The 142,724-nt window shown below is 45.7% G+C and overlaps 3 protein-coding genes and 2 pseudogenes across 10 annotated transcripts; 3 read left to right on the top strand and 2 right to left on the bottom strand.

Moving 5' to 3' along the window:
- The first annotated feature begins 3,259 nt into the window (after positions 1–3,259).
- Positions 3,260–83,771, top strand: SCAP (SREBF chaperone). 6 transcript variants are annotated; one of them, XM_070493419.1, is made up of 24 exons: positions 3,316–3,472; positions 40,702–40,921; positions 49,971–50,209; positions 60,228–60,357; positions 69,221–69,378; positions 70,217–70,437; positions 70,621–70,726; positions 71,372–71,544; positions 71,950–72,076; positions 73,544–73,656; positions 74,771–74,865; positions 76,301–76,399; positions 76,562–76,780; positions 77,624–78,000; positions 78,554–78,742; positions 78,815–79,016; positions 79,104–79,219; positions 79,370–79,892; positions 80,007–80,092; positions 81,999–82,081; positions 82,188–82,354; positions 82,536–82,616; positions 82,825–83,031; positions 83,381–83,771. In XM_070493419.1, exons 4-24 carry the CDS (start codon positions 60,286–60,288, stop codon positions 83,624–83,626), a joined length of 3,660 nt encoding a protein of 1,219 aa, XP_070349520.1. In that variant the 5' UTR covers positions 3,316–3,472; positions 40,702–40,921; positions 49,971–50,209; positions 60,228–60,285; the 3' UTR covers positions 83,627–83,771. The 6 variants fall into 6 exon arrangements, with proteins under 6 accessions (XP_014684309.1, XP_014684310.1, XP_070349520.1 ...); XM_070493418.1 differs by having other exon boundaries at positions 3,405–3,472; positions 79,367–79,892; XM_014828823.3 differs by lacking the exon at positions 49,971–50,209 and having other exon boundaries at positions 3,260–3,472; positions 79,367–79,892.
- LOC123279726 (U4 spliceosomal RNA) lies at positions 19,015–19,095 on the bottom strand (annotated as a pseudogene).
- A 294-nt stretch (positions 83,772–84,065) lies between the features above and the next one.
- On the bottom strand, positions 84,066–115,661 carry PTPN23 (protein tyrosine phosphatase non-receptor type 23). 3 transcript variants are annotated; one of them, XM_014828821.3, is made up of 25 exons: positions 115,477–115,661; positions 106,102–106,176; positions 92,977–93,104; positions 92,642–92,718; positions 91,925–91,974; positions 91,637–91,768; positions 91,277–91,357; positions 91,049–91,180; positions 90,916–90,963; positions 90,423–90,479; positions 90,235–90,293; positions 89,974–90,053; positions 89,747–89,861; positions 89,586–89,651; positions 89,047–89,192; positions 88,426–88,737; positions 88,188–88,342; positions 87,935–88,086; positions 87,656–87,835; positions 85,797–87,564; positions 85,532–85,716; positions 85,307–85,411; positions 85,082–85,220; positions 84,875–84,988; positions 84,066–84,795 (listed from the first exon to the last, which is right to left on the bottom strand). In XM_014828821.3, exons 1-25 carry the CDS (start codon positions 115,558–115,560, stop codon positions 84,316–84,318), a joined length of 4,920 nt encoding a protein of 1,639 aa, XP_014684307.1. In that variant the 5' UTR covers positions 115,561–115,661; the 3' UTR covers positions 84,066–84,315. The 3 variants fall into 3 exon arrangements, with proteins under 3 accessions (XP_014684307.1, XP_070349516.1, XP_044611259.1); XM_070493415.1 differs by having other exon boundaries at positions 92,642–92,791; positions 115,477–115,634; XM_044755324.2 differs by lacking the exon at positions 115,477–115,661 and adding an exon at positions 115,076–115,149.
- LOC106823249 (interferon-induced transmembrane protein 3 pseudogene) lies at positions 102,800–103,516 on the top strand (annotated as a pseudogene).
- A 17,128-nt stretch (positions 115,662–132,789) lies between the features above and the next one.
- On the top strand, positions 132,790–136,134 carry LOC106823252 (15 kDa protein B-like). Its single transcript, XM_014828838.3, has 4 exons — positions 132,790–133,096; positions 133,774–133,875; positions 134,653–134,757; positions 135,419–136,134. Exons 1-4 carry the CDS (start codon positions 132,920–132,922, stop codon positions 135,557–135,559), a joined length of 525 nt encoding a protein of 174 aa, XP_014684324.1. The 5' UTR covers positions 132,790–132,919; the 3' UTR covers positions 135,560–136,134.
- Positions 136,135–142,724: the final 6,590 nt, after the last annotated feature.

The raw sequence follows: 142,724 nt of genomic DNA on the forward strand, positions 1-142,724 counted from the left end.
AACCTCTCTAGTTCAGGGAATTAACGTCTTATATCCCTGGTCTCTGACACATGGTAGGAACTTGATAGGTAGTAAAGGCAATAAATGACTATCAATACAAGTTGGAGATTTTAAATGTTTTTAGTGATTGTATCATGGCTATTAGAATGGCTACTGTTTATTGGAATGTAGACATTTTACGTGTGTTCACACTGATTTAATTTTTTTGAATACTACAGAGGTCGATGTTCTTGGTTGTGTCTTCGAACCTGACTCCTAAGTCGAGGTTCCCTGAGGTTAAGTTAATTTTCCTGGCCACAGAGCAGCTGAATCAAAATCAGGATTCAAATCCAAGGAGTCTGGCCTTGAAGCAGTCCTTCCCACTTTATCATGTTGCCAGCTGCTGTCACTATTGCTTAATTCATACTGATCATCATTATTAGTGCAAGCGATTTCAAAGACAGACTGTATTATTATGAAACATCCTTATCTGTGTCCATGACAAGCCGAAGCAGCTGGGCCTTGAGCAGGAACCCAGAGTCCTGGGCCCAGACTGTGCCACCCGGTTAGTTATCAGAGTGACCGTGGGCAAATCTCTCCTCTTGAAGAAGCTTTTTTCATTTGTGAAATAGGCCCAGCCCCTATTTTTCAAGATTGTCATGAGGATTGGCCCAGACTGCAAGTTCAAGTACTTGGAATTAACACTTCTTAAAGATTTCTAAGCTCCATTTAGTTTTTAAAAATTTTGAATTTATCATTCCCATGGGGAGCAATCTGTAGTAAGGTTGAGCTTTAGCTAGAGCTATGTGGAGCTGTTCTACCTGAATTATGTTTAAAAACTAAAATCAGGTACCTGCAACTTACCTGGAAATGCATAATAAGTAAGATGATTGGCAGGTGGATAAAGGGATAGATTTTTTTAAAAGCTAGATATGAGATACTAAGTGAAACGTTAACAGTTGTAGAATCTAGGATATATAGTTGTTAACTGCATGGTTCTTTCAACTTTTCCCTCTTTTCATAATGTTGGAAGGGAAGCCCTAAAATCATGGCCACTGATTGGGGGGTGTTCTGTAGCAGTTTTCCCAGGGGCCCTGGAGCCTCTGCTCCCCCACAGGGTCTCGCTTGGTTCTCAGGCAGTGGAGGATTCTCGGCTGTGCTGCAAGCACAGAAGTTCTTAGCTAAGTGCTTGTCAGTTTTGGGGGCTTTTGTGTTTGGAGGAAAGCGTCTAGACCTTGCAAAGGGTCAGTCCGCTGCAGACACAGGTTTGGTGGTGTGGTCGGGTAGGGGAGGGGTGGTGAGTGAGGGGAGTGACAGCAGTCCCCAAAAGACAGTCTGGCTATTAAGTCCCCACTGTGGAGGTTGTGAAAAGCCAGGCTCCTGGTCCTCTCTGAAGAGAAGGCTCTGGTCCAGTGGGTCTAGGGTAGGGCTCAGGAAGACTCGGTTTAACTTTAAATATTCCCCAGATGATTCTGCTGGGAGGCAAGTTTGGAACCACATTCTTTGTAGGAACTTGGCAGTAAAAGAAGGGATTGGGACTCTGTCGTGCAGGCTCATGGTAGGTTCACTCAGAAAACTAAAAAACTGCATAGACTTTATATTTGCTCAAAGGAATGAGGCAATGGAGAGACAGGGAGGAACTCGTGACAGAGAAGTGAGATCATTTTTGCCCAAGATTTCTCAGGGGCTGGATGATGGCATTTCAAGAGATCGATGAGGATGGGTAAGGGATGTAAGACTTCCCCATACTGCTCTGTTGTTGCCTTTCTCTAAAAATAACAAAAAAGAGAGTAAGAATTCTCATCTAAAGCCAAAAGCCGACCTTGAATACATGGCATGATCTTTTTTTTGAGGAAGATTAGCCCTGAGCTAACATCTGCTGCCAATCCTCCTCTTTTTGCTAAGGAAGACTGGCGCTGAGCTAACATCCATGCCCATCTTCCTCTACTTTATGTGTGGGACGCCTGCCACAGCATGGCTTGCCAAGCAGTGCCATGTCCCCACCAGGGGTCTGAACCTGCCCCCCCCCCCACCCCCCCCCCCCCCCCCCCCCCCCCCCCCCGTCCACAAAGCAGAATGTGCACACTTAAGTGCTGGGCCACCAGGCCGACCCCCAGGGCATAATCTTAAAGGTCACTTGGGCCAAGGCCAGTTGTCCTCATTATTATTTAATTTCACTGTGACAATAGTGTGGTAGGCAGGAAGGGAGGCAAGACATTGGCGGCCTTGGAGAGGTGGTCTAGAGTCCAGTGGGAACAAGGTTGAGGGAGGGGGTTACATTCTAAAGGAGGCCCAGGAAGGACAAGGCGGCTGGAGCTGCCTGAAGGGCCACCTCTAACTTTTGCCTTGCATTGTGGCTATACTGCACTTTAAAGCAAACCCAGCGCCGCAGCGCTTGAGGGCAGGAGCAGGGTTTGCCCTATGCAGGTAGCCCGGCTTGGTGCCGGTGAGCTGAGCGGCTGCGCAGGCCTAGGGCAGCAGGGTGGGGCGGGGCTGATCTCCGACTCTCGAGACCCGGGTACCCGAAGGCGTGGGGTGGTGTGATCAAGGTCGGCAGTCGCAAAGGGCAGCATCCCGGGATGGGCCAGCGCCCCAGCGCGGGGGAAGCCTCCCCTTCCCCTTATGTGGGACCCAATAACAAGACCGACCTCGGGGTTTTCGGGAAGGCGGGATGAGAAGTGTGCAAAGTGCTCAGCTCAGCACCCGACACGAGTAACCGCTCTGTGGATGTTGCTCTTGCTGTTACAACAAATACACATTCTATGTAGAAAATGGCTAAATGTCAATCAGCAAATGGAAAACACCCAACACCATGCTCTTCCACCCAGAGATATCCACTGACCACACCTCAGCGTCACCCCGGACCCCTCTCCTGGGATTGTTTTTAACAAAAATGAGTTCATACTCTACAACTCATTTTGAACCATCTTTCAAGAACTTTCAACTTCAGTAAGTATTCGTAAAACTAATCCTTTTAAAAGCCTGTAGGGAAACTCATTTTATGCACGTAAGTTATTCGACCCATCTGCATTTGTTGTCTCTGGGCTGCTTTAAATTTTTCGTTGTTATAAAACAAGGAACATGAGAATCTTGTGCATGTTCTTGATAATTATCCGGAACCCGTGGTCAAAAGCCCTGGTGCGGTCCTTAGGGCCCTATCGCGTCTTCACGCCCCGCCTCGGCCGCCCGGCTCTGCCCTGCACCGCCGCCTTTTCCTCCCCTAGGGTTGTGTGACTGGCTTCCGACAGGGGGCAAACGCGAGCCCGGGCGGGGCTCGACTACGCATGCGCGCGCCGCTGGGAGCACGTGCGGACGGCGGTGGGGGTGGGAGGGGAAAGGTAGGAGGTGAGAGGTGAAGGGGTGGAGAGCTGCGCGGGCGCCGGGCGTCCAGGAGAGAGGGGGCGGGCGCCACGCACCGGACTGCGGCCCGGGAGCGCGCACGCCGCGCCGTGCCGCCGCCGCCGGAGCCTGGGAGCTGCTGCTGCTGCCACAGGTACCGCCGCGGATCCGGTCTCGGGCCTCCTGCCGCGCGGCCTGGGAGTTCCGGCATGGGGGCCGCCGGGGGCGCGGGCGCGCAGGCGTGGGCGCTGTCCAGCAGCCGCATGGGCCGGGCTGGGCCGGAGACGGAGACGGCAGCCCGGAGACGGGACCAGGCCGCCGCGTCCCCACCCCCACCGCGCGCCCACCCCTGGCCCGGGGTGACCTCTGCTTGGAGAGGGGGCCGCGCCGTTATGCCCACTGGCCCCGCCGTCACCTGGGAAGCTGTCGGTTCTAGAACCTGCTTTTGGGCTGTCTGGGTTTTCCAGGGTGCGGGCGAGAACATGCTGTCCGCTCCTGCCTCTTAGGGAAGATCTAATTGAGAGGCAACGCATAGCTTCTTTGGGTTTTGTTTGGTTTCTACTTTTCTCTTTTGCTCAAACCCTTACTTTGCTCACTCGTGTTGTCTCTGTTTACTTCTGGGTGGGTGTATTACCTTAGTATATCGTACAGGATTATAATGTCACGATAGCATTAGTTGCAGGGAGCCCTGGATCCAGACTGAATCGCAGAAAGGGGTCCAGGTGGAAATGCTCTTGGCTGAAGGGGGCACTGAGTCCCTGTGGGGGAACTAATTCCCCCGAGTTTGGGCCACCTACCGCCCCACGTTCTATGGTGACAGAGCTGTGTGACTAAACTCTTTCTGAGGATTTTGTAATAATTCTTGTGAAGAGGACATATAGTTTAGGTGTTAGGTGTTTTACACATTGGCAGCATTCCCACTGGGCCCATGATTTAAAAAACACAAAATATGTATAAATATATTTCCATATTAATTTTTTTGGTAATAGCTTGAAATTGAAAGAATTACTTTTCATTTATTATGAACTAATTTGGTGTTTGAGAGCTCTCTTTTCTTTTGCTGTTGTGGCAGAAACAACCCCTCTCCAGAGGTCTCTGTGTTCTTTATAATCACCCCCACCCCAATCATCTAGATTAGTTTGCTGTTGTGAGGTGGGTCAAAAGTCTACTCCTAGTTTATGAGTAGAAAATGGAGGCATAAATATTGTGCCTTGCCTGAGGTCATATATGAGCAAGAACACCGTCTAGTGGGCAGCAGACCGTACCTGTGGAGTTCAGTACACATGCATTTATTAACACTTGGCAGTAGACTTTAGGGATGCTTACTCTCTTAGTATCTAGCCATGCACGTGACTGTGTCCCAAGGACCCTGGAATGACACTTGGCTTTATGTGCTCTTTGCTTACCCTCGCTTTGGTGGCCATTTGCTGGCCACTAGTGGTAGTTTTACTGGCTCTGACGGGTGCTACATATATGGTTTGTGTCATCACTCACAAGGAACAGGTGAGAAGACTGCCCCTCATGGAGAAACTAGGTTCTCAGGATTGCCCAGCTTAGAAGTGGTGGATCAGGCCTTTACACCAGATGTGCCTGACTGTACCACCTGAGCTACTTCCACTGTAACTTGGTCCCTTCCTGAGTTGGCTGATGACTCAAAGTCCAGGGGACTTCTTTTGCCACCTGAAGTAATAATTCTGGGTAGAATATTTGTTGAGCACTTGTGCTGTCTAGGTCCTGTGCTAGGTGCTGTAATAATAGCTTATCTCACTTCATCATCGTAATGACCAGGCAAGATGATACTGTTATCACCCCCTTTACTGGTGAGTTTTAGAGATGTTATCTGACTGGCCCTGGGTCACCTAGTGAGTTAGAGGCAGAGCCCAGGCGTAAACCCAGGTTTGTCTGACAACAGAGTCCATGCTTTGTGCTGTTCTTGTATTTGCTGGCTTCACGGGTCGTCTGCGTTGCGCATTGCCAGGTGAGAGGTAACAGAAGAAGGTGATAGAGGTGAAGGGAGGAGCCTGTGTCGTGGACTTGGTGATGGAACTCAGGAAGGAGACAGCAGTTTGGCCACTGCATTTGACAGCTTCCACCTGAGTGGTCAGGGGCACTGCTGGAGAGTAGTTGCAGGGTTGCATACATCAGCTTTGCAGTGGAGTCCAAGAGGGGAGGGTGCAAGCATCAAGGGTGCATGTGGGTCTCGGGGGAAAAAAAATTAAAACTGACCTTCGTGTTTATTTCAGCCTTACTTCATTTTTATTATGTAGTTTATAATGTGCACTATATTATCACAGTAGTACATATATAATTTATACATAAATATGCATATATTGGGGATGTATACTCAGATTTTTGTTGTTGGGGATTCATAATGAAAAACATTTGGTAACCACTGGTTATTTGATATTTAGTGGTTTCTGAATGCGTAAGTTGTGTAAGGCATTGTGCTAACCATTTGTTCCTGAGTTGAAAGTCTAGTGAAGTTCACTGTAATTCCACATAATCAGAAAGAATGGCATTTCATATTAATAACCAGTTATAAATTATTTAAAAAATTGCAGTCACGAGTAGGAAAGAGGATCTGACATTTCTACAGTCTTCATGTCACAGATATAGCACTGAGCTTAAGTTTGAAGCTATAGTGACTGATATAGCCTTTTAGAAGTTAAATTTTATTGAACCTCTTCTATTTTAAAGACGTTAATTTCAGTTGGAAGTCAGACTACACAAATATGGTAGTTGTAATAATTGTATTTGTGCCATTCCCCAACTTTAGAGTATTTTCAAGACATCTAAATGTTGAAATTTCAACTGTTTTGATTCCTTATCATTTTTTTTTAAAAGATTGGCGCCTGAGCTATCAACTATTGCCAATCTTTTTTTTTTTTCCCTGTTTTTTTCTCCCCAAGTCTCCCCGGTACATAGTTGTATATTTTAGTTATGGGTCCATCTAGTTGTGGCATGTGGGATGCCGCCTCAGCATGGCCTGATGAGCGGTGCCATGTCCGCGCCCAGGATCTGAACCAGCGAAACCCTGGACCGCTGAAGCGGAGTGTGCGAACTTAACCACTCGGCCATGGGGCCAGCCCCTCCTTATCACTTTTTACAAGCTAGATTTGATTTTTTTTTTTTAGTTCATTCCACTGCAGTGGTTGGTACATTATCTCAAAATGAGCAGTTTCAGAATTCTACCTAATTTGAAAAATATCTTGTCACCTTCCAGCTTATCATTTTACTATTCCATTGATTAGTATTTGTTCAGGAAGTAGGTTAGAATAACAGAATGGGTTTTGAGCAAGAAATATATTTTCCTAACTAGGGAAGCTATTTTTATCTAGGTGAGATATCATTACTTCATAGTAGTGGTTCTCAAACTTTAGTGTAAATTAAAATCACCTGGAGGGCTTGTTTTACTGGAGTTGCTGATTCTGTAGGTCAGAGGTAGGCCCTGGAATTTGACTTTCAAACAAGTTACCAGGTGCAGATACCGCTGGCCTGGGGAGCCATACTTTGAGAGCCATGGCTCCATACTTAGGCACCTAAAACCAGAGCACGATGCCAGTGTTTATATGTTTTGTGCAGAATCCCATCAGCATCAGTCAGTCTTATACTTTAGGTTTTTTTCTTTTCAGTGAGGAAGATTGGCACTGAGCTAACATCTGTTGCCAGTCGTCTTCTATTTTTTGTTTATGGGATGCCGGCACAGCATGACTTGACGAGTGATGTGTAGGTCCCTGCCTGGGATTTGAACCTGCAAACCCAGGGCTGCCAAAGAGGAACATGTGAACTTAATCACTGTGCCACTGGGCTGGCCCTGAGTTGGTTTTTTTTTTTTAATACAAGTCATCCTCAGTTAAGAAAAATTAATTAGCAAGCACACACATACATACACATGTATGTATTAAATAGTTTCTAATAGTTTAAATAGTCTCTCATCCTGGTGGTAACCACTAGCTGGCTTCTTAGGCTTCTTGCTCATTCTCTTCTCTCTCCGTATATATAATGGGATCATACCTTTTTGTATCCATTTTCTATGTTATTGTGTGACCATCTTTCATGTAAAAAACTGTTGTACAACATTTTTGGTGGTTTTTTTTTTTTTGAGGAAGATTAGTCCTGACCTGACATCTGCCGCCACCCCTCCTCTTTTTGCTGAGAAAGATTGGCCCCGAGCTAACATCCATGCCCATCTTCCTCTATTTTTTTTGTATGTGAGACACCTGCCACAGCAGGGGTTGACAAGCGGTGTGTAGGTCCACTCCCAGGATCCGAACTGGCAAACCTTGTGCCGCTGAAGTGGAACCTGTGAACTTAACCTCTGTACCACTGAGCTGGCCCCTATGTTTGGTTTTTTAAAACATAAAATCTCACTTATTTTTATGTTTTCCAATAACTTTCTCCTTTGCGCAGCCTCATCCAATCCACCTTGCTGCATTTGGCTGTGGGCTTGGGTTGCACCTTTCAGAAAACTGAACTAGCACTCAGAAAGTCTCCAGTCACAGTCTCTCCAGCAATCTTTAGTAACTCTCCCAACTCTCATGATCTGCCTTAAGCTGGCCCTCCTAACCCTTCTTCCCTCTACCAGCTCATGTTTATGCCACCTCAGCTCCCTGGGGTGACTAGGTCTCTTCTCTCTGGGTTGAGCCCTGGCTGGGTTTGACGTTCATTTGGATTTGTCACCCCAGTGACAGTGACTGTTAAAAACATCAAGACCTGTCTTTAGCAGGGAGCGGAGAATATTGTATATCATATTCTTGTCAGGAAGGATGATCTTGAGTTCTTGACCTCCCAAAGCCATCCCAAGCTCAACTGTGAGAAGGAACATCCATGGGCCTGTACTGGATGGTGCTTCAATGCACCCATTCTAGGCAGTATTTTGTCTTTGGGTGAAGCTGGACCAATTCTGGCCGCTCTTCCGGTTACTCTTTACTAAATTTAGCTTTGCATGGCCCCATCAGCTTGCATTGAAATCTATACAAAAAGTCTCCAAGAAAATCTGTGAGGCCAATTAGAAATTCCCTTCAGGTCCAGTGCCTCTCTTTTGAGCCACTGTTTGATTTTGTCTAAAGTATACTGTGAACTGTATCAGTAATGTTTCCCTCTTTGCCTTGGCCACTAGGGAGCTCAGAGTCCAGCTTGTATTCAGAATCCTTTTGCTTGTTCTTTCTATATTAACCTTCCTTCTGGCTTATAACATTGTTTTTAATGGCTAGATATTTTGCTCTTTGTCTCAGATTTTACTGTAAAATATATAGCACATTTCATCCGTATTCTAAACATTACTATGATTATATACTTATAGCCAAATCTTTGTTCTTAGCCTTATTTCCTTTTTTTAAATCAAAGTCATATTGGTTTATAGCATTATGTAAATTTCAGGTGCATATCGTTATATTTTGACTTATGTATAGACTGCATCATGCTCACCACCAAAAGTGGTTGCCATCTATCACCATACACATGTGCCCCTTTACTCCTTTTGTCCTTCCCCTGTCCCGTTCCCCTCTGTAACCACCAATCTGTTCTGTGTGTCTGTGTATTTGTTTATCTTCCACATATGAGTAAAGTCATGTGGTAATTGTCTTTCTCCGGCTGACTTATTTTGCTTAGCATAGTACCCTCAAGGTTTGTCCATGATGTCAAAAATGGCAAGATTTCATCTTTCTTTATGGCTGTGTAATATTCAGTTGTGTGTATATACCACATCATCTTTATACATTCATCCGTTGATGGGCACTTATGTTGCACTGATATTGTGAATAATGCTGCAGTGAACATTAGAGGTGCGTATATCTTTTCGAATTAGTGTTTTTAGTTCTTTGGATAAATACCCAGTAGTGGAATAGCTGGATCATATGGTATTTCTATTTTTAATTTTTGAGAAATCTCCATACTGTTTTCTGCAGTGACTGCCCCAGTTCACATTCCTATCAGCAGTGTATGAGGCTTCCTTTTTCTCCATGTTCCTTTTATTTTTTTTGTATAGTTGAATCTCTCTGAGTCCTGCCTTCCCCTGTGCCTTCCTGTGTACTCGTTCTTTCTTTTGCTGTTCAATTTTTTTATTATGGTAGATACATGTGTCAGAATTTCCTTCCTTTTAAGGCTGGATAATATTCCATGGTATAATATACCAAATTCGTTTATCCATTCATCCATTCATGGACATTTGGGTTGTTTCCACCTTCTGACTATTGTGAATAATGCTGTTATGAACATGGGTGTACAAGTATTTGTTTGAGTCTCTGTTTTCAATTCTTTTGGGTAAATAGAGAAGTGGAATTGCTACATCATATGGTAATTCTATGAATAACTTTTTAGGAACCACCATACTGTTTTCCACAGAGGCTGTGCCATTTTAACTTCTCACCAGCAATGCACAAGCATTCCAATTTCTCCATGTCCTTGCCAACACTTGTTCTTTTCTTTTTTTCTTTATTTTTCCAAGGAAGATTAGCCCTGAGCTAACATCTACCACCAATCCTTCTCTTCTTTTGCTGAGGAAGATTGGCCCTGAGCTAACATCTGTGTCCATCTTCCTCTACTTTGTATGTGGGATGCCTGCCACAGCATGGCTTGGTGAGCAGTACTAGGTCTGCACCCAGGATCCGAACTGGCGAACCCCTGGGCCATTGAAGTGGAATGTGCAAACTTAACCGCTGAGCCACAGGGCTGGCCCCTTTGTCTTTTTGATAGTAGTTATCTTAATGGATGTGAGGTAGTATCTCATTGTAGTGGTTTATTTATTTACTTTTTTATTGCTGTATTTTATTCAGGTCTTAATAATTTATAACATCATGAAATTCCAGTTGAACGTTATTGTTTGTCAGTCACCATATAAACATGCCCGTTTACCCCTTATGCCTACCTCCCAACCCCCTTCCCCTCTGGTAACCACTAATCTGTTCTCTTTGTTCATGTGTTAGTTTGTCTTCCACATATGAGCGAAATCTTATGGTGTTTGTCTTTCTCTATCTGGCTTATTTCACTTAACGTAATACCCCCAAGGTCCATCCATGTTGTCGTGAATGGGGCGATTTTGTCTTTCTTTTATGGCTGAGTAGTATTCCGTTGTATATATATGTCACATCTTCTTTATCCATTCATCAGTCGATGGGCACTTGGGTTGCTTTCACTTCTTGGCTATTGTGAATAATGCTGCAATGAACAAAGGGGTGCGTAAGTCTCCTTGAACTATTGATTTCAAGTTGTTTGGATAAATACCCAGTAGTGGGATAGCTGGATTATATGGTGTTTCTATTTTTAACTTTTTGAGAAATCTTCATACTGTTTTCCATAGTGGCTGCACCAGTTTGCATTCCCACCAGCAGCGTGTGAGGGTTCCATTTCCTCCACATCCTCTCCAGAATGTTATTTTTTGTCTTGGTGTTTATAGCCATTCTAACAGGTATAAGGTGATAATCTTAGTGTAGTTTTGATTTGCATTTCCCTGATGATTAGTGATGTTGAACATCTTTTCATGTGCCTACTGGCCATCTGTATATCTTTGGAAGAATGTCTGTTCGTATCCTCTCCTTGTTTTTTGATTGAGTTTTTTTTTTGTTGTTGTTGAGTTGTGTGAGTTCTTTATGTACTTTGGAGATTAACCCCTTGTTGGATATATGATTGCAAATATTTTCTCTCAGTTGGTGGGTTGTCTTTTTGTTTTATTCCTGATTTCCTTTGCCTTGCAGAAGCTCTTTAGCCTGATGTAGTCCCACTTGTTTATTTTTTCTTTTGTTTCCCTTGCTTGAGTAGACTTGGTATTTGAAAAGATCCTTCTAAGACCAATGTCAGAGAGTGTACCGCCTATAATTTCTTCTGTGAGTTTTATGGTTTCACGTCTTACCTTCAAGTCTGTGATCCATTTTGAGTTAACTTTTGTGTATGGCGAAAGATTATGGTCTACTTTCATTCTTTTGCATGTGGCTGTCCCTCTTTCCCAGCACCATTTATTGAAGACACTTTCCTTTCTCCATTGTATATTCTTAGCTCTTTTTTGCCTCATATGAATTTTAGGATTCTTTCTATTTCTTTTGTTGCCTCTGCTTTTGGTGTCATATTCAAGAAATCCTTGCCGAATCTAATATAATGAAACTTTCCCCCGATGTTATCTTTTAAGAATTTTATAGTTTTAACTCTTCATTTGGGTCTGCAATCCGTTTTGAGTTACTTTTTGTGTATAGTACAAGGTAAGGGTCCAACTTAACTCTTTCGTATGTGGCAGTCCAGTTTTATTAGCGCTATTTGTTGAAAAGATGGTCCCAGGGAGAAGGGCCCCAGGTGAACCTCATCTCTTTACTCTCTTCTTTGCCATTCTTCCTCTCACGAACAGCCCTTTTTGCACGTTTTGTGTTTGGAATGGAACCATCTCCCAAGAGACATATTAAAAGCTTTTTTTTCCCAAAAGATTTTATTTTTCCTTTTTCTCCCAAAGCCCCCTGGTATAGTTGTGTATTTTCAGTTTTGGATCCTTCTGGTTGTGGCATGTGGGATGCCACCTCAACATGGCCTGATGAGCGGTGCCATGTCTGCATCCAGGATCCGAACCAGCGAAACCCTGGGCTGCCGAAGCACTGCGTGTGAGCTTAACCACTCGGCCACGGGGCCGGCCCCTAAAAGCTTTTGAGATAGTAATAAAGTAGAGGCTCATCACACCTCCACTTTGGGTAAACTCTCCAGAACTCTCGTACTTTCCAGCAGACCATACTTCTGTCAGGAAACCAGGCAATGGGCATCCGTCCTCTGTGGCCTGGATGTGACCATGTGTGGCTGAGAGCAGGAGGCTGGTTCTGGCCATGTTCCTACCTGCACCTGCTGGGACTGAGGCTGAGGGCACCCTCCCCTGGGCCAAAGATCTTATCTTGTGAAAACAGGGCCTGCCCCATTGGACTCCCAGGTTGTTTCTAGCTTTAAAACAGATTCTTTGCCCACATTCATAGCAGTGGTCAGTTCAATCCCTTTGTTAGTCATTCCTGACCAGATCAAGAGGGAATAAGAATGTAGGTAGCTGGCATTGTGGAAGAAAATCTTTAGTAAGTTTGTTGATATTCAGTTATGAAGGTGAGCATCATGTACATGGTTATTTGTGATGACTATCGCAACCAATTAATTTAATTTGCTCTTCCTTCAATATGAGTGTTGCTGTGCCATCCCAACAATTATTCTAAATGTGGCAATAATCATCCCCGTGAATATGTGTGTTTTCAAGCCTCCACTTCTCTGAAATCAGCTTTCATTCGTTAACTGAAATCCCTGTCTTTTTTCAGTACTGTTAACTTGGTCTGCTGAAAATTCTTCCAGCTTATTTGGCTAATTTTGATGCTTAGAGAAGCAGAATTTCCTGTCCTGATCATTGGTCCACTTTGCAAAGCAGCTTTTAGGAAAACTTTCTTTCCCCCGAAGATTAATTGTTTGCACCAGTGGACTAGTTTAGCACAGGGAAGAGACTTACAGCGACTTTCCGCTGTGTACCAAACAAGGTACTGGATGCTCTAGGGAGCACAAAGGCAATTCAGCTGTGACCTTCTCCCGAGCGGGACTAGTCAATTAGGGGAGGCCGAGAGGCACAATGGACACAGGGCAGGGGGGAAATACACAGTTACAGAAACTTAAGACAAGGAGCCTGCTATTCCACAGAGCAGCTTTATTCATCATGTTTTAATTTTAGCTTTTCAGTGCAGTAATACATTCACGTGGCACAAAATTCAAAAGGTACGACAGAGTATACATGAGAAAGTTTCCCTTCTTTCTTGCCCATGGCCGTCAGATCCTCTCCCCAGAGGCAGCCAGTGTTACCAGTTCTGGAGTGTCCCTTCAGGGGTGCTCTGTGCCTAATACAAATACAAGAGTCTTTTCTTTTACATGAAAGTAGCACCCTATACTCCGTGCTTTTTTCTCTGTGATAGTTCATTATCAATACATAAGAGCTTTCTCATTGTCTTTACAACTGGATAATATTCCATTGGCAGGAGGTACCTTAAGTTAGTCAGAGCTTTATTGATGGATGTGTAAGGTGTTTTAAATTTTGCTAGTGCAGACAACACCGAGTAACCTTCTATATGCATCAGTCCACGTGTGGCCAAATGTATCTGTCCATCACTTACCAGAGGCAGGAGTGCTGGGTTGGTGAGTATGTGCTTTTGTAATTTTGATAGTTCTCACTAGATAAACCACCATAGAGGTTTTGTCCGCGTATGCTTCTCAGCTGTGTGTGGCAGTGCCTGTTTGTTCACACCCTCACCAGCACTGTGGTACCACACAGTTTCATCTTTGCCAATTTGATAGGTGAAAAAATAATTTGTTTAGATTTTCCCCCCCAAACTTCTAAGTTCAACCTACAGAAAAGTTAAAAGAATAATAGAATGAACGCTCATGTTATATCAGGGATAGTTTTAATTTGTTTCTCTCTTGTTGCAATAAGGTTGAAAGGCCATTTCTCTTTTCTGTGAAAAAGCTGTTTGTATTCTTTACCCAGTTTTCTTTTGGGCTTTGGTATTTTTTAAATTGATTTTGTAAAAATTGTTTATATATGAAAGAATTAGCACTTTGTCAGTCATATGAATGGCAGTTATATTTTTCCATATTGTTATTTATCTTACTTAGGATGGTTTTGTCATGAAAAAATTTTGGTTCTTACTCAGGTCATGTTTATTGACCTTTTAAGGCATCTGAGTTCTCTGTCATACCTAGAAAGATCCCTGAAGTAGAGGAATATGAAAATTATCTTCTGGTTTCTTAAAGCACATTTTATATTTCATTTTTTTTTTACCTTTAAATCTTTTATCCATGTGGAATTTATTTTGGTGTGAGGTGTGGGTCCAACTTAATTTCTTCCCAAATGGCCACCCATTTGTTGCAACACGTTTTATTGAACAATTCATCTTTCTCCCACTTGTTTAAATATTCTTTATCATTTACTGCATATGATGTACTTTGCCACATATCAGGTACATTTGGGTCTATTTCTGGACTTTCTATTCTATACATCAATTCATGTATTTACGCGTTAATACCACATCATTTTAATTACTCCAGCTTTATCGTTTTTTTTAAATATTTTATTTTTTTTTCCTTTTTCTCCCCAAAGCCCCCCAGTACATACTTGTATATTCTTCGTTGTGGGTCTTTCTAGTTGTGGCATGTGGGACGCTGCCTCAACGTGGTTTGATGAGCAGTGCCATGTCCGCGCCCAGGATTCGAACCAACGAAACACTGGGCCGCCTGCAGCGGAGCGCACGAACTTAACCACTCGGCCATGGGGCCAGCCCCCATCTGGCTTTATCGTTTTGATATTTGGTAAAAGTAATTCTCATTCATTACCTTTAATCTTCAGAACTTTTCTGGCTATTTTTGTTTTCCTGTATGAACTTTAAAATAAGTTTGTTTAGTTGAAAAAAGTCCTGTTTGTTTTTATTGGGACTGTGTTACATTTTTAGGTTACTGTAGGAAGAGTGACATTTTGGCGATATCTTCCCCACTAAGATGATTGCATGCCTTTCTCTTTGTTCAGGTCTTCTTTTATGTCCCTCAGAGTTTGAGAGATTTCTTGGCATTTCATGTTAAGTTTATTCTCAGATCTTTTTTCTTTGTTTGTTTTTGGGGTTATTGAAACAGTATATCTTCTACCTACTTGTTGATGATGTCTGTGAAGGCATTGATTTCTGTATATTAATTTTCACCACCTTACCTGATTGTTTTATCAACTGTAAAAGGTTTTCAATGGGTTCTCTTGGATTTTCTAGATATATAATAATATCTTCTTCAAATACTGATAATTTTATTACCTTTTATTTTCCAGTGGTATAGCTGTGTTTTCTTTCTGTTGCCTAAATTGTGATAGCTGGTATCTTCGCAACAGTAGTAAATAGTGGTTAAGTGCATAGCCTCATTTGGCCTCTGACTTTAGTGGGAATTCTTGTAATGTACGTAATTAGATGTGTGTATGGCCTTAATTTTAGCTTTGAGGTTGAGAAGGATGTAAATATGTAGTTGAAGTTTGTATCTTACTATATGTATTTTTTTTTTTTTAAGATTTTATTTTTTTCCTTTTTCTCCCGAAAGCCCCCAGGTACATAGTTGTGTATTCTTAGTTGTGGGTCCCTCTAGTTGTGGTATGTGGGATGCCACCTCAGCGTGGCTTGATGAGCGGTGCCATGTCCGCGCCCAGGATTCGAACCAACGAAATCCTGGGCCGCCTGCAGCGGAGCGCGCGAACTTTACCACTCAGCCACGGGGCCGGCCCTTACTATATGTATTTTAAATGTAAATCAGTATATAAATATTTGCTAAATGTCTGTCTATTCTTATTAAAGTTGTTTTATTTAATTTTTTTGGCTTTATTGAAGTATAATTGACAAGTAAAATTGTATATATATTTAAAGTATACAACATGATGATTTGACATATATATACTTTGTGAAATGATTACCACAATCAGGTTAATTAACATGTCCATCCCCTCACATAGTTACCTTTTTTGTATGTAGTGAGAATGCTTACAGCCTACAGGCATACCTCCTTTTTTTGCAGTTTGTTTTATTGTGCTTTGCAGATACTGTGTTTTTTACAAGACCCTCAACCAGCAAAAACATTACAACCTCCTGAAGGCTCCGATTATGGGTAACACTTTTTAACAATAAAGTATTTTTTAATTAAGATATGTATATATTTTTTTAGACATAATGCTCTTGCACTCTTAAGAGACTCCAGTATAGTGTAAACATAACTTTTATAAGCACTGGGAAACCACAAAGTTTGTTGACTTGTTTTATTGCGGTGTTCACTTTATTGTAGTGGTTGGAACTGAACCCGGAGTATCTTTGAGGTATGCTTGTATTCTCTTAGTGAATTTCAGGTACAACAGTATTATTCACTCCAGTCACCATGCTGTACATTAGACCCCCAGAGCTTATTCATCTTATAACTGAAGGCTTCTACCCTTTGACCAGCCATCTCCCCATCTCCCCTACCCTCTAGCCCCTGGTAATAGCCATTCTACTCTCTGTTTCTCTGAGTTTGACACTTTTTTTTGTTTTGTTTTGTTTTTTAAGATTCCACATATGAGTGAGATTATACAGTATTTATCTTGTTCTCTTTGGCTGATTTCTCTTAGCATCATGTTCTCTCGGTTCTTCTATGTTGTTGCAAATGGCAGGATTTCTTTATTTTTCATGGATGAATAATATTTCATTGTGTATGTATATATGTATATATATATACACACAACATACATATGTGTGTGTGTATACACTACATTGTCTTACCCATTTATCTGTTGATGGACAGTTAGGTTCTTTCTTGGCTATTGTGAATAATGCTGCAGTGAACATGGGTGTGCAGATATCTCTTCAAGATAATGATTTTGTTTCCTTGGGTATATACCCAGAAGTGGGATTGCTGGATCATATGGTAGTTCTGTTTTAAATTTTTTGAGGAACCTCTTTATTGTTTTCCATAATGGCTGTACCAATTTACATTCCCACCAACCATGTACAAGGGTTCCCTTTTCTCCATGTCCTTGCCAACATGTGTTATCTGTTGTCTTTTTTATAAATGCCATCCTAACAGGTATGAGGTGGTATCTCTATTGTGGTTTTGATTTGCATTTCTCTTATGATTAGTGATGTTGAACACTTTTTCATGTACGTGTTGGACGTTCGTATGTCTTCTTTGGAAAAATGTCTGTTCAGATCCTTTGCCCATTTTTTAATTATTATTATTTTTTTGCCAGTGAGTAATATAACTTCCTTATATGTTTTGGATATTAACTCCTTATCAAATATATGGTTTGCAAATATTTTTTCCTGTTCCGTAGGTTGCCTTTTCGTTTTGTTGATTGATTCCTTTGCTGTGCAGAAGCTTTTTAATTTGATGTAGTACTATTTGTTTATTTTTTCTCTTTTTGCCTGTGCTTTTGGTGTCATATCCAAAAATCATTGCCAAGACCGATGTCAAGGAGCTTTTCCTGTGCGTTTTCTTTTAGGACTTTTATGACTTGGGATCTTACATTTAAGTCTTTAATGCATTTGAGTGGTAAAGGATAAGGATCCAGTTTCATTATTTTGCATGTGGTTATCCTGATTTCCCAACACCATATATTGAAGAGACTGTCTTTTCCCCATTGTGTATTCTTGGTGCCCTTGTCAAAGATTAGTTGACTCTGCATGTGTGGGTTTCTATCTGGGCTCTCTACTCTGTTCCATTGGTTATATGTCTGTTTTCATGTTGGTATCATACTATTGATTACTATAGCTTTTTAATGTAGTTTGAAATCAGAAAGTATGATGCCTCTAGCTTTGTTGTTCTTTCTCAAGATTGCTTTGACTGTTTGGGGTCTTTTGTTTCATATGAATTCTAGGAATATTTTTTTCTGTTTTTTGTGAAAAATACCAATTGAATTTTGATACAAATTGCATTGAATCCGTAGATTGCTTTGGGTAGTATGGATATTTTAACAATATTAATCTTCTAACCAGTGAGCATAGGATATTTTTCCATTTATTTGTGTCTTCCTCAATTTCTTTCATCAATGTCTTACAGTTTTCAGTATGCAGGTCTTTCACCTCCTTGGTTAAATTTATTGCTAAGTATTTTATTCTTTTTGATGCTATTGTAAATGGGGTTGTTTTCTTAATTTCTTTCTCTGATAGTTTGTTGTTAGCATATAGAAACACGATTGATTTTTGTATAGTGATTTTTGTATCCTTTTACAACTTTACTGAATTTATTAGTTCTAACAGTTTTTTGGTGGAGTTTAGAACATAAAATCAAGTTATCTGTAGACAGTTTTACTTCTTCCTTTCCAATTTGAATATTTTTTTTCTTACCTAATTGCTCTGGCTGGGATTTCCAGTACTATATTGAGTAGAAGTGGCAAAAGTGGGCACCCTTGTCTTGTTCCTGCTCTTAGAGAAAAAGCTTTCAGTTTTCATTATTGAGTATGATGTTAGCTGTGAGCCTCTCATATATGACCTTTATCATGTTGAGGTACAGTCTTTCTATATCCAATTTGTTGAGAGTTTTTAGCATGAAAAGTGTTGAATCTTGTCACATGCTTTTTCTACATCTATTGGGATGATCATATAATTTTTATGCTTTATTCTGTTAATGTGGTGTATCATGTTTATTGATTTGTGTATGTCGAAGCATCTTTGCACACCAGGAATAAATCTAACTTTATTGTAGTGTAAGATCTTTTTAATATGCCCTTGGATTCAGTTTGCTATTTTTTTTTAGGTATTTTCCATCTGTATTCATCAGAGATATTGGCCTGTAATTTTCTTTTCTTGTAGTGTCCTTGTTGGACTTTGGTATCAGGGTAATGCTGGCCTTGTAAAATTAGTTTAGAACTGTTCCCTCCTCTTCATTTTTTTTGGAAGAGTTTGAGAAGGATTGCGTATTAATTCTTCTTTATAAGTTTGGTAGAATTCTCCAGTAAAGCCATCTGGTCCTTGACTTTTGCTTTTTGGAAGGTTTTGGATTACTGATTTAATCTCCTTACTGGTAATCAGTCTGTTCAGATTTTCTGTTTCTTCATGATTCAGTCTTGGTAGGTTGTATGTTTCTAGGAATTTATCCATTTCTTATAGATTGTCAAAGTTATTGGCATATAATTGTTCATAGTAGTCTCTGATGATCCTTTGTATTTCTGTGGTATCAGTTATAATGTCTCCTCCTTCCTTTCTTTAAAAATAATTCATATTGACTTTTTTTTCACTTAGCAGTAATCGCGCCTCAGATAAACCTCATTGGTTACGATACTGCCACTGCAGCAAAGCTGACTGTTTTTTCTCAAAGATCGGCACCTGAGCTAACATCTGTTGCCAATCTTCTTTTTTTTTTCTTTCTCCCCAAATGCCCCCAGTACATAGTTGTACATTCTAGTTGTAGGTTCTTCTAGTTGAGCTATATGGGATGCCACTTTAGCATGGCTTGATGAGCAGTGCTAGGTGTATGCGCAGGATCTCAACCAGTGAAACCCTGGTCCACTGAAGCATAGTGTGCGAACTTAACCACTCAGCCACAGGGCCAGCCCTATCATTTCTGATTTTATTTATTAGAGTCCTCTCTCTTTTTTCCTTGGTGAGTCTAGTTGTAGGGTTGTCAGTATTGTTCATCTTTTTAAAAAAACCCAGCTCTGGGGCCAGCCTGGTGGCGCAGCAGTTAAGTTCACACGTTCCACTTCTCAGCGGCACAGGGTTTGCTGGTTCGGATCCTGGGTGTGGACATGGCACCACTTGGCAAAAGCCATGCTCTGGCAGGCATCCCACATATAAAGTCAAGGAAGCTGGGCACGGATGTTAGCTCAGGGCCAGTCTTCCTCAGCAAAAAGAGGAGGGTTGGCAGCAGTTAGCTCAGGGCTAATCTTCCTCAAAAAAAAAAAAAAATTAGGGCTGGCCCTGTGGCCGAGTGGTTAGGTTCACGTGCACTGCTGCAGCGGCCCAGGGTTTCGTCGGTTCGGATCCTGGGCGCACACATGGCACCGCTCATCAAGCTGTGCTGAGGTGGCATCCCACATGCCACAACTAGAAGGACCCACAACTAAAAATACACAACTATGTACCAGGTCTCTTGGGGAGAAAAAGGAAAAATAAAATTTTTTTTTTTTGAGAAAGATTAGCCCTGAGCTAACTGATGCCAATCCTCCTCTTTTTGCTGAGGAAGACTGGCCCTGAGCCAACATCTGTGCCCATCCTCCTCTACTCTATATGTGGGATGCCTACCACAGCATAGCTTGCCATGTGGTACCATGTCTACACCTGGGATCCAAACTGGTGAACCTGGACCACCAAAGCAGAACGTGTGCACTTAACTGCTGTGCCACTGGGCCGGCTCCGGAAAAATAAACTCTTTAAAAAAAGGAAAAAAGAATGTGGAAGCTCCAACCAGCAGAAATCACCATTCTTTAAAAAATAAATAAATAAATAAATAAATAAATAAATAAATAAATAAATAAATAAAAATCCAGCTCTTGGTTTCTTTGAGCCTTCCTGTTGTCTTTTAATCTCTGTTTTGTTTATTTCCACTCTGATCTTTATTTCCTTCCGTCTCCTAACTTTTGGCTAAGTTCTTTTTTTTCTAGTTCTTTGAGGTGTAAAGTTAGATAGTCTGTTTGAGTTCTTTCTTTTTTCTAAATGTAGGCCTTTATTGCAACCTAAGTGTCCAGCAACAGACGAATGGATAAAGAAGATGTGATACGTATATACAATGGAATACTACTCAGCTGCAAAACAGAACAAAATCATTCCATTTGCAATAACATGGATGGACCTTGAGAGAATTATGTTAAGTGAAATAAGCCAGCGAGAGAAGGATAATCTGTGTATGACTCCACTCATTTGAGAAATTTAAAATTATGGACTAAGAACAGTTTAGTGGATACCAGGGGAAAGGTGGGGTGGGGGGTGGGCACAAAGGGTGAAGTGGTGCACCTACAACATGACTGACAAACATTAATGTACAACTGAAATTTCACAAGATTGTAACCTATCCATAACTCAATAAAAAAAAAATAAAATAAAAAAATTAAAAAAGCAAGATGAAAAACAAACAAAAAAACCCAAAACAAATTAAACCACAAGTCAAATAAATGTAGGCCTTTATTACTATAAACTTTTTTCTTAGAACTGTTTTTGCTGCATCCTAGAAGTTTTGATATGTTGTATTTCCGTTTTCGTTTGTTTGAAGACATTTTTAATTCTCTTTCAATTTCTTCTTTGACTCATTGGTTGTTCAGGAGTGTGTTGTTTAATTTCCACATCTTTGTGAATTTTCTGGTTTTCCTCTTGTTATTGATTTCTAGTTTCATACCACTGTGGTCAGAAAAGATACTTAGTATGATTTCAGTCCTAGTAAATTTGCTAATTTTTGTTTTGTGATCTAACACGTACGTGATCTGTCTTGGGGAATATTCTGTGTGTGCTTGAGAAGAATGTCTATTCTGCTGCTGTTTGGTTGAAATGTTGTCTGTATGTCGGTTAGGTCTATTTGATCTAAAGTATAGTTCAAGTCCAGCGTTTCCTTATTGATTTTTTGTTTGGATGATCTATCCATTGTTGAAAGTGGGTTGTTGAAGTCCCCTGCTATTACTGTATTGTCATTTTCTCCCTTCAGATCTGTTAGTATTTACTTAATATATTTAGGTGTTCTGATGTTGGGTACATATATATTTACAATTGTTACAGTGTCTTGATGTATTCATCTCTTTGTCATTATATAATGACCTTTTTTGTCTCTTAAGTTTTTGACTTAAAGTCTGTTTTGTCTGATATAAGTATAGTTATCCCTGCTCTCATTTACATGGGATATCTTTTTTTGTCCCTTTTACTTTGAGTCTTTTTGTGTCCTTAAAGCTGAAGTGAGTCTTTTGTGGGCAGCATATAATTGTGTCTTGTGTTTTATCCATTCAGCTACTCTTTGCCTTTTGATTAGACAATTTAATGCATTTAAATTTAAAGTAATTATTGATAGGTAGGAACTTAATGTCACTTTACTAATTGTTTTCTGGCTGTTTTATAGTTCCTTTGTTCTTTCCTCCCTTTCATGCTGTCTTCCTTTGTGAATTGATGACTTTTTGTAGTGGTATGTTTTGACTCCCTTTTCTTTATCTTTTATGTATCTGCAGTAGTCTTTTGCTTTGTGGTTAGCATGAGGGTTACATAAAACATCTTGTAACAGTCTATTTTAAGTTAATAACTTAATTCCAATAGCATACAAAAACTCTTTGCTTTTACCCCCCCATTTTATGTTTTTGATGTCACAGTTTACATCTTTTTATATTGTGTATCATTAGCAACTTATTGTAACTATAGTGATTTTTAATACTTTTGTCCTTTAACCTTTATACTAGAATTAAGTGATTAACACAAACAACATATTACAGTAAACAATATGATAAACAACATATTACAGTATTAGAGTATTCTGAATATGACAGAGTGCTTAGCTTTACCAATGCGTTTTGTATTTTTATTTGTTTTCATGTTACTAATTAACATCTTTCCAGTTCAGCTTGAAGAACTCCTTTCAGCATTTCTTGTAAGACAGGTCTAGTGGTGATGAACTCTCTAAGCTTTTGTTTGTCTGGGAAAATCTTTACTTCTTCATTTCTGAGGGACAACTTTACTGGGTAAAGTATTCTTGGATGGTAGATTTAAAAAAATTTTTATTGAAGTCATAATAGTTTATAACATGGTGAGATTTCAATTGTACATTATTATTTGTCAGTCACCATGTAAATGAGTCCCTTTACCCCTTGTGCCCACCTTCTAACCCCCCTTCCCCTCTGGTAACCACTAATCTGTTCTCTTTGTCCATGTGCTAGTTTATCTTCCGCATATGAGTGAAATCCTACAGTGTTTATCTTTCTCTGTCTGGCTTATTTTGCTTAATGTAATACACTTGAAGTCCATCCATGTTGTCGCAAATGGGACGATTTTGTCCTTTTTTTATGGCTGAGTAGTATTCTATTGTGTATATATACCACATCTTCTTTATCCATTCATCAGTTGATGGGCACTTGGGTTGCTTCCACTTCTTGGCTATTGTGAATAATGCTGCAATGAACAAAGGGCTGCATAAGTCTCCTTGAACTATTGATTTCAAGTTGTTTGGATAAATACCTAGTAGTGGGATAGCTGGATCATATGGTATTTCTATTTTTAACTTTTTGAGAAATCTTCATACTGTTTTCCATAGTGGCTGCACCAGTTTGCATTCCCACCAGCAGCGTGTGAGGGTTCCATTTCCTCCACATCCTCTCCGGAATGTGTCATTTTTTGTCTTGGTGATTATAGCCATTCTAACAAGTATAAGGTGATAATCTTAGTGTAGTTTTGATTTGCATTTCCCTGATGATTAGTGATGTTGAACATCTTTTCATATGCCTATTGGTCATCTGTGTATCTTCTTTGGAAAAATGTTCATATCCTCTGTCCATTTTTTGATTGGGTTGTTTGGGTTTTTTTTGTTGTTGAGTTGTGTGAGTTCTTTATGTACTTTGGAGATTAACCCCTTGTTGGATGTATGATTTGCAGATATTTTCTCCCAGTTGAGTTGTCTTTTCGTATTGTTCCTGGTTTCCTTTGCCTTGCAGAAGCTCTTTAGTCTCATGAAGTTCCACTTGTTTATTTTTTCTTTTGTTACCCTTACCTGAGTAGACATGGTATTTGAAAAGATCCTTCTAAGACCGATCTCACTGATGTCAAAGAGTGTACTGCCCATATTTTCTTCTAGGAGTTCTGTGGTGTCACATTTTACCTTTAAGTCTTTGATCCATATTGAGTTAATTTTGGTGTATGGAAAAAGATAATGGTCTACTTGCATTCTTTTGCATGTGGCTGTCCAGTTTTCCCAGCACCATTTATTGAAGAGACTTTCCTTTCTCCATTGTATGTTCTTAGTACCTTTGTCAAAGATTAGCTGTCCGTAGATGTGAAGTTTTATTTCTGGGCTTTCAGTTCTGTTCCATTGATTTGTGTGTCTGTTTTTATACCAGTACCATGCTGTTTTGATTACTGTAGCTTCCTGTAGTATATTTTGAAGTCAGGGATTGTGATGCCTCCAGCTTCATTCTTTTTTCTCAGAATTGCTTTAGCTATTCGGGGCCTCTTGTTGCCCCATATGAATTTTAGGATTCTTTGTTCTATTTCTGTAAAGAATGTCATTGGGATTCTGATTGGGATCACATTGAATCTGTAGATTGCTTTAGGTAGTATGGACATTTTAACTATATTTTTCTAATCCATGTGCATGGAATATCTTTCCATTTCTTTATATCATCATTCATTTCTTTCAGTAATTTTTTTTTTTAAAGATTTTTTTAAATTTTTTCCTTTTTCTCCCCAAAGCCCCCCAGTACATAGTTGTATATTTCTCGTTGTGGGTTCTTGTAGTTGTGGCATGTGGGACGCTGCCTCAGCGTGGTCTGACAAGCAGTGCCATGTCTGCGCCCAGGATTCGAACCAACGTAACACTGGGACGCCTGCAGCGGAGTGCGCGAACCCAACCACTTGGCCACGGGGCCAACCCCTCAGTAATGTTTTATAGCTTTCATTGTGTAGGTCTTTGACCTCAATGGTTAATTTATTCCAATAGTTTATTCTTTTTGTTGTGACTGTAAATGAGATTGTATTCTTGAGTGCTCTTTCTGCTAGTTCATTATTGCTAATTCTGTCCTCCATAATATCAGTTCTGTTATTCAGGGAGTCTAGATTTTTGTTTATCTCACCCACTGTGTTTTTCATCTCCACTGTCTCTGATTGTTTTTTTTACAGTTTCAATCTCTTTTGTGAAGAATTCCTTCTGTTCATTAATATTTTTCCTGATCTCATTGAACTGTTTATCTGAATTTTCTTGTAACTTGTTGGGTTTTTTTAATGATAGTTATTTTGAATTCTCTGTCATTTAGATTGTAAATTTCTGTGCCTTCAGGAGTGATTTCTGGGTGCTTGTCATTTTCCTTCCGGTCTGCGGTATTAATATATTTCTTTATACCATTTGATGGCATGAATTTGTGCCTTTGCATAGTAATAGTATCTGGTTGCAGATTCCACCTGCCGCCACTGGGGGTTGTGGTTAGGAGCTGTGTATTCTGAGTCTGCCATGATCTGTGGTGTCTGTGCCTGTCCTTTGGCATTTGTGCTGTCAGCGCCCAGCTCTGATTGCCGACTTGCTCGCTCACAGCTGCTGCTTTTCTAACATATGCCTGGGTAGGAGCAGGGGTGCTTTCTTTGGTATATACGATCCTGGGAGCATTCTCGCACTGCCCTTGCTATTTGCTCTCCTACGGTGCTGGCTTGATGAAGATATCCCTGCAATAGCTTAGCCTCCTCTGTGTGGAGCTTTCCCCCAGACTGTGAGGGAACGTGGAGAGTGAAGGCATTCCTGTGGGGAGCTGCCCCTCTCCCCTCTTTTCTCAGAGCTGCATGGTTCTGTGCCTTGGGTCGCTGCTGGGAGGGAGAGGAGATCCGCTTTCCTCCTTCCACTTCTTCCTAGGGGAGTCCAGCACCTCCACCTTCAGACATATGGCTGCATGGGTCTCTCAGACATCTTTTGTGTTGTGTGAATGTCCTCTGTTGGTTTATGAATGTCCTTTTAGTTGTATCTTAGCAGGAAGAGTCTAAGGGAAGAGCTCACTCTGCCATGATGCTGACATCACTTGGTAGTTTTTTCTTGTAGCGCTTTGAATATATTGTCCCACTCTCTCCTGGCCTACAGGGTTGCTGCTGAGAAATCTGCCAATAACCTCATGGGAGTTCCCTTGTATGTGAATAATTTTTCTCTTGCTGCTTTTAAAATTCTGTTTGTCTTTGATTTGTGATGGTTTTATTATAGTGTGTCTTGGAGAAGATCTTTTTCAGTTGAATCTTTTTGGGGACGTATAAGTTTTGTGAATTTGGATGTGCAAATCTCTCCCAAGATTTGGGGAAGTCTTAGCCATTATTTCTTTAAATAAGCTTTCCTTCCCTTTCTCCCTCTTTTTTCCTTCTGGGACTCCAACAATGCTTAAATTATTTCTCTTGATGATATCCTATGATTCATGTAGGATTTCTCTCTTTTTTTTTTTTTTACTTTTTATTAAGGTTATAATAGGTTACAACCTTGTGAAATTTCAGTTGTACATTATTGTCGGTCGTGTTGTAGGTGCACCACTTCACCCTTTGTGCCCTCCTCCTCACCCCCACTTTCCTCTGGTAACCAATCAGTTCTCTTTGTCTACATGTTTAACTTCCACCTATGAGTGGAGTCATACAGAGTTCGTCTTTCTCTGGCTTATTTCACTTAACATAATACTCTCAAGGTCCATCCATGTTGTTGTGAATGGGACTATTTTATCATTTTTTATGGCTGAGTAGTATTCCATTGTGTATATATATATATATATATATATATATATATATACCATATCTTCTTTATCCAATCATCAGTTGATGGGCACTTAGGTTGCTTCCATAGTGACTGCACCAGTTTGCATTCCCACCAACAGTGTATGAGGGTTCCTTTTTCTCCACAACCTTTCCAACATTTGTCACTTTTTGTTTTGGTTATTTTTGCCATTCTAACAGGTGTAAGGTGATATCTTAGTGTAGTTTTGATTTTCATTTCCCTGATAATTAGTGATGATGAGCATCTTTTCATGTGTCTATTGGCCATCTGTATATCTTCTTGGAGAAATGTCTATTCATGTCCCCTGCCCATTTTTTGATCAGGTGGTTTGATTTTTTGTTGTTGAGCTGTGTGAGTTCTTTATATATTATGGATATTAACCCTTTGTCAGAAATATAACGTGTAAATATTTTTTCCCAGTTAGTGGGTTCTTTTTTTGTTTCAATCCTGTCTTCCTTTGCCTTGAAGAAGCTCTTTAGTCTGATGAAGTCCCATTTGTTTATTCTTTCTATTGTTTCCCTTGTCTGAGAAGACATGGTGTCCAAAAAGATCCTTTTGATACTGTTGTTGAAGAGTGTACTGCCTATATTCTCTTCTAGAAACCTTGTGGTTTCAGGTCTGATCTTTAGATTGTTGATCCATTTTGAGTTTATTTTTGTGATTGGTGAGAAAGAATGGTCAATTTTCATTCTTTGACATGTGGCTGTCCAGTTTTCCCTGCAGTGTTTGTTGAAGAGACTTTGTTTTCTCCATTGTATGCCCTGAGCTCCTTTGTCGAAGATCAGTTCATTGTTAGCGTATAGAAGTGCTACTGATTTATGTATGTTGATTTTATACCCTGCAACTTTGCTGTAGCTATTGATTGTTTCTAATAGTTTTCCAATGGGTTCTTTGGGGTTTTCTGTATATAAGATTATGTTGTCTGCAAACAGTGAGAGTTTCACTTCTTCATTGCCTATTTGGATTCCTTTTATTTCTTTTTGCTGCCGAATTGCTCTGCCCAAAACCTCCAGTACTGTGTTGAATAAGAGTGGTGAGAGTGGACACCCTTGTCTTGTTCCTGTTCTCAAAGGGATGGCTTTCAGTTTTTGCCCATTGAGTATGATGTTGGCTGTGGGTTTGTCGTATATGGCCTTTATTATGTTGAGGTACTTTCCTTTTATATCCATTTTATTGAGAGTTTTTATCATGAATGGATTTGGATCTTGTCGAATGCTTTCTCTGCATCTATTGAGATGATCATTTGTTTTTTGTTTCTCATTTTGTTAATGTAGTGTATCATGTTGATTGACTTGCGGATGTTGAGCCATCCCTGGTATAAATCCCACTTGATCATGGTGTACAATCTTTTTAATGTTATGCTGTTTTTGGTTTGCCAAAATTTTGTTGAGGATTTTTGCATCTATGTTCATCAGTGACATTGGCCTGTAGTTTTCCTTCTTTGTGTTGTCCTTGTGTGGCTTTGGGATCAGGGTGATGTTGGCTTCATAGAATGTGTTAGCGAGTGCTCCATCTTCCCCAATATTCTGGAGTAGTTTGAGAAGGATAGGGATTAAATCTTCTTTGAATGTTTGGTAGAATTCTCCAGAGAAGCCATCTGGTCCTGGACTTTTATTTTTGGGGAGGTTTTTTAATTACTGTTTTGATTTCTTTACTTGTGATTGGTCTATTCAGATTCTCTATTTCTTCCTGCTTCAGTTTTGGGAGGTTGTAAGAGTCTAAGAATTTATCCATTTCTTCTAGATTGTCCAATTTGTTGGCATATAGTTTTTCATAGTATTCTGTTATGATCTTTTGTATTTCTGTGGTATCCGTTGTGATAGTTCTAATTTTATTTATTTGAGTCTTCTTTTTTCTTAGTGACCCTGGCTAAAGGTTTGTCAATTTTGTTTATTTTTTCAAAGAACGAACTCTTTGTTTCATTGATTCTTTCTTCAGTCTTTTTTCTTTCAATTTCATTTATTTCTGCTCTAATTTTTTTTATTTCCCTCCTTCTACTGACTTTGGGCTTTGTTCTTCTTTTTCTAATTCTGTTAGGTGGTGTTTGAGGTTGCTTATCTGAGACTTTTCTTGTTTATTGAGGTGAGCCTGTATTGCAATGAATTTCCCTCTTAGGACCACTTTTGCTGCGTCCCAAATGAGTTGGTATGGTGTGTTTTCATTTGTCTCCAGACAATATTTGATTTCTTTTTTAATTTCTTCAATGATCCATTGTTTGTTCAGTAGCATGTTGTTTAGTCTCCACATTTTTGCCCCTTTCCCGGCTTTATTCTTATAGTTGATTTCTAGTTTCATAGCATTATGGTCAGAAAAGATGCTTGATACATTTCAACCCTCTTGAATTTGTTGAGGCTTGCTTTGTTTCCCAAGTTATGGTCTATCCTTGAGAATATTCCATGCGCACTTGAGAAGAATGTGTAACCTGCTGTTTTTGGGTGGAGTGTTCTATATATATGTCTATTAAGTCCATCTGGTCTAGTTTTTTATTTAATTCTATAATTTCCTTATTGACTTTCTGTCTGGATGGTCTGTCCATTGGTGGTAGTAGGGTGTTGAGGTCCCCTGCTGTTACTGTATTGTTGTTGATGTCTCCTTTTAGTTTTGTTAATAGTTGCTTCACATACTTTGGTGCTCCTGTGTTGGGTGAGTATATATTTATAACTGTTATGTCTTCTTGGTGGAGTGTCCCTTTTATCATTATAAACTGCCCCTGTTTGTATCTCTTTATCTTTTTTGCTTTGAAATCTACTTTGATATATAAGTATGGCAACTCCTGCTTTCTTATGTTCCTTATTAGCTTGGAGTATTGTTTTCCATCCCTTCACTCTGAGTCTGTGTTTGTCTTTGGGGCTGAAGTGTGTTTCCTGTAGGCAGCATATTGTTGGGTCTTGTTCTTTAATCCATCCTGCCATTTTGTGTCTTTTGATTGGAGAGTTCAATCCATTTGCATTTAGAGTGATTATTGAATTGTGGGGGCCTAATGCTACCATTCTATCGCTTGTTTTCCAATTCTCTTGCATTTCCTTTGTTTCTCATCCCATGAGTTTTGGACTACCAATTCAGGTAGGTAGATTTCCATATTGGCTTTGTTCTTATTTGTAATTTGTGTCTTTATTCTTGTTATTTGTTTAGTGGTCACCATGTGGTTTGTATAAAACATCTCATAGATGAGATAGTCCATTTTCTGATAGCCTCTTATTTCTCTAGGTTAAGCTGTTCCATCCCTTTCCTCTTCCCCTTCAAGGTTATTATAGATTTTTTTTTTCCTTCTTGTGTTGTGAGTTTGTGGTTAAAATAACAAGATTATATTTATTCTTGGTGTTTCCCTTCCTTTTATCTTTAATGTTATACTTAGCCTTTGCTAACTTGTTCTGATGGACAGCTGCAACTTTCTGATTTTGTCTTTCTACTTATCTCCTTTGCTCTGGGTTTTGTAACCCCTTTACTTTTTTTGATTTTTCAGGGATGAGTGTCTTCTTGAGCATTTCTTGTAGGGGAGGTCTTGTGGCAACGAACTCCCTTAACTTATGTTTATCTGGGAAAGTTTTTATTTCTCCATCATATTTGAAGGATATTTTCGCTGGATAGAGTATTCCTGGCTGCAGGGTTTTGTTCTTCAGAGTTTTTAATATATCATTCCACTTTCTCCTAGCCTGTAAGGTATCTGCTGAGAAATCTGCTGACAGCCTTATAGGGGTTCCTTTGTAGATTATTTTCTTCTGCCTTGCTGATCTTAGTATTTTCTCTTCGTCATTGACTTTTGCAAGCTTCACTACTATATGCCTTGGGGTTGGTCTTCTTACATTGATAAAGTTTGGAGATTTATTAGCTTCTGTCACCTGGAGTTCCATCTCTCTCCCCACGTTTGGGAAGTTCTCAGCCATTATTTCTTTGAACAGGCTTTCTACCCCCTTCTCCTTCTTTTCTCCCTCTAGGATACCTATAATCCTTATGTTGCATTTCCTAATTGAGTCGGATATTTCTTGGAGAGTTTCTTCATTTCTTTTTAGTCTTAGTTCTCTCTCCTTCTCTATCTGCAGCATTTCTATGTTCCTGTCTTCCAGATTGCTAGTTCTGTCTTTCATATTATTGACCCTACTGTTCAGAGAGTCTGGATTTTTCTTAATCTCCTCCATTGTGTTCTTCATCTCTAACATTTCTGATGGTTCTTCTTTATAGTTTCAAGCTCTTTTGTGACATAGCTCCTGAACTCGTTGAGTTGTCTATCTGTATTCTCTTTTAACTCACTGAGTTTTTTAATGATGTCTATTTTGAATTCATTGTCATTTAGGTTATAGATTTCAGTGTCTTCAGGATTGTTTTCTGGGTACTTGTCATTTTCCTTCTGTTCTGGAGATTTAATATATTTTTTCATGTGGCTTGACCGTGTGGATTTGTGCCTCTGCATAGAAATAGAGTTTAGTTACTGCTTCCACTTGCTTCTACTGGATGGGGGGAGCAGCAGCTGTGTACTCTGTATTGACCAGGATCCCTGTCAGCTGTTGCTAACCAGACCTGTACCCCTCCTTCTGATCACAGTGGCCCTGTGGGGTCTCTCGTCAGCTGTGGGGACAATCGCAAGGGGGCCTTGGTTGCTTGTGCCTACTGTCACAGACCACCTAGACACGCTCCCTCCTTAGGGTCTGCAGTGGTGTTATGGGCTTTCACAGCGGCCGGGAGCAGGTTCACCTAGACTCATAGCTCTGCCACTGTCAGGACCCGCAAGACTTCACTTGTCCACTATGGGCCACAGCAGAGCTGTGGGTATCTACTGCAGTCTGTGGTTAGCTTACCCAGCTGTGCTACTTCTGCCCCAGGGCCTTCCAGCCTTGTGATTGCCAGGTGAGGCCTCTCCACTAACACTGCACAGAGGCTTTCCCCACAGTTGGTGTGGGACCGTGGATTTAAAATCCCCTGGACCATGGAGCAGTCTCGCTGGGGCTCCAACTTGCCACTGCCCACTCACACGGTCTCTCTGGGTCTCCCTTGCCCTCTCAGGGCCACAGCAGAACTTTGTGTATTAGAGGCAGCTGGCAGGTTGCCTCACTGGCCAGCCTCCTTTTGCCCCAGGGCTTCCCAGTGTTCTGAATGCTGGGAGGGGCCTCTCCGCTAATGCCGAGTAGAGGCTTTCCCTGCAGCTGCTTTGGAGCCATGGATTTTCCCACTGGGCTATGGAGCAGTCATGGGGAGCTTAGGTAGGACTGTAGTCACCTGTTTCCACCATTGTGCCACTGATGCCAGCGCACGCCCACCCTTGGTGCCGTGGCGATGCTATGAGTGTGTCAGCCCATAGAAAGTTGCTTGCAGGTACTAGGCTGTCCAGGGGTCGGAGAGTTTTCATCTATCTCCACCTCCTCCTGGGGAGAAGTCCGTCCACCTTCTGATGTATGGTAGCGCGGGTCTCTCAGGCGTCCTGAGATGCTGTGTGGATATCTTTTGTTGACTGATGAATGTCCAATTAGTTGTGGTTCGAAGGGGGAGAGACAAAGAAAACTGCTCACTCCACCATGTTGCTGATGTCTGTCACTCTCACGTAGGATTTTTTCACTCTTTTTTTTTTTCCTATTTGTTCTCTGACTGGATAGCTTCAAATGACCCGTCTTCGACGTCACAAATTCTTTCTTCTGCTTGATCAAGGCTGGTGTTGATGCTGTCAATTGTGTTTTTCATTTCATTCATTGTATTCTTTGGCTTCTGAATTTCTGTCTGCTTCTTTTTTATGATTTCTATCTGTTAAAATTTTTGTTTTGTTCACGTATTGTTTTCCCGATTTCACTGAATTGTGATATTTTTGTAGCTCACTGAGCTTTTTTTTTTTTAAGATTTTATTTTTTTCCTTTTCCTCCCCAAAGCCCTCCGGTACACAGTTGTACGTTCTTTCTTGTGGGTCCTTCCAGTTGTGGCATGTGGGATGCCGCCTCAGCGTGGCTTGATGAGCAGTGCCATGTCCGCGCCCAGGATTCAAACCAACGAAACATTGGGTCGCCTGCAGCAGAACGCAGGAACTTAACCACTTGGCCATGGGGTCAGCCCCTCACTGAGCTTTAAAACAACTTTTTTGAATTCTTTGTTGGGCGGATTGAAGATTTCCATTTCTTTGTGGTCAGTAACTGGAAAATTATTGTATTCCTTTGGTATCGTGTTTCTTTGATTTTTCGTGTTCTTTGAAGTCTTGTATTCCTATCTACATTTGAAGAAGCAATCATCTCCTCCAGTCTTTATTGACTGGCTTCAGGAAAGAAATACTTTCTGTAAGCTCTTTAGGGATTCTGAGGCCTTCTCAGTGAATGACACGTGCATTATCAGATTTCCCAAATGCTTTTTCATTTTATTTTTTTATTTTTTGAGGAAGATTATCCCTGAGCTAACATCTGCTGCCAATCCTCCTCTTTTTGCTGAGGAAGGCTGGCCCTGAGCTAACATCCGTGCCCATCTTCCTCTACTTTATATGTGGGAAGCCTACCACAGCATGGCTTGACAAGTCGTGCCATGTCCACATCCAGGATCCGAACTGGTGAACCCCAGGCTGCTGAAGCGGAATGTGCGCACTTAACTGCTGCACCACTGGGCCGGCCCCCAAAATGCTTTTTAAATGGTTATCAAGGTTTAGAATCAACTAGAAAGAGTATGGGAGATTTTTAGAACAGTTGAAAAAGTGAATATTATAAACCTTGACAACATATGAAGAAATACCAGTACTATTTTAATACAAACGTGTGTATGTACTACTTTTACAGTTGAAAAACAATCACTGTTACAACTTGTAAAGGGGAGCTTTGGAGTAATGCTCTATTTCTTGATGTGAGTAGTGTTAAGGTTAAGTGGCTGTGTGTAATTTCATGGAGCTGTATGCTTAACTTTGTATATTTTTCTGCTATGTCTTGTGCTAAATTTGAAGTTTATTTAAAGAAAAAGTACTCATCATAAAAAAATTTAAAGTATAGAAAGTTGACTTAAAAAATCTCTCCATGTAATCATTCCGCATGAAGACCAGCAACTACTACTAGCATTTCCCTCCATTCTCCTGTTGTACGTTTCTTTGCCTAGACTTTTATTTTACATTTTCAGATTGTGAAAGTCATACATGCTCTGTGTAGAAAACATGTTAAATACAGTAGGACACTACATACTTCTACAATGGAATGATGATGTGATTGAGAGAGAGATGCCAACAGCCATAGTATGGAAAGTTTCTTCAATGGCAAAGAATCCAGAAATTTATGAAGATTTTTACATTAAAAAATGTAAGGGTTCTGATTCTAGTCAAGATGTAGCAAGCACACTCTGCCTTTTCTTTCTGACTGAATTCAGCTAAGATCCCTGCACAGACTGCATGGATGAGCTATCTGAGTACCCTGAAAGACAAATGGTAGCGGTTGGATTCGGGAAGGAAACTGTTTTTGTTTGTTTTTTCTCTCCATAGAATACCTTCCATACTGGACTCAAAGGTAACCCAAAACCTGGAACTGGGCACTAGGTACAGACAGAAAGAGGTCCAATAGAATCCATCTCTTTCTACTCTGAGGAGAAGGAATAGGGATTCACATGGGTCAGGTGGGTAGGGATGGAGGAAGAGAATCTCTTGGTTTTTTGTTTGTTTTTTCTCATTTTCTCCTGCCCTGGCCCCCGTGAAATTATGTAGTGGTGGAGACAGCAATGGCATTGGCAGCCTGGTGGGAGAGGAATCTTTTCAGTTATAGGGATTGTGGTCTGAAGAGCCTGGAGAGATTTGCTGATTTTGTTCTCTTGATCCTCTCACCACTTTACCCCAGAGGTAGTCACAGTTGTGGGTGCTGCTCAGAGGAGCAGGGAAACTAAAGTCCTTCCTTTCTAGCCGCAAGACCAGAAAAGGGGCCCCTGGAAGCTGGAAGGTATCAGGAAGATTGTAGAGAGGAAAGAACTCAACAAAGTGAAGCTGTAATACTGTGTATGACATCTTGGGTTCTCCTCGGCAATAGCGTATGTGCCTCTGACCCTAAACAACATACCAAAGGCTTTGAGGCCTGAACTGTGGAGTAGACTACTGCCCAAGTCCTGCACTGGCCACTGCATGGTATGTATGTGACAGATCAAAATAGTACTGCAAGGGCTTTGAACTGACTGTGGACCCACATCCCACAGAAGGTGGATAGGAACTTGCAGATTGGACCTAATCAAGTTGATTGCTGCTAAAACAAACAATCCAACATTTTCCATTGGATTTAAACAAGAGTCAGAGTATCATAGCATAATATCCCCAAATTCAAGATTATTCTACATAGGAAGAATCAGGAAAATCTCACCATCTCCCAAGGAGAAAAGACAGTCAACAAACGGCAACCATGATATGACAGAGATGTTGGAACTATTAAAGAATTTAAAGAAAAAAGCATAATTGAAATGTTAATTAAAACCTTGCTCTAAGAAGTGAGGGTGAACACTCCTGAAACAAATGGAAAATTAGACACTTAAATTTAAAATTAGAAAAAATAAATATGTCTCTATTTGCTGATGATATGATAGTCTATTTAGCAAATCCCAAGTAATCTAGAAAAAAGTCTCTAGGTAAAACAATTTTGAAGAAGGATAAAATAGGAATCGCTCTACCCATTTCAAGACTTTATAGCTACAGTAATCAAGACTGTGTGGTATTGGTATAGACACACAGATCACTGGAACAGAATAGGAAACCCAGAAATAGACCCACACAAGTACAGCCAATTGCTTTTTGACTGAATGCTTGTGTCCCCCCAAAATTCATATGTTGAAATCCCAACCCACATTATGATGATAAAAAGAGGGGGCCTTTGGGAAGTGATTAGGTCATGAGGGCACCACCTTCATGAATGGGATGACTGCCCTTATAAAATAAACCCCAGAGAACTCTCACTCTCCTTTCTGCCTTGTGAGGACACTGAGAAGACAGCCATCTACGAAGCAGGAAGTGGACCCTCACCAGAAACTGAATCAGCCTGCACCTTGATCTTGGACTTCCCACCCTCCAGAACTTTGAGAAATAAATATATGTTGTTTAAGGCACCCAGTGTGTGGTATTTTTGTTATAACAGCCCAAACGGACTAAGGTAGGTGCCAGAGCAATTCAGTGGAAAAAAAAGGGTAGTCTTTTTAACAGCTGGAGCTAGAACAACTGGATATCCATAGGGAAGGGGACAAAAATCACCTAGACCTAAAGCTCACATCTTACACAAAAAGTAACTGAAACGGGTCATAGATTTAAATGTAAAACTGTAAAAAAAAACTTAGGAGAAAACGTCAGAGAAGATTTTCAGAAGTAGGGCTTGTTGAAGAATTCTTATACATGACCCTTAAAGTATGATCCATAAAGGAAAAAAAATGAGTAAATTAGACTTCATCAAAATTAGAAATTTTGGCTCTGTCAAAGAGTCTTTGAAAAGAATAAAAAGAGAGACAAGCTACAGACTGGGAGAAAATATTTGCAAACAGCAAATCTGACAAAGACTCATATCTAGAATATATAAGGAAATCTCAATAGATCAAAGAAAATACTTTGAGATTAATGAAAAAAACAAAACTCACAACATGTGGAAACTTATGGCATGCAGCTAAAGTAGTGTTTGGAGGGAAATTTATAGCTGTAAATGCCTATATTAAGAAAGAAGAAAGATTTCAAATCAATAACCTTAACTACTTTGAGAAACTAGAAAAAGAAGAGCAAAATAAAGCCAAGGCAAACAAAAGGAAGAAAAAAATAGACTAGAGTGGAAACAAAGGAATAGAGATTAAGAAAACAATAGAGTAAATAGGGGTCGACCTGGTGGTGCAGTGGTTAAGTTTGCACATTCCACTTTGGCAGCCGGGGGTTTGCCAGTTCGGATCCCAGGTGCAGACATGGCGCCGCTTGGCAAGCCATGCTGTGGTAGGCATCCCACATACAAAGTAGAGGAAGATGGGCATGGATGTTAGCTCAGGGTCAGTCCTCCTTAGCAAAAAGAGGAGGATTGGCAACAGATGTTAGCTCAGGGCTAATCTTCCTCAAAAAACAAAAAAATATAGAGTAAATAAAACCAAAAGTTGGTTCTTTTAAAAGATAGCAAAATTGACAAACTTTCAGCTAGAATGACCAAGAAAAAACGAGAGGACTCAAATTACTAGAATCATTAATGAAATGAGGGACATTACTACCAACTTTTCAGAAATAAAAATGATTATAAAACACTATGAACAGTAAATACTATGCTAGTAAATTAGATAGCCTAGATGAAATGGACAAATTCCAGGAAACACACAAACTAACAAAACTTAAGAAAAAATAGAAAGTCTGAATAGACTTATAAGAAGTAAAAAGATTGAGTTAATAATTTAAAAACTTCCCACAAATAAAAAGCCCAAGATCAGATGTCTTTGCTAATGAATTCTACCGAATGTTTAAAGAAGATTTATCATGAACTCTTCCAAAAAAGTAGGAGGGAGCACTTCCCATGTCATTCTATGAGGCCAGCATTAACCTAATACTAAAGCCAGACAAAGAAAAAAGGAAAACTGCAGACCAGTATCCTTAGGGATATAGACACAGAAGTCCTCAAGAAAATATTAGCAAACAGAGTCTAGAAACATTTAAAGGGATTATACCCAGGAATGCAAAGTTAGTTCAAAGTGAGAAAAATCAGTCAGTGTAATGCACCTTATTAGGATAAAAAAAAAATGATCATCTCAAAAAACACAAAAAAAGCATACCACACTTTCATGATGAAAAAAAACCACTCAGCAAACTAGGAATGGAAGGGGATTCCTCAACCTGATGAAGGGCATCTATGAAAAACTGCCATGTAATATCAGACCTAATCATCAAAGATTGAATGCTCTCTTTCTGAGATCAGGAATAAGATGAGGATTCCATTCTCACCACTGCAACTCAACATTGTACTAGAAGTTCTAGACAGGACACTTTTACGAGAAAAACAAATAAAAGGCATCCAGATTGGAAAAGAAGTTAAACTCTATTTGTGAATCTCACGATCTCATATATATAACATCTTAAGGAATATACACACGTACATGCACACATGCACGTGTTCAGTGTCACCAGCCATTAGGGAAATACACATTAAGACCCAGTTAGATATCAGTACACACCTATTAGGGTAGCTAAAATAGAAAATAGAGGGAATACCAAGTGCTAGTGTGGATGCAAAGAAACAAAATCTCTCATATGCTGCTGGTGAGAATGTAAAGTGGTACGGGTACCCTGGAAAATATTTTGGCAATTTCTTAGAAAACTTAAACATACCATACTACCCAGCAGTTTCACTTCTAGGGATTTATTCCAGAGAAATGGGATAGTGAGTGTTTGTGGATAAGAACAAGCACGATAGGCCCATTGTGGCTGAAGCTTGAGCGAGATGGAAAGGATTTTCAACAAATGATCCTGGAAAGCTGTGGGACAGAGCTGTGGGACTTTTCCTACTGTCTCCACCTCCCTTGGGCCTTTGTCACATTTACTTTTCTTGGTTGATTCTTAATATGTGCAAATTGGTTGAAGAGAATGTTGAATGCTGAGAGTTTGATGAATACAGGCACAAAATAAATCATCTTTTTTTTTAATCCTGTCTTATGTTAATATATATTGTGTGTTTGGGTTTTTCTAAAGGTTCCTCATTTATTTTCTCATTTGGGATGGGTTCAGAACCATAGTCACCTTAAGCATGCTGTGACAAAGTAGGATGAGCCTGCCACTCCACTCTGCTCTCATGGACCCATTCTGTCCTTAGTGCAGTGCCCTTTATCTTGTGAGCCAGAGGATCTCACTTGATCTGGGCTTGTCTTCTCTGTAGACTTCCTTAGGGCCATTCTTCTGTCTTGCTTCCGGTATTTTTTTTTTTTATGTGTACAGCTCTATAATTTGGGTTTCTAATAGCAAATTCCTTTATTTTTGCTTGTAGTGGGGTCTCCTGAAAAGGCAGACGGGAGGATGTATACATTTTTATGTAATGTGGTTCACTCAGACCTCCAGGGCCTCTATCCTTTCTGTATATTGTGTCTCTTTAAATTCAAGAAGCAGAACTGTAGCTTTTGATCTGAAGAAACCTGTAAGTGTGGAGCAATATAAGAAAAACAGGTTTTTGGTTCAGGTTGAGTAAATTTTGCTATGTAATAGCTTTTTTTAATTTTTATGTAACAGCTTTGCATTAAGATGTATACGGTGGGGCTGGCCCAGTGGCACAGCAGTTAATTGCACATGTTCCGCTTCAGTGGCCCAGGGTTCACCGGTTCGGATCCCAGGTGCAGACATGGCACTACTTGGCATGCCATGCTGTGGTAGGTGTCCCACATATAAAGTAGAGGAAGATGGGCACGAATGTTAGCTCAGGGCCAGTCTTCCTCAGCAAAAAGAGGAGGATTGGCAGCAGTTAGCTCAGGGCTGATCTTCCTCAAAAAAAAAAAAGAAAAATGTATACAGTGGAGTAGAGATGAATATGTCTTCTCTTGCTAGGTTCAGGTAGGTGGGCTGTGTAATAAACTAGAATTTGGATTTTCTTTTTAAGCTTTGTTTTCCAGGTGCTGTGAAAATTAACAATTAGTATAACTAATAAAGACCAATGGAAACTGAAATTGACTAACATCCTGTCAGAAAGATTTGTATTTTCTGCAAAATGGAAGTGAATTAGATAGTTTTTTCTCCTGTCAGTTGTTTCACATGTAAGAGCTGAACTGCAAAGGTGGGACTCTCCCCACCACCTCCCTTGTTGCTTATGTGTTTGCAGAAGAGGCCTGAGAAGGAGATTGGGATTAGTAGGATTAGAATTTCCTGGAGGGCTTCACTTAAGGGAAAAGTTGTGGGGCTTGTCAGAAGACCGAGATTGGAAAAGCTACAACTGGTTTCTGACTGTCAGTCTTCAGGGATCCTCTTGATAGTGTATCTCTGCATGTGTATATCTCGTTAGTGTTTGTTTCAGAAATGTTGCTTCCCCAGAGTCCTTGTTTATGCTGGGTGGTGAACACTATCACTGGTCCCCTGCTGCAGGTCCATTGTTTGAGACTTCTTTCACCTGTCATACTCTAGGTGAGTCTTGTGAATGGTTGAGCTATTGTGAACCCCTCTGCTCTTTGGTCCAGCACCTGTCACCTACTGTCTCCTCTCTCTGTTGCCTATTGAATTGACCCAGAGAGAGTTCTTTGTATTTCCGTAGAAGGTTACTGGACTGGAAAATTGCCTGTGCCCCTAAGGCTTGCGCTTCCAGGAAGGTAGAAGTAGTGATAGCATTCCTTCTTGTGAATTGGCTGTCGTAGGACTCCTTTTACTTCTCATTTCTGGTCTTGACACTTCTGAGGAGTCATCTCTTTGGCCTGGGTTTTCATCAGTGAGCCTCATCAAACCAAGACACATGTCTGGGCAGGTTCCCTGTAGCACAGATCAAAGAAAACAGCAACATGGAACAGAAGTAGATTTAAACTTGGATTCCATTGGAGAGCTCAGTAAGAAGGGAATTCTAGATCCCTGGGCAATTTGCTAGAGTTTCCTACTTGATTTTATTGGTTTAAAGTTCTCTGCTTAGAAGCAACAGAAATTAACTTTGGCTCACACAAGCAAAAAGGGGATTTACTGGAAGGATATGGATGGCTCACGGACTGGAAAGAAAAGCTGATGAACTCGTCTTTAGAAAGGACTGGAGTCAGAGCAGCCTGCAATCTTGGGAGCAGGAATCTCTTGGGGATGTATAAACACTACCACATTCAGTTCCTGCTTCTTTCTCCTCACAAGTCAAAGTCCAGGGAGAGAGGCCCAACTGGCCTGGCGTGGGTCAGGGAGGGGCACCTTGACTGACAGTCTGTCCAGGCCAAATCCTGTGGAGTGAGGTGGTTCCCTGAGCCACACTAGGCTGCTCTTACTCACAAAAGGAGACAGCTGCTGGGCAGGCAGGAGTAGGAGGAGCCCTTTGCTTGTATGCTCCCAGGAACAGCTGCGGGACCAAGAGCAGAGACTTCCACCTAATGTAGCTACCACAGTGAAATTTGCTTTATGTCAGGGGCCTAGGCTTTATGTTGAGGGCTGACCCCACTGAACGTTTTTTATCAGTGAATCACTGTTTGTGCAAGAATGTGGCTTTTGAGGGGTCAGCGCTATGTAAAGTTTTTCCCTAGGATTTATCTCAGTCTGGCCTGTGCACAGATGGGTGGAGGAGGGTGTCCAGAACTCCCATTTCGCCGAGAGCAGCTGAAGGAGATGTCTGATACACAGATGTGCTTTCCTGTGCCACCATTTTAGAAATGTGTAATATGGACGAGGGTTGAGAGTTTGTTACCAGAGCTAGAGGGGGAGTTTTTTGGCTTCTTTGGTTAGACTGATTTAGAAACTGCCCACAGTCACTAAGAACTGACCAGAGTTGTGTGTGTGTGTGTGTGTTAGGATTGATGTCTCCAGTCCTTGCAGGTGGGTGTCCTGAAACACTTCCCCACTCAGATCACTGCTATCTACCCCAGCAACCCTAGTGTGCAGAACCAAGTACTCCTCAATAATTGTTTTTTTTCCCTTCTTGCCAGGTACCTGCAGATGATGTCTATTGTCAGTGCTGTCCAGTGTGTGCCAGGCTGATCCATGGTCACTTTACGGGATGGCAGCAAGGTGACTTCAACTGAGGATGACCCTGACTGAAAGGCTGCGTGAGAAGATATCTCAGGCCTTCTACAACCATGGGCTGCTCTGTGCGTCCTACCCCATCCCCATCATCCTCTTCACAGGGCTGTGCATCTTAGGCTGCTGGTATGTTTCTGAGTTGCCCTGGATATGGTGGAGCGGAGCCTTGGGACAGTAGGTTTCCTGACCTTGGCTGCTCTGTAGCCCTTAGACTGTGTATGGTTTTTACACCATGGAACTTGAGGCTCGTTGGAGCTGTTGAGTGGAGAGCTCTAGTCCTGGAGTGTTTATCCACTAACTTAAAACAGTCCAGGCTCTCCCTGACTTAGTAATTCACCAGGTTTGTTCACATCACTGGTAATCTACCTCAAAATAATGTTTAGACACTTGTAAGAAACTGCAAGATAATTGAAAGGCACACTCTTTTAATTTTCTTTTTCAACAGTGGCAGTTTCATTTTGGTACCTGGTTAAGAGCAGGAGCCTTCACGTGTTGCAAGGCAAAGTCCATTCGAGCAATTCCTTGGGCACCACCTTGCAGGCTAGCCTTCGAGACTGGGTTCTCTGCAGTCTAGTCATTTTCTTGTGTTCACATGGAGCCTCCTTCTGTCCTCTTGTTGATTCTTGGGGACTTCTGTGCTCACCAAGGACTGTTGAGGGAACTGTAACTGCCCTCAGTCCATGTCTGTCTTTCTGTCACAGGGCCCTGTAGAAGTCTGAAGACCGTGGCTGATAATGACATTGTAATAGGAGAGGCTTGATCTAAGATGGTATCTGATGGAAAACACTAACAGCCATGAAAAGAGCCCATCTTATTATCTTTGCATCTGGAAAGAATTCTGGTTTCCAGATTAATTGTACATCTAGTATTTATAGATGTTTTCAGTGCTGTACCAGAAGGAGGATGGCTCAGGACTGAACTCAATGTTCAGTTGTTAATGATCCCAACCTCTTCCCTAATTAGAACTAAGATGAGCATCATTCATTGAGAATTTCCTGCTGGGTGCTGTGTTGGTGCTTCAGGTATATGATTAAATGTCTCATCAATTCTCATAATAACTTTGGAAAGTGATCCATTTATATTTCCATTTAACAAAATAGGGATGGAGGATTAGAAACTTGCCTGGTCTACACAATTAATAAGTAGAGAAACTGGGGTTCAAATCCAGGTCTAGAGATTGTGGTGCCTATACCTGTGGTATTCTGTCACCCAGATTCCTCACTCTGGCTCAGTGTATTTGTCCTGATGTTTAAACTTTGTTAAATTGTGTTGTACAAAATAAGATAGTTGTGGCTACATCCTGTAACTGATGAATTAGGAATGCTCTGAGAACCCAACTCTTGAGTTGGTTTGTTTTTTCCGTTTAAGCTAATTGACCCATCTCTCTCTTTCAAATCATACTTTTCTAGGCCTGGCCTATTTGCTAAGGCAGTGGTACTCAGACCTGAGTCAGCATCAGAATCACCTGGAGGGCATATTGAAAGACACATTGCTAGGCCCCACCCCAGTGTTTCTCATTCATCAGTTCTGGGATAGGCCCCGCAGTTAGCATCTCTAACAAGTTCCCAAGTCTGGGGACCACATACTGAGAACCACTAGGCTGGGTCTTTCTTGAAAATTTATCTGAAGTTCTACCACATCTCAGCTAAAAGTATTTTTTTCTTTTATTCTAATTTCTGGAGCAACAGTTTGTAATGACATTTATGGTGGTTTTCACTCATGTTGCCTTCTCTTGAAGAGGTGGGATTCAGCTCCCCCTCCACTGAATTCTCAGTTCCTTGGTGGCCTCTTTGTCTGTGCCTTTGCACATTGGAAGTTGGTGAGGAAATACATGATGGAGGAATACACTGAATTAAACTTGTATTCTGTATGGGCAGTTTTAGTTGAAGAGGTGGTAGTTGTGATTCCACTCCACAAAGACAGCTCTAGCTACAGGAAAAGGGAACGATGTTTCCTCTTTGCTATTCATTTTCTGGGGATTGGGTGTAGCCAGCTGGGACCAGGCAGTTTTCTGGACAGAGAATGTAGGATATGTATATAGCAGCTGCTTGGGTACAGTTGGCCTTATCTTTGAATGAATAATTTGAGATCACACAAGTGTTTCAAAACAGATTGTCCTTGGATTTATGATGTTGGGCCTCTGATAGGAAAATTTTATGAGATGCTTAAGGTCTCAAGTATGGAGGACACCTCCTTGACTCAGGGTCATTTAGAATGGGATGGAGGGTTGGGTAAGAGGCAGATGTGGTGATAACAATATTTAACAAACAGTAGAGCCCAGATGCAGCCCAGCCTGGCACAGGCCTGCATCATATCCGACCAGTGCTCTTGGCTGGACATCAGTCCTGAGAAAAGGGTGGACGAGGCTCAGGGTAGGATTGGTCTGATGAGAAGGAAGGGAAGGCATCTTCATTGACCACTGGCTTCGGAGGTCCTCAGGTGCTTCCAGACACGACATTTCCTTTGGTTGCCTAACATCCTTGGAGGTGGTGTTATTCCCGAGTTCTCTAAAGTTGATGAAACTAGAGTGGAGAGCTGGTAAGGGATAACTGCTGCACTGGCAGGTCTGTGTGGCAGAACAGAATCTGTACTTTTTCTACTTCAGCATGGTGATAGGAATTTTTTGAGGAACACTATTTGGTGCTGATACCTTTGATTGCAAGGAATTTGCTCCTTGAACAAGAAGCTTGAGAAAGAGGCTATCACCTGCAGTGGGCCAGGAGCAGGGCCCGGCAGGATCTGCCTGGACAGGGAACAGAGAGGCTTTTTGAGGCAGTGGCCCTACATAACAGAAGTTGAGAGAGCATAAAGTTGGGTTTTATAGCCACCACAATAAAGATGGCTTTAATATTTGCCAGGTACTATGCCAGACCAATGATGCAGAACACAGTCCATCCCCTCAACAACCCACAGTCTTGGCCGAGAGAGACCATTGCGGTGCTGTTGGATGTCGTGCATAGCAGATGTGGCCTAGCCTCGGTGCAAAGGGAGGCAGTGTCAGGGAGGCTTCCTGGGAAGAGAACAGCTAAGCCGAGCCCTGCGGGAAGAATAAGTGGCATATTCCTCGCCTGCTTTCCTGTTTATGGTCGTGGTCATTCAGCTCACTGCTCCCCCAACAAAATGACAGGGAGGTAATACCCTGGCATCCCCTCTAAGAACTCCCCCCCTCCGAGGGCACAATGGTTTCTTCTTGTCTTTGCAGTCACTCTGCTTTTCTTTGAAGAGAAAAACCAGCCTATCACATTCTTGGTGCTGTGTACTTATTTTCCCAAACCAGCATCTTTGTCATGTGATCTTAAAGGAGTTTTTTAAAAACTTTTCTTAAAATCTGATTGGCTTAGGAAAAAATTTCCAAGGCTAGATGTAGTCTCCCAGCCTCCAAAGGCGATAAAGCTTGTATCAGAGAATGCACAGATTCTGGGCCTTTATGGCCAGGAGACCAGAGATCATGGACCCAGGGCACAAGCCTCACTATCCTCTTCTCCCCCGGGAAGCTCTTCTGTCCAGAGAGTTTCCCTTTCTGCCAGAGCCTCAGCTTGCCTGCGGAAAACAGTGTGAATAATAGACAGCTTTTAGTAGTTTTATTAGATACTTAGGTTCCATTGAATTGCTTACCTTTTATTGTTCCTGGAATGAGAGACTTGTTCAGCTTGAACCCAAAGAACTGCTGCACTTGATATCCCTGTTCAGATCTAGCAGCGTCCTGGGCTGTGGACCCTATTCATCACCACCGGATCACCCTGGGAGCAGGGAATGCTGTTTCCTCTGGGAAAATCTGATGAAACTTGTAGCAAGTGGGCACTGTGGCAAGAGGTGTCTGTTTACACTTCCTAGAGGTTAGGTCACCAGGACCTGAGGTGTGGCCCAGCAGCAGCCCAGCAAGGCAGAGAGTGCTGTTGCTCCAGACCTGCCCTGGGAAGTGGTGGAAGCACTGTGGGATGAGGGAAGAGTGCCTAGATGCCAGGCTAGCTGGACTGCCTTATGGTGCAGGTCTGAGGTTAATGTAAGGGTCATTGGGTCACTTGTGATTCCACAGCTACTGCTCATGGTTATAGAAGGTGGATTTAAACTTGGAGAGCAAGTCAGAATCACAATGAGGACATTATAAATCTCCTGAAGGAGAATAATCCTGTGGCCTGATGGGTATTTAAGAACAGACTTGGTCCCTTTCCTCCTCCTTTTCTCTGGAGGAAAGAAGTACCTTCAGGCTGAGGCTGGACATCTCAGTTGCAGTGGCTTCCTCTTCTCAACCTCTCTCCCTTGTCTGCCCACATCTCACATTTCCTCATGATCACCATCGCCCCTTTGGGGGGGTGTGCACACAGGTTCCCTCTTTCTGTGCCGATATGGTCACTCTCTAGACACATTTATATTCGCTTTTTGTGAACAAGAAAGAAAGCTAAGTCACTGAAGCCTTGTCTCTGCCTGTGCTTTGGAGAGGCCAGCTGGATATCTGAGAAGGAAGTCCCAAAGCACCATTGACCTCTGCCCTAAAGCCTAGACTCCAGAAGCAAAGGAACTAACTCCTGCAGCTGTTCCAGGGCACTGACCTGCTCAGCATTCCAAAACCGGAGTCTCTCCCCAGGCAGAAGTTACCCCTGGCCTCACAAACAAGCTCCGAAAAAGCTCTGGAGAGCCCATAGGAGATCAAAGACATCTTTACCACTCCACATTGCTTCAGAGAAGAGAGATCAGGAGATCTTAGAAATATCCCCATCTGTTCTTTCACTATCCCACCCCTGATCCTGTGTTGTTTTCCCCTGAGAAGGGAGGAGAAAAAATACCTCCCACTCCTGAGGTCTCCAGGGAAGTGTCTCATGCAACATCTTCTCTGAGTGTCGTTTGTGAGGTTGCTCTTTCTGTATGCCTTCACTGTCTCCTGAGGTCTCCATCACAGATAACTGGGAGTGAGAATGGGAGATATAGAGCCAAGACCATCTGTGTAACTTGTGGGACCTCATGCAATGTGAAAATGCAGGGCTGCTTATTCAAAAGGAGGGGAAAAGTACCATTAAAGGTACTAAAATATGCTTGGATGGGAGTGGGTGAAAGACTTGCCCCTACCAAAATGCCCACCAGATGTGCTTATGGTGCTGTCGGCCTGGGATGGTGGTGGCCATTGCCTCACCCTGCCCCAGGATACAGTGGAGTATGCACATCTGACCCCAAGTCTCCTTGTTTTTACATTCAGGCCCCTGCCAGGGGGCAGCAGAAAATGGGATACTTAGACAGGGAGGGGAAGGCCAGGTCGTGGGATACAAGGGGGCAGGAGAGCTGGTAGGCAAGAACCTATCTCAGGGAGGAGGGACCATGTGTGAACCTACACTCCAAACCCTCATGAGACATATGCTTCATTGTGATGGACTTCACTGACAAAATACAAGTTTAAAGGCAAATTTATTAAGAATTTCCATACAGCTACTGCAGAGCGTTAAACTCCAAGCAGTAGGCCTTTCTGAATGTGGGGTCTTGTGCAGCCATACACGTTGCACATCCATGAAGCTAGTCTTGGGTAAAGCATTTGGTAGATAAACAATTAACATACTTTATTTTTTGCTGAGGAAGATTGGCCCTGAGCTAACATCTGTTGCTAGTCTTCTTCTTTTTGCTTGAGGAAGATTGTTGCTGAGCTAACATTTGTGCCGCTCTTCCTCTATTTTGTATGTGGGATGCTGCCACAGCATGGCTTGATGAACGGTGTGTAGGTCCATGCCCAGGATCCAAACTGGCAAACCCTGGGTGCCAAAGTACAGCGCGTGAGCTTAACCACTACACCCTGGACTGGCCCCTTAGCACACATTTCTTGAACATCTTCCATGTGGTTAGTATTGGAGATGCTGAAACTGAAATGGCATGTCCCCTTCCCACACATTTCTTATGTTAATCAAGCAGATGAATAGAAGCCTCTGGGGTCAGTGTTTGCAGGTTACTATGGGAGTACTGAGGAGAGGTGTGCCTAACTGCCTGGAGGTGGAGGAGTAGAGAGGCAGTGCTGCCTTGAAGGATAAGCAGGAATTTGGCTAGCATTTTGGTGGTAGGGAGCATTTTAGTTTGGGCTTCCCCTGAAACAAAGATTTGAGTACATGTAGCTTATGTATGAGATGAAATGGACACTGGTAGGGAGGTGGGAAGTGAGGTGGGAGGGAATGTGCATTGTCCTACAAGTTACTACCATGGGCAGCTGAGAGTAATCTCACTGGGAAATGCTGAGAAACAGTGCAGGACGTCCACCTCAGAGCTCCCTACCTGAGTCTGGGCCAGCTGGACTGGCTGTGCCAGGGTTAGCAAACTCTCCCTAAAGGGCCAGATAGTAAGGCCACACCACACATAGTCTCTTTTGTGTATTTTTCTTTGTTTTTTCAGTTTGTTTGTTTTATATAACTCCCCCCCTTTTTTGAGGAAGATTAGCCCTGAGCTAACATCTGCTGCCAGTCCTTCTCTTTTTGCTGAGGAAGACTGGCCCTGAGCTCACATCCATGCCCATCTTCCTCTACTTTATGTGGGATGCCTGCCAGAGCATGGCTTGCCAAGTGGTGCCGTATTCGAACCGGCGAACCTCAGGCTGGGGAAGCAGAACGTGCGCACTTAACCACTGCGTCACCAGGCTGGCCTTATATAACCCTTTAAAAATGTGAAAAACCATTCTTAGCTCACAGACCACACAAAAACAGGCCATGGGTTCTAGTTTGCCGACCCCTAATCTGTATAGTAATAATATCAACCACTGATTGAGGGCTGCTTCCAGCTAGCATTAATTCACGGCATTTGTGATCTGTCTCACTTAGGCAGAGAGGCCTCCAGCAGTAATAGAACACTCTCAGGCAAACAGATGCAAGTGCTGGTAGTTGGAAATGGAGCCAACATGCCCAGAAATAGGATCGGGGGATAAGAGTAGGGCACCAGTAGCCTGTAGGGATGTGGTAGGTGGCCAGATGTGGGGAGAAGGCTGTACAGGCACAGCAGCAGAAAGGTGCTGGGCCTGGGGGTCTGGGAGATTTGCACTGCAGTTCTATACCTGAATAGGAGACAAGGAAGTGATTTCAGGAGTAGAAGCAGGGGGTCTAGCTAGGCTAGTGCATTTTTCCAGGTGAGAGTTGTTTGTTGTTTAGTCTAAGTGGAAGCTCTGGAGGTGGTGAGATGTGGCTGAGTCTGGATAGATTTTGACGGTGGAGTCCTCAGGATTTTCTGAGGACCAGATATGGAGTGTGAGAGAAAGAGGAGTCAAGATCAAAATGCTTGGCCTGGGTGGCTGGATGGATGGAGCTGAGACAGGAAAGGCAGAAGAGGTTTTGGAGACCTGTTAATTTCCTTTGCCCCTGTGGGATCAGAGTAAACCAAGATGTGATCTAGTCCTAGAAATGAGTTTCACGGAAGCAGCATAGGGTGGTAGTAGAAATCCTCAGATAGCTTCTTTCTTTAAATGTCTTTAGTCTTTTTTCTGACCTTGGAAAAGTGAGTATTTTTACTTCTGAAAATTGACACTTTTCTTCTAAGCTTTCCTTTTGGTCTAGAATTTGGTAGCCACAGACAGTGATTATTCCCTTGGCATTTTGCATTTTTGTGAAATATTTTTCTTTTGCCTATATTAAAAGGAATATATGGTCATTTAAATTTTTAAACAAAACACAAATGTAATACAGGGTAGTGTAGTGTGATGTTAAGAGCACAGACTGCCTGTGCTCACATACTGGTTCTATCACTTTCTAGCGGGGGTATGGCTCCTGCAGGCCTCGTTGGGTTGTGATGAGGCTTACGTGAGCAGATAGTTGGAAGGCACTTGGATTGGTCCCTGGCACATAGTACATGCTCTATGAGAGTTAGAAATCATCATCGTTGGTACAGAGACGGTAACAGGCAGGTCCACTGTCAGTGATAAGAACCATGTTGGATGAGTACAGGCATACTTTGTTTTATTGTGCTTTGCTTTATTGCACTTTGCAGATGCTGCATGGAGGGCAGGACCCTCTACCAGCAAAAGGAGTACAATTTGCTGAAGGCTTAGATGATGCTTAGCATTTTTTAGCAATAAAGTATTTTTTAATTAAGGCATGTACTTTTTTTGGACATAATGCTATTGCACATTTAATAGACTACAGTATAGCTTAAACATAACTTTTATATGCACTGGGAAACCACAAAATATCTGTGACTCGCTTTATTGCCATATTCACTTTATTGAGGTTCTCAACTGAACCTGCAATATCTCTGAAATATGTGCCTCTTTGGAGCACTTTGGCAGCTCATAGGAGGAGGAACCTCGATCCAGACTTTGGGGTAAGAGGAAAGACTTCCTGGGGCAAGTGATACTACAGCTGAGGCCTTGAAGATGAGATATCTAGGAGAAGAATGGGCAAGAGTGTTCCAGCAGGTGCAGAACCTTAGAAGCAAGAGAGGAGTTGTGTATGGCTGCAGGGCGAGGTTGGAGAATGACTGTGAGCCATTTTAAGCATTTCAAGGCCTGTGGACTTTTTCCTAAGAGACTTTATCCTAGGAAATTGGATGTTCTGGAGTGTACTTCCCTTCTTTCTCTTCCTGCTGGAATGTTTAGACCCCTGGAATTCACAGCTGTTTTTAATATTTCAAATCTTGAGAAACAGGCTGCTTTTAGTTTAGTCAGTGTTTTTGAGCAACTATTATGTGGAAAGTATATGTAGAATAAATAAAATGTGCTGCCTGCCTTCATCTTATGATGGAGCTAAAGCTCCAGCTGTCTTGTAAAATATTTTTCTTTTACCTATATTAAGAGGAATATATGGTCATTTAAATTTTTAAACAAAACACAAATGTAATACAGGGTAGTGTAGTGTGATATTAAGAGTACAGACTGGGGCCAGACTGCCTGTGTTCACATACTGGTTCTATCACTTTCTTGTGGGGGTATAGCTCCTGCAGGCCTCGTTGGGTTGTGATGAGGCTTACGTGAGCAAATAGTTGGAAGGCACTTGGATTGATCTGGGTCCCCTGACTTCTTTTTGCACCTACAGCCCAGGGGTGAGCCCATGCGTTGCACAGAGCTTTCCCCAGCAGAACTTTAGCTTAGCTAACTTTAGCTAAGACAGCCCTTGACACCTACTTCCAAACAGCTGACCTAAGCTTTTGAAAGTAGCAAGACAGAAGCAACTCTTCACATACAAGGGATTCTCAATAAGATTAATAGCTGGTTTTTTCTCCTCAGAAACCGTGGAGGCCAGAAGGCAGTGGGATGACATATTTAAAGTCCTGAATGAAGAAAAACCCAACCAAGAATTCTGTATTCTACAAAACTATCCTTCAATAATGAAGGAAAAATTTAAGATATTTTCAGACAAACAAAAGCTGAGGGAATTTGTTACCAGTGGACCTGCCCTACAAGAACCACTAAAGGACGTCTCCTTCAAGCTGAAAGGGAAGGACACTAGACAGTAATTTGAAACAGTAAGAAAGAATAGAGAACACTAGTAGGGTTAACCAGTATTATTATACTTTTGGTTTGGTTTGTAACTTTTTGTCTTTTGTGATTTAAAAGGCAACAAATGCATTAAACAATAATTTTAAATCTATGTTAGTGGGCATACAATCTATAAAGTGTAATCTGTGGCAATAACAATATAAAAGGGGAGAGACAAAGATGTATAGAAACCCAGTATACACTATTGAAAGTAAGTTCCTCAGACTGGATAATTTCATTTCTTATTTTCAAAATTGCTAATCCTTTCTTCTGCCTGCTCAAATCTGCTGTTGAACCCCTCTCTAACAACACTATTCAATCTAGGTTGTTATAAGATGTTAATAATAATTCCAGTCCTCAAGGAAACCACTAAGAAAATGACTTTTAAAATATGCAGAAAAGGAAAGAAGAGAATCAAAGTGGCACACTACAAAAAATCAACCAAATACAGAAAAAGGCAGCAATGGAGGAACTGAAGTATAAAAATCTTGTAAGACATTCAAAAAACAAATAACTAAATGGCCTAAGTAAATCTTTCCTTATCAGTAATCACATAAATGTGAATGGATTAAACTCTCCTATTAAAAGACAGAGACTGGCAGATTAGATTTTAAAAAGACGGAATCCATCTATATGCTGTCTACAAGACACTTTAGATATACACTACACTTAGATGTAAGAAGACAAAGAGGTTAAAGTGAGAGGATGGAAAAAGATATTCCATGCCAAACAGTAACCAAAAGAGAGCTGGAGAGGCTATTTTATTATCAGACAACATTAAAAAGGTTATAAGAGGAGTGATGTCATCATCATGGTGGAGTGAGATGTTCCCTTTGTCTCTCCACGCTAAGATACAACCAAAAGGACATTCATTAACCAACAGAGGGTACTCATACAGCACACTAGGACATCTGAGAGACCCATGCAGCCGTAAGTCTGAAGGTGGGGGTACTGGATCCCCAGGAAGCAGTGGAAGGAGGTGAGCGGATCTTCTCCCCCTCCCCAGTGGCAGCAATCTAGGTCATGGATCCTCACACAGCAGCTGTTTGTGACTCTAAGAGGAGGCGAGGGAGCAAGCAGGCCACTGTGCAAACACTTTCACTTTCAGAGTTCCGTACTAGCCTGTGGAAATGCTCCACACTTAGGTGGCTCAGCCACCATGTGGGCACCCCTGCCAAGCCCAGCAGCCCAGGTGGGCTGCCAGTGAGTGCAGAGAGGGCTATGTGCACAACAAAAAGTGTCCCTCCCTCCCTCTCCACTGGCCTGGTGCATCAGCTTGGCCAGACAACCGGGTCAGCAGATCCATACCAGAGTAACTACATGTTTGATCTGTCAAGTAGCAGTGGCCAGCAGGCAAATGCAGAAGATCCCTATCAGCACAACTTCCAGTGGATGGCCACAATTTCCAGTTGTGGGTTCCAGTGGATGTGGGGGGTTCAGAAAAAACAGCTCCTGGGCCTCCCCCAACCCCAGCCATGGTGGCAGTGGAATCTGTGACTAGATACTACCACTATGTGCTGGCAAAGGTCTACCTCATCAAACACCATGAAGAAATACATTAACACTCCAGATCAGAAGGAAATTGACAAGTCTCCAGAAACCACTTCTGAAGTCACAGAAATTTACAATCTAAATGACAGAAAATTCAAAATAGTTATCATGAGGAAACTCAACTAGGTATAAGAAAACTCAGTTCAATGAACTCAGGAATAAAATTAATGAGCAGAAGGAATTCTTCACAAAAGAGATTGAAACTCAAAAAAGAAAATACCAAACAGAAATGCTGGAGATGAAGAACACAATGAGTGAAATAAACAATCTAGAAACCTTTAAAAACAAAGCTGACAGTATGGAGGACAAAATTAGTAATTTAGAGGACAGAAATGTAGAAATGCTTCAGGTGTAGGTGAAGAGAGAACTGAGACTTTAAAAAAATGAAGAAATTCTCCGAGAAATATCTGACTCAATTAGGAAATGCAACATAAGGAATATAGATATTCAAGAGGGAGAAGAGAGAGAAAGGAGCAGAGAGTTTGTTCAGAGATAATTACTGAGAACTTCCCAAACCTGGGAAAGGAACTGGAATTACAAGTGAATGAAGCCAATAGGATTCCTAATTACAGCAAAACAAAAAGACCTTCTCCAAGGCGTGTATTAATAAAACTGGCAAAAGTCAGTGACAAAGAAAAAATATTAAAGACAGCAAGGTAGAAGAGAATAATTACAAAGGAATGCCTATCAGACTTTCAGCAGGTTTCTCAGCAGAAACCATAAAGCCTTGGAGAGAGTGGAATAATATATTCAAAAGACTGAAAGACAAAAACTTTCAGCCAAGAATGCTCTATCCAGCAAAACTATCCTTCAGATATGATGGAGAAATAAAAACTCTCCCAGATAAATAAAAGCTGAGGGAGTTCATCGTCATAACCCCCCCGCCACACACACACACACACAAGAAATGATCAAGAATGCCCTCATACCTGAAACAAAAAGGAAAGGATTTACAAAGCTTAGAGCAAGGAGATAAATAGACAAAACTCAGAAAATTGCAGCTCTCTATCAGAACAGGTGAGCAAACACTTAATTATAACATTAAAGATAAAGGGAAGAAAAGCATCAAAAATAACTAAAACATTTCATTTTAATCACAAACTCAATGCAAAATGGAATAATTTGTAACAATAATAAAGGGAAGACGAAAAGCATGGAACCTGCTTAGGCTAGTGGAGATAAGAGGCTGTCTGAAAATGGACTGTCTCATCTGCGAGATCTTTTATACAAACCTCATGGTAACCACTACACAAAAAGAACAGAGACACAAATGGTAAATAAAGAGAAAACTGAGAAAACCATCATGTAAAGTCACCAAACTGAAATGGCAGTCAGAAATACAAGGGAAGAGAAACAAGGGAAGTATAGAACAACCAGAAAACAAGAGATGAAATGGATGTATTAAGCCCTTATATATCAATAATCATTCTAAATGTAAATGGATTGAATTCTCCAATCAGAAGACACAGAGTGGCTGGATGGATTAAAAAACAAAACCAAACAATATGCTGCCTCCAGGAAACATCTCAGCTGTAAAGACAAACAGGCTCAGAGTGAAGGGATGGAAGACAATACTCCAAGGTAATGGCAAACAAAAGAAAGCAGGTGTTGCCATACTTATATCAGACAAAGCAGACTTCAAGATGAAAAAGACAAAGAGGGGCAGTATATAATAATAAAAAGGACATTCCACCAAGAGGACGTAACATTTATGAATATATATGTACCTAAAACAAGAGCACCAAAGTACACAAAGCAACTAGTAACAGACCTAAAGGGAGAAATTAACAGCAAAGCAATATTAGTAGGGGACCCTAACACCCCACTTACATCAACGGATAGATCATCCAGACAGAAAAACACAAGGAAATAGTGGAATTAAACAAAAAACTAGACCAGATGGACTTAAGAACATTCCATCCCAAACCAGCAGAACACACGTTCTTCTCAAGTACACGTGAAACATCCTCAAGGATAGACCATATGTTGGGAAACAAGGCAAGCCTCGATAAATTTAAGAAGATTGAAATTATATGAAGCATCTTTTTCAACCATAATGCTGTGAAACTAGAAATCAACTGCAAGAAAAGTGCTGAGAAAGTCATAAATATGTGGAGACTAAACAGCATGCTACTGAACAACCAATGGATCATTGAAGAAATCAAAGGAGACGAAAATGAAAATGCATCATACCAAATCTTATGGGATGCAGCAAAACCAGTTCTAAAAGGGAAATTCATAGCAGTACAGGCCCATCTCAACAAATAAGAAAAATCTCAAATAAGTAATCTTAAACTACACCTAACAGAACTAGAAAAAGAACAAACAAAGCCCAAAGTCAGCAGAAGGAGGGAAATAATAAATGAAATAGAAATTAAAAAAAAAAAAAAAACGGTAGAAAGGATCAGTGAAACTAAGAGCTGTTTCTTTGAAAAGATAAACAAAATTGACAAGACCTTAACCAGACTCACTAAGTAAAAGAGAGAAGCTTCAAACAAATAAAATTAGAAATGAAAGAGGAGAAATTAATGGATACCACAGAAATACAAAGGATTATAACAGAATACTATGAAAAACTAAATGCCAACAAATTGGGTAACCTAGAAGAAATGGATAAGTTCTTAGGCTCATACATCCTCCCAAAACTGAATCAATAAGAAATAGAGAATCTGAATAGAGCAATCACAAGTAAAGAGATTGAAACAGTAATCAAAAACCTCCCAAAAAACAAAAGTTCAGGACCAGATGGCTTCTCTGGAGAATTCTACCAAACATTTAAAGAAGATTTAATACCTATCCTTCTCAAACTATTCCAAAAAATTGAAGAATATGGACCACTTCCTAACCCATTCTGTGAAGCCAACATCACCCTGATCCCAAAACCAGGCAAGGACAAGACAAAGAAGGGAAATTTCAGGCCAATATCGCTGATGAACATAGATGCAAAAATCTTCAACAAAACGTTGGCAAACTGAATATGGCACACATTAAAGGGTCATGCACCATGATCAAGTGGGATTTATACCAGGGACACAGGGATAGTTCAACATCTGCAAGTCAATGTGATATACCACGTTAACAAAATGAGGAATAAAAACCACATGATCATCTCAATAGATACAGAGAAAGCATTTGACAAGATTCAGCATCCCTATATGATAAAAATCTCAATAAAATGGGTATAGAAGGAAAGTACCTCAACATAATAAAGGCCATATATGACAAACCCACAGCCAACATCATACTCAACAGGGAAAAACTGAAAGCCATTCCCCTGAGAACAGGAACAAGATAAGGGTGCCCACTCTCGCCACTCTTATTCAACATAATACTGGAGGTTTTGGCCAGAGCAGTTAGGCAAGTGAAAGGAATAAAAGGAATCCAAATAGGGAGTGAAGAAGTGAAACTCACCCTCTTTGCAGATGACATGATTCTATATACAGAAAACCCTAAAGAATTCATCAGAAAACTCTTAGAAATAATCAACAACTACAACAAAGTTGCAGGGTACAAAATCAACGTACAAAAATCAGTTGCATTTCTGTACTCCAATAACAAACTACCAGAAAGAGAACTCAAGAATAAATCTCATTTACACTTGCAACAAAAAGAATGAAATATCTAGGAATAAATTTAACCAAGATGGTGAAAGACCTATACACTGAAAACTATAAGACATTATTGAAAGAAATTGAAGATGACATGAAGAAATGGAAAGATAGTCTATGCACATGGATTGGAAGAAGAAACATAGTTAAAATGTGCATATTGCCTAAAGCAATCTACAGATCGAATTCAATCCCAATCAGGATTCCAATGACATTTGTCACAGGAATAGAACAAAGAATCTTAAAATTTATGTGGAACAACAAAAGACCCTGAATAGCTAAAGTAATCCTGAGAAAAAAGAACAAAGTTGGAGGCATCACAATCCCTGACTTCAAAATGTTCTGCAAAGCTATAGGAATCAAAACAACATGGTACTGGCACACAAAGAGACACACAGATCAATGGAAGAGAACTGAAAGCCCAGGAGTAAAACTACACACCTATGGACAGCTAATCTTTGACAAAGAAGCTAAGTACAATGGAGAAAGGAAAGTCTCTTCAATACAGGGTGTTGGGAAAACTGGACAGCCACATGCAAAAGAATGAAAGTAGACCATTATCTTTCACCATACACAAAAATTAACTCAAAATGGATCAAAGACTTGAAGGTAATATGTGAAACCATAAAGCTCCTAGAAGAAAATATGGGCAGTATACTCTTTGACATCGGTCTTAGAAACATCTTTTCAAATACCATGTCTACTCAGGCAGGGCAAACAACAGAAAAAACAAACAAATGGGACGACGTCAGACTAAAGAGCTTCTGCAAGGCAAAGGAAAACTTGAGCAAAATGAAAAGACAACCCACCAACTGGGAGAAAATATTTGCAATTCATGTATCCAACAAGGGTTAATCTCTAAAATATATAAAGAACTCCTATAACTCCACAGCAAAAAAACCCAACCTGATCAAAAAATGGGCAGAGGGGGGCCAGTCCCGTGGCATAGTGGTTATATTTGTGCATTCTACTTTGGCGGCCTGGGGTTTGCAGGTTTTGGTCCCGGGTGCGGACTTACACACCACTCTTCAAGCCATGCTGTGGCGGTGTCCCACATACAAAATAGAGAAGATTGGCACATATGTTAGCTCAGTGACAGTCTTCCTCAAGCAAAAAGGAGGAGACTTGAAAACAGATGTTAACTCAGGGCTAATCTTCCTCACCAAAGAAAAAAAAAAGTGCAGTGGATCTGAACAGACGTTTTTCTCTGACATTTTTCCAGAGAAGATATACAGATGGCAAACAGGCACATGAAAAGATGTTCATCATCACTGATCATTAGGGAAGTGCAAATCAAGACTACAATGAGATATCACCTAATCACCAAAAGAAAAAATAACAAATGTTGGAGAGGATCTGGAGAAAAGGGAACCCTCATACGCTGCTAGTGGGAATGCAAACTGGTGCAGCCACTATGGAAAACAGTAAGGAGCTTTCTCAAAAAATTAGAAATATCCTACAATCCACCTATCCCACTACTGGGTATTTATCCAAAGAACTTGGAATCAACAATTCAAAAAGACTTATGCACCTTTATGTTCATTGCAACATTATTCATGATAGCCTAGATGTGGAAGCAACCCAAGTGCCCATCAACTGATGACTGGATAAAGAAGATGTGGTGTATATACAGTTGAATACTCAGCCATAAAACAAGACAAAATCATCCCATTTGCAACAACATGGATGGACCTTATGTTAAGTGAAATAAGCCAGACAGAGACAAATATTGCATGATTTCACTTGTATGTGGAAGATGAACAAACACATGGACAAAGAGAACAGGTTAGTGATTACCAGAGAGGAAGGGAGTGGGGAGGTGGGCAAAAAGGATAAAGGGGCTCATATATATGGTGACTGTTGGTGGTGAGCGCAATGTAGTCTATACAGAAACTGATATTACGTAACAGTGTACACCTGAAATGTCACAATGTTATATACCATTATGATCTTAATAAAATAATTTTTAAAAATGGGCAAAGGACTTGAATGGAAATTTATCCAAATAAGATATACAAATGCAAATCAAAACCACAATGAGATACCACTTTACACCTACTAGAATGACCTTAATAAAAAAAAACCCAGAAATTAGTAAGTGTTGGTGAGGATATTGAGAGATTGAAACCCCTCATATATTTCTGGTGGCAGTGTAAAATGGTACAACCACTGTGGAAAACACTTTGGTGGTTCCTCAGCAAGTTAAACATAGAATTACCACATGATCCAGAAATTCTACTCTTAGGTACATACCCAAAATAATTAAAAACAGGTTGTTAAATAAAACCTTGTACAGGAACATTCATAACAACACTATCACAAAAGCAGAAGGTGTGGAAACATCCCAAATTTCCACAAACTGATGAGTGGATAAGCAAAATATAGTATATCCATATAGTGGAATATTATTCAGCCATTAAAAGGGAATGAAGTACTGATACATGCCACATCATGGATGAACCTTGAAAACATGCTAAGTAAAAGAAGCCAGTCACAAAAGGCCACATATTGTATGATTCCATTTGTATGAAATAGCCAGAATAGGCAAATTCATAGAGATGGAAAGCATATTTGTGAATTCAGGAACTGGGGGAGGGGGGAAGGGGAATGAATGACTGATTCTTGGGCATGGGGTTTCCATTTAGGGTAATTAAAATGTTCTGGAAATAGATAATGGTGATGGTTGTAACCTAATGCCACTGAATTGTACACTTTAAAATGATAAATTTTATGTGTATTTTACAATAAAAAATAGAAGGAAAAAAGATTATAAGAGACAAAGAAGGACATTATATATTGATAAATGCTTCAGTTCAGCAAGATATAACAGAAACATATACACGCCTAAAAACAGCCCAAAAATATATGAAGCAAAAATAGACAGAATTGAAATGAGAAACAGAGAATTTTACAGTAAGAGTTGGAGGCTTCAGTACTCCGCTTTCAATAATGGATAGAACAACCAGACGAGGTCAATAAGGAAACGGAGGACTTGAGCAACACTGTAAACAAATGAGACCTAACAGATATGTACGAAACAGTCCACCCAATAGCAGCAGAATACACGTGCTTCTCAAGTGAACATGGAACATTCTCCAGGCTAGACCATGTATTAGGCCACAAACAAGTCATAATAAATTTAAAAAGATTGAAAATTCATGCAGAGTATCATTTCTAGTCACAGTGGAATGAAACTAAAAATCAACAAGAGAAGGAAAACTGGAAAATTTAGATATATGGGTATTAAGCAATATGTTCTAAAACAACCAGTGGGTCAAAGGAGAAATCAGAAGTGAAATTAGAAAATACCTTGAGATGATGAAAACTAAAACACAATATGCCAAAATTTATGGGATGCAATGAAAGTAGTACTAAGAGGGAAATTTATAGCTGTAAAAAGGACTCAGGACTTGTATCTAGAATATATAAAGAACTATAAATCAATAAGAAAAAGTGAGTTGACCCAATTAAAAAACAATCAAAAGAGTTGAAGAGGTGCTTCACAAAAGGGGGTATATATCCAAATGGCCAGTAAGAATATGAAAGAGTTTTCGTCACTGTTTGCACATTAAAACCTCAGAGGGATACACTACCTCCTCTAAATGATTATACTTAATTGACTGATGGTATCAAGAGGTGGCAAGGACTTAGAGCAGTTGGAACTCCCATCACACTGCTGGTGGGAACATAAATTTGTACAACTACTTTGGAAAACTGGTATTATCTACAAAGCTAAACATGTATATCCTGTATCCCAGAAATTTCATTCTAGCCAACAGAAATGAGTGCTTATGGCAGCCAAAAGCCATATATGAAAATGATCATAATAGCTTTATTCTTAGTAGCTCAGACTTGAAACAGCCACATGTTCCTCTACAGTGGAATCGATAAATGCACTGTAATATATTCATTCATTGGAATAGTACATATCCTTGGAAAAGAACGACCTACTGCTACCTGCTCCACTATGGATGAATCTAACAGATGTAATTTAAGTGAAAACAGCCAATCACAAGAGTATACAAGTGGAACAGATGATCTCATTTATAAGCCATTCAAAAATGGGCAAAACTCATGTATCGTGATAGAAGTTCTAATAGTGGTTTGGGGGGAGCTCTTCACTGGGTTGGGGCACAAGGCTGCCTTCTGAGGTTCTAGAAATGTTCTATAGCTTGATCTTGGTAGTGGTTATACAGGTGTATGCATATGCAAAAATGCATTGCACCATATACCTAAGATTTGTGCATTGTACCATATGAAAGTTAATTCTCAATTAAAAAAAAAGTGTTTTCGCATAGACCTGAAATAAAAAGTACATCCGTTGCCAACTTTCTGCATGGAAGGCCAAGGTTTTTCCTTTGTGTATGGTGGGCCATTGACTTTGTTCGGCATAGTCTAGTGTAAACCACACCCTCAAAGTATTATACACAATTTTCGTAGTCTGTCCCTTTAAATTGGAGCAATTGCTCAGCAATCTGAATTGGGATACTTCTGGATTTTTATAGTTTTTTCCCCCAGTTTTTTATTATTTTCTTATGTCTAATTTGACAAGTTTTTTTTAGCACGTTGCCTTTATTACATTTCTAAAAGTACTCAACCAGTCTCTTATGAATTGGGCTTCCTTGTAAGCTTTCTATGACTAACAATGAGTTTGAAAAATTCTCATCTAGGTGGCTTCAGAGTTTCCTTCTAGCTCTAAATTTTTATGATTTTGGTATTTTGTACATTTGTACAGTCCTAGTGGGGAGAATTCAGTGCAACTGCAGTGGTTCCCGTGTCGCTGTTATCAGTGCAGACTTTACCTCCTCTCATGTTCTATGTTTTCTCTCCTTTTTGTTCCTCCCAGCTACCCACTGCTGAAGCTCCCTTTGCCAGGAACAGGACCTGTGGAATTCACCACTCCTATGAAGGATTACGCGCCTCCGCCTGTGTCTTCTGACCACAAACCACGAGAACCTAATGAGCAGCCGGAGTGGGTAGGTGCTCACTGTGTTGCTGAGGAGAGTCCTGGGGGTTGGGTGGAGATTGGCTGAGGCGGGGGTTTTGTGAGTGAGAGTGAGGGTGGTCAACCTCTGATTGGTGCAGACATGTACTTGAACAGCTTTACAAAGGCACCAAAAATATTTTGTTATACATTTAATGAATAACCTGTTTTGAAAGGAAACATTAAGCGACACAGAAATGTGACTGACCTAGAAAAACTGGGATCTGTGTTGTAGCTGTGGCCAGCTGAGTCTGGGTTCATCCACTGGGCTGCTCACACACCGTGCACAGGTGCTGGCAAGTGCCTTGGTAAACAGGCCGTCTCCTCCTTGCCCCAGGTGGTCATGAGAACCACCGAGCGTCCCTAGAGAATGTTTTTAGAGTCCTGACACTGTTTAATATTTGCAGCGTGCACCTAATTTTTTCAAATCTGTTAGGTCCTATTTTATCCTCACAGTCCAGTCAGGTAAAAAGTACAGGTTTGTTTTGTTTTAATCTCTTTTACAGTTAAGCTGGGGCGCAGAGTGATGAAGTGCCTGATGTTTAGTTTATGTGAGGTCAACACTGGAGCAGAACTCCAGGTCTTCTGACCCTAAGCCAACTGCTTCTTCTGTACCACGCTGTTCTCAGTTGACACTGTGAGCTGAGTGCTGATATAAACGAGGAAGAAACAGTCTCTTCAGTTGAGGGTCTCAGGTGCAGGACATAAGTCACCGGAGCTCTGCACTCACGTTTTGGAAATCTTACAGGCTTGATTAGCTTGGCTCTAAACCTTTTGCCTGCCAGGTAATGGATGAAATGTCCTTCCTTGACGTGTTGTGCTTTGGTCTCGTGGATTGGTGCTGGACTCTTCACGTCTGTTCTTGAGGAGAAAAACCAAAGCTCAGGGAACAGAGCTCTTCCTCTCCCACTTTTTCTCTGACAGTGTTTGCACATTCCTTCCCGTTTGCTTTTGGGTAACGTAGCGGTCAGGTAACGTGTTATAAACTTGGCTGTACTGTTGCTGAAATAGCTAGTAGGTTAGGTTTGTGTTAAACTACACGTGGTGTCAATGGGAAGTACACAATCCAGGCTTCATGGGACTCCGTCCATCAAGGTCAGAGGGAGCATGGTCTAATACGGGCGGAAACCAGTTCTGTAACTTCATGTCCCAGCTTGACCATTGGCTTACTATGGGACCTTCTTAATTCAAACCTTTTACCTTCATTAACCTCTTGATGCAGTTTTACCACCTAATGGTTCCTGGTCATAGCAAGGTAGTCTGTGTTTCTGGATGTTTTGTAACTACTAGAGTTCAGTGCACCTCATGGTGCAGAACAGATGTTTACTGATACTGCTGTTAGGGGGGTTTACTTGTTTGTGAACTCTTTAAACTTCCTTAGTGCCCTTCTTTGGTCTGGGATGATGTTGGTAAGTGGGTATACAAAATGATTTGAGGGCTCAGAAATGGGGATTGTCTGTTTTCTCTTTCTGATTGGAGTCCCCATCCTCTGAAGAATTGAGAAGGAGACCCAGGCCTTGGTGCTATAACCTGGTGCCATGCAGCTCACTGGTCAGTTATCTCACCTTCATTGACTGTCCGTGATGAAAATACAGGCCAGCAATACAGAAATTTTAAGGTCTGCTTTAGTTATGAGGGACAGAAAACTCAACTAGAGTAAGCAAAAAGGGAATTTTTCGGGTCATGTAACTTGAGGGGCAGGGCGGAATCAAACACAACATGGTTTAGGCCTCAAAAAGAGTTCATTTCAGCTCTGCGTCAGCTCCACTCTTGGTCCACCTAACAGTGGCTCCAGCAGCTTCAGCCCCATGTTCTTGCAACATCCAGTCCAGTGGAGGACGAGACGGTGCGCAATTGACTCTGAGTGGGGTTATCTGCCTGTCCCCATCCCAAATCCTATGGCCAAGGAGGGTGCTTTGTTGATTAGCTTCATCACCTAGTTATCTTTCTCACCAGGCTGAGAAAGAGAGAGGATGATTTCCAAAGGAAAATAAGGAGGCCCTGGCACAGAATAGCATGCGCATGCATCTACTGCCCACATGAAGGAACCAAAGCGACCTTCATTCCTCCGTTCATTCCTTTATTTAACATGTTTATTGTGTGTCTGCGGTGTGTCGAGCAGGATAGCATAGAAGACACATAGAGCCTCACTGCCCCTGAGGGGATCCCAGTCTGGGTGGGAAGAGAAGACAGAGATGTCAGTTGAAATAAATACAATATATGTTAAAGGGACTCAGGGGCCAACTGAAAGAGCTCTCAATGGCCAATTCTGGAAAATAAAATATCTTTTGCAACAAAATGAATAAAATAGTATTGGATTATAACCCAAAGTGTAAAATAAATATCTGAGTCCATATGATTGAATAAATAAGTGGATGGGGGAGAATACAAAATCTGGGCAAAAAATTTTGAAATAATTTATGTAGGTACTCCGCCCTCAAGGAGGTGGAATGTAACTCCCCTTCCTTAAGTGTGGACTGTGCATAGTGACTTCCTTCCAAAGAGTACTGTAAGGAGAGGGGGAGAAACAGTCACTTTGCAGTGGAGAACCTTACAGGTACCTCCTCAGGTTGATAAAACATACCCATGTGTGAGACGATGAGAAGGGCACTTTACATTCTGTGGTCTTCCTCCCCAAAACCCATAACCCAAGTTTAATCATGAGAAAAACATCAACTGAATTACAGTTGAGGGACTTTCTACATAATACCTGACCATATCTGAGAAACTGTCATAGCCAAGAGAAGCCTCAGGAGACATGACAACTGAATGTAGTGTATCCTGCATGGGATCTGGGGAGAGAAAAAGGACATTAGGTAAAAACTAAGAAAATCTGGTTTCCTTAGCAACAATTTCTCAAACTTTCCTTATTTTTGATGACCTTGACAGTTCTGAGCAGTACGGTCAGGTATTCTGTAGAGTGTCCCTCAAGTGCGATTTGTCTGTTTTTCTCTAGGTTAGACTAGGGTTATGGGTTTTTGGAAAGAAGATTACGCAGGTGAAGTGGCATTCTTTTCATATCCATCAACTTCCTAAATTAGTTTTTAAATTTCCATACGTTAAAGTTCAGTCTTTGTGTTGTGAAGTTCTTGGTACTGTCAGATTTTTTTAAAGCCTTTTAATACATGTATAGAGAAATCTCATTGTGGTTTTAATTTGCATTTCCCAGATGACTAATGTCAAATGCATACTGTATTTGCATATCTTCCTTTATGAAATGTGTGTTTAAATGTTTGCCCATTTTGAATTGAAATTTTATTTTTATTGAATTGTGATTCTCTGTGCTGGAGATGACTGTCTCTCTGTATAGTCCTCCTTCTCCCCCTTTGCTGAAATGCTCCCCCAGTGGGATCATGGCTACACCCTGTGGTTGGCCTTTATCTGTCCTCCAGAGAGGACGCTAATCAACTCTGTCAGGTCCTTGTGCTCTGAGCTAGGCCCGCCCTGTGTTAGAGTCACTGAGATCAGTGGCCTTGTGAGGCTAGGGGGGTCAGTTCCCTCTGAGAAGAGGGAGGTGTTTACCAGAGGAAGAGAAGAGCAAAGCAGAAATGGTAGAGACTTTGCACTTCCCCGGTGTGTGACCTTGAGCAAGTTACTTAACACCTTTGTGCCTTCATGAAAGTTTCTGCTTTCATAAAATGGGGATGATAATTATATCTACATCGTGCGTTGTCATAGGATTAAGTGAAAGAATGCAAAAGTTTAGTGCAATGCCTGGTGCATCATTTGCATTCAACAAATGCGGATAGTTTGTGGCTGTCACCATTGTCATTGATTGGATCTGGCCAAAGCAGAAAGGAGGAGAACAAAGGTTCATGTGCTTGGACTGCCCTCTGGTGTGCCCCAGACCTGCGCTCCTTGTCTCTTACCTCTCGGCTCAGATGTCACTCTCTCCAGGAAGTCTTCCTCAGCTCTCTTGCAGATGTGTGCCCTGCTTCTCCTCTGTGCTCTGTATTTTGACCCAGTTGAAATCATATTTCATTCAGATTTGTTTACTTCAATGTTTTGCACATAATAGATGCTCAAGAAAGGTTTTTTGTTGAATAAGGAAACAGTACATTCTTATTTAGGAGACAGGGATTCTGAAGTGAGGCATTTTTCTTGGAACATGGTTGGTGATAAGGTAGGTAGGACCAAGTTGAATCGTGGGCTGTGGAGTTTAAACTTTAATTCTGTAGGTAGTGGGAAGCTATTCCCTTAGAGGCAATGACATGATGAAAGTGGTAGTAAGAAGATCAGTCTTATTGAACTTGGAGAAACTTAGAGACTGAGATGGCCATGTCTGGGAGCAGGGCGGGGGGATATCTTGTTCTGTCTAAATGGGAAGTAAAGATTGTGCTAAAACACAGAACAAAACAAAAACAAGCCTGAGGTCTTCTGCAGTGGCCTGGATCCCATAGACCAGGTCCTCACAAAACCTGAATTTCACACAAAGCCCTGCTTGGCAGGTCCATCTTGGTGGCTGGGCTTCCAGGGCCAGCCTTGCAGTGTTTCTGGTGGCTATCTGAGCCTAGACACAGGGTTTCCAAGGATCCCTGGTCAGGGGCTTCATGCTGTGAATGGTTGTGGCCAGATACCCCAGGAGTCCCCAGGACCTCAGCTCCCCTCCTGTACTGCTTGTGCTGGGCCTTTCCATCCATGTCCTGTTGTCTGTGGGAACTCACATGGTTTACAACTGCCCAGGCAGGTTGGCTGTAGAGAACAAACAGGCTTGGGAATTTGGCAGCCCTGGGCTTTAATCCTGGCTCTCCTGCCTCTCAGCTGTGTGTCCTTGGACGTAATCCTTTTATCTCTCTGAGCCTTGGTTTTCTTATCTGTGTCCCCTAGCTCAGGGCCTCTCACAGGCTGCAGTCAAGGTGTTGGCCAAGGCTGCAGTCATCTCAAAGCCCAACTGGGGGAGAATCTGCTTCCGAGGTCACTGAGACGGCCGCTGGCAGCAGGTTCCTTGCAGGCTGTTGGACTCACTGGATAGTGGCTGAAAGTCCCCTCAATTTCTTGTCACATGAACCTTTAGCAGCTCGCGATATGGCTGACTTCATCAGAGTGGTGGCTCCAAAAATGAGGGGAATGGAGGAGGAGTCTTTTTTTCCTTCCAATTTTTTTTTGTGTGGTAAAATACATGCAACATAAAATTTACCATCTTACCTATTTTTAAGTGTACAGTTCAGTGGTATTAAGTACATTCACATTATTGTCCAACTGTTACCACCATCCATCTCCGTAACTCTTTTCATCTTGTAAAACAGAAACTCTATATCCATTGAATAACTCTTCATTCCTCCTCCCTCAGCCTCTGCTAACCACCATTATACTTTCTGTCTCTGAGTTTGGCTCCTTTAGGTACCTCAGTAAATGGAATCATACAGTATTTGTTTTTTTGTGACTGGCTTATTTCAATTAGTATAATGTTCTCAAGGGTCATAGTCTTTTGTAACCTAATCTCAGAAATGACGTCACTTCTGCTCTTTGTCAAAAGCAAGTTACTAGGTCCAGCCCACTCTCAAGGGGGTTATATGTGGGCATGAGCACCAGGAGGTGGGGATTATTTGGCCATGTTAGAAGGCTGCCTACCACGGCCTCCCTGTAATGAGGAGTGTTCCCTTTGTGCCCTGGGGCATCTGGACTCCACTGGGCCCTGTACTTCCTGAGTTACCTGCTTTGGATACCACATGTCGTTTCTGTTTCCATGTCTGTTTCTCACTTGAATACCAAATAGGGATTATGATAGGGCCCAGCACAGTGAGTGGTGGGCTCTGCCCACATCCCCAGGTACCATTTTAGTGTCTACCTGCCTACTTTCCAGCCACCAGCATCTTCATCTTATTTGTCAAAGGATCTCTGGTATAGAAGGGCTGAAGTGCTGGAGAATTTACGCCTTCTAAGAGCAGCCCTCAACCAGTAACTGCACGAGTTGGTATGTAGTACCTCAGCTCTATAATCCCTTAGGTGGGATAACTCAGCTCAATCCAGTTATCCACAGAGGTCACATGCTCAGTAACACACCCTTGTTGGCTGTCTTCCCTTCTTTGCTCCTGTCCCTATTCCCCCCACTGAGTTTCCTTCACATCCCAAAGAAACTACTTGTCTTAGGGTCTGCTATTGGGGAAACTCAAACTAAGATAGTGATGACAAGAGTTAGCCCAATGCCTGTTGAATAAACCACCACAAGAGAATTTTGATGCCCAGAAGAGGGAGGTTGAGGCATTGTATGATGCCCATACATTGGATGATGAGTTTGGTAGAATCATATTAAATGACTAGACCAAGATCTTGAAAGAGTTAGAAAGATGTGGAATAGCTGCTTGGAAAGTTCATTTGGAAGTCAGTGAGAATGAATCAAGAGCCGGCCAGCAGAGGGAGGCCCAGCTAAGGCTGGAGAGCACAACTGTACAGTAGGCTCATTTCTCCATAGTTTTTGTCTGGTAAGGCTTACCAGCCAAGGTATGAAAACAAACGAGCAGTGGATTTTGCCCAGGATTGGTGGAAGGTCAGAGGAGAAAGAGATGTCTTGGGTGAAGGGGTTACATATTCCTATGAAAATATGATGAAAGCTGTGGATCTTCTTCCCTAAAAATGATGATGGTAATAATAAAATATTTACTTCCAAGCAGAAATTTGAATAAATTTGGGGAGCAGCATGCTTATAGAGCTCCTGAAGCCAGCCATCCCTAGAGCCCAGGAAGAGACCTCTGGGTCTGAAGTATGTTAATTAGTACTTTGTTGAAATGGTGGCCCGCACGGTCCTGGCTGGGGAGAAGGTGCCAGGGTGGGAAGGGGGCCAGAGATGGACTGGAGGGCCAAGGAGTTGTCCTACCTGGAAACTGACTAAGGGTTCATTTGGACAGGCTCAGTGGGCCTGAGGTGGGGGGTCTGAGAAGGGCAGTGGGCAGAGGAGGTGGTATATGCAGAATCACAGTCTTGTGCCAAATGAGAACAAGCCCAGGGCTGGAGGCTCCATGGAGCTATGCTGCCTCTATGTGATGTGCGATGTCCTTCACAGGGCTTTAGGATGATTGCCCTGGGAATGGTTCATTGTAGAGCAGTTGGTCTCTGGATGACTCCTCCCCCACTCAGGCCTGTGTGATGTGTTGAGTCGATGAAGTGCTGTTCAGATCAGAGTCTGTGGTAGACAGCTCTCTCCAGGTACCTCTATGCCTCCTGGCAGCTTCCAGTGGGCTGAGCCTGGTGCAGAAGACAAAGTGGGTGAGGCCTTCTGTCCCCAGAGCCTTCGCTAAGAGATGGCTTTATAAACGGAAACGTCACAAAGGCTCAGATTGTTGCTCTGGGTTGTTCCTTTGTGCCCAGGGGCCCAGGACGCCCTACCTTGCTGTGTGTGTTCAGCGTCTTGATGCTTGCTTGTGTGATAACCTGGAGTACTGCCTCACTGAGTGGCTAAAAGGCCTTCCTTTCCTCTGTGCACCTGCTCTTTGGAGTTCCTGATCACGGAACAGGCATGGAGACAGCCCCCCATCCCTCAGCCAGGCCCAGCTTCCTCCAGTCTGCACTTCACAGCATGTCACGGCTCTGGGCAGCCTTTCCCTGTCTCTAGTTGGATGATACTATGACTCCTGAGTAGTCTTCCAGAGCACTGCTTTTGTTGGGTCTCCCCTCCATCTTGGAGATGCTCAGGGCTTTTCTTTGCCAGCTGATGGAAATTCAGACAGCTCAGTCAGGCATCATCCTAGCCACCTCTCATTTTAGCTGTTATTTCTGACAGGCCTGCTTTGTGCTGTTCAGGCTGGCTGTGCTCTCAGTGTCTGTTGCTCCTCAGATGCCCTCCCTGCCCGTCTCTCACCAATTCTTCCCTACCTCATGGCACCACTCAGCTCCTCTGCTGACCCTAACCCTGCCATAGCTAATCTAGTACCTTGTTTGGGGGCTGCTCCCTGACATCCGCATCCATCACTGGGAGTTACTGTTCACCTGTTACACGTATGAACGTTTAGTCACTTAAGGGCCTGTTTTTAGCTCTTTAAGGGCAGATGGCAGGTTCTAGTGAGAAAAGTGTTCAGTAGGAGACCTGGGTTTGAATCCTCACACCACTCTGCTCAAGTCAGGAAACCCTAGGCAATCACCTTGCTTCTCCTAGGACTGTCATAGCAGTCAATGAAGTGATGTGCCACAACTGTTTATTGCTAATATTTCCACTAATACTTAATCTCTGCATATGCCATTTATATACATATGTGTGTATATGTCAGTGTGTGTATGCATCTTCTTGATGCTGCAGGGTCGTTATCCCCCTTTCACGATTAGAACATAGGAATCTAGAGAAGTCAGAAACATTTCCTTGGCCATATTGGAGAGTTGGGATTTAAAACTGGGTCTTTTGTTCTTCCAAAACCACTGACCTGCAAGTGGCAAAACCAGGATCAGTAAGACAGGCTACACCCTTTTGGGAGCTTATGGTCTATTGCAAGGTCGGCATACATTTTCCATAACGGGCTGGATGGTAAATGTTTAAGGCATTGTGGGTCACATGGTCTTTCATGAACACTCACTTCTGCTGCTGCTGTGTGAAAGTAGCCATGGGCAGTACAGAATGGAGTGGGCATGACTGTATTCCAGTGGAACGTTATTTAGAATAATAGGTCTCAGGCTCGATTTGGCTTGTGGACCATAGTTGGCTGACCTCTGCTCTGTTGGGAAACCACTTCCTAAGTGGTTCATAAATGGTAAAAAGCCCATTTATGGAACACCATTTGTAGACATCTTCATTTTTGAAGGCCTGTCTCTGTGGCCCCCTCAGTGCTTTGCCCATCGTAGATGCTCAGTAAATTCTTACTGAATATGGACCCATGTTTCTCTCTCCTGTGCTGAGCTGACCTTTCTACCCTCCCCCATTTCTTCTGCAGTATGTGGGTGCCCCGGTGGCTTATATCCAGCAGATATTTGTGAAGTCTTCAGTGTCTCCTTGGCATAAGAACCTCCTGGCAGTAGATGTGTTCCGCTCACCTTTGTCCCGGGCATTCCAGCTGGTGGAGGAGATCCGGAACCATGTGCTCAGAGAAAGGTATTCCTCTCAGGGGCTCCAGCCTCCCTGAATCCTGTTCTGTACTGAAGGGAGGGTACAGTTCTCAGTGTAACTCCATTGAGCCAGCCAGCTCTGCAGAAATTGAGCAAGTGAGAAGGATGATGGGTGAGCCAGCTTTGCATTTCCCAGCATCCTTTTGTGTCTGCTGCAGCTGCGTTCCCTGTTGACCTCTGCAGATGGCTCAGATAGAGCCCTGAGCTTTGTCCTCAGATCTCAGACAGAGTAGGTATCCACTGGGCTGACCCTGTGATGAGCTGACTGAGAACTGGTTGACGTGCCTCAGATGGCTTACTGCCTAGGGGTTATAAGATGTGAATGTATTGGTGTTGGCTGTGCTGACGAGAAGCATGCTCTACCTGGGGATATGCTTCTGAAGCCCCAAGCCAAGTGGTCTCCCCATCCCAATAGTAGACCTTGAGCATGCTGGCTTCATAGGCTGCTCACCCCCTGGGTTTTAGTTAGCCTAAGGTATTTTGACAGGCATTTTGGTGAATGAAATGAAGCCCCTAGTTTTTATCCTATCCCCTCTGCCTACTGAATTAGCCAAGGTGTTTTAATAGGTGGGGCTATGCATACTCCCAGAACTTGCTTCTCTCAGAGATGACTGGCATTAGGCTCTGGATGTGCTTTGGAGATCAGATAGCCACATGGTTTGGTTGTTGACCATCTGGAAGAACTTTCCCCTGCTGCCCTAATCCTCAAGCTCTTTGAGATACCAGGCATCTGGGAACCTGATGACAGAGGGTACCCTGTAAGTACAGTGGGCCTTCCCTGGGCTGGCAGACGCAGTGGGTGCCTCATCCTGTCTCCTGCACAGCTCTGGGACCAGGAGCCTGGAGGACGTGTGCCTGCAAGTGACCGACCTGCTGCCAGGCCTTAGGAAGCTCCGGAACCTACTCCCTGAGCATGGATGCCTGCTGCTATCCCCTGGGAACTTCTGGCAGAATGACCGGGAACGCTTCCATGCTGATCCTGACATCATCAGGACCATCCATCAGCACGAGCCGAAAACCCTGCAGACCTCAGCCACGCTCAAAGGTACCCCCAGGACGGGTTCCTTGAAGACCCGTGAGATGCGTCAGTTGCCGTGTCCTCTTTGATGGGTGCTTTGGCAGATCAGGGGTTACCCCTTGTTTCCAGGGGTAGAGGTGGGGATGGGTTCTTGGTGGCTCTACAGTGGCTGCCGTTCTTTTGTCAGTACCTGCTGATTTCTGTCTGCAGACTTGCTGTTTGGTGTTCCTGGGAAGTACAGCGGGGTGAGCCTCTATACTAGGAAGAGGATGGTCTCATACACCATTACCCTGGTCTTCCAGCGCTACCATGCCAAGTAAGGCCTTCAGCTCTTGGGGCTCCTCCTGACTGGGCTGTGGAATGACTTGGGACTTTGAGTGGTCCCTGTTCTGGTTGGAGTGTCCAGATTGTCCCCTGGGAAGTTTTCAGTCCTCGTCTTTATACCCCTTGGAATGAAGGATGCTATCTGTTCAGATTTGCTTGAGGATGACCTGATAGCTAGTTAAGAATAAGGGACTAAGGCAGGGCTGGCAAATTCAGTGCCTTGGTGCCTCCACTGGTCTCTGTTGAGCCTATGGCAGGGGTCCCCAGCTGGCTACTGCTGAGGCCCCGGTGGCCTCAGAGTCTTTCCCAACAGAGTGCTGTAGGCAGCTCCCCAGCAAGAGTGAGGGCACTTGAGATGCCTCCAGTTGGCTTTCCTGGGCCTTTGGCAGTCGGAGTGGTGTGATAGGTCGGGAAAGGGGTGCTGAGGAAGGAGCAGGGGGAGCTCCTGAGACAATTTGGCCAACTTTATAATTCTTCCAACACCCCTGGAAACTGCAGGGAAGCTTAGACACCACGGAGAGGCTCCCTCTGACACAGGGGGAGGAGGGAATCCCTGATGGGCCCTCCTTCCAAGGATTATCTTTGTCCTCTGGACCATGAGGAACAGTCCATCTACCCCACCCTGCTCCATGACCAGGTTCCTGAGCAGCCTGCGGACCCGCCTGATGCTCCTGCACCCCAGCCCCAACTGCAGCCTTCGGGCAGAGAGCCTGGTCCACGTGCACTTCAAGGAGGAAATTGGAATTGCTGAGCTCATCCCCCTTGTGACCACCTACATCATCTTGTTTGCCTACATCTACTTCTCCACGCGTAAGTCCAGGGCAAAGAGTCTGGGGGCTTTCTGCAAGCTAAATGGGCATTTCCAGATCAGCCACTTTCCTGCCTCTGGAGGTGGCTTGGGCAGAGATGTAGAACATGCCTGGTGGTCACAAAAGCCAGGGCTTCATCCCCCAGCAGAGTCTCAGGGGCTTGGATGGGTCCACGGCTCCTCTCGCTTCTCAAAGAAAGATCCTTCCTGGGTTAGGATTCCCAAAAGACACACTATGCCCCTGGGACTGGGAAGTGTACATGGCCATCCTTTTCTTTGGTTAAACCAGGGTCCTTCCCTTCCTCGATTGTCAGGGCACACTCTCCTCCTAGGAGCTCAGTTAAGAAGGGTCTGTATGCCAGGGTCTGGGGGAGATGCTGCCCTGATGTGTCCTCTCTGCCCTCCAGGCAAGATCGACATGGTCAAGTCCAAGTGGGGGCTGGCTCTGGCTGCTGTGGTCACCGTGCTCAGCTCACTGCTCATGTCTGTGGGGCTCTGCACACTCTTTGGCCTGACGCCCACCCTCAATGGCGGGTAGGTCCCCAACAGGCTCCACTGGGCCACAGGGTGGGCCCTCAGGCCAGAGAGCCTTTCATCTCTGCGCCTACCCTGGACTGGACACTTGCTGTTACCTCATATCTTCACATTGTTATTTTGACATTTAAGAGGTACATTTTTTTTCCTCTTTAGTTTACCTGGTTTGTACATGTATATGTATAGTATATTCATATGTATATATGTATAGTATATTTATATGTATGTATAATATACATTTGTGTGTATATGTGTGTTTATATATAGGGTATGTACTTATGTGTGTATAAGTGTGTGTTTATGTATATATATGTGGGGCTTATGTATATAAGTATATTGCTTATATGTGTATAGGTAAGTATGTATATGGTTGTGTTTATGTGTTATATATACACATGCATACTGCTCCTTGATGGCTTAAGCTACAAATGGGTGTGAGATAGAAGGTACATTTCTTTTTTCACTATTAAAATATTTAAATGCCTAATAGATCATTTTAGAGTAAGCTTTTTAAAAGATACAAGCACACTCTGATTTGTCACTTCTCCATTGATGTTTGCTTTCTCTTGCCATTTCTCTCTGAATCTTGGGCTGGAAGCCCTTTCCTGGATTTGTCCTCAGGCCTTGGTCTCCTTGACTTTGACTAGGCCCCACCTGTCTGTCCATTAGTGGTTACTAGCCGATTGGCCTGTGCCCTACCTTGGATTGTCAGGCTGGTTGCAGGAACAGCAGTTTTGTGTTTTCTCTTACTTTCATTGCTCATAGAACACCTGCTGCTTCTCCTGAACCTCGCAGTGCTAAACACCTCTCTCCCCGTAGCTGTCTGCTGTGCCCATCTCCGAGCCCTCATTTGCACTGCTCCACAGCGGAGATCCTGGTGAGGTGTCCTTGGCTGGCGTTCCTTGTGCATAGACTTATCTCATAGTCTGTTTACTAGTAGTGTGAGCCTGTGGTCTTGGGTAGCTAGTAGAGTTTTCTTTAGGAACAGTTCTTCAAACACATCTTTTCCAGAGGCGAGTACTGCTTTAGCTCATCTCATCCCCCTTCTGTTTAGTCCTGATGGCTTGGCCTGGAGTGCTGCTGAAGGGTCTTGGCCATGGTCGTTTCCTCTGGCCGGCAGAGTCTGCTGTGCGAAGGGCAGGGAGAGGTGTGCTCTTGCAGCTGGGTGGCAGGGGGGCCTCCTCTGGTCCTCCCTCCACTGTGCTGGATAGATGGAGATGGGGACGGTTGCTGGCCACTTGGCAAGGCTTTGAAGCCTCTCTGCAAGCTGAGAGCTACTGTAGACAGAGGCCCTGTTGGGTGTGAGTGGGGAGGGTGGGGATTCTGCCCTGTGCTTGTGGGAGTCGCTCAGCAGCCTCCACTACAGGCTGCAAACCCCACAGCCTCTCCAGGGCCCAGACCTGTTGAGAACCAACTGTGTGTTGGGGGCCCTCAGTGCCGTCCTCACCCTCTCCCTCTCTTCCCCAGCGAAATTTTCCCCTACCTTGTGGTGGTTATTGGGTTAGAGAACGTGTTGGTGCTCACCAAGTCCGTGGTCTCAACCCCAGTGGACCTCGAGGTGAAGCTGCGCATCGCCCAAGGTAATATAGTGGGGAGTCAGGAGGATGGGGCGGGGGAGGGGCCCGTTTTATGCTTCCTCCTGCTGAGGAAACAGGGACCCCCAGCATAATATGGCCTCCATTGCTCTGGCCTCTCACATAATATGGAGTGGGCCACCAGGCCCTAGCAGCTTGTTAGCACATGCCCCGAGGAACCATGGAGTCACTGGACTATACTTTGTCCTGGTTCATGTGTCAGTAAGAAAGCAAACCGGACTCTGCTATGGGGCTTGGTGTTTGGTGGCCCTTCATCCAGGCTGGCACCTGGTGTTTTCTCTTTTTGCCTCACTCCACTACACTAGGCCCAGGCCCATGGGGCTGGTCACTTCAGAGATGCTACCTCCACAGCTACCAGAAAAGCCCCTGTGGCCTCAGTGGCAGGAGCTGGGGAGCTGGGGTTCTGGGGAAAGTGAGAACAAAGAGCCTAGGCCTGGAGGTCTGAACTCTTGTGCCTCTTCCACCTAACCCCATTATCTGTGGGAAAGGAGCTGGAGACAGGCTGTTCATTCATTTGGCGAACCTTTGTGAGCTTCTGTGAGAGGCCGGGCCCTGTGCTAGATGTGGAGTTCTGAGGAGATGAGGGGAAATGGCCCCTACCCCCTGGGTGCTCAGAGCCTTACGCATGCGACCATGTGATAGCATGAGGCCCAGGGACTTGCCGTGGGGAGGGGCTTGTGGAAGAACACAGGTAGCTCTTCCGTCCCCAGAGCCCTTCTGCCACGTGGCAGGTAGACACACTCATGCTGTCCCTATGCAGACGAGACAAGGACAGCATGTGGAGGCTGGATGTGCCAGAGTGGGTAACAGTTGGCTTTCGTCTTGGGTTTGCTCATCTCAGCATCTGCTTCTCCCTTCCTTTGATGGTTATAGCTCTCCCCTGTACCCTCCAAGACCCCTCTTACCTGCAGCAGCTGTGCAGTGATGGCAGCACCTTGGAACCCAGGCACTGGCAGTCCTGAGGATTGGGCACTTTTGTAGAATAGTTGCCTCAGAAGGCTGGGCACCCTCCCCATGCCTCCATCCTCTGAGGACCACGAGATTGTGTGCAGACAAAGGTTATGTATTGGCCCAATGGTCCTCTTGTTGTCCTCTGCAGGCCTAAGCAGCGAGAGCTGGTCCATCATGAAGAACATGGCCACAGAGCTGGGCATTATTCTCATTGGCTACTTCACCCTAGTGCCCGCTATCCAGGTAAGGCCCCAAGGCCTGCCACTTGGGTGAGCGTGGAACCACCTGCTGGGTTCCCCAGCTGTGCAGCCATGCACAGGGTGCACCCCTCTCAATGCAGACTCCCTTGTCTATGAGACGGGACCTCTTTGCTGCCAAGATGGTTGTTAACATGCATAAGGTGTTCCTGGCATGCCTGGTTGAGCAGAAATACTTAGTAAGCCCTGGCTGGGTTATGGGATTGAGCTCCCAGCCCATCAGGCTCTGCCTTTGACCTTGTCCTCTTATGCTCTCTCATTCAGCCAAGTGGCAGGAGGGGGCTTGGTGGGCTCAGTGGAGGCTGGTGGCTGGCTGTGCAGTTGCAGTCAGACCTAGTTTCCTGTTTCTCAGGCAGAAACACTGTGGGGCCCCTGAACTGGTCCTGTCTTTCCTGGCACTAGTCCTGACCCACAGCTGCAGCTTCCAGACACATGGCTTCCCTGTAGGAGGGCCACTCCCCATTGCCCAGAGTGGCCCCTGTTCTTGCAGAGTGCCCTCACTCAACTGTGAGCAGAGGTGGAGGTGGAGTTGGAAGCCCAGACTGTTGCTGACCATTCTGGAAGGAGCTGCTCGAAGGGGGTGATGCATCATCTCCTCCTTCCTCCTCTCCCAGGGCTGGCAGGCCTGCTGAGGAGTGAGATGAGTGGAGAGCATAAGGGCTCCAGGCTTTTCCCCCAGATGTCCCAGAGGGCATCTGCAGGCCATGGTGCAGTCTTGGGATATTAGAGCCATCATGACTACTACGCCATCATGTGCTAGATCCTTCATCTTACCCCAGATTTGAGTAAAAGCTGTGGTGATGCGCCAGAAGTCTCAAACAAGGGCAGGGGAGGGAAACTTAAATCTGCGAAAATTCCATCTATCAACAGAGCTCGGGGAGCAAAGGGACCACCGTTTTTCAGTTTTAGGGCAGAATTAATTCCCTCCCGCCCCCTCTCCCCTGCTTCGTTGGTCCAGTGCCATCTCTGGCCAGGGACTTTTCTGAGAGCCCCAAAATCAGGTCATCCCTGGGCTCTGGGTAGGTGGTGGTCCATCGCAGTTGAGCAGGTCCAGGGGCTCAGTGAGGGAGGGCCTTTTGGGTGGCAGGCTGATGCGGCTCAGAGCTTTCCAAGTTGGAGCAGGCCCCCCTCTCTCGGGGGATCAGGAGATTCAGGGAGAGCACCCACCCTTCAGCCTTCTCTGAATAAAGGTGTGAGGAGGTCTCTGCTGCCCCCTGGTGGGGAGGGAGGGAGCCGCTGGCACTGTTTCTCCTTGGCCACTCCCAGATTCAGAACTACTAGTATCTCTTTTCTTTATCTCTGCTGTGCCCCGCCTGCCACTGCCCTGCAGATTCTGAGGTGCCCACAGGCAGGGAGGGAACTGCTTCTCTAGGGTGCTAGGCCATGAGGTCATGGTGTCCCCTTATCTGCTCTAATTCCAGGAGTTCTGTCTCTTTGCTGTCGTGGGCCTGGTGTCTGACTTCTTCCTTCAGATGCTGTTTTTCACCACTGTCCTGTCCATTGACATTCGCCGGATGGAGGTAGGAGTGGGCTGAGCCCTGCCCCATCCACCTCCTCCTCAGCCCTGGCTGTGCTCAGGGGATCTTGGGTGAGAGAGGTACAGACCTTGGGCAGGGACAATAGCCTCGTGTGGGCAGCCTCTGGACGGCGGCCTCGGGTCCTGACCACTGCACCCCCAACAGCTAGCTGACCTGAACAAGCGCCTGCCCCCTGAGGCCTGCCTGCCCCCAGCGAAGCCAGTGGGACGGCCAGCACGCTTCGAACGGCAACTGGCTGTGCGGCCATCCACACCCCACACCATCACACTGCAGCCATCCTCCTTCCGAAACCTGCGGCTCCCCAAGAGGCTGCGTGTCGTCTACTTCCTGGCCCGCACCCGCCTGGCTCAGCGCCTCATCATGGTACCTGCCTGCCCTGCCCTGCCCTGCCCTGCCCTCCTCTGAGGGCCAGTGCTCAATTCTCTCTTGAATTTGACACTATGCCTTGGAGAGGGCGCTGCTCCTCAGGCCCTGTGGCCTCTTGAAGCCTGGCTTTGGGAAGCTGCCCACCATACCACCCTGCCTTGAGATGGTAAACCTACTTCTGGGAGAAGCAGCCCTGGGGTCGTCACGTTGAGGAGTCATCATCTCCCCAAGATGACCCAGGATAGAAACCTGCTAGACGGGCTGCTCTGGGGTGGAACCACCATGATTCCCTGAGTCAGGGTTCATCAGCTGCTACATGTACAGGCATCAGAAAATGCTGGGCAAAATAATTCACCTGCTGGACTGGCTGCTGGCCACCAGTGCCTCTCCCAAGGAGTTGAAGTGAGAGGGGAGCAAGGCTGAGGCCCTCTGAAGACTGGGACCTGTGGGTGTCTCTGGAGTAGTCAGGCAGCTGGTCCCTCTGGCCATGCTGACTGTGGGAATGGCAGCAGCTTTCTGGCCCCAGCTGAGATGGGCGTTAGGGATAGAGAAATTCTCTGTCAAACTCCAGGGTGCTGCTCTGTATTTCCAGGCTAAGAAACTCAAACCCTGATCATGGAAAGGACACTAGGTCCCTCCAATGACAACTGGCCTCGGGTCATAGTGGGATGACTTGGGGTGGGCAGAAGGGAAGGACAGATAGGGGCCTGTGTCCTCTCCCCACCCCCAGGCCTGAGGTCCCCGTGCTGCCTCCTTCTAGCATGAGGGCCAAGGCTGCTGTGCCGTGGGGCTGCCTGTTCCTCCCAGAGGCCCCGCTGAGCGCCCAATGCCCCACTGCAGGCTGGCACTGTTGTCTGGATCGGCATCCTGGTGTACACAGACCCAGCAGGGCTACGCACCTACCTTGCTGCCCAGGTGACGGAACAGAGCCCACTGGGCGAGGGCGCCCTCACTCCAATGCCTGTGCCTAGTGGCGTGCTGCCTGCCAGCCACCCGGACCCTGCATTTTCCATCTTCCCACCTGATGCCCCTAAGTTACCTGAGAACCAGACATTGCCAAGAGAGCCACCCGAGCCTGGGGGTCCAACAGAGGGCATCCATGATAGCCCAGTCCCAGAGGTAACCTGGGGGCCTGAGGATGAGGAACTTTGGAGGAAATTGTCCTTCCGCCACTGGCCGACACTCTTCAGCTATTACAACATCACACTGGCAAAGAGGTGAGTTGCGCTGTACCAGTAGTCACCTCTTCGCTTGGTGGTGTCACCTCACCGTCTCCAGAGCATTCCTTCCCCCTCAGGCGGGAGACCCACTGCTTGGAAGTCTGTTTCCTTTCAAATAATTAAATACCCATAAGGTTGTGAAGTAGGAACCAGTGCTCCAGGCAGCCACAACCTAAGACAGTGGCCCTGGGCCCTGCTCTGGGGAGTCTTGGGTTGCTGCCAGCGCCTTGGCCAGAATGAGATCCACCCACTTGCTGCTGCCCACTCTGTGCCAGGATGGGTGATGGAGACAGCCCACACTGCAGTGATGGCTGCTTGGGTGCTGGTGTCTGTGACAAAACAAGGTTGGGGTACCAGAGCTGGGCTGGGGAGGGGCCCACCTCTCTCCTCACCACCCATGCTGAGAAGACTGTACTGAGAGGGTGGTGGTCTCGGAATCTGGCAGCTCCAGCTGAGTCCTGCATGGAGAGTAGGGAGTGGACTGGGGCAGCAGCAGGAGGGACCCTTCTGAGGGCATCCCCACTGAGGCTGCCCACCTGCCCGGTCCCAGGTACATCAGCCTGCTGCCTGTGATTCCAGTCACACTCCACCTGAACCCGAGGGAGGCCCTGGAGGGGCGGCATCCTCAGGACGGCCGCAGTGCCTGGCCCCCACCACAGCCTGGGCCGGGTGGGCTCTGGGAGGCCAGCCCCAAGGGGCCAGGTGTGGTGCAGGCCCACGGAGACATCACTCTGTACAAGTAAGGCCCCTGGGGGAGGGGGTGGCGGTGGGAGGGCCAGGGCATGCCTCACCACCATCCCACCTGGCACAGGGTGGCGGCGCTCGGCCTGGCTGCAGGCATCATCCTCGTGCTCCTGCTGCTCTGCCTTTACCGCGTGCTCTGCCCACGCAATTATGGGCAGCCTGGTGGTGGGCCCGGCCGTCGGCGGCGTGGGGACTTGCCCTGTGACGACTATGGCTATGCACCGCCTGAGACCGAGATTGTGCCCCTGGTGCTGCGTGGTCACCTCATGGTGAGTGTGGCCTGGGGGCTGTGGTGGCGCCTGGGGCCCTGGACCGTGCTGACTCCAGTGCTCATGTTTCGTGTCACACGCCCACAGGACATTGAATGTCTGGCCAGCGATGGCATGCTGCTGGTGAGCTGTTGCCTGGCAGGCCACGTCTGCGTATGGGATGCACAGACTGGGGACTGCCTCACACGCATCCCACGCCCGGGGTAGGTGCCACCCTTCCATGCCCTGTCCCCGTCTCCTGCCCCACCTCCCACTCCTACCATTCCCTGCCATCCCCTGCCATCATTCCCTGCCATCCCCTGCCACCCCACCACTGTCCTTACTCTGCCCTCCTGGCCCCCCACCTCCAGCAGGCAGCGCCGGGACAGTGGTGTTAGCAGCGTGTTCGAGGCTCAAGAGAGCTGGGAACGACTGTCAGATGGCGGGAAGGGTGGCCCAGAGGAGCTTGGGGACAGCCCTCCACTGCAGCACCGCCCCCGGGGCCCTCCACCACCTTCCCGCTTCGGGGACCAGCCGGACCTCAGCTCCTTGATTGACACCAACTTCTCAGCGCAGACGCGGCTCTCAGAGCCCGCTCAGCCAGAGCCCCGGCACCGGGCAGGCTGCGGCCGCACTCGGGACTCCCCAGGCTATGACTTCAGCCGCCTGGTGCAGCAAGTGTACCAGGAGGAAGGGTTGGCTCCCATCCACTCACCAGCCCTGCGCCCACCCTCACCTGGACCTGCGCTGCTCCAAGCCCCTGAGGATGAGGCGGGCTCTCCTTCCGAGAAGGGCTCCCCTTGTCTTGCCTGGGCCCCCAGCGCAGACGGCTCCATCTGGAGCCTGGAGCTGCAGGGCAACCTCATCGTGGTGGGGCGGAGCAGTGGCCGGCTGGAGGTGGGCAGAGGGACTGGAGGTGGGCAGAGGGACTGGAGGTGGGCAGAGGGGCCGTCCACTTGGGGCTTGTGGGCCTTCCCAGCCCGCAGGTGCTCACAGCTTCTGGGCTTGCAGGTATGGGATGCCATCGAGGGCGTGCTGCACTGCAGCAGCGAGGAGGTCTCCTCGGGCATCACAGCCCTCGTCTTCCTGGACAAAAGGTGAGATTGCTAGATTGCCTGCCTCAACCCCAGACATCCCCAGCCCTTCCTGGCCAGGCCATACTCGGAGGTTTGAGTCCTGGCTCCCCTTTGCTGGTATGTGACTTGACTTCCCTTCTCGGTGCCCAGCCCCACACCTGTGAACAGCGGGTAGTCCACCTCAATGGGAGGGGTGACAACTAAAAAGAGTTAACTGGTAGGAAGCATGTAGAGTAGGGCCTGGCACACGCTGAGCTCCCAGGACCCTTAACCACTGTGACAGTGGGGAGTGGGTACACTGTTTTCCTTTCTCACCTTTGTGAAGCCAGCATATCTCTAATTGCCCTGTCAATACTGACCTTTCTTGGTTTCTTGGCTGCATTTTCAGTTACAGAAAAGTGCATTTTCAAAAGAACCTTCTTGTTAGAACATTTCTTTCCCTTTGATACTGGACACTATTCTCGCCTCCCTCCTCAGCGCGCCTCTTGGCTGTGGGTGTTCCCAGGGCTCCATCTGCACACACTCCCTGTGAAGGTCCCAGCCACCCAGACTTTGGGCTCCCACCTCTGGGCTCTTAAACCCAGGTCTCACCCATGACCAGGAGCCTCCTGCTGAGCGCTTCACCTGCTTGTCTCATGCTGGCTCTTCCTTCCAGAGTCTCTGACCATTTGTGGCACCACCATCTAGGCTAGAGCTTGAGGTTTTTTTTTTTTCCTTGGGGTAGGAGGAACCCCTTGTCCTTAGTTCTCTCAATTTTTGTTGGCTGCTGCTGTCATTCCTGCCACCATCAGGCTTCTTGCACAGGCCTTGTCCTCCAGCCTGTCCTCCAGCCTGGCCAAGTTCATTAGGTTCCCCACGATTGGAAATTCTTCCTTGCTGCTTGTTTTTTTTTCCAGTTTTAGGGAAAGCCCACGGGCTCAGCCCAACCCACAAAGTTCCTGATGCCACGGTCTCTCCTCCTTGCCCTCCCCTTTCCCGTACACTGGGCCTTCCGCAGCTCTGCCCTGGGCCCTTCCAGTTCATGGGTGGAGGTTATAGACGTGCATTGCCTTTTGCTGGAGTAAGATTTTGAGCCCACTCACTTCGAGGCTTTGGGGTCACTGGACAAATGTCTCCATCTCTGCCTGTCAAACCTGTGCCTAGGGATTTCTGGGCAATGGAGAGAATCCTTCTTTGTGGAAAAAGGAAATGGAGTGGGGCTGGCCCTGTGGCCTAGCGGTTAAGTTCGGCACACTCCACTTTAGTGGCCCAGGTTTGGTTCCTGGGCACGGACCTACACAAGTCGTCAGTGGCCATGCTGTGGTGGTGGCTCACAGACAGAATAGAAGAAGATTGGCATAGGTGTTAGCTCAGGCGAATCTTGCTCAGCCAAAAAAAAAAAAAAAAGACAGGAAAAGGAAAATGGAGTAGGTGGTGCTTGGGTTGAAGCTGCTTTTATGTGATAGAGACAGCAGTACCTCCTGTGGCAGCAAAACGCAGCCCCACCTCAGGTCCTATTTCGCCGCTTCAGAAGCCTTTCCTTTAGCTCCAGGCTATGAAGTGGAACCTTCCACATGCTCTTTTTTTTTTTTCTGGTTTACAATCTTAGGTGATGTTCCTCAGGTATCATTTTATGTATATTAGCTCATTTACTCCTTGTGACCACTTTGTGAGTTGGGTACTCAATTGAGGACAACCTGTGAGGTTGTCCCCATTTCACAGATGAAGAAACTGAGGCACAGAGAGATTAATAATTAGAGTTGCAACCTGGGCCCTCCAGTTTCAGCATCTGTTCCACAGCATGTCCTTCCCTCTTGGCCATGGTCCCTCATGTCTCTGTTGTTCCCACATGCTCAGTGGAGCTGAGCCTGTCAAGTACCCATGGTGCCCGGCCTCAAGGCTGGGGGCTCTGAGGGAGATCCCCCTGGTAGCTGCTCTTGTCTTCCAGGATTGTGGCTGCCCGGCTCAACGGTTCCCTCGATTTCTTCTCCTTGGAGACCCACACTTCCCTCAGCCCCCTGCAGTTCCGAGGTCAGAGGGCCTGGGCTGGGCAGGGGCCTGCACCTGGTGGGTGAAGTGCAGGGGCTGCTTGTAAGGTGTCTTCTCAGAGATCCCTCACTTGGCCTGTTGTCCCCAGGGACCCCAGGGCGGGGCACTTCCCCTGCATCCCCCGTGTACAGCAGCAGTGACACGGTGGCCTGTCGCCTGACCCACACAGTGCCCTGTGCACACCAGAAACCCATCACAGCCCTGAAGGCCGCTGCTGGGCGCCTTGTGACTGGGAGCCAAGACCACACCCTGAGAGTGAGTGTTGGCTCCGTCTTTTAGGTGCTAGGGTGGCCTAGCACAAGGGATGAGGAGCATTTGGGGTCGGTCGGGGAGAGGCTAGAGGTGTCCTGGATGAACCGTGGAAGGGATTTCTTGGCCAAACTGTAATTTGGAAAACACCAGATTGTCCAGAACTTGATGCCCATCCCTGCCCCAGGTGTTCCGTCTGGAGGACTCGTGCTGTCTCTTCACCCTGCAGGGCCACTCAGGGGCCATCACAACGGTGTACATTGACCAGGTAAGGGCCTGATGGGGAGCTGTGGGAGGGGTGCAGGAGTACTATGCCAGGCCCATAGCTCTTGTTTCTGACTCCTGGGAGCTGGCCCCCAAGGGCCTTCTGGGATGTAGAGGGAGGGCCGCCACCCACTGGGGCACTAGGACGGACACCCTTGTGGACAAAGGTATTCCACCTCAGTGACCCAGGTCCCCTGGGCCTCTTCCCCTAGACCATGGTGCTGGCCAGTGGCGGACAAGATGGGGCCATCTGCCTGTGGGATGTGCTGACTGGCAGCCGGGTCAGCCACATGTTTGCTCACCGTGGGGATGTCACCTCCCTCACCTGTACCACCTCCTGCGTCATCAGCAGTGGCCTAGATGACCTCATCAGCATCTGGGACCGCAGCACAGGCATCAAGCTCTACTCCATTCAGCAGGTAGGCAGGTTAGGGGCCACAGGATTCTCAGTTTTGGGTTTTTGTTTTTTTTTTGCTGAGGAAGATTAGCCCTGAGCACATCTGTTCCCAGTCCTCCTCTTTTTTTGCTTGAGGAAGATTGTCCCTGAGCTAACATCTGTGCTGATCTTCCTCTATTTTGTATGTGGGTTGCCGCCACAACCACAGTGTGGCTGATGAGTGGTGTAGATCCATGCCTGGGATCTGAACCCGTGAACCTGCGCTGCTGAATCAGAACATACCGTACTTAACCACTACACCATGGCACCAGCCCCTCTTGGTGTTTTAAGGAGGACTCAAGACACTGAGCCTGTCGTGTCCTTTCCTCTAGGACCTGGGCTGTGGTGCAAGCTTGGGCGTCATCTCAGACAACCTACTGGTGACTGGCGGCCAGGGCTGTGTCTCCTTTTGGGACCTAAACTACGGGGACCTGTTACAGACAGTCTACCTGGGGAAGAACAGCGAGGCCCAGCCTGCCCGCCAGATCCTGGTGCTGGACAATGCTGCCATTGTCTGCAACTTTGGCAGTGAGCTCAGCCTGGTGTATGTGCCCTCTGTGTTGGAGAAGCTGGACTGAGGGTGGGCAGCAGCTGCGCCCCTCTCAGCCGGCTACACAGGGCCAATGCACTGGAGCTAGACTGGAGGGAGATGAGTCTTCTGCAAGCTGCCTTTGAACTGTCCTGCCTCATGACTGTAATATTATTAAACCTTTTTTTTAATCACATCTGCCAGAGGCCTTGTGATCCGCTTGCGTCTTCCCCTAGAGGAGCTTCTGTGTCACTTACTTACATATTCCCTCCCTGTGTGTAAACTTTAGTACTTGGTTAGACTTCTCTCAGCTCAAGAAGTGTACAGCGTGAGGGAGGCTCAGCAAGCCAGCACTAGAGGCCTTCTTGACAATTCCAGGGGTGGTCATCCTACCACCCACCCACATCCAAGCTCACTAAAGGTACATCTCAGATGGTGCTACTGGGGCTCTGGCTCTCTCCCTGAGGCGGCAATGGACAAACCCTGGCCACAGAACAGGTCAGTTTATTATTTCAATAGCAAAGAGCTGAAAAATGTCAGGTCCCACAAAGGAGCAGAACCTGAGCAAGGCCTGTGATGCACCCCTACCCTACAGGGGTGCGGGCTGGGCCAGGTAGGGCTGAAGGCAGCAGGAATGGGAGTAAGAGACCAGGCCCACCTGGAGAGGCCCTGCTGAGCATGGGCAGACAGGCATGGGAGATGATGATGTAGTGTAAGGACCAGGCAGGCAAAGCCTGTTCAGGTCTTGTTGAGTGTCCAGAGTGGATCCAGAAGGCTGAGGGGGTCATCAGTGGGCCGGGCAGCCCGCAGACCCTGCCCGTTATGGGCCTGCAGAAAGTTCTGCTTGCTCATCCGCTGCTTTCGCTGCAAGGAGCTGTCCAGGGAGAAGGCCTCGGGAGTTAGGGAGGCCAGCAGCTCCAGGGAAGAGGAGGGCGGGCCCACACTGGGGACCTCAGGTGCTGGCTGCTCTTCTTGAGGCTGGGGGGCCTCAGGCAGGGGTGAAGAGAGGGGAGGTGGGGAGGAGGATGGGAGCTGGGTGGACTCTGGGAGGCTAGCTGGCGGTGGGCCTGGGGGCTCTACAGGGCCTGGCAGGCTGGCAGCTGGAGAATCCAAGCCTCCAGGAGGCCGGATGCTGAGCTTTGCAATAGTGGCCTGGATAGAGCTGATGGGCACGTCTCCTCCGAGGACCAGGTCCTGGGAGTCCTGAGGAAGGTGATTCTGAGAAGACAGAAGTGGGTAAAGACGAGGGTCACAAGACTGTGGCTGTCCCCACAGCCCCCAGGAGTTCCTTCCTTACCTTCTGGCTGATGCTTGTGCCGGCTGAGGGTTTACATGGAGGGGGCATGCCATGGCGCTGCAGGACCTGCTCCACGTGTCTCACCACTGCCTCGTGGCAGAACCTGAGGTGCAGCTGCAGAGGTGCATTTGGCTTGGTTAGCTGGGCAGAGCCCTGGGACCCCAGGGCAGAAGGCCCAGTCCAACACCCACTGGCCCAGACCCTCACTTTCTCCTGCAGCATGTGTTTCCTCTGCTGCCGCATGCGGCGCACCAGCTGAGGCAGCTCCGGGATCCCGTTTCCAGCCTCCACCTCCTGCACAGCCGCATAGAGCAGTGCGAAGGCTCCCGTGCGGCCCACTCCGGAGCTGTGGCAGGAAGTGGGTGTAAGGCCAGGCCAAAGCCCATGGCAGAGGAACCTCAGGCAGCTGCCCACCTGCTACCTGCACCCTACCTGCAGTGCACGACGATGGGTGTGTGCAGGGGTCGCTGGTGCAGGTAATGTGCATGCACCTCCTGGATGAAGCGCAGCAGGTTGCTGGGGCTGTCAGGCAGGCCTCTGCGGGGGCAGGGCAGCGCTTTTGAGCCAGACCTGATCAGAGATCCTCCCCACCCCTCCCCACCCTAAGGAGCAGAAGGCCCCCAGGTCCCCAACTACCACCCAGGGCAGCAGACGCACAACTCAGGCCAGGTGGAGAAGTGGAGGTGCACGAGTGAACGCTTGAGGCTCTGGTCACGGAACTGCAGGCTCAGCACCCGCTCCACGTGCGTCTCAGTGGTGCGGACACTGCTCAGGGCCAGATTCAAGGCACCGTGCACCATGGGCTGGCCCCTCTCAGTGGGGAAGTACCGTGCCACCTTTTGCTGAGGGGCAAATAGATGGGGCAGTTAGGGCTGGTTTTCCAGCGTCCCTCCTGGGTGCCCATCCAACCTCTCCCTCTCACCTTCTCCATCTCGGCCTCAGACACCAACATGACAATGACTGACACTTTTTGCTCATGCACCATGAGCCAGAAGTCAGCAGCTGTGCCAGGCAGTGGGGCCTGGGTGGCCACCAATGGTGGGCAGTATGGCGAAAGCCCTTCCACACGGCTGGCGTTGATATAGTCATCCTTGCCTGAGCGCAGCACCACGCGGTTACTATCATAGGGCATGACGTCCTGGTGCCGGTTCTTGAGTGAGTAGCAGCGGGCAATGGCGATGGAGCGGCCACGGGCATCGTGTTCCTGTGCGTCTTGCAGCTCCCGCCATACAGTGTCCAGAGCCGCTGCATCGCCCAACTGGCCCCGAAAGGCCTCCAGCTCCTGCTGCAACTGCTGCAGCCTCTCAGGGTGCTCATAGGGGTCCCGCTCAATCAGCCGCAGGGCCTGTGGCCGCCGGCCCTCAGCCGCATCCACCTTAGTAGGCTGCAGCAGGGGCTGCCCACCCCCAGGAGGCTGGGTGCCTCCATGCTGGCTCTCAGGGCTGGAGGAAAGCAGATCTGCAGCTGCAGTGCCTCGGCGCAGGCACGAGGGTGGCTCTGCTGCAGGGGACCGAGGAGGTACTGGGCCAGGCCCTGGGGATGGGGCAGGTGAAGGCACCAGGTGGGGACTGGGGGTGGGCTGGCTGGCAGGTGGGGGGCCTCGAATGGAGAGAGGGGCTGCTTGGGGGCCCAGGGGCCTGGAGGCAGGCGCAGGACCATATGCCAGGGTGGGATGGGGAGACTGAGGAGGCCCAGGGCTAGGGAATGGCAGAGCCCCTGAATGGGGGGGCAGAGGGTCCTGAGAGGGGCCAGGGTAGACCTGGGTGTGCAAAGCTGGTGGTGGCTGCCCCAGGACACCAGGCTGAGGGGCAAAGGGATAGGGGCGTTGAGAGGCTACCAGTGCCGGAGCCTGGGGTGGGAAGAGGTGTGGATGCTGGAGTGCAAGGGGCTGCTGAGGGGGCGGGGGCCCAAATGCTGCTCGTGTGGGCTGAGGCTGGGGCTGGGGCCCAACCCTCGGGGCTGGAAAACCCGTGGGGATCCCAGGAGAAAAGTGGTGCTGGGCTGCGGGTGCTGGGAGGGGCTGCTTGGCCCCTAGAGGGTAGGTGTAGGGCGTAGGCAATGGCTGTTGTGGGGGCACCGGGAAGCAGGGCTGGGGAGGAACAGGGCTGGGGTTGGGCCGTGGTGCTGTGTGGCTGGAGATGGGGGCCTGGACACTATCTACTGTGGTAGTAGCTGGCTGAACCCCCATGGTCAACTCAGGGCCTGAGAACTGGGGAGGTGGGGCTGAGGGCATACCTGCAACTGCTGGGGGTGGCCCTACCCCCCCATAGGGACTGCTCACCACACCATGCTGGGGGGAGGATCGGGGCACAAGGCCCAGCTCTGGTGTGTAGGCAGGGGCTGGGTAGAGGGCAGGTCCGGGTACCATGGCCATTGCAGGATGCCCTGGGGCCTGGGGTGCCCTGGGCTGCAACATCTGGGTGGGGCCCGAGTAGGTACCAGCAGGTAAGGGTCCCGAGAGATAGTGGGGTCCTGGGCCTGCAGAGGCAGGGAAGGGGCTGGGAGGAAAGTGGAGTGGGGCAGCAGTTCCTAGGAAGGTGTCAGGTGGCCGTGGGCCAACCACCATGTCAGGGGGCAGACTGCGCAGCTCCTCGGGCAGGTCTGCTGTCTCCACTGCCTCACCCTCCTCCCTGCGGGGCAGGAACGGCTTTGGGGCTGTGGGCCGTGGTGGCGGCTTCTTCTTCAGCTCCCTGTGGGACAACATAAGAAGTGGAGCCAGACTCCCATCAGCCCAGCCTGGGTTTGGGCTGCGGCCGTGCCTGGGCCCCGGGCCACACTCACCTGTCCAGGAGCTGCTGGCGGGCAGCCTCACGGGCCTGGCAGGTGGACTGTGCTCGTTCCAAGAGAGCGGCCACCTTACTCTCCAGGTCCGCATAGAAGTCCTTGCCCTCCTGGGACTTCTTCATCAGGTCCTCATAGGCTTCATAAGAGGCCACCAGGGTCTGTAGCGTGGAGTTCCACCTGGTGGACAGAAGGGCCAGCAGAAGGTGAACAGCTAGAGCCAAGCTCTGAGAGAGACTGGGAGGGACTCTGGGCAAGAGCACAGGGCCAGACACTGACTTTTGGTCCAGTTCGCTGAGCACCCGCCGCACTGCTGCATACTGCACGTTGGCTTCTGTCAGTGCCCGAAGCACGTTGTCCTGGGCAGCCAGGTTCTGCTCCAGGTACACTCTCAGCTGGTCATACTTCTTCAGCTGCTCCTCAAACAGCTTCTGAGGAAGTGTTGGGGGATGAAGGACAGACACTCAGGGCCTCACAGGGCCACACAGGAGCCCTGTGTCAAAGCTCCTCCACCCTGCTCACCCAGTCCGACCTTAATCTCTGAGTGGTCCGTAGTAACCAGTGAGGCAGTGATGTCATCCTTCTGAATAAGCTCACGCAGCTGCTGCTCCAGGGACACACGCTGGTCCCGCATCTCCTGCACCTTGGCCAGGATACGCTTCAGATTCTGCAGCACAGCCTTGTCCTCTGGGAGCAGCAGTGGTCAGTGAGGCCAAAGAAACTCCCAGCTCCACGTCTCTTCCCGCGGGTTTGGGACAGGCGGGGCTCACCTGGGGTGAGGGCTGGCGTGGGCAGGGCAGCACGGACCTGGTCCAGCGGCCCACTGAGCAGGCGCAGGTTGCCAACGTGCAGATTCATGGCACGGTGCAGCTCACTGTTGGTGAAGGAGGCCTTCTCATGGACCTCCATGTACTTGGCCCATTCTCGCCTCACCTCTGCCAGCTCAGCCTTGGAGACTGCCAGGCTGGCTCCTGCCTGGCCCACTGCCTCCTGCAGCTTCTGGTCTAGCAGCTCATCCTCCTCCAGCAGGTCCCTGATGTCCTTCAGGGAGGCCTCCACATCCGTGAACACACCTGACAGCACTGGGGGGGGGGGGGGGGGTGTGGGAGAGTGGGGAACAGCTTCTGAGGCAAGCAGGCCAGGCACCCACTGCGGCCCATCCCCCAAGAGAGAGAACTGCCCACTCAGTCAAGGGCTTGTGTGTGGCCCACTGCTTGCTCAGCAATGCAGATGGGCGGGCAGAGAGGGTACAGCGATCCATGTAGGTGGGTGCTTGTGCCAGGTGCTTGGAGAGATGCAATTGCCATCCTTGGCGAACAGGGGACATGGAGACCATAGCAGATGACTTCCATATTCTCACCCTCCACCTGCTTGCTCTCCCCCTCACTCACCTTGCATGGACTGAACGAGGTTCCTGACGGTGTCGGGCCGGACACTGAGAGCCGCACACTTCTCCATGAGCTGGGGTGGGATGTGGCTGTATGCATCAAGGTTGTCCACTGTCTCAGGATCCAGCTGCATTGAATCCATGAACTGGCTGCGAGGGGCAACAGGACCAGGAGCTGGGTGCTGACTCAACTCCTCACATGTAAAAGGAGCCCACTAGGGCCAGTCCCCACCACTGAAGCTAGGTCTGAGGTCCTAGCAGAGAGCAAATCAACATTCCAACTTCCAGCACTGGATCTGGTCTGGCCTAGCCTCACAGAACATGCTCAGGGCACTGCTGAAAACAATGGGACAGAAGGGACATCCTCCTCCCAAGATATGTGACTCATTTTACACATGCAGCACACGAGGCCCAGAGCAGGGAGGGCAGAGCAAGGAAACCTGGTACAAGCAGATGCTACTCTCTCTGTTGCAGGCAGCACTGGGGACCCCACAGAGGTCTGGCGTGTACCCCCACATCTCCCACTCCCAGCCCTGCACTCACTCCAGGACTTCATTCTTGTCCTCAATCTTGGCCATCATCTCCCGAAGCAGCTTGGCCTTCTCCTCACTGCAGAAGTGACAGAGCAGCTGTTGGAAGCCTATGTCCCTTGAGACATCCCCACCCCACCTGTGCTAACCGTAGTGCCAGCCCCTCCCACCCACCTGTATAGCGAGGAGGCTTCATGGGCAGCCATGGGTACCAGTTTGGCGAAGATGTCAGGGCCTGTAACAGCTGGATCTGTGGGGTTCACTGGTAAGGGCTTCACCAAGGGGGCACCTGGGAGGGGGAGGAAGAATTCTGGAGACCAGGCCCACAAACCTCCAGTCTGCCTCTGTTCTGTCCCATGTTCACCTCCTACCCCAATCTCGGCCTCCCCTCAGCTTCAGACCTTTCACAGGCTGAAGGGTGTCCAGTGCTGGAACAGCCTCATGGTAGATGAAGTCGTTGTCCTTCTTGGCAGAATTGTACCTGGGGGTCAGGAGAAGGGAGAGTGGGAAGTCTTGGGTGATCAGTGGGAATCCAGGACCTAGCCTCCCACGTGGGCCACTGCTCTCTGGCACTGGTGGCTTCCTCCCAATGATGTAGGCAGAGGGCCAAGACCCTTCCTAACAAGAAGGAACCAGGGCCATCCCTAGCCCCACAGACTCACTTTCCTCCAATGACATCCATAGTGAAGCGAAGTGCGTCTTGCACAGTATCAGGCTGGCCCTGTGCGGTAGGGATGGAGGATGCTCAGCACCAACCAAGGCCAGTGCCAGGACACCCCTCAGCCCCACCAGGCCTGCCTCCTGTAATCTCAGAGCTCTGAGGCGTGGCCAGGCTCTTCTTCAGCTTTACCTTGGCCAACTTGATGGCTTCATTGAGCTTGTCCAGGGCACTCTGGAAGTATGCAACCTGTGGGGGGCAGCAGGCAGAGCCTGGTCCGTCCTTCCTTGCTTGGACCCTACTCCTTCTGACACCCACTGAGCACTGCCCGGCTATCAGGTGACCCATTAGAAGACAAGAAGCTGAGGAGGCAGCCAGGTGCCAGCCCAGCCAACACGACCAAGGTTAGCATCACACCCTGCTCCACCTTACAGCTTACACTTCCAACTAGCCCTCTCCTGAGGGGAGCCTGCTACATGTCCTCAGTCCCCTAGGGATGAGGGCTGCAAGATGGGACAACACATAAGAAACACACGGCCTGCAGCAGGGGAGTGGCCAGGGATATGGGGGTTAGAGACAGAGAGAAGACTGCGCCCTCTATTCTGTAAGGGAAGGGACCCCACCAGGATCTCACTAACAGGGCTGGAACAAGTCCTGAGTCCCATCTTTGTCATAGCTTACTCACCCGCTCCCCAAACTTCTGCTGCTCCTCAGCCTGCTTCCCCATGTGAAGCTAGGAAAAAAGAAGAGATGTCACTACTTATTTCCCGAGCTGTGGCAGCTCAGCCCCATCCAGGCCCAGGCCATGGTGCTCTCACATGAGCCACAGCCGCAAAGTAGTAGATCTTCATTTGCACAAGCTTCTTCCAGTCCTTCTGGATCCGGCCCAGCAGTGAGGCGGTGTCGGGGTTCTCCAAGGCCCGGCATGCCTCCTTGTAGTAATCCACTACCTGAGGGCCAGGATGGGGCCGTCAGTGGGAGGGAGTCAGGAGTAAACCAAAGGCCTGCTTCAGTTCCTTGAGGACCACCATTTACCCCATCCCTACCTGTGCACTGATGCGGGCCACAAGAAAGCTCTTCCTGTTGTCTAACATCGACTTCTCCAGAAGGCACTCCTGAGCCTGGCCCTGGGACAACAAATGCAGGTGGCCTCCCTTGTTCACCTGGAGCCCTTGCCCTTCCCAGCAGGCAGACCCAGGGATCCCCTCTTCACTGTCTTCTCTTCTCCAGCCCCCCCAACTCCAAGAAGCACAGTCCTGCTCCTGATTCACCTGGGCCTCAAAAGATCAAAGCCAAGGCCCTCTGCTGGTCCCTCACCGCCATCTGCACAGGGCCTGGTCTAGGATGCAGCCCTAACTGTCCCCTCCCCTGGATTCAACTCAGCCCCAAGAAGGGTACCACCTCACCAGCATAAGGTTGACATTGAGAGTGAGGATCTGGCGGCTCATGTCAACGCTGTAGGCATGAGGGAAGTGCTCACGCAGGTAGGCAAAAGCACCTGCTGCACACTGGAAGTGAGTACAGGAGACCTTCATGCCCTGGGAGGGAAGACGGGGAGGACGGTCAGAGGCAGAGCCAGACAGCTGCCTGTGTCCACTCCCGCAGGGCAGGACTCCTCTCTGGAGGCTGCGAACACTCAGCACCCCTCCCTGGTTATGTCCTGTGTCCCACCCACTGCCCGTGCCCCTCCTCACCTCCTCAGACACCCGCTTGTCCATGGCCCCCAGCATGGAGTGCAGTGCCCCTGGGGAGGCAGAGACATGGTGTCAGAGTGAGGCAGAGGGAGTAGTGTTGTCACCCATGATCAGGAAAATGGATCTGAGAACTGAGGCAGTTGGTCCAAGGACACCAAAGCTACAGCAAAGGGGGAGACTGAGAAGATGAGCCAAGCCCCTCAGTCTCCTGCTTTGCACCAGGCAGGGGTGAGAGTGGAGGAAGGACAGGCTCCCGTCCACAGCCCCCAGCCTAAAGGGCCGGTCTTGAAGCCTGAGGGAGGCCTACACAGTACTCTCGGGCTCCCCAGGCTTCTCCCTTGAGCCAGGCTGAGGCTGAGTCATCAGGGTTGACGGCAGGGCTGATTGAGGCCAGCCTTGTCCTCCTTCTGCCTGAAGTAGCCCAAAGCCACAAGCGGGGTTAGGAGCTGTCCAGTCAAAGAAGACAGGCCATCTCTCCTGGCTGGAGCACAAGATGGCAATGCCCTGTGGCAGCCAACCCAGTGGAGCCTCTCCTCAGCAGGGTGGCTCCAGATGGCCCAGAAAAGAGGTGCCAGTAGAGCTGCGGGGAAGGCAGTGGAGGGTCAGAACCCAGGTGTCTTCCATCCATCAGCCCACTTGGTGGCCTTCTGCTGAGCTGAGATGCTGGGTTGACAGAGCTGGGAGGTAGGGCCAAGGGGGAGGGGTCAGGCAGCTCACCGAGATTGTAGAGAATGCAGGCCTGCTCATACTTGATGTCCTCATGGGCCACGGACTTGCCTGAGAAGATCTCAGTCCTGTAGACATGCCACCCCAGTCATCCTGAGGGAAGGAGCTGGCCAGGGCCCTGAGGCCAGGTGAGGGGACCAGCTACCCCAGTGTGGGGTCAGAAGGAGTGAAGCCTGGGGAGACCACACCAAGCCACTCCCCATCCTGTGCAGTAAGGAAAGGAAAGGGCAGGGGAGGGGAGGGAAGGGGCATCCCCACCATCCAGACACCCTGGCCTGTCCCAGGTACCCTCTAGGTTCTCCCCAGCCCTGCCTGCCAGCTCTCACCAGGTGACAGGAACGGCAGCCTCCTGGCCTGAGCCCATGGGGACGCGACTTTGCAGGTAGTGGAGCTGGCCTAGGTACTTGCGGAGGACACTGCAGCCCTCAAAGTCCCGTGGGACACGGACAGCATTCTGGGGGGCAGATGGGAGAAACAGGCCTGTCATCACTTGGGGTAGATGACAGGTATGCCTGTCTTCCCACAAACGCCCACTAAATATGCATCAGAGCTGGGAGACTCCAAGGGATCCAAAGAAAGCCCACAGCTACACCTGCAGTCATTCAACAACCACCAGCCAGCACTGGTGGTCTCAGTCAGTCCCACCTTTCTGAAAGGCAGCTTACAAATGCATTAAAATTCTAATGTACCTAACGTCTGATCCACAGTTCTCTATCTAAAAATATACAGTAAGATATCCAGATAAGCAAACGCTTGGATGAGCATGCAAGGATATTTATCAGCATTATTAACAGGGTCAAATACTGGATGCCGCCAAAGTTTTCATTAGAGAGGACTGTTAAATGATGTCAAGGCTACCCACAAAAGAGAAGACTCTGCAACCACAAAAACTGAAGACAAGGATCTCTATTTATTGATATGTTAAGATGTCCATGACATATTTATCGGGCAAAAAAAAAGTATGTAACAGATGAGCGGTATGATTTATGTAAAAGCACATAGATACTGATAACCAACTAGATATATAGACAAAAAGAAAAAAATCTAGGTTATACACCAAAATCTTAAGTGATTATCCCTGGATAATACGGTTTAAGTAATTTCTCTTATTCTATACATACATATAGAGATATATTTTTAATTCTTTGCATTGTTTATATATTCTTTATATTGAACATTCCAATTTTTATAATAAACAATAAACCTATTCCCATTTTGAGAAAACAACAAAAGCAAGCAAATGAACCCTCTGCTCAAACAACCAGAAGAGCAGACAATACAGCCTCCAAGAAGCAGGTGCACAAAGGAGATGGGCTAGAAGCGCTGTGATGCTCTCACCCCACCTGCTGGAGAGGACCAGAGCCCTCCACCAGGATTCTAGCAGCTGAGGGGCCCAGCAGAGCGCTGGCTGGCACCAGCTAGAAGAATCCTCCAGGACACTACACTCCAGAGATGGGCTCCGAGCCTGCTGCCTGGGATCTCTCAGAAGGGACGCCAGAGCAGCAAAAGTCCGGCACGAGTCCCACTCCACACCACCTCCCCACGGTGTCTCGGGCGGCCGTCTCCCCTCTGGACCTCAGTCTCCTCTTTGCACAGGAACGATGAGCTCCCTATGGGAAGGCCTTTAGAACGCCCAGTGCAAGGACAAGGCATGTCACAGCCACACAGCTGAGGTACCACCTCAAGGAGCCTGTCCCACAGGCCGGGGCTTCTTGAATCTAATCTTATCACTCCCCTCCCCATCATAACCTCTGCCACAATCAAATACCACTTGTACTCATTAACATTTTCCTTTCAGCCAACCCATTTTTTAAAGTGGAGCCACATCCTAAGCAGTTGCATCTCTGAAATAACGGGTTTGATGTGCTAGCTATCATTTTTTTAACAATCACTAAAGCATATGCAAAAAAATTAAAAAATATGTGTATTTGTACTTTGTGAAATCAATAAAAGAAATCTCAACTAAACTGAGTCAGGAAAGCCTGTAGGGGCAGCTCTCACGCCCCATCATACATGGTCAATTACCTCAAGCAGGAAGAGAGGTCTGCCCGCATCTCTGACAGGAGGGTGTTTTCTACTTTACGAACCAGCAGGAGAAGGAAGATTTCTCTCCCAGCCTGGCAAGAGCCTAGGTGACGAGAGACTGTAGCAACCCAGCCAACGAGAAGCTTCTATACTTTGGACTCTCAGTTTCCTCCAAAGGGGTTTGTTTTATTACAGTCCCTCCCAACTTGCCCTTTTTCTCTGTAAAAGCAAGCTCCCGTCCTTCGTCCTCCAGATTGGCCCATGGTCTGCCACAGCCTGTATATCCAGAACTGCAATTCTTCTTGATTGTTTCCAAATAATCTCCTTGTGTGGGTACCATAACTGGCCAACTTACTTTTTAAGTTGACAACTTCCTAAAACCATCTTTGGGAAACAATGGAAGCAACCCGCCCCTCCAGGTCATATAGATCCACCTGCACCCTTTAATCCAACCAAGAATGCAGCCCCCTCTTGTCCCACCCTGGCCTGTCACGCTCTCTGATGAACTGCATGCAGTAGGAGCAGAGCAGAATAGGTGAGTCAGAAAGGAAGCTCTGACACCCTACCATAACCACTCCCCGACTCCTTCAACAACCCCTCACAGTGCCTGTCAGTTTTATTTCCTGTAATCACGGAGCCAAGAATTTATTCCAGTTACAACTGGAAAGTCTTCTGAGGGACAACCATTCAGCCCCGTTTTACAGATGAGGAAACTGAGGCCAAGATCAGGAAAAGAAGATTGCCTACAGCTTCCCAAATTATATCCACCTTCCATTTCTATTGTAAATCACTGAGTTATGGTAAAAGGTTAACCTGACTTATGCTGTCTCTGCTTTCTATGTCTCCGTACTTTGATACATTTTCTGTAATTCACTAAAAACTAGACCAGTGTTACTTCTAAAATTGCTGTAATAGTTTATTTAGTTACTCTATTTTATTTTCACTGTATATATTGTCGAGTCTGGGAGTTTTTTCTGGTCTGTTCATTTTTTTCACTGAAAGAATTATAAGCGTTCTATGTAAAAAAGTTTGTTCTGTCGTTTCACTGAAGAAACACTGATCTGATCCACCTCTCACATTATTTAGATGAACAAATCAAGTCCCACGAAGGAGAAGTGGAAGTGGCCACCCTATGTCCTTCTATGAGTCATGTCTGTTCTGGGAATAGCCTCAGGTCTGCAGGGTCCTGGTCTGGAGCTCTCCTGAGGGAGGCTCTCTCCAGTCCACTGCTCTGTGCAGGCGCTCGCTCTACATCTTAAAGGATCTGCCTCAGAAGAGGCTTTGGAGATGCATGACAATGCTCCCTCCTAGAGTGTGTTGTGTGCATACGTGCCTGTGTATACAAAATGGTGGTAGTCCTAGTGGTTAAGATTATCTCACTCGTTTTCAAACTATTCGAATGAAATCTTTTTTAAAATTTTAATTTATGAGTAGTATTCTAGGAAGACGACAGAGCAGGAAGCACCAGAAATCTGTCTCCTCAGCTGAACAACGATCTTACTGGCAGAATCTGTCTGATTTAACTATTTTGGAACTCTGGAGTCTACTGAAGGCCTGCAGCTTGCAGAAGAAGGCTTGGATGATAAATTTTGGTGACTATCAGCTCTCAGCACAGTAGCAGCTACCCAGCTCCCAGCCCTGTGCAGGCAGCCTTGCACATGTTCCTGGAGCAGCCAGCACAGTCTGTGGGAGCCAGGGTAGGCAACAAGGACTGTGTCCTCCAAAGATCAGAGATCTGTGCTCTGATTGCTAATTACTGCTTCTGATCTCAGAGGTGCAAAGAGGAAGGCTGACACTGTTGTTGCAACTCCTGCTCTGGCTGAAGAGACTTCAAGGGGATTTAAAGTGCTAGTGCTTCTCCCCCACCGCTCCCTTCATTTTTCTTTTTCCCCTTTTGGGAGCCAGACACTGAAGACTACTACATTCAAAAGCAATCATATAGACAGAGAAAATCAGAAAGTCATCGTGCATACCCAGGGAAAGGCAAAGGCTCAGAAAAAACTTGAGAGGACCTTAAGTTCACACCTCAGGCTGATTCTTGGCACAAAGACAGCCTACAATAATCAAAACACACACACACAAACAAAAACCAGCAAACTGGGGAAGGGGAAGATTCTAATTTCCAGAGTCACCATATCATTAGAGTCAAATGTCCAGTTTTCAACAAAAAAAATCACAAGGCAAAGCAACAGGAAAATACAGCCCATTGAAAGGAAAAAACATAGGGACTGGCCCAGTGGAGTAGTGGTTAAGTTCCCACACTCCATTTCGGCAGCCCAGGGTTCACAGGTTCGGATCCTAGGTGTGGACCTAGCACCGCTTGTCAAGCCATGCTGTGGTGGCATCCCACATAAAATAGAGGAAGAATGGCACAGATGTTAGCTCAGTAACAATCTTCCTCACAAAAGGAAAAACAGAAACTGTCCCTGAAAAAGACTTGATGGCAGACCTAATAGAAAAGACTCTAAAACAAGTGACTTACAGATCCCCAAAGAACTGAAGAAAGATGTGGAGAAAGTCAAGAAAATGACGTAGGGAATAAAGCAGAAATATCAACAAAGAGAGAGAAAAACGTAAAAAGAAATCCTACAGCTGAAAAGTACAATAACTGAATTGAGAAATTCACTAGAGGGATTCAAAGGCAGATATGAGCAGGTAGATGAAAGAATGAGTGAACTTGAAGATAAGACAATTGAAATTATCAAGTCTGAAGAACAGAAAGAAAAAATATTGAAGAAAAGTGAAGAGAGCCTAAGGGACCTTAAGACACCACCCAGCAGACCACTATACACATTGTGGAAACCCCAGAAGGAGAAGAGAGAGAGACAGCAGCAGAAAGACTATTTGAAGAAACAATGGCCAAAAATTTCCCAAATTTGATGTAAGACATGAATATAAACATCCAAGAAGCTCAAAGAACTCCAATATAATGAACTCAAAGAGACTCACACCAAGACATTATAATCAAATTGTTGAAAGACAAAGAGAATCTAGAAAACAGCAAGAGAAGCGATGCATCACATACAGGGCATCCCTCAATGAGATTATCAGCAGATTTCTCATCAGAAACTTTGGAGACCAGAAGGCAGTAGGTTCACATATTCAAAGTGCTAAAAGAAAAAACTGGTAACCAAAGATCATATATCCAGCAAAAGTGCCCTTCAAAACAGGAAAAATTAAGAAATTCCCACATAAACAAAAGCTGAGGGAATTCATCACCACTAGATCTGCCCTGCAAGAAATGCTAAAAGAAGCCTTGTAGATTGAAATGGAAGGACACCCAGGGGGCCGGCCCTGTGACTGAATGGTTAAGTTCACACACTCTGCTTTGGCGGCCTGGGGTTCACCAGTTTGGATCCTGGCTGCAGACCTACACACTGCTCATCAAGCCATGATGTGGTGGCATCCCACATGGAAGAAGTAAAATGACCTGCAACTAGGATATACAACTATGTGCTGGGGCTTTCGGGAGTAAAAAAGAGGAAGACTGGCAACAGATGTTAGCTCAGGGCCAATCTTCCTCACCAAAAAAAAGAAAGAAAGAGAAAAAAAGATCTTCCCTGAATTTTCAGCTAAATGAGCTGAGAAATTACTATTATTTAATTTAAAAAAAAAAAGGACACCTGATAGTAACTTGAAGCCATATGAAGAAACTAAGATCTCAGTATAGGTACATATATGGATAATTATAAAAGCTAATATTACTGTAACAATGGTGTGTGACTCCACTTTTTTTTTTGCTGGGAAAGATTCACTCTGAGCAAACATCTGTTCCCAATCTTCCTCTCTTTTTTTTCCCTCCCTAAAGCCCCAGTACATAGTTGTATATTCTAGTTCCAAGTCCTTCTAGTTCTTCTATGTGAGCCACCGCCACACATGACTACTGACAGATGAGTGGTGTGGTTCCCTGCCCAGGAACCAAACCTGGGCTGCCGAAACAGAATACACTGAACTTTAACCACTAGGCCCTCAGGGCTGGCTCTCCACTTTTTGTTTTCTACATAAGAGACTAAGATATTGAAAAAAAAAAAAAAAAAAAAGGAAAAAACTCAATTTACAAACAGTTATGGGGTTTTATTTGTTTTTGGTGCTGAGGAAGATTCACCCTGAACTAACATCTGTTGCCAATCTTCCTCTTTTCATATGTGAGGTGCTGTGACAGCATGGCCACTGGCAGACGAGTGGTGTAGGTCCACATCTGGGAACCGATCCAGGCCGCCAAAGCTGAGTGTGCCACACTTAACCACAAAGCCACCAGGGCTGGCCCCACAGTAGTTTTTAAAGACTATCTCTTTTGCATATGTAAACATATCAATTAACTGTCCCCGCTTTAGAGGAAAGATACAATCTCCTATACTCTGAAATCATAAACAAAATTTTTATTTAAAACTTCTAGTGTTATTCAAGTAGAAAAAGTTGTTTTTAACGAGATAATTCATCTTTTTGACAATTTTGTTCTCGTCTTAAGAACAGTGTCACCTTCTTTGAAAGTCAGTAAGTTCCTCTACTTCAACATAACAAAGGCCACATATGACAAGCCCTCAGCTAACATTATGCTAAATTGGTAAAAGACTGCAAAGCTTTTCCTCTAAGACCAGGAACAAGGCAAGGATGCCCACTTTCACCACTTCTACCACAGTACTGGAAATCCCAGCCGGGGCAATCAGGAAAGAAAAAGAAATAAAAGGCAGCCAAATTGGAAAGGAAGAAGCAAAAGTCTCTCTGTTCACAGACATGATCTTATACACAGTAAACCACAAAGATTCCATGCAAAAATATCTGCTGGAACTAATAAACGAATTCAGCACAGTTGTGGGATACAAAGTCAGTACACAAAAATCAACTGATTCTATACAGTCATAATGAACAACCAGAAAAAGAAATTAAACGAACAATTCCATTTACAATAGCATCAAAATAATAAATTACTTAGAAATAAACATAATCAAGGTGAAAGATCTGTATACTGAAAACTACAAAACTTTGCCAAAAGAAATTAAAGACATCAGCAAATGGAAAGACACCCTGTATTCATGTATTAGAAGACTTCATATTATTAAGGTGGCAAACTTCCCCAAAGTGATCTACTTTTTTTGGATTTTACTTTTTAGGGATTCAATGCAACCCCTATCAAAATCACAAACAGCATTTTTTGCAGAAATAGAAAAATCCATTCTAAAATTCATATGGAATGTCAAGAGATCCCAAATAGCCAAAAGAATCTTGAAAAAGAAGAATAAAATTAGATATCTCGTAATTCCTGATTTCACAACTTATTACACAGCTACAATAATCAAAATGGTGTGGTACTGGCATAGAGACAGACATATAAATCAATGGACTAGAAAAGAGAGCCCAGAAACAAACCCGCACATACATGGTGTTATGGGCTGAATTATGTCTCCAGCTCAATGCACATGTGGAAGTCCTAACAGCCAGTATCTCAGAATGTGACTCTATCTGGAGACAGAGCCTTAACGAGGTAATTAAAGTAAAAAGAGGGGCCGGCCCCATGGCCAAGTGGGTGAGTTCCCGTGCTCTGCTTTGGTGGCCCAGGGTTTCGCCGGTTCAGATTGTGGGAGTGGACATGGCATGGTGCATCAAGCCATGTTGAGGCGGCGTCCCACATAGCAGAGTCAGAAGACCTACAACTAGAATATACAATTGTGTATTAAGGAGCTTTGGGGAGAAGAAGATGAAAAAAAGAGAAGAAGATTGGCAACAGATGTTAGTTCAGGTGCCAATCTTAAAAAAAAAAGGGGGGGCATGGAGCTTTCATTTCATTAAAAAAAAAGAGTAAAGTAAAATGAGGTCATATAGGTGGGCCCTAATCCATTATGACTGTTGTCCTTATAAGAGATTAGGACACAGACCTGCACAGAGGGACAACCATGTGAAGATACAGGTAGAAGAAGGCCATTCGCAAACCAGAGAGAGGCCTCAGAAGAAATCAACCCTTCCGATAACCTGATCTCTAGAACTGTGAAAAGATAAATTTCTGTTGTTTAAACCAGCAGTTTGAGGTCCTTTCTTATGGCAGTTGTAGCTAACTAATACATACGGTCAAATGATTTTCCACAAGGCTGCCAACGCCGTTTAACGGGGGAACACTATTTTTAACAATGGTGCTGGGAAAACTAAATATCCACATGCAAAAGAATGAAGCTGGATCCTTACCTTATAACACTTACAAAAATAAACTCAAAATGGGTCAAAGAACTAAATGCTAGAGCTGAAATTATAAAACTCTTAGATGAAACAAAGGGGAAAATCTTTGTGACAATGGATTTGGTGACAATTTCTTGGATATGACTCAAAAAGCACAAGCAACAAAAGAAAAAATAGATAAACTGGACTACATCAAAATTTAAAACTTCTAAGCATCAAAGGACAAAATCGACAGAATGAAAAGGCAACCTATGGAATGGGAGAAAATATTTGCAAATCATGTACCTGGTAAGAGGTTGATATCCAAAATTTATAAAGAACTCCTATCATTTAACAACAACTTGATTCAAAAATGGACAAAGGACTTGAACAGACATTTCTCCAAAGAAGATATACAAATGACCAATAAGCATATGGAAAGATACTCAACAACACTGATCATTAGGGAAATGCAAAATCAAAACTACAATGAGATACCACCTCACATTCATTAGGATGGCTACTACCAACAAAACAGAAAATAGTAAGTGCTAGCAAGGATGTGAAGAAATTGGAACCCTTGTGCACTGCTGGTGGGAATGTAAACTAGTACAGCCACTGTGGAAAACAGTATGGTGGCTCCTCAAAAAGTTACCATACGAACCAGCAATTCCATTTCTGGGTATATACTCAAAAGAAAGCAGGGTCTCAAAGAGATATCTGTACACCCATGGGCATTACATATACAACTCATGTTCACCCATAGTGGCATTATTCACAATAAGCAAAAGGTGGAGGCAACCCAAGTGTCCATCAATGGATAAATGATAAAAATGTGGTATATCCATACAGTGGAACATTATTCAGCCTGAAAAAAAAGAAGGAAATTCTGACACACACTAAAACATGGATGCACCTTGAGGACACCATGCGAAGTGAAATCAGCCAGTCACAAAAAGATAAATACTGTGTGTGTCCACTTCTTTGAAGTAGTTAAAGTAGTCAGATTCATAGAGACAGAAAGTAGAAGGTGGTCTCCAGGGACTAGGGGGCAGGGGGAGGGGGAGTTGTTGTTTAATGGGTATTGAGTTTCAGTTTTGCAAGATGAAAAGAGTTCTGGAGACTGGTTGCACAACAATGTAAATGTACTTAGTACCACTGAACTGTACACTTAAAAATAGTTAGGATGGTAAATTTTATGTTATCTGTATTTTACCACAATAAAAAATTTCTAAAAGATATTTTTTACAAAGTCAGGTAAGTTCCTTGTAATAAGGCTTCTAATAATTAGTGACAAATACACACTTTTAAGTATTTTCTTTCTAATTATTTTATGCACCGTTGTATAGCAACATGTTTCCCCTTGTGTGTTTGTTAGAAGTATGAGGGTCTGAAGTCCACACTGGCTTGGCTGACCTTGGGTCCCAGGGATGTAAATATGTGCTGTAGAAATCAGTAGCTGTTAGTGTTTTCTTGTCCACCACCGACCACAGACCAACGCAGCCATCCTTGCAATAAACCAGCAGCATTGGTGACTGTTTTTAATACCCAACTGACCTGTTAATTTTGGATACATTTTCAATTACTACTGACATTTTCTGTCAGCTATTCAGAAACTAGTACCAGCAAGGACTGGCAACTTCAACCAAATCCAGAAATGTAAGGATATTATACCCATTCAGAGGATCTGCAATGGATTCATATGTTGCTCCCTTAATTGGAGCCTTCCACTGTTCAGACTCTTGGACAAATTTTTCAAAAGTGAAACAAATAAGCAAATTGGCACTTGGCCTTGATAACAGTGTTTCCAGCTCTTTCACAATGCTGCAGGTAGCAGGACAGTTTTCTCGCTTGAGAACTGAGCCTCCACCAAATCTAGGTCTGGTTTGCATACCTGTTATTCCTATGCTGACCACACACGGATGATTGGGGCAGGACCACACCACCTCAGGAGGCTGAGGGAGGCATTCAGTAAGCCATGTGGAAGTGAAAGAAGCCTCACTCAAAAGACTGCAAATGAGAGAAACCGAAACTACTGGGGAAAGAGAAGGCCCACTGTGCACCATCCAGCCTTCCAGACCACAGCTCGCTCCATCCCGGCACCATGAACCGCACCTCCCAGACCTTTGTCAGTGGCACCTACAGTGGTATCCCCCCGACCTATGAGATGCTCAAGGAGGGGCATGAGGTGTCCGTGCTGGGGGCACCCCAGAGCTCAGCTCCCATGACGACCACCGTGATCAACATGCGCAGTGACACCTCTGCGCCCAACCACATCGTCTGGTCCCTGTTCAACACGCTTTTCACATACTGGTGCTGCTGCCTGGGCTTCGTGGCCTTCACCTACTCCGTGAAGTCTAGGGACCGGAAGATGGTGGGCGACGTGACTGGGGCCCAGAGCTATGCATCCACCGCCAAGTGCCTGAACATCTGCGCCCTGGTCATGGGCCTCCTCGTGATCATTACATTCTTCAATATTTCTTGCCTCTGGCTGACTGATCTTTTTCCACGCATTTTAGCGATCATGATGAGTTTCAGAGACTACTAGCAGCTGTGCGTGGCCTGTGGCTACCCCAGCCTTCACAGCAGTTTACACACACATCTGCCTACACTTGAATTCAATAAAACACTGGTTGGAGGGAAAAAAAAGACTGCAAATGAAAGCGCTACTCCAGCGTCACACTCTCTGGATCCCTCACGAAGTCATTTATTCAATGGGCGTCTTTTTTTCAGGATTTGGCTCCCCAGCCCTCTTCCCTGCCACTGGAGACTCAGCTTAATGCCAATGGTGCCCACCAGTGCCTTTCTGCTCAAAGAATCTTATTTAGAGTTCCATGTTACTACACAGTAACTTTGTTCACTGCTGAACAGACAGTGCCTAGAAGAGTACCTGAGATTAAGACAGGGTTCAATAAATGTTTGTTAATGGAATAAATAATGCATGACTAGAACTCTAGCATATAAAGAGGACAGATGAAGAGCTCCTCTTAGTTCTCTTTTTTGGGGATCAAGCTTTGCCCTCAGCTTGGGGCAAAGGAAGAGCTGAGGCTGAAATTATTCAACATTATGTAGTTTTTATTTAAAAAGTAGAAAAATTTTTTCATAATATTAAACACAGAAATGACATCTGGTTATTGGTCACTGTTTACTGCTAATGGACACAGGTTGAGAAAGGTTGAAAACACTGTTATAATAAGATTTAAGCAAATCGTTTATCAATTAGAATGATTTAGCAATGTTATTTTAACTTTCGGCTTTTTAAAAAATAAAAAGAATGTGTACAATATCACAACGGCTGTCTCAGGACAGGGTTGTTTTGTTCTTCATATTTCTCTTATTTCCCAGTTTTCTACAGGTTTTATGACCTATTAATTCATCAGAATACAAAGTGAGTGACTGTGCCAATACTCCTGCCCCCTGAAAGAGTTGCTAAGAGGACTGTGGTGCCCACTACCACTGAGCCCCGCAATGGCAGAAACAGGTCACCTCAAACCGGCACAATAGCCAGCACTGTGCTCAATGCTGACAATTCAGATGCCAGAATCAAGCCAAAGATAGACATTCTCACAATTATTAACATTGTTCTGGAAATACATGCCTACTGCAAGAAAACAACTGTTGGAAAGAAGGCGGCAAAATCATTACATGTACACGATTATGACCTGTGTACTTGGAAAACCCAAGAAAATGAGCTGAAATACTACCAGAAAGAAGACAATTAACAAAAATAAATTGCTTTTCTCTACACCAACTGTAAGGGGTGGAAAATATAACCAGAGACGAGGGAAGGACACTAATAGCAATAACAAAAAAAATACAGAAGTAAATCTAAGAAGATATGTGTAAAACCTACATGAAGAAAACCGTAACTTTACTGAGAAGCCTGAAAAAAGATCTGAAGAAATTCAGAGGAAAGCAACCTTGCAAAGATGTTAATTCTATCTAATCAATCTGTAAATTTTATGAGCTCATGAAATTCCCAAGACTATTTTGGAGAACTTGACAAAAAGATTCTAAGTTCGAGAAATACTCACGTGAGAATAGCCATGGAAAACTTGAAAAAGAAAAGTTACTATCATGGATTAGTCTTATCAGATAGTAAAACGTATAACAGATACAATACTTAAAATATCATGGGCCTGCAGAGGAAGATAGATGGTGGAAGAGATCAGGAAATTCTGAATAGATCTAAAATACATATGAGAATTCAGCACTGGAGTGTTTCAAAACAGTACAAAAAACACGGAGAAAAAGTTAAAGTTTGAGCCTTCCCTCACATATCACATACTTTAAATGCCATGTAAAGACTGAAGTGAAAACCAGAAGCACACAAGTACCAGAGAAGGAACATTGGTGACTGCACCTTGTTTGGGTGACAAAGGTTTTCTAAATGCAAATCAAAGGGAAAGATGAGATGGACCCAATTTATAAACATTTAAATGTAAAATCTGAAAAGTTTGCACTAAATACACAATAAACAAAAACGATGAACTGAGAAAAATATTTGCATCATGTAAGACAAAAGAGGAGTATTACTAATGTATGAATGAGTCTTATAAATTAGTAAGAAAAAAGGTCTAACACCCAATAACAAAGGACATTAACCGACAATTCCTAAAAGACATATAACAAACACATAAACAATTGTGAAACCTTTTTGTTGACCAAATAACTGAAAATTAGAATCAAATATCCTTTTCATCTATCAGACTGCCAGAACTGGAAAGTAACAGCAGGAGGCGGCACACTCTGCTGAGGGGCGTAAACTCAAACAGGTGCTCCTGTTCACCCACTAATTCCTACAGAAACTGTCCTATAAAAACCCAACTACGCAGACATGGGGTATATTTACAATGGTGAAAGACTGAAATAATCACATGTTCTCAGAGATGAGACTGATTAAATTATAGTGTGACATAATCATCACAGGCCATTAAAAATACTCTTGTATGCTCATTGATACAGAAACATCTCCAATGTGCTAAGTGAAAAAAGCAGGCTACATAAGCAGTATAAGTGGTGCACGATCCTACTGTGGTTTTATTACTATATATATTAAATAAAAATTTTAAACATAAAATTTTAAAAATTGTGCAAAGGATTCTTAAGATTGGTTTTCATTTTTTTTTGCTTTTTAGTACTTTGAAATTTTCCTATCATTAATTTTGCTGCTTTTACAGAGGAAAAGATTCTAAACTAAAAACACAGTTCCAGGTGGCTTCTTACCTCCCTATCAAACCAATCCCATTCACGTCTGCATAAAAATACCACCCTCCTACCTGTCTGAGCAACTCCAACTTCTTCAATTCCTCATTGTAGGCTTCTGGGTTTTCTCCATAATTCTTCAGGACAAACTAGAGAGAGAGAATAAAGTAAACCAAGGTTAGAGAAGACTCCCCTGCTCCCGCTCCTGCCCTCAGTCCTCAGCAATCACCAGTCAGGGTTCAGGATCAAGTCCGGAGTGACAACCATGAGTTCATCTCCTGGACCACAGCTCACTCTACCTCCATAAATAGGGCAGCACCAAGATGCTGACCATGGGAGCCTCCTCCTTTGAGCAAAATGAGAAATAAGACCCTACATGAACACCCTGGCTGGTCCTCATTATGCTTCAGCCCTCTCTATGAAGTCCAGGACTCCGCCAGCTCAGGAAGCCAGGGAACTGAGATGGCTACAATGGGATCCTACCAAGCATCCTAAAACAGGCCACAAATTCAAGCCTCCCTCACGGATTGGACCCTGCTGTGTACTGGGGTCACAACCATAATCCTAACCCGACAGCAAATGTAGGCAAGAGGCACCAAGCGAGAGGGCGTGCAAAGCCTTCTTCACCAGCCTGCCTCCTGGATGGGAAAGGGCGCTAGAGAAATAAGTGACCTGTAGTGTCCTCATCTGTGAGGAAAGGCCTGCTGACATGTGACCGGAATGACCCAGATGGGAGAAGGGAAGGTCACTGCCCACATCAGAGAGGGAACTGGCATGCCGGCCCACAACAGCACTCACCCCTCAAGAGCTGACTGTCATGGACAGTGAGCACACTCACCAGCCTGGAGGCACGGCCTGGACCAAAGGGCCCCTTTTCACCTAAGATTAACAGTCTAAGGCAGCTGGAACTACCCCTGTTGCAGCACCTGCTTCCTGATGTCTGGGTTACAATCTGGGGAGCCAGATCCACTAATTTCACAAACACTAAGGGCACTCACTAATGCCCAACTCACAAGGTTCCTTAAGACCCCAACCAAGGTATGTGAGGCAGAGATGGAAGGAGGCTGTAACGGCGGAGCAGTGGGCTGCTCTGCCCAGTAGCACACTCACACCATGTCTGTGGCCCACGCACCTTTCCTGGAGTCCCTTCCCAGGGCCTATGACACATGGCCAAGGAATTAGCCACATGGAAACCTGGAAGGCTGTATGACAGCTCCTACCTGCCTTGGTAGGGAAGGGAAAGGAGGGACAGGCAGAAGGGAGGCGACCACTGTGCTCATTTCAGTACTATCAGCCATGTTCCCAAACCTCTGGCCCTGACCCCTCTTCTGTTGGTTTCACCTTCTGAAAGCCCCATGTGTCCCTGAGCTCTCTTCTCTTTCCCCCTGCCAGCTCTGGCCTGGACAACCCACTCCTTCAAATCCACCCCTTACCTAGTGGCCAGAACTGTCTAACACAACTCTGACGTCACTCCTAACTTTAAATCCTTCTGAACACACACTCCTGGGCAAAAAATAAACACGCTTTTCTCAGGATAGTGAGATTACGGGAAATGAGTTGTACTCTAAAGAGAAAAACTGTAGTCTGAAAAGAATGTGCAACAGTGGCTCCCCAAAGCCTCCAGGACCAAATCTAATCTCGGCACAGAGTTCACGGCCCTTCACAACATGCTCCCAACAGCCTTCAAGGATCGTCCTCTGGCACCTCCCAGGGACACTCAGCCAACAGTACCTTGGAATTACTGCTCTCAGGTCTCAACGCCTGTCCACCGCCTTCTCTACTAAGACTCAGCTGAAATGTCACTTCCTTGAATGTTAGCTGCTGCTATCCTCACATTATGCACGTGCCTCCATCAGACTGTGTGCCCGGCACCAGGGTCAAGCCAGTGACCCCACCCCCACCCCAAACAATGAGTCCATCAGGAATGGTAGGGGCCTTATTAGATGTGCTGGATCCCCAGCAAATGGTTGCCTTTACAGGAAATACAGAGGAAGGATAAACAAATTGAGTAACAATAAAAGGAGACACACAGAAAACTTCAGAACATGGAACATTTAACCCAGTCTCTGAGAAATCAATGTCATTGCGGGTGGGGGGGGGGGCGGCAGGAGACTATTGTAGATCAAAAGAGATTAAAGAAATAGAACAACTAAATACAATATAGGAATCCTGAGTGGATCTGAGTTTGGGGGAAAAACAGTCATAAAAGACGTTTTGAGGACAAGTGGTGAAATTTAAATATATAGTAGAAAATTTCTGTGAATTTTCTTAAGTGTGATGATAATATTGTGGTTATATAGGAGAATGTCCTTTACTCTTAGGATGTGCTGAGATGTGTACAACTTATTTTTAAAGGTTCATGGGATATATACACACACATATATATGTATATGTGTATATACAGAGAGAGAACACACAAATATGGTGAAACGTAACTATCAAAACTAGGTAGGGAGAATTTGGGTGAGCATGCCTTCTTCTTTCAACTTTTCTGCATGTTTGAAATTTGTAATGTTTTAAGAGTTGCTGAAGAGCTAAATGGTACCTGAAAAAACATGTTTCCCTATGTCAGAGGTTCTTAGCCTTTTGTGGGTCCTTTGAGAATATGATAAAAGCCATGAAAGAAATCTCCTTAGAAATATTCAAATATGCATAAACACAAAAATTTGCCAACAATTTTAGGGGTTCACAGACACTTTGAAGCCCATTTAGGAAGGGGGTTCACAGACACTTCAAAGCTCCGGTTAAAAACCCCACTCTGATCCAGCCCACCCCTTCTCCTCCTCGCCACACCCTCCAAAAACCACAAATATAAAACGTGGCCTGAGCTATAAGATAAAACTTGACTATCTAAATGGGAACATCTTCTTCGATTAATCTCCTTTTAATAAAATATTTTAGTTTGCCCACTCTGAGGCTAGAGAAAAGGAGTAAAAGTGGAGCCTAGAGGCCCCGTGGGATAGAGGCCAAATGGATTAGAGGGATATCTGAAAGTCCCAGAAACAAGGCTTCACCTGACATCACTAAGAACATTTGTCCCTGATGTTCACACAACGGTGAAGTGGAGAGAGATGCTGCCCCTACCCGCAGCAAATTGTCCCTAGAGGTCACCTTCTTCCTGTGTCTCATTCTTCCTCCAAGATCAGCAGCAACACTTACCGAGCTCCTACCACGGGCAAGACACTGTGCTGAGCAAGAAACCAAAGAGGCAGATACTATTACCACCATTTTACAGATAAGGAAAAGAAGAAACTGAGGCAGAGAGGTCAGCGCACTTGCCAAGTTCACAGCACTAGTAACTGATGGGGCAAGGACTGAAACCAAGGCATTTGGGGTCCAGAGCCCCTGTTCTTAACCACACATCAAATCGATTCATTTCTCTTTTTTTAAATATGGTTCTCATAAATAACTCTAAGAAACAAGAAGAGAAAACAAATCTCCAGCCACACAGTCAGTGGAGCAGCCAGGTTATTTTTTAAACTCTGACAAAATCTTCTATGACTGCTGATCACTCCCCCACTGAATGGAGGAAAGAGGCTGGCTGAAGGTTCTAAAGGACAGAGACCATCTCACAGCCTCTCTATGGTCTGAAGCTCTGCAGAGCTCATAACAAAGTCTGGTCAGGATTTGAAGCTCCTAACAGAGCCTGAGAAGGAAGGCCCAGCAGCAGTTAGAGCCTGGACCTTTGCACGACAGATGAAGAGTAAGAAACTAGAAGGCCTGACAGGACCCCAGCAGACCTACACAACTAACAGCTGGTTGGGGTTGGGAGGGCCCAGCCAGGCTTTGGAGCATCTGGGGATCCTTTTCTGAGGGAAGACTAAGACATACGGACAGGTCTATGTTAATTGAGAGCATGTCATCAGAGCCGCTGAAAAAAAAGGAAAGGAAGGAGTTACAAGTGAAAAACAATAAAAGAGAATGGAAAGGCCATTTCCAGAGAGAAACACCAAGACAAAGTATTAGATCTGGCTGTGCCCCTGGGTTGCTGTAGGATCTGGGCTTGGTTTTTTTCATCTGTAAAATAGGGTTAATAGTACCTGCTATGTCTAACTCGCAGAGCTGTCATAAGGACTTAAGCTATTTCCTAAAGAGAGAGAGAGGATGCTAGGCTAAAAATACTGTTTACAACATGCCAAGACCTGTACTAGGGTCTCACACGGATAAACTCTTGATTCTCACAAGCTTATGAGGTATATTATTTCCATGTTACAGGTGAGAAAAGTGATGTCATCATTTGTAGCAGCTGTAGTAGCCATTAAGCAGACGAGGTGGGACCTACACCAAGGTCTGTCTGATTCCAACGTCTAGGCTGTTTCCATGAGGGTATTCCGCTCTTTTACTGAGGAACAAATGGCACAGAATTTTGTCAGTAGGTGAGATCACTGAAAACATCCACCCTGGGTCCTGCCATTCTTCCACAGATTAGAAAAATGGGAACCAGAGATGAGCAATGGTAGTGCTAGAACTCCAAGCCAGAATTCTGGACTCTTGACCCAGGAATATTTCTTTGTGTCACTTTCTACAGTCCCCACATGTTCTCATTCTTTTGTGTAGGCTTTTTTCTCCCCTGGGTGGGGTTGTTTAGCTTTCACTCTTTTTTTTTTGATGAAGATCAGCCCTGAGCTAACATCTGCCACCAATCCTCCACTTTTTGCTGAGGAAGACTGCTCCTGAGCTAACATCCGTGCCCATCTTCCTCTACTTTATATGTGGGACACCTACCACAGCATGGCATGCAAATGGTGTCATGTCCGGCCCCGGGATCCGAACCGGCGAACCCTGGGCTGCCGAAGCAGAACACGCGAACTTAACCGCTGCACGACCAGGCCAGCCCCAGCTTTCACTCTTAATTTACCTTAGAATTTCATGGTACTAGTTAAAGCAATAACCCCCCAAAAAAGGCAATAAAAGGCATCACGTGTGTATTACCTTTTTCACCATACACATTATATTTCTTTTTTCTCCACTTGCAGGGTTGACTCAAATATAAGAATGCCTTGAGCAGTTCCACAGAAACGCACATAAAATTGAGTCCCACATATAGTATTGTTAATTAATACAATATACGCTCTGCCACTGAATCTCAAATGACCTTAATTTTATTCAGAGAAAGGAGTATTATTGCCAAGGGAAATCTTTAGTCCCTTGGTGTCAGCAAGCCCAAGACAAAGAACAGGTCACAAGCACTGAGGATGAGAGCAGACCTTCATCCTCACCTCGTCTAACCCTACATAACACTCAAGGCCTCTCTCCCACATCTCTTCTGACCTGTCTGAACTACACCAGTGAGGATGGCTCAAGTTACATCTCCTGGAGGGTGCTAAACTAGATTAGGTCATTCAACCAACACTTGTTATACACGGTCTACACACAAGTATTTATTACTTCCTGAGTAAAGGAACGAATTTGGTGTGAAATGGATATAGGTCTTTGGTGTATGAGATTAAAGTTACAGAAGAATGAATGGACAATCCTGGTCATCTGTGCCTAGAGCCATTCCGTATAAAACACAAGTGGGGAGACAGGCTCAGACAGACCAGCTCAGTGACTCTAAATCTGTGATAAGGGATAAGACAGGTCACCATCACTGGTAACTGGCAAAGTCCTGTGCTCCTCACTGCTGAGAAGCCAGGGCCCTTTTAGGCCTCTGGTGATCTCACTTCCCTTTCTGCATGTGGGGCAAGCTTTTCAAAAAGAGTCAGCTGTCCCATGGGAAATCCGCAAAAGAAAAAATTCTACAAACCTGAAAACCAGGCTCTACCTACAAGTGAATAAGATCAACACGAAGAAGAGGCAACAAGAGTGTGCAGTCTATGGTGCAGGTCACCTGAGTGCAGGAGCTGTAAGATCCATCTGAATTTGGAGGAGGGTGGTACAACTGCCAGGCAGCCAAGGGGCCCTGAAGAAGTATGGTTCAGCCTGGGTGATGAAGAGGAGGAAAAGAATTCCAGTAACGACCGTAACAAGGACAGTGACCAGATGTGGAAGGAAAAGAGGCTGAAAGTTCCTGTAGGAGAGGCCTGGCCGAGTGAAGTTACAGAGGCAGGTGCAAGCAAAGTGGTGGCAGGCCTTAACAGCAGGCAGTTTCTCTGGATGAACCGAGTGGGAAAGTGGAGATTTACAGAAATCAATCCAGCCATAGAGGGAGGAGGGGAGAGGCCAAGAAGCCAATTGGTTGGCAGGGTGGCTACCATACGATATGGTACATCCGCCTTCGAGGTTACTACTGGATCACTAGATGGTAAACTTCACGAAAGCAGAGATTTTTGTCATCACATACGGCCCTGAATTCTCAGAGCCAGCACATAATAGTCCCTCAATAATTACTTGTTCAGTGAATGAACTGGGGAGGGACGTAACACCTCAGTTCAAGTGAGCTTGACTTAAGCTCAAGTGCAGTTGGTTAAGGACAGGTGTTTGGAACCGGAAGAGGAAAGAACTTTAAACACTAACACTTGTAGCCAAATCACTCACTGATGAAGAGCACAAGAGTCATCTTTCATTGGTTTCCACTGAGTCAGCACTCTGGGCTCTAAAACACAGGTAAGAAGGTGCAGGGCCAGCAGGATTTCCCCACTAAAAAAGTTATGTGGGTCCAGGTATCCCAACCTAAAAGCTTGGCACTGCAGTTCAAAACCAGCTTGCACTTCTCCTGGCTCTTTTTTCACATTATTCCATAATTGAAAGCATGTCAATCAGGAGTGAAAACCAATACTAACCATTATGAAAGTTTTTTTCAAATGCCCAGCCTCATAAAGAAAAAAAACCCTTTCTCTATCTGGAAAACTCCCAGTCATCCTTCAAACCCCGCCTCCTTGGCAAGGCTTCCCTGATGGCTCCCCCTAAGGCTGGTACTTCTGTACACTGCACATACTTCTACTCTTCCACTGATGTCAACATCTAATTTTTAAATCTCCTCTACTATACTATGAATTCCATGAAAAAAAAAAGATGATCTCTTATTCATCTATATTATCAGTGCTAAGCAAACTGCTCGACAGGTTGACCTCAACAGAATCAATTTTTACCCGACTATCCTAAATTAAATTCCACCCCTCAGCTCCAAGTCATTGGTGAAGATTACCGCAGCTCAGAGCAAGGGTCGAAAAGGACAAGGGTACCAGCAGCAGAAGGCAGAGTTGAGGCTCTACGGTTGGAGAGAAGAGTCCAGGACAGGAGGAGTTCTCAGGCTACAGTGGCTTCTGCAGTCTCCTCTGCAGGAAGAGAGTTCCACGGTACCCTGAGGGAGTTGGCCACTTTCAAGCCCAGCCTACCCACAGACTGCTATTCCTTTTCAGTGGGTTCATGCCACAATCTTAACCTATCAAATAAATGGTGATATCCTTCCCAATCTCAAAAAAGAGGAAACAAAGAAAAGAAGCTGATGTCTAGCAAATGTTTTTTCAGCATCTGATACCGTCTTAGGTTAAATGGCTAATGAGCAACTCCTCTCATGGAAGCCCAGGGACTCTCAAGGAAGCCACTGCTCACATAACACCTTGTAGCCTAGGCATGGCTAGAGCACCAAAGGCTAAGCTCAAACAAAAATATCTCCTAGGAGTTTGTGAGCTAAGGTTTTATCCACTGGATTTCCATAAATTTAGTCACCATCTCTAAATTCCCTATCGACTATCAATTCAGTCATCTGAGAAATGTTCTCATGAACGCCAACTATGTAGAGGGGACCCTGCTAGGATGTGAGAAGCATGGAGATGCCTCGCAGGTCACTTACAATTGAAAAGGTGAGCTAAAACATAGCACACACAACTGTCACCAGGAAAAGAATGAAAACAGTAAGGGATTCAGAGAAGGGAAAGATTAATCCAGATGAAAAGATTAAAGAAGACTTGTGGAAGAGACAGAGCTTAACTGGACCTTGAAAGATGAACAGAACCAATATACAGAGATTAAAGAAGGGCCCCATCCCCATCCCCATCCCCAGGGCAAAGATGAGAGCTCTTCTGGATGGGAGGAATTCCACAACGAAAGGCACAGAAGAACGAACATACAGAGAATGTTAAGGGAAAAGCAAGTGGCTGATTGTGAACAGAATCTGGAATCCTTGTATCAGAAGCACATAGATCAAGCACATACTGGGCGCTCAAAAAATGCTGAAAGAACCGTGGTAGGTCAGGGAGAACTCTGAACAGGTTAGAGTCGAACTAGAAAACAAAGGAGTTTTGTTGTGTCAGAGAAAAAGTCATCTAATTGTACTTAATGAAAGGGCTGATAGAGAACAGACCAAAGTCTGAGGAAGAGGGAACAAAATTCCGGAATTTTAAATCACTTAATCTAACTTCCTGGTTTATGAATGAGGAAAAAGAGGCAAAGGGGTTAAATGACGGACTCAAAGGAATATAAACAAATTGTCAGTGTCTAAATTAAGGCCACAGCGGTGTAAAGAGGTGGTTATGGTTTCTTGGGAAACTACTTCCATATCCATTTTCTTTCTCCTGTTTCTCTCCTCAAGCACCCAGCTGAGTGGTGCACCATCCAGATTATCTGGGACTTACTCTGGCAGCTGCTGTGCTAAAACCACAAGGATGTCAACCTGCAACAGCCTCCTTGTTGTTCCTTTTCACTTCTGCTCTGACCCTCAACACTACCAGGTGACCCTTCCCAAGACAGATGTCTCAGAGGGCACCTGATGCCCAACCAACACCTGGTTCCACCTCTTTGTATCCCTGATCTCGCCACAGAGCTCCCTTGCCTCAGTCAACTCCAAACCAGCCTGTCTCCTCCGTCCAACTGAAGGTTCGACACAATAGCTACTAAGGTCTCTTGGGGAACTACAACATTGTTTATCCCGTCCAAACAGTTCTGAAAAGCAGTAACCCTCCCCAAAATGAATGGAACTCTATCTTTTCGTTCAAAGGGGCTCCCGAACAGGTTTCTTCTTCTGAGGAGATCGGACAGAACTGCACCAAGTGTCAGAGAGACCCCAATCGCAGAAGGCAGACATTCCTGGGTCACCGGGGCTCCCGTCTTAAAACACATCCTGAGCCATCCTCAGCGTTCATCTCAGGCCGGTCGCGGACAACGTACCGAGGGTCGGGCACAGCAGTTCAACCCAGACGATCAGGGTCGCCTCCGCTCCCCGCGGGGCGGTCCTGGAGTGGAGGAATGGCGGAGCAGAACTAGATCCAAAGCGTCACACTGAGGAAGTCTGACGCCTCGGTGGCAACCGTGAAAGGCCCGGGGCAGAAGTCGGGAAGCGGTCTCCGAGGAGGCTGCGGGTGCTGGCCCAGGGCCGCCGAGGAGAGGGAGGTTGGCGAGCGGGGGGTCGAGGTGGACCAGACTGAGCAAAACCAGAGGAGGCCCCTCCTGGCCTCACCTGACCCTGCGACAGGGCCTGGAGAAATGATGGACACGCAGGGGGCGTCACGCGCTGGCAGACAACGCAGATACGCGGGAGAAGGGGGTGGGGGGGTGCGAGACGCACTCACCTTCTTCACTGCCGGCTGGAAGTGGAAGTCACCGGCCTCCTTCAGGTCCAGCCAGATCATGGGCATGCGGGGCACGGCCTCCATGGCGGCTGGCGCCCGCCGGCCACCAGACCGCTCCCTCTCTGCTCTAGCTGCTGGCTCAGCCCGCGCCCTCGCCCTCCCCCTCCCCACCGGAAGTCACCCGTCACGCGGGGACGAGAAGACGCTCGCACGGCCTGCTGGGAGATGCAGTCCCGGCCCCGCCCACGCAGCCTTTCGTACACTCTCAGCTTCCGATGCGCATGCTCAGTCTCCTCCTCAGGGAGGGCGTGGAGGGCGAATCTCCAGCCCTAGGCGAGATGGTTTGTGGGAGTGGTAGTTTTCATCCGCTTAGCTGCCCATCTGTTTCCGGGCCGAACGTACCAGCCCTGCCTGGCTTTGGTGGTGGCCCTCCTTTCTCTAGGGAAGGGCGTTAGAGAATGCACCTATGAACTTGTAGTCCCAAATAGTGTCGAGGGCAATGGAGGACGGAGGCAGGTGTATGGTAGAGAGAACGTTGCGGACGGGCTTCCCAGAGGAGGTGACTGGAAAACTGAGCGCTGGGAGAGGGGGCGCCTGGCCAGGAGGGGGACAAAGCTAAGAGGAGAGCAAGAGGTTTTGTCCCAAGTGTCGAGCTTTGGAACAGAGGGGTGACTGGTCGAAGATTGGCACACTTGGTCCAGCCTCGAAGGCTGTGCACTGCCTAAGAGATGGACGCCTCCACTTGTAATGATGGGGAAAGAACGCCTAGATGGAGTGTAGAGAGAAAAAAGGAGGCCCAGAGCAATGTGGGTAGATGGGGTGGGGCTGAGTATGCCCAGCCATGTGAGTACCTAGTTTGGCCAGGCTGTCTGGAAGGGGCCCACAGAACAGAGAACAGTTGTTGCCTCTGGAGAGGTGACCTAAAGAGCAGAATTTTTTTTTTTTAAAGATTTTATTTTTCCTTCTTCTCCCCCAGTACATAGTTATATATATTTCAGTCGTGGGTCCTTCTAGTTGTGGTACGTGGAATGCTGCCTCAGCCTGGCCTGATGAACGGTGCTAGGTCCGCGCCCAGGATCTGAACGGGTGAAACCCTGGGCAGCTGAAGTAGAGCTTGTGAACTTAACCACTCAGCCACGGGGCCAGCCCCCAAGAGCAGGACTCTTTAAAGCGTGTATGTATTACCTATCTTTAGAAATAAAATGAAGAATAGTTTGGAGATAGTGAGGGGAAAAGTGGAAGCAGGGAAACCAGTGAGGATCCTTTGTAGTCTTCCAGGAGATGGGACATGTTGGGTTGGGGTAGAGAGAGGTAAAAAGTGGGCATATTTGAGAAGTGTTTTGGAGAAAAAAAATGTCAAAACTTGGGGTGAATGCATGTAGGGGAATGAGAATGTCAAAGATGATTTCCAAGTTTCCAGCTAGTATAGCTGGGTGGCTGCAGGGTGTTTACTGACATGAGAAAACAGGGGAAGGAACAGGTTTGGAGAGGAAGAGCAACGGTTCAGGTCTGTCTGTGTTAAGCTGGATACAGATGCCTCTGAGTCTAAAGAGGAGATGCGGAGGAGACCAAAGGATGTGGGATCTGGGCTCAGAAGAGAGGCTTCACCCACAATATAGGGCCCAGGTCCCCTTTGCAGTGAGACCCCAAAACCTTTGAAGACTCTGTCAAGGGCCTACCTTCATGCCAATTGGAGTTAGAGCAAAAGGAAATGCAAGTACATAAATGTTTGTAGCAGCATTATTCATGGTAGCCAAAAGTTGGAAACAAACCAGATGTCCATCGATGGGTGAATGGATAAACAAATATGGTATATCCATACAATGGACTATTATTCAGCCTTAAAAAGGAAGGAAACTCTGATACATGCTAAACATGGATGAGCCTTGAAGACATTATGCTAAGTGAAATAAGCCAGACAAAAAAGGACAAATATTGTATGATTCCACTTATATGAGGTACCTAGTATAGTCAAATTCATAGAGACTGAAACAGAATGGTGGTTACCAGGGGCTGGAAGAGGGGAGAATGGGGAGTTTTTGTTTAATGGGCACAGAGTTTCAGTCAGGGATGATGAACAAGTTCTGAAGATGGATGGTGGTGATGGTTGCACAGCAATGTGAATGTACTTAATGCCACTGAACTGTACCCTTAAAAATGGTTAAAATGGTAAGCTTTATGTTAGGTATATTTTATCACAATAAAAAAATTTTAGAAAAGAATATGCAAGACCTTACAGATAATTTTTTTTAAGGAAAGAGAAAATTGTACCAGCATCTTAAAAGAGCTTATTTCTGGAGGACCATCTTGGGGTCACCGGATCAGAGGTGCAGAAATTGAAGATAAAGCCCATGTCCTGAAAAATGCCAACAATGAGGAAGGAAAGAAAGTTGCCCAAACACAATTTATAGTAAATGAAATGCAGGAGCCCACCCTGGGGTTCTCTGATGGTGAGGTAGTGCTGAGCCATAGTGGAGCTGCTAGACGTAGACACAGTAGCTGGACCAGAGCAGGCTAGGGGGTGGGAGACTAGTACTGCATCACTGAGCAAAGAAAGAGGCAAGATTCAGGATGTGGGACTAAGGAAGGAGGCAGCCACAGGAAGCAGTTTGGCTACAGGACACAGACAGCCCAGGCCCCAAGCATGAGGCCAGTAAGGGATCGAGATTAAGCAGTTACAGGTCAGTATGGGCTGGAACAGTCAAGAAGGGACAGGAGAGGATTAGGAATCCCTAAGGTGGGCCTTGCAAGACCTGTAGGAGCAGGCATTCCAGGTGAGGGGAAGTGCAGGTGTAAAAGGGAGCTCTGCTAGGTTCCAGGATTCAGAGGATCCTACCTCATGAGCTTCCTAGAGCAACACTTTTTGCCCTACTGTCTTTCCTTCCCCTAGCCTCACTCTCCTCTATATAAAGGGACCACTTTGGCCCCACGTGAGGCTTCTGGGGTTGACCTACAACAACAGACATGGACCCTGTGAGTGTCAGGGTGTATTAATTCCCTACGGCTGCCATAACAAAGCATCACAGACTGAGTGGCTTAAACAACAGAAATTAATTTTCTCACAGTTCTGGAGGCCACAGGTCTGAGGTCAAGGTGTCGGCAGGGTTGGTTTCTTCTGAACCCTTGCTCCTTGGTTTGTAGATGGTTGTCTTCTACCTGTGTCTTCACATGGTCTTCCCTCGGTGCATGTCTGTGTCCTAATCTCCTTTTAAGGACACCATCATATTGGATTAGGGCCCACCCTCATGACCTCGTGTTACCTTAATTGCCTCTTTAAAGACTCGACCTTCAAATTCAGTTACATTCTGAGGTACTGGGGGTTACTACTTCAACATTTGAATTTGGGAGGGAAACAATTCAGCTCATAACACAGGGTCACAGTGACATGAAGGGCAATTGGTATAAGAGGCATCAAAGACTAAGAGGCCCTGTGAGGAGGCCTCCAATGCTGAGGCAGTGGGGTGGGGATGAGCCACTGGAGATGAGACAGCAAAAAGGATGTCTCTGGGGAGCCCTCCTAATGAACATATTTCCTCACAGAGACGGGCAGAGTTGGGAGTTTGAGGAAGCATGAGACTCCATAGTAATAGGGAAGAGTAGGCCCATTCACAAGCGGGTGGCGAACACCCCGTTCAGCCAGGTCAGTTCACCCCTTTCTCAATGCAACACATACAGACACACACCCGTCACACCTGGCAGAGCTGGATTGGCCTCCGAGGCACACAGACATCCTCCTCCATTTTACCAATGGTGAAACTGAGGCCTGGATTGGGGAGTGGACCACTCAAGTCTCCCAGCAAGTAAATGGAAGAGTCCGGGCTGGGCCTGAGTGTCCTGCCTCCCAGTTCATTTGTTCAATAAATATTTATTCAACACTCACTGTGTCCTAGACACTGTTCTATGTGCTGGTGAATAAAACAGGCAAAGATCTCTGCCCTCATAAGGTCACAATCTAGTGAGGGGAGGTAGACATTAACACAATAAAGAATATACGGTATATGAGATGGCAGTAACTGCTATGGTAGGAAAAAAAAATAACACAGAGGAAGGAAGATGGGAGTATGAGGAGGGGGACATTTGCAATTTTATATCGGTTATATCAGGTGGTCATGGAAGGCTTCACTGAGAAAATATGTTTGAGCAGAGATCTGAAGGAAGTGAAGGAGCAAGCCAGGCCATAGCTAAGGGAAAAGTATTCTAGAAAGAGAACAACAAATACAAAAGCCCTGAGCCAAGACTGTACTTGGCATCCCTGAAGAACAACAAGGAGGCCAGCGTGGCTGAGGCTGAGTGAATATGGAGAAGAGTAGGAGATGGTGTCGAGAGGCAATGGGTCGGGGTGAGGTGGGAGTTGCAGATGGGGTAGGGTCTCAAAAACCGTGGTAAGATTTGCGCTTTTCCTTGGATGACCTGGGGAACCATGAGAGGGTTTGGAACAGAGGAGGGATATGATATGACCTAAGTTTAAGGGTTACACTGGCTGCTATATTGACAGACTGTGGAGGGAGGTGGTGACTAGGAGGAAGGGCCCATATCAAGAATTGTGGATTCCCGGGACACTGTTCTGGGCACTATAGAGGGGAGGGTGGAGACGGGACAACTGCACCACTCAGATCCTGCCTTCAGGGTCTTCAGAGTGAGGTCTGGGATGGGAATACACACAGGAAACATGTGAGGGGGACTTGAGACAGGAATGTACCACAGGGGCAGAGTCGGGGTGGGATTTGGTGTGCTTAGGCCAAATCACCTCCAAAGAAGGGGGTGGGGAAAGAGTGAACCCAGAGCGGGCAGAGAGCCTACTGGGGTTGGTGAGGAGAGAAGGCTTCCTGACGAAGAGAGGTGATCCACAGACTCACTGCAGCTCCTGTCAAACTCCCACTTTGTATGTGTGTGAAAGTTGACAAGGTGTTTCTCAAATTTATGTGGAAAATCAAAGGCCTCTATACCGTCTTAAAGAAGAGAAGCAAAATGAGAAACCTGTCCACCAGATGTCTAGTCCTGTTAGAAAGCTGAGTAATTGGAATAGTGGAAGTATTTGCTCAGGAACATAACATTCGACCATCAGAACTGAATAGGGAACCCAGAAACAGACTGAAGACTTCCATGTCCACTTAATGGACTCCAGAGGTAGCATAGCAGGCCAGTGAGGAAAGGAGAGACTACTGAATAAATGATGCAGGTCAATTTGTCATCCATGTGAAAAAACTTAAATTGGAATATGTTATGGATTGAATTGTATCCCCCCAAAAGATATGTTGAAGTCCTAACCCTTGGGTATGTCTGTGAATGTGACCTTATTTGGAAATAGGGTCTTTGCAGAAGTAATCAAATTAAGATGAGGTCATACTGGATTACAGTGGGCCCTCATCCAGCAACTGGTGTCCTTAAAAAAAGAAATTCCACCTTGAGACTGCAACATCAACTCAGGCCTGAGTGTCCAGCCTGCCACGGGGGTGCCCTACAGACTTTGGACTTGTCAAACTCCACAATCGCATAAGCCAATTCCTATCAATTATCTATCTGTCTATCAGCTGTCTGTTCATCTCCTCTTTCTCTGGAAAGTCCTGACTGATACAGAGCTTACTTCACACCATGTTTCCAGTAGGGTTTGAAGTCAGAAGAGAGGGAGGAGAGAAGTGATTGTAAGTGGGGACACAACAGGAGCTTCTGGGAGTCTGTGAATGTTCTGTGTCTTGATCCATCAGGCTGCTGCTTACAGGAGTTTGTTTACTTACTCCTGTAAGAGGTAAATAAACCAAGCTGTACACTTCTCTTGTGAGCATTTTTGTGTATATATTACGGTTCATAAAAAGTGAACGTAAGAAGTTAATTCCAGGTATATTAAGGACTGAAATGAGAAAGGCAAATAGCTCTAACTTTTAGAAGTAGATATAGGAGAATATCTTTATAAAGTCAAGAGGGAAGGATTTCTTAAACAAGGTATAAAAGGCACCAGCCGTGAAGGAAGATCAATAAATTAAACTTCATTTGAGTTAGGAAATTCTGTTGCACAAAAGACATCATAAAACACAGGAGCCAGCCTAAGAGGCTTCAAATCCAGGGCAATTAAGCTTCAAAATAAAATAAGGGTAGTAAGGGATTATAACCCATTGAATAAAAGAATACGTGAATTTATACAGGTATAAATAAATAATTAGGGAATGAGAAAAGCTCTTTTTTACAGCAGAAAGCCGACTATTAGATGTACCAGGAAGCATGAAATTAGAAAACCCCTATTTGGCAGCCATCATATTAATAATTCAGGCAAAATCATCAACGGACATAAAATTAATGGATCTGAGAAGTAAAGTAACAGGGTGATTACATAGTTCCATAGCATCTCCACACAATAAACTTAGTAATTATAAAGGGGAAAATAGTAACTTTACGTGGAGGAACTTGACAGACCCCACCTTAACCAAGTGATGAAATTTAATATCACCAGCAATGGGCTAAATCTACACCGCGTACCTCCTGGTATGATGCACTGAGAAGAACAGAGCATCAAAAATGCATCACCTTGAGCTAATCATGAATGAACATTAGATAAACCTAAAATGAAGGAGGGTTTATGAAATAACTGGTCTATAATCTCCAAAAATGTCAATGTTATGAAACAAGGAAATATTGTTCCAGACTAAAGGACACTAAAGAGATGTAAAAACTGAATACAACATATGATATGGGATTTTCTTTTGCTCTAAAGGACATTACTAGGACAACTAGTAAAATCTGAAAGAAGTCTGTAGATTAGACAATAGTAGTGTATTAATTTCCTGAATTTGAGACTTCTTCAGTAGTTATGTCTACATATAAGAGAATGTCCTTGTTTTTAGGAAATATACATTGAAGTATTTAGGTGTAAAAAGGCGTCATTCTGCCCTGCCCTTACTCTCAAGTGTCTTGGGGGGAGGGGAGGAGAGAGGAGAGAACAAGTGTGTGTATGTGTATTATATATAATATTTTCTATAATATTATATGTATATATATAGAGAGAGAGGAGGATGCAAAGGTGGTCCAGTGTTAACATATGGGGAATTTTGGTAAACGATTTGAAGGAATTCTTTGCACTACTTTTGCAACTTTTCTGTGTAAATCTGACATTATGTCAAAACAAAAAGTTAAAAGAAAAACAGGACACCATAAAGAACGCGGAAAGACAAGACGAAATTGGAAGATGTTTATGAGACAAAACCAACAAAGGATTACCATCTAGAATATGTAAAGAACTCTCATGAGTTCTTGAGAAAGACAAACAACCCAATAGAAAAGTGGGCACACAACTTGAATGGGAATTTATAGGAATAGTCAAAACCATATGGAATAATGTCCAACCTCATCAATAACCAGGGAAATGCAAACCCAAGCCACAAGGAAACTCCACTTTATACTGATCAGATGAATGTGTATCCATCAGTCAAAAATAAGTGTTGGTGAGGATGTGGAGCAATAGGAATGCTCATCCATCGCAGATGGGCCTGTAAATTGCTGCCACCACTTTGGAAAACTGGCATTATCTAGTGGGGTTAACACTACTACTTCTTGTGCCCGGGCAATTCCTCTGCCGGGTGTCTATATATCCTGGAAGGACTCCTGCCCACAAGCACCAGGAGGTGTGTCCAGGAAGAATGATCATAACCACCCAAACAGGGAACACGGAGCCCTCCCCAACAGCCACCTTCCTTGGATGGGAGTCCAGAATCATTGCATTACAGGTGGGGAAACTGAGGCATGGAGAGGGAAAGAGGCTGCCCAAAACACTGTGTGGGCTCTGAGGCAGAGACAGAGGAAAGATCTGGTGTGGCAGGGGAAGGGAGGGGAGGAGGGTAAAGGGACAGAGGGGAGGCAGCTCTCCTGGTCTGAGAACTGGCGGACTGGAGGCCAGAGCCAGAAGGGTCCCCATTGTATCCTTTTCCTCCCAGCCACCATCCTGGTTCCTGGAGCTTGGGGAGGGGATTCTGAGGAAGCCTCCCTTCCTTTGGCCCAGAAAGGGGTGGATCCCTGCTCCATGGGAGCAGCAAAGGAGAAGCTGCTCAGGGGTGCAGTGCTCTTCCTCCCTCAATGTGTCCCAGGCCCTCCAGACATCCTCAGAGCCTTGGTTACTTTCCCCCTAGAAAAGGCTCCAACACAACACGTTTGCAAATACACAGGAAGACAGGGCGCCTCTGAGGCCCATCCAGGAAACCAGAACCCCTTCTAGCTCCCCCGGGGTCACTCAGCCAGCAGAGGGCGCCAAGGCCACACTGTTGTGACAACACGGCTGCTATCCTTGAAGTCACTGGCTGCACAAAAGCCCAGCAGATTTGAAATTATGTTTCTTTGTTCAGGAACAGGTTAAATTCTCAGGTGAGGGGCCCTCTTGTATCAGTGTCTGTGAACGGAAAGGGAGCAATGGAGGACTTGTCCCTTCCTGCCTAGGACAAACACCCAAGTTCAGGCCATTGATAGGGAGGGCCTCCAGGTCGATGGGGCCCTAGGGATTGCCTGGTGCCAGGCAAAGAGCAGTAGCTCAGTCAAATGTGGCGGAACTTTGAGACATCCTGGCCTTCGCAGTGAGAGCCTGGGGGCTGGGTGGCACCCCATTAGGGGTGGCGAACCTGCTGAGTCAGGGCTGGGGTCAACCTGTGGGACTCTCAGATGCCAGAGCCTTTCTAGCTGAGGTCTCTGTGTCTGTGGGTAGTGGGGCAACTTGTGTTTACACTTGTGTTGTTCTGGAACAACACGTGTGTCCCCCCATGGGACGAATGTGGCCACAGCTACTTTCTCCATCCCACTCAATTTACACGGGCCACTTGGTCAAGGGCTAAGGGTTTCTGGAATCTGTGCCCTACCCTCCTGATCACCCCATTACAGCAAGGGGGAAGCTGAGGCCCAAGAAGGGCAGAGTCTTGCCCAAGGGCCCACTGGGCTTCTTTCTTCACAATTCTCTGGCCCTTGTGAAAGCTTTTTGCTCCAAACATCTTCTCAAGGAGGTGAGCAAGCTGCAGGGACATTCAGAAGGTGTTACAGGTCTTAGCTGTCTGTGGTGCTGGATGAGTAAATAACTGTGGAGTGGAACCGCTCACCTGAATGTGATCTCTTGTCTCCCGCAGGTGGAGGAGTCTCCCCCACCCCCATGTGTCCTCTTCCTGCTCCCTGCACCCTCCAGCTGCCTTCCAGAGACCCTGACCCACACCCTGCTTCTACCTCAGGCCCCAGGGACGAGTCACCTGCTGGGTGGGTCATGGAGAAACCTCCTGCTGGACACCTCCTCTGCAGCTCAGCTCCTAGCAGACCAGGGCCAGACCCGCAGCCCCCATGCTGAAGGCAGAGCAGCATGGTGGATGACACTACCCTGGGTTGGAATACCAGCACCTCCACTTACTTGCTCTGTGCCTGGGCCCAGGTCTTAACCTCCCCGTGCCTGAGTTTACTCACCTGCAAAATTGGATTAATGGTGGTCCCCTGGCCAGAGCCTGGAGGGGTAAGAGCTCTGGGCTTGCTAACGGTCTCAGCTGCATCTCTGAGCCATCACTGCCCTAAAAGCCACCACACCTCAGGCTTTCTCTGTCTCACGTGCTGGCCCAGCTCCTCCACTCAAATTAGATTTAATTCCCTCATTAGAAAGTAAGATAACAGTTACCTCTTAGAAGGTAAGAGTTGTTATCTCTGCTTCACAGATGAGGACCCTGAATCCCAGAGAGATTGACTAAGAACCAAGGAGAAGCAGCAGAGGTGGGATTTGAACCCAGGTCTATAGAACCCTGAAGCTGAGGTGGGACTCACACAGCTGTATTCCGAAGATGCTCTGGGTCAATGATCTGCCACATGCCCATCTGGGTGGGCAGTGCGGGACAGGTTGCTGAGAGACCAAAGAAAAAACTCAGAGACAGTGAACGAGACATATGGGTTTGTTGAGAGTTACTTACAGGGAAGATCAAGTGGTGGCTGGCTAGACAGGCCATGTGCATCTGCTGCCGCCCCCTGAGAGAAGCTTGCTTAAGTAGGCAGAGGAACAAAAGCTGCATGCTTCCTAAGGTGGACTATCCCTGTATGATCTGCATTTGAAGGACCTGAGCCCTCCCCTACCCAGAGGACCTCTGTATTCCCTCAGACGGGGAGGGTCTTGGTGCTAACTCTCCTGTGAGACAGCAGCTGGGTTGGCCAAGCCCAGGACTGTTATCATCCTGAGTGCTGGCGTATAGCCCAGACAAGGATCCTCAAGGACACATGGTTTTTAAAGGGGTACGCTAGCTAATGCTCCTACACTCCACCCAGTATGTGTCCAAATGGCCCTTCAAATCTCATCACGCCAGTCTTCCATAGTTTCCTTGAGCCAGACACAGAGAGCAGCACTGCAGCTTGACACCACAACAGCAATAGAGAGCACAAGATGAAAATAAAAGTAGTAAAAAGGCACGGACACCAAAGAAAACATGTCATCAGGTGGAGGGGCGTAGAAATGGGAAAGTGGGCAGCGTTCCTCCACTCTCATGGGGTTCTCCAGTCAGAGGCGTTGGCAGCTTGGAGACGCCATGGTAGCCCTGTGGTTGAAGAGAGACTGCTCCCTGCATACCCAGCAGCTAGAGCAGTCCTGTATGTCAGCAACGGTGTGTGCCCAGGCAGCGAAAGTGTTGGCAGATGTTGTCCTAAGGACGAAAAGATGTTTGGAGGGGACTAGAACAGGGAGGTCATGACCAACAAGACACACCAGAGAGAAAGAATGAAAGTGCCTTGGGGAATTTGAGGTGTTATCATGATAGCCTGCTCTAAGCCTGTCCCCCAAGGGGTTAAGAGACTATACCAGTGGGGCCCCACCTGCCACTCCCAGGGCCAGGTGACCATGTGGGTCCCAGTAGGGAGTTCTCTGGCAGAGGCAAAAGCCAGTTGTTCTGAGTGCCCAGCTGTGGTTGTAGTTTCTCTCTTTGATTAGCCCTTGTCTACAGACGTACTGTCATATCGGGTCCTTGTGTCAATAACTGATATGCACTGGGTTGAGTGCATCTCATATTCATTCAGTTGACATATTGTAGTTGTCAGGTGTCTTGTCCAGTGGGCTAGGGTCCTGTCTTCTGTCCTCAGTTGTTGTTTCAGCAAGCCATTTATTTGTTCCACCAGCCCTGTGGCTGTGGGGTTGTATGGCAGGTAAAAATGCCAATGTATGTCCATTTGATCAGCCCATGTCTGTACCTGGTGGCCAGTAAAATGTGTACCTTGGTCACTGTTGATGTCCATGGGAACACTGTACACAGAACAGAGGTGTTCCAGGCCTCTCATGGTGGTCTTCTGTGTGGCCCTCTTGCTGGGGTATGCCTGTAGCAGTCCTGTAGACGTGTCCACACAAGTAAGGGCATACCAACAGCCGTCAGAAAGAGGCAAGGGCCTGATGTAGTCCACCTGCCAGTGTTGAGATAAGTAACAAAAGGCAGACAAATCTATGCTTCGTAATCAATTTCTAATATTTTATCTTGTTTGGAAAATGACCTACATACTCAATGAATTTTTATCATTTAACTTAATTTAGCAAAACTCTAAAGTTTCAAGTTACCAAAAAGATTTTGGAAGCTGTTTTTCAAGCATCTATACCATAAAACATAATTATTGTAACTGAAAACTCTTACCTGATTTTATTTAAATCATTTGTTCCCAACAATTATGTTTATTTATAAAAAACTTCATGTGACATTAAAGCAGTTAGCCAACATCTTGGGTTATTTTAAGTACATACAGCATAATACATAATTATTGTTAAAAAGTTCCCCCGTCCCCAGTTTTTATCCTTTTCACATCTATTTAGTTTACTTATTATTTACTTATTCCCCAATTCCACCAGTTCTGCAGCAGTATAATCCCTTATGGTGGAATGCATATACCAAACCGGTGGAGGAAAATCTGTGGGAGCTACCCCTGCGGGTTGGGGCTGGTCAGGCCTCTGTCCTCTCATCAGACTTCTGTAGGCGTGTGCACAGAGCCCTGGTAGTTTTCACTTGAACCAGCCATGCTTCCCTTTCTAATTTTAATTTCTCTTGTAGCTGCCTCACCTTCACCTTAGCTTCCACTTTGGCTTTTGTTGCTAAGCGAACAGTGGCAAGGAGGGGCCATTCCACTGTGGCAGCTACCACCCGGGCTTCTGATTTCTTTCTCTCATCATTTATCATGTTCAGAACTTCCCCTGCCTTCATTGCAAGCCATCCTATGGTGGAGAGGTGCTACTCCACAGCTGTAGCAACGGGCTGGGCTTCTCTTATGCCCAGGACGTTCCTTAGGCCCTTTGGTGTTTTCAGGGCATCCCTGTACTCATGCAGTGGGCCCCATCCATCAAGGATGGTGGTGACTGGCCCCCACAGGGCCAACCTGGGATTGCCCCAGTGGATTTCCCCTTCCCATCCCCCACAGTCTTCGGGTTCACACGGTTTTCTTTGGTCTCCTGGCTGGCTTGCCAAGTGTTCCACCACACACCCATCTAGGGGAGGAGTGCGGGACAGGTTGCCGAGAGACCAAAGAAAAGACTCAGAGACAGTGAATGAGACATATGGGTTTGTTGGGAATTACTTACAGGGAAGGTCCAGTGGCCGCCAGTTGGACAGGCCATGTGCATCTGCTGCCACCCCCTGAGAGAAACTTGCTTAAGTAGGTGGAGGAACAAAGGCTGCATGCTTCCCAAGGGGGACTGTCCCTGTATGACGTGCATTCCAAGGACCAGAGCACACCTAACCATGGAGGGCCTCTGTGTTCCCTCAGACCGCGAGGGTCTTGGTGCTAACTCTCCCATGAGAAAGCAGCTGGGTTGGCCAAGCCCAGGACTGTTATCATTGTGAGTACTGGTGTGTAGCCCAGACAAGGAGCCTCAAGGACACATGTTTTTTTGTGTTGTTGTTTTTTTATTTGTTTGTTTGAGGAATATTAACCCTGAGCTAACATCTGCCGCCAATCCTCCTTTTTTCGCTGAGGAAGACTGGCCCTGAGCTAACATCTATGTCCATTTTCTCCACTTTTTTATATGTGGGATGCCTACCACAGCATGGCTTTGCCAAGTGATGGCATGTCTGCACCTGGGATCAGAACCGGCGAACCCCGGGCTGCCGAAAGCAGAACATATGCACTTAACTGCTGTGCCACTGGGCCAGCCCCAGGACACATAGTTTTTAAAGGGGCATGCCAGCTAATGCCCCTACAGTCAATTATCAAGACAAGTTGTTGAATTATTTTTATGTAGCTATAACAGAGTTTGATCATTTGAATGCATACTCTGTAAAGTCTACCTGTCAAAAAAACCCCACCCCACTTTCTTCCACTTGAGAACCCTCACTGAGTTCCCAGGCCTGACTACTGCCTTCCAACCTCAAACCTTGGGACATGTCATAGAGTCTTACTGTTTGATAGGATCAAAAAGGCTACATGGTCTGTCCCCACCCCTCTCCAATAGATGCCCGAATCCTACATTTCTTGCAACATCATATTGCAAGTACAGAAAAGCCCACTCAAACTAGCTTAAACAATAACCTCCAGAGGCCCTCCACCTTCGGGCAGGGTGTGACCCAGAAGGGGTCATTAGGATCTGTTTCTCTCTCCTCTCTGCCTTCCGTGGTGCTGATCCAGTGCTGAGGGGCTTGTCTCACATCCCAAGATGTCTTCTTTTTCACATCTAGTCATGCTTTCTTTTTTATTTCCAGGAAGAAAGAAAGTGCCTCACATTCCCACCAAAAGTTCTGAGATGTATTCTAAGGGGACCAGCTTAATCACATGTGCACCCTGAACCAATCACCCATGGTGATGGGGAGATGAAAGGTACTGGTTGACTTAGACTAAGTCGAGTGTTCCTCTCCCAGAACCATGCAGATCCTCAAAAGGAAATTGGGGGCTGATTGGAAGGGAGAAGGGGTAGGGAAAATGGATGCTGGAGAGGCCGGGCATCAAATGGCTCCTACAGTCTCCTACAATTTCCCTGCCAAGTGGTTGTCCAGACTCAGTTCAACGTCTTCCAGGCTGCCTTCACCATTCTGGACTCCAGCCATTGTCAGGGGGGCTTTCTTGTTGACATATCTCTTCCTCGGAGTCCAATCTTTGGTCCTGGCTCCATCCTCTGGGACTACAAGAACAATCTGGTCTTCTTGTTCATAGCAGCCTTTCAGAAACAGAGCAGGGAATCAAACTCTCCTTGTCATTCCTCTCCTCCAGGTAAAGCTTCCCACTTTCTCATCATTCTACCTAGGCCATAGCTGTGTCACTTGGACAAGTGTTCTAACTTCTCCAGGCCTCATTTTCCTCATCTGTCGATACTGGGGACAATCTGAGCTTCTCAAACTGGTGGGCAGCCATGTAATGGGGGACTGCAAAGTCCCTGAACAAATGTTCTACAGCATCTAGAGCCTTGATTTAATTGGAGGTTTTTTCTTCTCTCGATGGAAATTTAAAGCATTTTAATGTTAAAATAGCTGTGGGCAACTCAACAATATATGGACAAATAACCCAATTCAAAAATTCAAGTCAAAGGACTTGAATAGACATTTCTCCAAGGAAGATATACAAATGGACAATAAGCACATGAACGATACTCAACATCATTAGTTATTAGGGAAGTGTAAATCAAAACTACAGTGAAATACCCTTCACATCCACTTCAGTGGCTATAATCAAAAAGAGAGACAATAGCAAGTGTTGGCACGGATGTGGAAATACTGGAGCCCTCACAGATTGCTGGTGGGAAGGAAAAACGGTACAGGCTCTTTGGAAAACAGTTTGGCAAGCCCTCGGAAAGTTAAAACATAGAGGTACCATATGACCTAGAAATTCCATTCTAGGTATATCCAAGATAACTGAAAACAAATGTCCACACAAAAACTTGTATGTGAATATTCATAGTGGCATTATTCATAATAGCAAAAACCTGGAAACAACCCAAATGTCTATCAACCGATGAATGGATAAACAAAATGTGGTATAGCCATACAATGAAACACTTTTTCAGCCATAAAAGGAGTGAAGTACTGATCCATGCCACAACATGGATGAACCTTGAAAACGTTATGCTAAATGAAAGAAGCCAGTCACAAAATGCCACATAGTGTATGACTCCATTTATATGAAATGTCCAGAACAAGCAAATCCATAAAGACAGCAAGCAGATTAGTGATTGCTAGGAGCTAAGGGGAGGGGAAAATAGGGAGTGACTGCTATTGGGCATAAGGTTTCCTTCTGGGGTGATGAAAATGTTCTGAATGATACACTTCAAAAGTGTATAATTTTTAAATTATTAAAAGGGTGAATTTTATGATACATGGATCTTATCTCAATAAAAAGAGTTCCATGGAACTTGAAAAAACAGTTGCAGATGTATTGTGGAATAAAATGTAGACTCCATGTGTATATTAAAAAAATACTTTTATTGTTTTTGTAAAACTCAAAGTTGTTTATTATAAAAAAATTTCAAATAAAAAGGAAAAATGGAAAGAAGAAAGTCAAAATCCCTTGCCAGCTCCACGCAGAGAAGAACACAGAGATGATCATTACTGATATTTAGCGAACATCCTTTCAGGCACCTGGCTAGTGATATTGTTACGGATACTGATGGAAGCACGATTTTCCATGTAAAGAATTCTACCTCATACTGGGGGTTGCATTGGTGCATTATCTTTCTTAGTCTGTGCAAGTCTCCTCTCTGCTTTTATTTATTTTTTTCTCATCTCATTTCCTGCCCTCTCAACCATCAACCATTCTTACCTGCATTTTGAGGGTGTTACAGAATGTGTATCAGTTTGAGAGATGTATTCTGATACATATAAAGAGTGTTAAGTTAGAAATCTCGTTCTGTTTCTTCCCTTTGTTACCAAGCACCATGTGTTTAAGATTGATCCATCCGGTTGCTATATGTTCCTGGTTTGTTGCTCTATCTCAGGATTTCTCAACCTCAGCACTATTGACATTTGGGGCTAGACCATTCTTCATTTTGGGGGGCTGACCCACAACATGCATTGTAGGATGTTTAGCAGCATCCCTGGCCTCTATCCACTAGATGCCAATTGTACCCTCTCCCCAAATTGTGACAATCAAAAATGTCTCCAGACCTGGACAATTGTCCTGGGGGGCAAGGGGCAAAATCACTCCAGTTGAGAACCATTGCTTAACTGCTGCAGAGAAATCCACAGTGTGTGCCCATTGTCTTTTCTTATTCACGCTCCCTTTAATGGACACAAGATCAGTTCCCACAAGATGAGCTGCAATAGAACCCTCAATCTTCAGCCAAGAACCTATGAAGAACATAAGCACCCACCAATAAATGGATCTGTACTCCAATAAGTAGTAGCAGTGTTCCATGGATGGACACACCACAATTGCTCTAACAATCCCCTCTTGCAGCATATTTAGGATGTTTCTAACTTTTCACCATTATGCATCACACCTGCATGGATTTTAAGATGAGACTAGGGCCTTCAAGGACCTGTTAGGCCTATGGAGGACTGTTCTGTGCTCTGTTGCCTCTCCCCACTTCCAGCTCTGATTTTCTCAGCTCTGCCTTTAGCTTTTGGAGGAAGACTCATGAGCTGCTCTGTGCACTGGTTTCCCCACTGGTGGGCCTGAGTGGGAACACCCTGGAGTTGCTCTCCTCCTCCTCAGTTTCTGAGTCTCCTTCAGAAAAACAGGAGCCCCGCAGTCAAGGGCAGGCTGGGAAGTTAACAGGCAGATCCCCAGTAACAAGGGAGCCAGGGGAAATGGGAGCCCTCAAAGAAAAGCGAAGCCCTTGCTCTTCCCCTTCTGGGCTGCCTGTCCCAGAAGCCAGGAATCCTCGCCCTGATCCTGTTGGAGACAGCTTCTCCACCTTGCCTGCAGGGAGCTGCTCGGGGGAAGTGGACAGTGATGCTCTCCCTGGAGAGGCTGCTGCCATCACAGCCATGAGGGACTGTGAGCCATGGATTGTCAGATCTTGTGATTTTTTTCCAAGTAAATCATCCAGATTTTTAAAGGTTGACAACCAGCTTTTTAAAATGTATGTAGCATTGTAGATGCCAAGCTGAGCACAATCTCAGACTGGACACTTTGTCAGCTGAGGAATAGTCATATACAGAGTTCATGGATTCTGAGCAGTTGTTTTGGGATCAAACCAGAACAGCCAGGCAGAGACGGCACAGAGTCCTGGACTGTCAGAGCTGGAGGTACCCTACCTGTGTCACAGGTGGGGACACTGATGCCCAGAGCAAAGGAACTTGCTCAGCATCACACAGGTCTCTTGCCCCCAGCTCAGGGCTCTTGCCTCACTCCTAGGCCCTGGCCTGTTGCCAAAACCTAATTGCCTCTTAGCCAATGGTATTTCGAAACATTGGCCAACACTGGGTGTTTAGCAAAGAAAAGGAGAGGCCCCTTTCAGGAAGGCACCAGCCCTACATGTTGTCAGCAGCAGCCCTTGGGCAAGACAGCTTGAGTAGCACTTAAAAGGAGCTACAAGTGGCAGTGGATCAGAGAAGGGACAATGGCAAGGGTCTGGAAGGTACTCGTGCTGGTGGTAGGCTTGGCAGCGGTGGCCTGTTTGGCCCAGAGCCGTCTGAGCTATGAGGAGATTGTCAACCTGGCCTTGCGGTTCTTCAATCAGGGGCGACGAGGACAGCCCATCTTCGGCCTGCTGGAAGCCATCCCACCACCTAGCTCAGTAAGTATCTGCAGACCCAGGCCGGGGAAGCAGGTGACACCTGCCTCTAGCAGCACTGTCAGGGCGGCAGGCAGAAGAGGATGCTGGCACAGGCACAGAGTGCTTGCTTAACAGTAGCTGTTGTTATTAGTATGATACTATACTTCAAGGTAAGAAAAGATGTAATCTCGGGTCTGACAGCTGGCTAACTGGTAAACTCGGGGATGAAATATAGGGTCTGGGCATCTAGCCTGCACTGAGGCCCTGGGCTTAAAGGAATAGGCAGAGCTGTTTCAACGGACAGACAGGAGGAGACTGGTCTCACCAGTGCCTCACCAGGGGCTTCCAGTGTCCTCTTCCCACACCCATTACCTTTCTTGGTAGCTGAGCATGCTAGGCAGGTATTCTGGTTACCATTTCACAGAAGAGGAAATTGAGGGGCAAAGATGGGAAGTGACCCCTCAACGTCGTACAGTTCTGAAGTGGTATCCTTTAGCTAGTTTCCAAAAGCCCTGCACACCTTAAATCTCTGCTGAGGCCACTTAAGAAGCACCACACCTCCCACCTCCACCCCCGTTTTTGATGGAAAATGCAGATCTTGGCTAAGCCCCTTCCAACTTGTCACTGTGACCTCTCTGTACCTTTGTTCCCTCACCTGTAAAAGGGAGATGACCAGGAGTTTTCTCTTTCTTCTTTAGAATTTCACCAGCAAGATCCCGCTCAACTTCAGGATTAAAGAGACGGTGTGCGTTTTAGACCGGCTGAGACGGCCCCAAGACTGTGCCTTCAGGGAGGACGGAGTGAGTCTCCCATCCGTCCTGCTCACCCCCAGTGAGCAGGAGACGGTCCTCTCCTCTCTTCCTCCTCAAGGGGGACGTGTGTTCGTCTCCACCCACCTCACCTGGCCATGTGAGGTTTCACTGTGGAAGCCTTTTTAAAGATAGGGGATTTTCCCTGTGCTTTTTCTTTTTCCTTACTATAAATTATTGTAAATCCTTATTATAAAAGCAATACATGCTAAAAAAAACTTACTAAATGTAAAAAGGAAAAGAACAAAGCGGGACCATAATCCATCTAGAGATAACTGCTTTTATAAAAATTAGAGAAATAACATTTTTTATAGCATATTAACAAAATGTGGAGAGGCAAAATAAAATAAAAATCTCCTGCAACCCCACTACTCAGGGACAGACAACGTCAACCGCTGGTGTATCGTCTTCTGCATCTTTTTTATGTACACAGTTATTATTTAAGCCAATATGGCTAACTCTGGGCATGCTAATTTATGGATGCCTTGTCCCGTTTAATAACTTACATGATCGTCCTTTATCTTCACGGATGCCCATCTAGTCCGCTCGGTCCTTCCCCGTGATCGCCTTTCCCGCCTGGCTCTAGGGCATTACTGTTTGCTTCCCTGGTTTGGGAGGATCGGGGAAGACGCCGTGGTGGGGCTGGGACAGGCGCGTTCCCGCGGGCTCTGCGGCCCGGGACGGCGGGTGAGCTGGGCGCGCACGCGGCTCGGTCTCCTCGGGGAGGGTGGCCCGGCGCTTCCAGCCCCTGTGCTCGCTCCCACGCAGGAGGAGCGGACCTGCATCGGCAGCTTCTTCATGCTGAGGCGTTTCCGCGTCCTGACCGTCGACTGCGTCCCCGACCGTAAGCAGGAGCAGGAGCAGGAGCAGGAGGTGAGTCCTGCCCGGGCCCGCCCGCCTCTCCCTCTCCGGTTTACCCGCCTCCGTTCCCTTCGCCGGCGGCTGGTTACGGCCTGCGCCACTGACTTCGGTGCGTGGGGCCTCAGTGTCCTCACCTGGAAAATGGGGCCCATCAAGCTCTTCTCAACGCAGACTGTGGGGAGGGGAGAGGCCGTGTGTGAGGAGGGGATAGATCTTGATGACTGCTAGTCGCTTGGCAGAAGGGGACGGAGGGGAGAACAAACTGGTGGTCCGGGCTAGGGGCGGGCTGGGAGGGGCACTCAGTGTTTTCAGGACTCTGGCTCCGCTCTGGGCCCTGACCTCTGGGCCCAACAGACTCCCTAGACATGGACTCTCCTCTACGTCCCACATTTGGGAAAATTGAAGCCAGAGGTGGAGCCTCCTGGCAAGTGAGTGGAACAGCCAGGGCAGAAATGAGTCCCAGAGTCCAGACCTGCCCAGGCCCTCCGGGCACCGGTGGGGGGGGTGGGGGGGGGAGAGCCTGACTGGGGACCACTTCCAGCCCCATTACTGGCGTCACTGCTTGTGCCCCAATCTTCTCATCCGTGCCTGGACAGAGGGGCCACAGCTGGGACAGGAAAGGGGGCCAATCAGTGAGGGTGATGGGAGTGACTATCCAGCATCACTTCTGCAGGGCTCCCGGGTGAGGCGTTCTGCTCAGTCTCCTGAGGCAGCCACTGAGGAGATTGACAGCTCCAAGCTGCCACCTGCGGTCAGGGACGCGTACGAGAAAGCCAAGTACGACATCATCAGCAACATCCTGGCTAATTTCTAGGGCCGGAGGAGGGAGAGGAGCCCCTGCATCCCCACTACAACCTCCTCTTCCCGCCCATCCACTCCCTCTGCTGCACTCAACACCTCCTTTCCTTCACAGCCTGAGCACATCCACATGCCTCTGCCTTTGCACACCTATTTCCTTCTGCCTGGAATTCCTGCCCATCCTGTGTCTGTAAATCCTATTCATTCTTCAAGACATAGCTCCAAAGTCACCTCCTCCAGGAAGCCTCCCAGTTCTCCCCCCACGCAGAAGTGTCCTTCCCTCATCTGTGCATTCACAATCCTCAAACCATGCTGTCATTACCTGCTGTGCCCTGGCCAGATAGCTCTGTCTACTCACAATTGGGCCCTCCTGAACCAGCTGCAGTTGGCTGTGGAATGAGTTTCTCAACGAGATGCTCCTGGAATCCTTGGAGGGCAGTTGCTTTTGTGCAGGACCCTGAGCATCCTTGCTCCTTGCCCAGTCACTGTGACAACTAAATGTCTCTTCACATATCCCAGCACCTCCAAAGAGGTCAGTCCACCCTCTGGTGAGAACCACAGGGGAGAGGCTCAATAAAACATTTCTGAAATAAATAAGTGAATGAGTGAATGAATAAAAAGTGTTAGAGAGAGCTAGACTGGCTGTACTTGGGGTGTAGAGACCAATGAGTCAGGCCCTGGGGGCCATTCTACTGTGCATCAAGGGAACCCAGACTCCCTGAGGTCAGGGCAGGGATGATGGAGAGAAACATGGGATGAGGGCAGAGAGGGGTGGTCCAAGGGCCATCCTGGAGACTCAGGAACATGGAGTAATCTGCCCCCAGCCTCCTCAATTGCCTTTAGTTCCTTTATGCCTCCTCCTTTAGCACAAAGCTCCAGCTAGAATCTCTCCCTGAACCCCAGACTTGTGAATCAGACTGCCTCATGGACACCTCCCCATGTGTGTGACAAATGGATGTCCAAAGGGTGTCCCACACTCAGTATCTTCTCTCCAAACCTGCCCTTCCTCCAGCCCACCCCAGTCCAGCTGATGGCAACTTCATTCATCCAAAAACCTTGGCTCCTGGCTCTCTCTCACAGCCCACATCTGGTCCACCAGCAAACCTTGGTCTTGGTCACTGATGCATCCAACCCTGAGAACAGGGCCTGGCACGCTGGAGTTGCTCAGTGAATACTTTTTGAATGGATGAATGCCCTTTTCTTCTCATTAGCATGCTCCTTCTTCAAGAGTCTTTGCTACAGAAATATCTGAACAAAACTCCCTCATTTGAGGGGCCATGGTGTAGAGTCCCTTGGGGAAATAGGCTTTTTAGTAATAGTCCCAGGGAGGCCCAAGACTCCTCTCCATTAATGATAATAATAGCCATCATTTATGAATGCCACTTCCCATACAGTCTCAGTTCTCAGAACCACCTTGCAAGCTTCATGCATCACCTGCAACTTTTAGTGAGGAAAGTGATTCCCGGGAAATTGGTTGACTTGCCTACAGCCCACACTCCAAAGCCTTGCCACCTAAATCCTGGGTAGCAGCCACTGGTGGCTGAGAAGGGTGGGGGATGCCACAGGGAGTGACCCTGGAGGGAGGTTGGGAAATGGGCAGGTTTGGGCAGAGCAGGATAAACTGAGACCTTCAGACCCTCTCCCTTGGTGGGTGAATGATGTTCAGCTGGAGAAGGCCACTTCTAACCTTTGCGGCCCCACAGAATGTACTAGCACCTCATTCATACCACCAAATTACTCTCTTACCTGAGCCCTACTCCTGACAGAGAGTACTTCCAGACCTCATCTAAGTCTTCTGGGGGCCATGGGGCTCAGCCCCTTGGGTCCTGGACACTGTGGGACTGAGTGGAGCAACTTCTTCCAGGAAGCTTGAGACCCAGCTGTGGTAGTCAGCACCACATCACACAAGGTCTGGGGAAACTGGCCCATTGTCCTGTACCCTGCAAGAGAGAAGGGCCTATAGGACCAGCTACAAGACCTTGCTGGGGGCCACACTGCTGCATTCTCACAGCCCTTGACACCGTCAGGCCCTGAGATAGCTCTGAGGCTTCAAATACGGCTCAGCCTTTTGGTCTCTGCAGCTTCTGAAAGTCTTCAGGCCCACGGAAGCAAGACTGAGGAGGGAGAAGTCACCGGGGTTGGGAGTGGGAACCCGATGGGTGAACAGACCTCTAGGGTAACGTTTAAATGGCTGCAGGAATCAAAGTCCACTCCTCATACATACATATATACACAGGCAAATGTGTTTTAGTTTTAAAACAAAAGTGACCTCATGGTGTACCCTCCTTTTTACAACCAGCTTATTCTCATTTAACATATCATGGAACACACTCCAGTCACTATTGACCCACCACATGATTTTTTTCTATCTTCCTAATGCTCCCTTGGGTGGCTAGACCTCCATTTACTTAAGTCACTTCTGCTGTTAACACTAAAGTTGTTTCCGTTTTTTGTTTTGAAATTGTTGTAAACAACGCCGAGATGAAAATAAGTTCCTAGAATAGAAGTGGCATCAAAGTGTGTGTTCATTTTAAGAATTCAATGTATTGGGGCCGGCCCAGTGGCACAGCGGTTAAGTTCGCACGTTCCGCTTTGGCAGCCTGGGGACACCAGTTCGGATTCCGAGTGCGGACATGGCACTGCTTGGCAAGCCATGCTGTGGCAGGCATCCCAAGTATAAGGTAGAGGAAGATGGGCACGGATGTTAGCTCAGGACCAGTCTTCCTCAGCAAAAGAGGAGGATTGGTGGCAGATGTTAGCTCAGGGCTAATCTTCCTCAAAAAAAAAAAAATTCAATGTATTGCTAAACTACTCTCTAGGATGGGAGTGGAGCTCTTTTGGTAGCTTTAGTTGTGCTACCAAAAGTAGGGAATTGCCTACACGCCCAATAGGGGAATGGCTAAGTAATTTGTTATAGCCAGTGGATAGACTAGTATGCAGCCTATAAAATAAACTTGAAGATGTTGTTACATCAAGGAAAATGCTTGTCTTAGAATACGTAAAGCCTTCGGAAGCCTGATTAAAGAAAACACAGAGGACAAAAAGAGTTCAAGTTACACGAAATGGGGAAATCATAGATGCAGGAGTCATGGATTTTAAGAGTTATGACCACTTGCAACTCTCACGCAGAGAATGTGAAAAGCTGGAGCAAATGAGCGATTTCCTAGCTAACTATGAATTATCAACACTGACCCAGGACCAGAAAGGGAAAATGTGAACAGGCCAGTTTTCTTGGAAGAGCTTGGAGAGGTGAGTAGAGATTCAGGACCAGATGGTCCACAGCTGAGATTTATCTAGTCTGTAGAGTGGGGCTACTCATTATGCACAAGAGATGACTGGGGAGTCTGATTAAAATACAGATTCCAGTCCAGTAGGCCTGGGGTGGTCCCCAGGAATTTGCCTTTGTAACTAGCATCCAGGTGATGCTGATGATGCTGGACCATGGACCACACTTGGAGTAGCAAAGCTTTAAAGGACATATAATTCCAAATAAATAAGACACTAACGTCTTTCAAGAAAACCAAATGGCCCAAACGTATAAACAGAGGAAACCCGCTGGGGAATGATTGAATGAGTACGGGACAAGTACACCCTGGGACATGATACAGTTTTAAAAATGCGTTAGAAGGGATCAGGATCCAAGATGGCAGCATGAGTAGTCTTCTTTGTCTCTCCCCCTTTGAATCTACAGCTAATTGGACATTCATCGCTTATCAAAGGATATCCATATAGCATCTCAGGATGCCTGAGAGACCCACGCTGCTATACATCAGAAGGCGGATGGACTTCCCTCCGGGAGGAGGTGGAGATAGGTGAAAACTCTCCAACCCCGACCCCCAAACAGCATAGTACCTGCAAGTGGCTTTCTTCCAGCAGATGCCCCCAGAACATCGCCACACACCAAGGGCAGGAGGGAGCGCACACCAGAGGAGCGACAGTGGAAACAGGTGACCAGAGCCCTACCTAAGCCCCCCGCAATTACACCTAAGCCCAGAGGGAAGCTCCAGAGTTACACACCGGAGGCGGAGGGGAAAACCTCTACTCGCCATTAGCGGAGAGGCCCCTCCCAGCATCCACAATGCTGGGAGGCTCCCAGAGAGAATCCCCAACCGGGCGGCAGCCCACCAGCTGCCGCCGCCAGTCTCACGGACTGCGGCTCCCGCCCGATCTGGGCTCGGGACTACCGGAGATCTCCTGGGAGAGGACTGGGGCTGGGTGGAGCTCCAGCGGCTGGCTCTGCAGCCCAGGGTGGGAAACTCCAGAGTTCCATCCGGGCAGCAGGCAAAGTCTCTACCTGCCATTAGCAGAGAGGCCCTTCCCAGCATCCACAATGCTGGGAGGCTCCCGGAGAGAATTCCAAACGGGGCGGCAGCCCGCCAGCTGCCACCGCCAGCCCCACTGACTGCAGCTATCACCCAGTCAGGGCATGGGGCTACTGGAGATCTCCTGGGAGAGGTCTGGGGCTGGGTGGAGTTCTGGCGGCCAGTGCCACAGCCCAGGAGGAAACTCTGGGCTTCCGTCCTGGCAGCAGGAATAGCCTCTACCCACAAATAGGGGAGAGGCCCTGCCCAGCATCCACAATGCTGGGAGGGTCCCAAAGAGGAGAATCCCAGGCAGGGCAGCAGCTGGCCAGCTGCCACTGAACTCAAGGTCTCTGGCTATCCCCCAGACAGGGCAAGGGGCTCCCCAAGATCCTGGGGGAGAGGACCAGGGCTGGGTGGAGTTCCAGCGACCTGGCTCTGTGGCCCAGGGGGAAATTCTACAGTCTCACAGCAGCCTCAGCAAAAGCCTCTGCACAGAACTAGTAGAGAGCACCCACCCGGCAACCACAAGGCTGGAAGACCCTGGGACAAAAGTAGCATAGCTAGGTGAGCTAACCACAGACTGCGGAAGATGCCCATAGCTCTGCTGTGACCCATAGTGGACAAGTGAGATTTTGTGGGCGCCAACAGTGACAGAGCTGCAAATATAAGTGATCCTAACCCTGGCTGCTGGGAAAGCCCATAACACTGCTGCAGACCCTAGGGAGGGAGCACGTCTAGGTGGTCTGCAACAGTAGGCACCAGCAGCCTGCAGCCCCCTTGTGACAGCCCCCACAGCTGAAGAGGGAAACCACAGGACCACTGTGACTACGAGGAGGGGCCCAGGCCCAGTTAGCAACAGCTGATAGTGTTCCTGGTTGGTGCAGTATAAACAGCTGTTCCCCCACCACACCAGTAGAAACAAGTGGAAGCAGTAACTAAACTCTATCTCTATGCAGAGGCACAAATCTACACCATCAAGCAATATGAAAAAATATATTAAATCTCCAGAACAGAAGGAAAATGACAAATACACAGAAAACAATCCCAAAGACAATGAAATATATAACCTAAATGATGATGACTTCAAAACAGCCATCATTAAAAAACTCAGTGAGTTAAAAGAGAATTCAGATAGACAACTCAACGAGTTCAGGAGCTATGTCACAAAGGAGTTTGATACTATAAAGAAGAACCAAACAGAAATACTGGAAATGAAGAACACAATAGAGGGGATTAAGAAAAATCTAGACGCACTGAACAGTAGGGCCGATAATATGGAGGAAAGAATTAACAATTTGGAAGATAGGAATATAGAAATCCTGCAGGCAGAGGAGGAGAGAGAACTAAGACTAAAAAGAAATGAAGAAACTCTCCGAGAATTATCTGATGCAATTAGGAGATGCAACGTAAGGATTATAGGTATACCAGAGGGAGAAGAGAGGGAGAAGGGGGCAGAAAGCCTATTCAAAGAAATAATGGCTGAGAACTTCCCAAACCTGGGGAGAGAGATGGAACTTCATGTGACAGAAGCCAATAGATCTCCAAACTTTATCAATGCAAGAAGACCAACCCCACAGCATATAGTAGTGAAGTCAGCAAAAGTCAACGACAAGGAGAAAATACTAAGGGCAGCCAGGCAGAAGAAATTAACCTACAAAGGAACCCCCATCAGGCTATCAGCAGATTTCTCAGCAGAAACTTTACAGGCTAGAAGAGAGTCGAATGATATATTCAAAAATCTGAAGGACAAAAACCTGCAGCCGAGAATTCTCTACCCAGTGAAAATATCCTTCAAATACGATGGAGAAATAAAAACTTTCCCAGATAAACAAAAATTAAGGGAGTTCATTGTCACAAAACCTCCTCTTCAAGAAATGCTCAGGAAAACCCTCAATCCTGAAAAATCAAAAAAAGGAAAGGGGCTACAAAACCAAGAGCAAAGGAGATAAGTAGAAGGACAACAACAGAGAGTAGCAGCTCTCCATCAGAACAGATTAAACCATGGGACGAGAAACAAAGGAAATGGAAGAGAACCAGAAATCAAGACATAAAATGGCAGCGGTAGGCCCCCACATTTCAATAATCACTCTAAATGTAAATGGATTGAACTCTCCAATCAAAAGATACAGAGTGGCAAGATGGATCAAAGAACAAGACCCAACAATATGCTGCCTCCAGGAAACACACCTCAGCCCCAAAGACAAACACAGACTTAGAGTGAAGGGATGGAAGACAGCACTCCAAGCTAATAATGAACAAAAGAAAGCAAGTGTCGCTATACGAATATCAGACAAAGTAGACTTCAAAGCAAAACAGATAAAGAAATACAAAGTATATAATGATAAAAGGGACTCTCCACCAAGAAGACATAACACTTATAAATACATACGCACCCAACACAGGAGCACCAAAATTTGTAAAGCAACTCTTAACAGAACTAAAAGAAGACATCAACAACAATACAATAATAGTAGGGGACCTCAACACCCCATTAACACCAATGGATAGAACATCCAGACAGAAAATCAACAAGGAAATTATAGAATTAAATGAAAAATTAGACCAGATGGACTTTATAGATATATATAGAATACTTCATCCAAAAACAGCAGGTTACACATTCTTCTCAAGTGCGCATGGAACATTCTCAAGGATAGACCATATTTTGGGAAACAAAGCAAGCATCAATAAATACAAGAGCGTTGAAATAATATCAAGCATCTTTTCTGATCATAATGCTATTTACAAGCTACTTATCTGACAAAGGATTAATCTCCATAATATACAAAGAACTCACACAGCTTAACAACAAAAAAACAAACAACCCGATCAAAAAATGGGCAGAGGACATGAACAGACATTTCTCCAAAGAAGATA

Source organism: Equus asinus, chromosome 21, assembly GCF_041296235.1.
Source record: "Equus asinus isolate D_3611 breed Donkey chromosome 21, EquAss-T2T_v2, whole genome shotgun sequence".
NCBI classification, from domain to species: domain Eukaryota; kingdom Metazoa; phylum Chordata; class Mammalia; order Perissodactyla; family Equidae; genus Equus; species Equus asinus.

Bases quoted from the DNA above. Each gene is read 5' to 3' on its own strand.
- PTPN23 (XM_014828821.3), bottom strand. From the start codon at position 115,560: ATGGAGGCCGTGCCCCGCATGCCCATGATCTGGCTGGACCTGAAGGAG. The intron at 88,087-88,187 runs GTCGGACTGGGT...ACACTTCCTCAG, and splicing joins CGGACCACTCAGAGATTAAG to AAGCTGTTTGAGGAGCAGCT. The intron at 85,221-85,306 runs GTAGGGTGCAGG...TTCCTGCCACAG, and splicing joins CCCATCGTCGTGCACTGCAG to CTCCGGAGTGGGCCGCACGG.
- LOC106823252 (XM_014828838.3), top strand. From the start codon at position 132,920: ATGGCAAGGGTCTGGAAGGTACTCGTGCTGGTGGTAGGCTTGGCAGCG. The intron at 133,097-133,773 runs GTAAGTATCTGC...TTTCTTCTTTAG, and splicing joins CCATCCCACCACCTAGCTCA to AATTTCACCAGCAAGATCCC. The intron at 134,758-135,418 runs GTGAGTCCTGCC...TCACTTCTGCAG, and splicing joins AGCAGGAGCAGGAGCAGGAG to GGCTCCCGGGTGAGGCGTTC.
- SCAP (XM_014828823.3), top strand. From the start codon at position 40,800: ATGACCCTGACTGAAAGGCTGCGTGAGAAGATATCTCAGGCCTTCTAC. The intron at 70,727-71,371 runs GTAAGGCCTTCA...CTCCATGACCAG, and splicing joins TTCCAGCGCTACCATGCCAA to GTTCCTGAGCAGCCTGCGGA. The intron at 71,545-71,949 runs GTAAGTCCAGGG...TCTGCCCTCCAG, and splicing joins CTACATCTACTTCTCCACGC to GCAAGATCGACATGGTCAAG.